We start from the raw sequence: 144,179 nt of genomic DNA, 5'->3' as shown, positions 1-144,179 counted from the left end.
TTGAGCCTCCAGCTCCCCAATTTTAATTCCAAAGGTTTGAATTTGGAAATTGTGTATCTGTGTGTGTGTGTGTGCAGGCATTCACAGATCTCCAAAAGTGATTCTGATGCTCAGTGGTAAACCACAGGCTAAAGGGATGAAGATTGAACACTAAAGTTTCACTCGTTATTCAGTGGTTGGAATAACTTGGTTGGGTGGCTGAGGGTGCCTTTCCCCACTGATTACAGGGCAATCTCTTCTACTTGCATGTTAGAACAACTTGCTAAACAAAAGAATGATAATAGATTCAAGACACACAGACACACTCCCATTATTGAATGGGTTCAGAACATATAGATTAGGATCTTAGGGAATATTTGTTTTTATTGCAGCTTTATAAACCCCACTATGACTTTGACTCATACTATTTTTTAATTCTTACATTTTACTTGTATTTACTTTTTTGAAATGACATATTTTAACATACATTATAATCAGAGGCTTAGTGGCTCTTCTAAGTAAAGAGTTCAATAGATAAAAAGTAGAAAGACATAGTTCAGCAGAAAAACAGGCAAGGGTTATAAACAATAATCAAATAAAAGGATGTTCAGCTTACCTCACATAAAGTAAATTTTAAAATTGTCACACAATCATTAATACTATAGTAGTACATAATTCATATCAATATGTTGAACAAATACTTAGTTTAACAAGCCACTGCATTTGCAACAAAATCAATACACGTGGGCATTTCTTTTCTTTTTTTCATTTTAGCTCCCACATATCAAGAAGAATATGTAGTATTTGTCTTTCTATGTGTGGCTTATTTCACTAAACACGATGTCCTTCAGCATTAGCCATTTTGCTACAAATGACAGAATTTCATTTTTATAGCTGAATAATATTTCTGTCTGTGTGTGTGTGTGGTAGAACATGTATCTCTCTGATAAAATGAGTCCATGTCTTCTTGTGATATACCAAGTAGTTGGTTTGCTGGATCAAATAGCAGGTCTATTTCTTGTTTTTTAAGCAATTCCCATAGTGTTTTCCATAGTGGCTTCACTAATTTACATTCCACCAACAGTATATAGGAATTCTCCTTTCTCCACATCCTCACCAGCATTTGTTGCTCTCTGTCTTTTGGATAATAGCCATTCTGAGAGGGGAGAGGTGATATCTCATTATTGTTTCTGATTTGCATTTCCCTGATGACTAGTGATACTATACATGTTTTTTTACATATTTGTTGGCCATTTGTGTTTTTTCCTTTTGAGAACTATCTATTAAGGTGCTTTGTGCATTTCTTAAGCATTTATTAACTGGCTTGGTTGGTTTTTTTGTTGTTAAGTTTTCAGAGTCTGATATATTCTGGATATTAATCCTTTGTCTGAGAAATGTCTTGCAAATGTTTTCTCCCATTCTGTTGAATGTCTCTTCACTCTATTGATTGCTTCCTTTGCTGTGCAGAATCTTCTGAGTTTGATATAATTCTTTATGCTTCATTTTGCTTTTGTTGCCTGTGCTTTGGGGGTCTTATCCTGGAAGTCATCATTTACATCAATGCCTTGAAGCGTTTCCCCTGCATTTTCTTCTAGAACTGTCATAGTCTCAGGTCTTAAAAGCAGGTCATTCCCTATCGGAATAAGATCAAAGTCAGCGAACTCTAAAGGCTTCCATAGCCCTGGCAACTCATGACTAGAGCCTAGGGAGATTACTGACGCCATGAACAGGAGTGTCAAATTGTTAAGTCAGCAACAGAAGTCACTGTGTACTTACATCCCATGTGGGAACTGTCCTTAATGTGTTGTCTAATGTGCAGTGATGCTATAACTAGTACTGAAACAGTAGTTTTACACTTTGTGTTTCTGTGCGGGTACAAACTGATGAGATCTTTACTAATTATATACTGAATCGATCTTCTGTATATAAAGATAATTGGAAATGAAAAAAAAAACTGGTGTTAAATTGGAAATGGCATAGAAAATTAATTAATTTTAAAAAAAAATATTATGTAGGATCTCTGTCTTTAATGTGCTGTACACTGTTATTTAATGCTATAACTAGTACTCCAACAGTATTTTTTTTCACTTTGTGTTGCTATATGGGGGCAAACTGTTGAAATCGTTACCTAATATATACTAAACTGATCTTTTGTATATAAAGAGAATTGAAAATGAATCATGATGTGATTGGAAGGGGAGAGGGAGCAGGAAAGGGGAGGGTTGTGGGTGGGAGGGAAGTTTTGGGAGGGGGAAGCCATTGTAACCCATAAGCTGTACTTTGGAAATTTATATTCATTAAATAAAAGTTTAATTAAAAAAAAAGCAGGTCATTGATTTATTTTGAGTTGATTTTTGTATATGGTGAGAGGTAGAGATCTAACAAATCTTCTACATACATGCATACATATTTACATACAGTTTTACAGCACAGTTTATTGAAAAGGTTATCCTTTCTCCAATATACACTCTGGGTACTTTTGTCAAAAATCAAATGGTTGTAAATTGGGCATAAATTTCTAGGCTCTCAATCCTATTCCATTGATCTATGTGTCTGTTTTTATGACAGTATCACACTGTTTTAATTAATATACTTTTATAGTATGCTTTGAAATCTGGTATTATGATGCCTCCAGCTTGATTTTTTAAGAGAATAAGGCTTATAAAAGGTTCCAGATATTCTTCAGGCAACTAAAGTTGCAGAGCCTCTAGTCAAGGTGTCAATGGTTACCATTGTTTGTCAATGATTGCTATGTCCCCCAAAGTTCATGTGTTGGAAACTCAATCCTCAGTGCAGTATTGTTGAAGGATTGGATCTTTAAGAGATGATTAGCCTTCATGAATGGGTTAATGCCTCTATCAAAGAAGTAGGTTCCTGATAAAGGTATGAGTTCAGCCCCCTTCTCCCTCTTTCACACATGCTCTCTCTTCTGCCTTCTGCCCATGGGATGATGTAGCAAGAAGGCCCTCACCAGATGTAGGCTCCTTGACTATGGACTCCCCCACATCTAGAACTGTAAGAAATAAACCCTTTTCTCTATACATTAACCAATCTGTGGGATTAGGTTGCAGCAGCATAAGACAGACTAAGATGACAATTTTCTCAGAAATTATTTTCTTATGATGATCATAAAGGAAGTATAAAATTCATAATGGCATAAAATAAATTAAAACTCATAATTACCTCCAAAGATAACTATTAATATTTTATATATTTACTTCCAGTGTTTTTTTTCTTTGAAGTATTACAAATTAATATCCAAACATGTTAAAACTATTTTAGAAGTCTTTTAGCACATCATTGAATATCTTGATAAAATTGTAGCTGACATGATTCTGTAGACTTGCATCACATAAATATAATTGATTTTACTAAATTAAGCCCTATTGTAGACATTCAAATTAACACTTGGGGCAGGTTTTTGGCTCAGCAGTTAAAACTTTCACATCTCTTATTATAAGAGTATATGGATTCAATTCCCGACTTTGCTTTAAATCCAGCATACTACTAATATGCACCTGGGAATCAGCAGGTGATGGCTCAAGTACTTGGGTCCATGCCACTTTTTTTCAAGATTTATTTAATATTAATTTGAATGACAATGCTACAATGAGAGAAGGAGAGACAGAAACAGAGATTTCCATCTGCTGATTCACTTCCCAAATGACTGCAACAGCTGTGGCTGGGCCAAATCAAAGCAAGGAGCCAGGAGCTTCATCTGAGTCTCTCTCATGGGTGTGGGGGCCCACATGCTTGGGACATCTTCTGCTGCTTTTCCAGGCACATTAGAAGTGAGCTGGACCAGAAATAGAGCAGCTGGGACTCAAACCTAGTGCCCATAGGGCATGCTGGGATCGCAGACAGCAGCTTAACCTCCTATGCCACAGTGTCTGTCCCATACCTGCCACTCGTGGGAAGCTTAAATGGAGTTCCAGGACTGGCATATCCCCAACTGTTGTAGTGGACCAGTGAATAGAAGATCTCTTTATATATCTTTCTCCTTCTCTTTCCCTCTACCTTTCAAATTAAAAATAAATAAAATGACAAGTTAAAAAATTTTAAATTAATTTATAGCCATCTTTCACCATTACGAATAATAGTGTAATAGATAGTTTCAAAACACTTCTTGGTTTTACCTCTAAGTCCTAGGAGAATTGCTGAACAAGAGAATATAGTCAGTGTTGCACGTTGACTTTGGGCAAAAGAAGTCCTGTGATATATTGTTTGTGCTCATGCTGCAGCAAGAATTAAGCATAGGTGAACAGAATGGAAATGATTGTCTCCTGGAAGGACAAACTACTGTGTTTTTATTTCTAAACAACTTACAATCACCTTGATTATGATCCTGCCAAGACTGGAGCCCAAGAGAATGAGGTGGCCAACAGTCTTGGTTGGCAAGTTTCTTGGGGCACAAGACATTCATTGCTAAACTGAAATGCTGCAGGCAAATGAAGATAGTTAGTTACCCCAATCAAAATACAAACTTAGGGGCAGGCATTGTAGCGCAGTGGGTTAAGCTGCCACTTGCAAGACAAGCATCCCTTATCAGAGTCCCAGCTGATTTGTTTCTGATTCAGCTTCCTGCTAATGCTCCTGGGAAGGCAGCAGATGATAGCATCAGGTACTCAGATCCCTGCCACCTACTTGGGAGACCTGAATGAAGTTTCTGGTTCCTGATTTCAGCCTGGCTCAGCTCTGGTTGTTGAACGCACTGGGGGAGTAAAACAGCAGCTGGGAATTTGTTCTCTCTTTCTCCTTCTATCCCTGTCATTTAAAATACATACATACATACATACATACATACATAGTGAATTTGTGAAATAGCAGGCAGTATAGCTGAAGCACTGGTATAATAGGATATAACATGATTACAGGACTCATCTTTATTATTTTCTTCCAGAATTTCACTACTGGAAGACCAAAACAATTCAGGTATAACTATTCACATTCTATAAACTGTAAGAATTACAAGAACTGAGTTAAGACCCAGGTATGACCAGGAGAAGCAACAATACCACTATTCTTATCTCCAAGGCCCCTCAGAATCCATCTCATGAAACAGTAGTTCTGAAAAGAAAGCCCTCCTTCCACTTGGCTGCACTGCGTAGTATTTGTTATACTATGTGGAAGAGTACAAACCCACTTCTTCTCCTAAGTGGCCCACTGGCTTTTCAACTCATTAAGAAGCTAGTTCTTCACTTCTCATCTGCTGCTTATATTACTAAAAATTCATTAATGCCAGGCAATGAGGTAGAGATCTAACTTTAAAGAAAAAACAAGAATTAACTACCAGGGGGATGGAATTACTTCAGAGATTATGCCATCTACTTCCCCTAATGCACAGTGCAATGTTTTCATTTCAATTAAATGTGATGGTCAGGATAGGGGTAAATGCTCTCTTACATTCTGCCTAACACTCCAATACATTAAGGAAAACATTATCTCTATTAGAGTCAATAGTGCCCAGAATGTCAAAAACCAAATAGCATAATTCTAATCTTTACCCTGCCTTTACTTTCATGTTTCAGGACTCTAAGACAATACAGTTGGAACAATGTGTTGATGATTTAAAGGACATGAATTCACAACTGTGGAGAAAATTAGGAGTATATATTTTATTCTGATTATCTTGAATTTCTTCAGAACTGGATGCGTTTATAACTGGTAAGTAATTGTCTGTATTTGCTTTTTATGAAGTAATAGTGCACATTTAGAAGACTTTTCTATAAAGATTCATTTATTTATTTGGAAAGCAATGTTACAGAGAAAGCAATCTCCCATCTGTTGGTTCACTCCCCAAATGGCCACAAAGACCAGGGCTGGGCCAGGCTGAACCCAGGAGCCAGGAGCTTCTCCTGGGTCTCCCACATGGAAGGGAAGAAGGCACGGTCTTCAGCTTTTCCAGGAGCATTAACAAGGAGCTGGATCAAAAGTAGAGTGGCCCAGATTCAAACTGGCACCCTTATGAGATGCCAGCAATGCAGGTCACAGCTTAACCCCCTGTGCCACAGCGCCAGCCCCAGAAATTTAGACAATGTAGAATGAAATCCAGTTAAGATTACTGTCTTATAATATCTCTTTCTGTACCTCGAGAAACCTAAATGTTTTACTTTCAAATTTAATTCACTCATTTAAATATTAACTTTTCACCATTTATATAGGTCTGGGTTTAGTAGAACAAATAAAAAATCCACATCAGGACTAATGAGTCACCACTTCAAGGGGAAGTGTCTGAGATGCTAAAGCTTAAGCAAAGCTGAATGAGGTGAGGGAGTGGAGTTAACATCTGCTCAAGGCAGAGGGCCCAGGATACACAAAGGCCCTGAGGAGGGAACAAACTGTGATTGGAGTGGAAGGAGTGTTAAAGCTAGGGGGAACTGAAGAACAAGAGAGTGATATCACATAATTCATGTTATACAAAGAAGCATCACAAGTCGTTTTGGAATCAGTGTTAAGGAGGAAGGGCAACCAGAATTATACAAACACCCAAATGTCCTTCTTTCAGTTGAAGCTACTTTGCTCTTGGTTGTGTCAGCTGTACTCGTATGTACAAACCTGACTATAAATGCAATCTGCACTAGGTTGCCTACAGCTTCTTATATCAGTATTTCACTAATTCTCTTACCTATCTTCTTACTTGTATACTATTTGCATAGTGTTGTGCTCTGACACTATGATGTTAGAAAAATATCAATCATGTGGTTCTCTCTTCCTCCTCAAATGTTTGATATTGTTCACAATGGAGTGCTCCTATCATAATTAACACACACCACTTCAATTTCTTGGTGTATTTTTATCACTCATTACTCTTTCATGTTTTAGATTCTTTTGAATACTATCCATTTTTGACAGACATAGAGCTCAAGGGAGCTGAATTCTAGTCAAGACTGTTAAGACCTATATTACAGAAAATATCACCATTCTGCACTCACAATTGGATGATTTTTTCTGGCTGTATTAATTATTTGTTGCTAAGTAACAATACAACCATGCACTTGGCAGCTTAGCACAAGATACAGATTCTGAGAATCATGAGCCTGCAGTCAAAACTGTAGTCAAAGTGTTAGCTGGGGTTCAGTAACCTTTGAGGCTCAGCTGTGGAAGAATTGGCCTCAGAGCTCACACAGTGTCTTGGAAGAAGTCCATTCCTTTCAGAGGTAGGACTGAAGCCCCTGGTGGTAGCAGTGATAGTTCACCCTCAGTTCTAACAGGTTCCTTGCCACGTGAGGTTTCCCAACATGGCTGCTGGGTTTCTCAAAGTCAGCAAAGGAGAAAGAGACTCCAACAAGAAGGTTGCTCTGATTGTAGGCAGTCGTGTATACCCTGTCACCTTTATTATATTCTATTAATTTGACACAAGTCACAAGTCCCATCCACTTTGAAGGGGGAGAAATGAGAGAAAGGTAAGAACACCAGAAATCAGAGATCGTGAAAGTCACCCTAAGTGTCCACTGTGCTGAGTATAGAATTCTAGGTGGAAACTAATGTTCTTGCTTAACGTTGTAGACATTGCTCCCCATTGTATTGTAACATCCAGTGTCACTGTTGCAACTTTTTTTCTATTTTTAGGTATTTGTACTATTTCTTGTCCACATCAATTACCTTGGGAAGCTTCTTTTTTTTTTTAATCCCTGGTATTCTGAGATTCTATAATATTTCTGGATATAGATTTTGGCTTATTTATCCTATTCATGGTGGTAGGCATTTGGCTTACTATTTTAATCCAGAGACTCATGTCTTTCTCTGGAAGATTTTCTTGTTTTTTCTCACTAACCTTATTATTTTTGATTTCTATTCTTGCTTTGTTGTTGCATTTTTTTTCTAGTTGAGATTAACAGTATTTTTGAAGCACTTTCTCTGCACACCATATTGTGCATGTCAATTATGTGTTCAATTATTTTTATGTTAGTGCTGGTCTCTAAGTTTTATATTAGAGCCCTTCCTCAGTGTTATTCTTGGTTCTGTAAGTCCACAGGTAATATACTAAAAATCTGACTGGAAGCTCTGTGTGAATAGACAGAAGATGTTGACTTTAGAGTTTTGGGTAGGGTCTTTGGTAGGTTGTTCCATTATGGATCGTTTCATTGAATCCAGAAATACAATACACAGAATACATACTGGAAAGTCTAACTGCTTTGTGAACAACTTTAAGCCAGTCATCTACCCTGAAGTGTCCTCATGCATTTTCCAGAGAGCTCATTTAGTATTTGGCTTTTCTGAAGACTGGCACACTTCTGTACCTTGATCATTCTCATCATCCTCTGCCAGTAACTTGCTTCAGCTCTGTTAAAACAATTACCACTCCTCTATTCATTTTTGCAACTTCAAAAATTGTGTTCCCTGTCTTGTCTATTGTGTCTTCTATTTGTTTATCCCTTTGGGGTTGGTATTTTATTTTGCTCTAGTCCCTTATTGTCACTTTACAGATGAAGCAGAGATAAATGCACATGTTCAATTGCCATATTTATGCACCAACCACCCTTGACAACAATCAGAATAATCTAGTGATTCTGAGGGTAGTGAGATTCCCACTATTTGAAGGATGCTATCAGAGAAAAAGAATATTTTTCAAGAAAGTAATGTAAGGCAATTACTTGGAAAATTGTAGTACAGAACTTTTATAGTCAATTTGAATTCTCACTATGATACTCTGTTAAACAATTATGCACCCCAAATGTGCAAATGAAATACTTGCATTATGTTTCTTTTCTTGAAAACACCATTATATATAGTATTTATTAAAAACTACCAATGGTAGTTTGTCACTTGAATCTGAATGATCTCAGACTACTGTAGCACTTTATGGTTCTAAATGCTGGACAAATCATCACCTAATATACTCCAATTTGAAACATATTAAAACCATACATGATAGGATGGCCCCCACTGTCTTTTATTGCCTCAAGATTTCTTACCTACAACATCATGGTCTATCTTTGCTTGCTAAATAGCCCATGACTGTCATAGGGCCTTAAACCTTATTGCTAAGTATAAAAGGTAGATGGTTCCAAGGAAACAATAACTTGAATTTAACATTTACACAAAATACTTGAAGTACAATTGGTGTAATGTACGGAATAATGGTCTCCAAAGCTGTCTACATTCTAGTACATGGAATTTTAAAAGCAAAAAGTTGTAGAAAATGCATACTATAAAAAAAAAAAACTATGCATGGATTTCAAAACCGCTTTCATCAAAATAAACATTTCTTTCTTTTTTTTTTTTTTTTTTGACAGGCAGAGTGGACAGTGAGAGAGAGAGACAGAAAGGTCTTCCTTTGCCATTGGTTCACCCTCCAATGGCCGCCACAACGGCTGGCGTGCTGCGGCCGGCGCACCGTGCTGATACGAAGCCAGGAGCCAGGTGCTTCTCCTGGTCTCCCATGGGGTGCAGGGCCCAAGCACTTGGGCCATCCTCCACTCCCGGGCCATAGCAGAGAGCTGGCCTGGAAGAGGGGCAACCGGGACAGAATCTGGTGCCCCGACCAGGACTAGAACTTGGTGTGCCGGCGCCGCTAGGCGGAGGATTAGCCTGTTGAGCCATGGCGCCTGCCTGAAATAAACATTTCTTTTAGTCATGTTTTTCCACATTTTTGACACTTATATGGCTAAAAATAATTACGGTTATAGATACAATAAATTTGTAATCTGGTGGGAAAAAAGAGATTATTTTATATAATAAGCATGGACCCCATGTAATCACAAGGATCTTTAAGTGGAGGAGACAGAAAAGCAATGACCAAGGAAATGGTGTTGTGTCAAAGATTTGTCTGCCCTTTGCTAGCTTTGAACATGGTAGGGGCCATGAGCCAAGAAATGAAGATAGCTTCTGGAAGCTATACAGTCAAGAAAATAGATTCAACTCAGATTCCACACAGAGCACAGCCCTGCTGACTCTCTGACTTATGGCAATAAGGCTCATCTCAGATTTCTGGTGTAAGATAACACATCTACTGTTCTAAACCACTAAGTTTGTGATAATCTGATACAGTAAAAATAGAAAACTAATAAACTTGGTCAATGAGTTTGGTGTTTCAATATAAATGGAAACATGAGGAAGGAGAGCTACTAATCTTAAACAATAATATAGCACTGACAAAATGTCTTCTTCCACTTCAGTGTTTGGATTACTGTTTTGCTTTTGTCATTCCCTCAACATTTGTTGCCCTAGTGTTTCTTGATAACTTTTTTAAAGAATTATTTTATATATTTTAAAGACAGAATGATAGGGAGAAAAAGAGAAAGATCTTCAATTCACCGTTTCACTCTCCCATATGGTTACAACAGTTGGGGTCGGGCCAAGCTGAAGCTAGGAGTCTGGAACTCCATCCAGAACTCCCAAGCGTGTGGCAGGGGCCCATGAACTCAGGCCATCTTCCACTGCTTTTATAACTCATTATCAGGGAGCTGGGTCAGAAGCAGAGCAGCCAGGACTTGATCTTGAACTCTTACCAACATTGTAAGTGGTAGCTTAAGCTGCTATGGGACAACACCAGCCCACACTGATAACATTTTTATGTCTAACATTTATGCTAAGAAAGAACATTCTATTGTATCAATCAGACACCACCGTAAATTAGGGCACTTCAATCAGACACAAATCTTCAGACAGCTCTTCCTCGGGGGCCATTACCCAACCTGTAGATGACTTCATCTGCTTCTCCTAGGTCAGATAAGTCCATGTTTAATTAACTAGGGCCATCACAGCGGAATCACATGGTTGAAGGCATGGTAAAAAGCCTATGTAATAATAAAATGGGGCAATATAATTGGCAATGCTCTCACATGGTATCTTTTTTTTTTTTTGGACAGGCAGAGTGGACAGTGAGAGAGAGAGACAGAGAGAAAGGTCTTCCTTTGCCATTGGTTCACCCTCCAATGGCCGCCGTGGCCAGCGCGCTGCGGCCGGCACACCGCGCTGATCCGATGGCAGGAGCCAGGTGCTTCTCCTGGTCTCCCATACGGGTGCAGGGCCCAAGCACTTGGGCCATCCTCCACTGCACTCCCGGGCCATAGCAGAGAGCTGGCCTGGAAGAGGGGCAACTGGGACAGAATCCAGCGCCCCGACCAGGACTAGAACCCGGTGTGCCGGCGCCGCAAGGCGGAGGACTAGCCTATTGAGCCACGGCGCTGGCTCACATGGTATCTCATATAAGCACTCAAACTTCCAGAGACAAGAATTCTATGTCAACATATCTACACCCAATTGCAAGGGAAACCAGGAAAAGTAAAATTTCCTTTTACACTAAAACAGAAAAAAATAAATATTTTCTGAACAACTAGAACTTTTTGTTGTTCACTAGAAATTACCTGTGACTACCCAAGTTGCATCACCTCTTGTTGCCTCAGAATGGCATCTGTAATAATAAGAGTTGCAGAAATAATAGTTCTCACTTCAGAGTGTTACCAGAAGGCATAAATGTATCTGGCATAGTTAGTTGTGTAAGTTACCTTAATAAAAGATATCTATTATTTTCAATATCATTTCAAGGTGAATTTACTGTCGGTTATATACTTTGTATAATAAGCAATAGAATTTTAATGTCTCTCTCTCAATGTTCTGGCTACATAATCAGCATTTTGTTTCTACTCTGTCACTAATAAAATATCTATCAAATTAGAAGTTGTGTGTTGCTTCATTTCTGTGAACCACTCACTTAGATATACTATGATCCAAGTTAATGACAAAAATACAGAATAATTCCAAAGAACTTCAAAGGCACCTGTTGAAATAATACCACTTTTCATTATACTGCTTGAAATAAGAATCTTGTGAATTGAGTCATGGAAAATACATGTTTTAGATAGATTCTCATTTTAATATGAAATTTTGTAGAAATCACAAAATCTCTAGGTTAAGAGACTATTTGACACCTCATTTTGGAATTTTTAAAGTAAGGCTACTCCCATTTATTTCTATTTACAATATTCTTGCAGAACATTATTTCAGTTTAAATCTCTTAAGGGCACAAAGTCATTTTTGGACAATTCTGACTATGAGAAATAGTCTCCTTACATTGAGCCAAGCAATCTGCAACAAGGTTATTTCTATTAGACTAAGCTGTGTGTATCATTCATGTATAATTACTCTTCCAAATGCCATTCTTTCAAATGCTTAAAGATAGTAGTATTTTTCAAATTAATCTCATATCTATTTAAATGTTTCCAATTTCTTCCACATTTCTACATTATAAAACTTCTATTACCCCTTATTATGGTGTTCTCTATGGATTTACTCCTATTTGATGTAAATCTCTGAACACCCATTTTTCAGGATACATATAACTATCAAAGAGCAGAGTAGAATTAATCAGGGATGTTCCTTCATGCTTCAAATATGCACATTAACATTCTATTTAATCAGTCACCTGAAGGAATGCTAGCAGGTGCTCTGTAACTCCACTCTGATTTTATCCATGATCATTCTTAGAAGAACAAACATTTATAAAAATTGTAAAGTGTCAATAAGTCTATAATTGAGAATTGTGTACCTATTACTATGTCTCAATGTAGCATATTTCTGAAAAAAAAATCTAGAAATATTAGACATGTACAATTGCATGAACAAATTGGGGGGAAATGAGCGTTATATTTACTTCTTGCAAATATAAGATTGTTGTATAATAAATGCATTGAGAAAATCCATCTAACTGAATTAAAACTCATTTGACAATGAAATTCTTTAGAAGTATTTAAGACCAATTAGTATCTCAAAAGTATTCTTAAACAGAAAACTCTTTGCCCAACACTGGTACACTCATATTTGCATAATATAGACAGAATGAGTAGCTCTTCTAAACTTTCCACCCACCTACTTATCAACTCGATTTATTGATGATTATACCACATAAGCAGCATGTGTCTATAGATGACTAAAAATAGTATAATGCAGATTTTCCTTATTTGTTGGTAGAACATTTTGTATGGCACAGCGCAAAAAAAGGAGTACGAAATCTTTTCTATGGCTTATCTAGTATTACATTCCTTGCTGAGTCACTGTATTTTCTGAACTAAACTGACTTTGCATACTTATTTTAGATTATCATTCCATGTTTTTTGTATGGGGGCATTCACAAAAATTAATTAATACAAAAATTGTGGTTTTCAATAACTTATTTTAAAAGGGTTCTCAACATTTTCCGACAGAGAAAATAACAACTACAGTTAATAACAAATAATTGATAATAACAAACACTGAAAAAATTTGACTCAAAACAACTTGAATTTCTTTTAATGCTGTCACATATAGAAAGGAAAGACTAATTCACAGAAGCCTAGAGGATTTCATATAAATACTGGTTGGAAGCCCATTTCCTGCCTCCCCAAAGTTGAAAGCTTATTATGTTCCCTTCACATTCCTTTCACATGTACTTGTGTGTGTCTTTACCTCTAATATCCGGAGAACCACAACCAGTCCATGCACACAATATCCCTGTTTATTTATGATACTCAACAGGCTCAGATGAAAAACATTGCATCCTTTATGCTGAGAATGGCTGATCTTTGATCTTTACCCCCAAAGAGAGTCCTTTAGCACATTCCTCTGAAGGCATTTCCATAGCCTGCTGAGCTCCCATATCATTTCTATTTTAAAATGTCTTGTTAAACTCTTCATTTTTAATAAAGTATAACTGTTTTCACTTTGGGCCATGAAGGACCAAGAGTTCTTTCCAAATTCTTCCTGTTCTCACATTTGACTTCACATAAAAGTAATACAAGTTAAATGGATGACAGGCAAATTAAACATAGAGGACAGCACTGGACATATGGCGTTTGTTAATCAGGACTGTTTGGGACAAGTAATCAGGTGGAGAATCTGGTGGAGAGAATCTTCTTGTGTTGAGGGAGGAACTTGTTTTCCTCATTCTTGTATTTCCATCACCCAGTCTCTAGTCGTAAGCAGAAAAAGCACTTGGTAAATGTTTGTAGAATTGAATTGTCTGTGTCGTAAAAGTAATTACAGTGCTGAAATGTGCCAAGGATATGACTGAGGAATGTCAGGGATGCCTTCAGTTGGAAATCAAAAAAGACATTGGATCTCTTTATGGAAATAATAGTCTCATCATCGTACTAAAAATACAATTACAATTTATGCAACAATGTTTGAAACGTGTTTTGAGAGTTCTAAAAATGTTTTACATCTAACCTTACAAGAGCCCTGAAATGAAAATAAGAGTATTCCCTTTATTGGATAGAGATGGTGAAAGTTGGGCTTTCTTGCCTATGGAGACACTCCTGGACTCATGCAGCAGGATCCAGCTGAGTCCTAAATATTTCCCAAGCTGAAACTTTCCAGAGCCCTGTGCTAGTTTGTTGTTTTCCTGTAGCATCTCATGACATCTCTCTCACCAGGAATTTGAGCTATTTCCAAAAGAGCAGCATTGTACAAACTGTATGCCAAATTTCTCCACCTGACTATACATGAATGAATTCAAAACACTGGGTTAGGTCATTCTGAGTTACTGTCATGGAACTACAGAAAAGAACTGAATATTCAATCAAGTGAAAAGTGAGTTGGGTGGACTGCTGAGGAAGTGAGGAAATGTGCAAATTCCGGCTCATAGAGTGCCTTTCTTTTTATCCTTTTAAATGCATGTCCTTCAGCTTCCACACTGGATGAGTGTTACCTGGGAACAAGAATTCCTACCTATGAAGACACTGGGATGCTTTTCTTTCCAAAGTAAACTGCCTACCTCATTTCATAAACCAACTCCATAATCGGTTCCATCTAATGCCTCCATGATTCTATAAGAAAAACAAAAAAGCAAGTTATTTCTTTGTAAACATATATGTATTTTGTTCTAAAAGTAATCACCATATTTACATATTCATTAAAATTACCACTTTACATGAAACGGGGACAGTAGCTAATGGCACAATTTTAGCTTTGTGGATGATCAGTTTTGCATAAACAAAATGAAATTATTAACACTGCATCTATATTGCAAATCTAAGGAATAAAAATAAAGCATGGACATATTTCCTTAAGAAGTTCATTTAAGTAAACAAACTAATGAGTAATGTCAAAAGTAAATTTTCCAAAAATGTAAATTAAACCAAATATTCTAATTTTCATACTTCAAGAAAGGAAGAAACAAAATCTGGAAAATCTAATTAATAAGAGGAGAACACAGGCAAAAATGAAATTACTACAGGGCTAGGATATACAGAGAAAATTATAAGAACATTGCATTGCAGTATATGTCAAAAGTTCAAAGCTGGACTAACTTTCTGGAAAAAATATAAGTGACCAATAATTCACAAAGTGAGAGAAACTCTGAAGAGGCAAAATTTTAACTTAATAAGAATTAATTTTAAAAAATGATTCTACTGGCAATTTCCCTCATACGTTTAAGTAATAGCTAATTTCATCACCACATGAAGTTTGGCAGAGCATATGGGAAAAAAATGGAAAACTACCAAATTTATTTTATGAAGCCAACATAATGCTGCTACCAAAACCTAGCAAAAATATCACACAAAATGATATAGACCCATCATATATATGAAAATAGACCTGAAATTTTAAAGATAGTAGCCATAAAATTTAACCATATATTGATGGAACATTGAACAGTGAAAAAGAAAAAAAAACTTTATTTTTCTAATGTAAGAAGCACTTAATATTAGGAAAACCCATTAATTTGGTATTTGGAATCTATGAAACACTTGAAGAAAGACTATCATTTCAATAGATAAGGGCAAAACAACAGATAATATGCAAAAGTTATTCTTCAACAATTAAAAGAATATGGCCTTTTTGGAAGCTGTAACAATAAGGAGAGCTCCTTTTAATTATTTTATATTTACCACACATTCACTATAAAAATCTGTATATTAACAAGAGGAATGCGATGCTGTGGTATAGTGGGTAAAGATGACATCTGCAATGCCAGCATTCCATTGGGTGCTGATTTGAGTCCTGGTTGCTCCACTTCTAATTCCAGTTCCCTGCTAATGGCCTGTGAAAGTAGCAGAGGATGGCCCAAGTGCTTGGAACCCACATGGAAGACATGGATGAAGTTCTTGACTTTGGCCTGGCCCAGCCTTAGTCATGGTAGTGAATCAGCAGATGGATGATCACTCACTCTCACTTTCACTCTCACTCTGTTTCTCCCTCTCTCTCTCTCTCTCTCTGTATCTCTGACTTTTAAATAAATAAATATTTTTTTAAAGTGGAAAGGCACCATCCCTAACCACACCTGCCTCCTGTTTATTACCTCTGGATAGATTAGCACCAGCAGCTGACTTCCAGAATTTTTTTATGAAACAAATACGCTAATGGGCAGCACACCTACCTTTGTCTATAATATGACTCACTTTGGCAAAGAAAATGTTGTATGAGAGAGAGGGGGATAAGGAGAGACAAAGAGAGAGAATATTATCAAATTATATATTGAATATATTAAAAAGAGAACCACAATGGAGAAATGCTCTTGTATACCAGTAAGAATAAGAGTTGATGATTTGAAGGGTAAATATATTTTTGGTGGTGTTTATAATAATTACTAAGTTGCCTTTGTAGCTTTCAATTCACACATACAGTATATGAGGAATTCTTTTCTCTTCAAATTCATCAGTATTGACTAGGTTCAGTTCTGGGAGACAGGAAATCATGGTACTTCAGAATACAGCTATAAAGAGACTTCATAGATTCAGATTCAACCTCCACACTTCATAACCTGTGTGACCTTCAACAAGTTACTTGATCTCTGTGCATCAATTCTTACCAGTTTTAATGAAAAAGAGATCGCTCAAAAATTTCCTTTTTGACAAGCTTTAAATTTAATTACCATATGGTAAAGTCTCATGTATAATCATACATGAAATGTTAACTCCTTACCAATTATTTCAACACTGTTTATTGATTCATCTAATAGTCTATTTTTCCCATTGATTTGGAAAGTTAATATTGTCATGTATTCATATACATTCAATATATATGATGTTTCATAAATACCTGCACACAAATATATTTCTAAACTCTCTTATCAGTAATACAGGTATATTTGTCTTTCCTACACCAGTTGTATATGTTGAAAATTATGATAATTTATACACATCTAATCTTAGGGCAAGTACCCCATTTTGAAGAGTTCTAACTATAACATTTAATCAAGTACTGATTCTTTCAGATAACTTCAGAATCAGTTTGTTAGTTTACAATAAGCTCTCCTGAGATTTTTATTTGTAGTATATTGAACTTATATATTAATTTATGTGGAATTGATTATCTTTGCATCTTGGAGGCCTTTCAACTAGGAATTTGCATGTTCTAGTAATTTAAAAAATTAAATGCATTGTGTTAAAACTTTGCGATTTTCATGTATGTATCTAATGCACATATCTTACAAAGTTTATTTCAAGTTAATCTTTTCTGCTGTCATTATTAGGACCTATTTTTCAGTTTCTTTTTTTTCTAATGGTCATTATTGGAAAATAGGAAAAAATTAATTTATCTAGGTGAATGCTAACTCATATATATAGTATCTCAAATCAGCAAATATCTATTTACCCTTGTTCTGTAAGTTCTGAGCAATACAACAAAACATGAAATACAGGCAGACATTGAGCACCGTGGTTAAGATCCCACTTGGGACACCTGTGTCCCATACTAAAATGCCTAGATTTGTATCTCGGCTTTGTTTCAATCCAGCTTCCTGCCAATGCACACATTGGGAGGAACAAGCGATGGCTCAAGCACTTGTGTCCCTGCCACCCACGAGAGAAGCCTGGATTGAGTTCTGGGTTCCTGATTTTTCCCTGGCCCAGCCCTGGCTGGTGCAGGAATTTCAATAGTGAACCAGCCAGCAATGTAAAATCTCTGTCTCTCTGTGTAGCAAATAAAATCAGAAATAAATGAATAAAAATTGCTTTAAGAAAACATGACAGAAAGCAGGAAGTGAAATTAAGGGGTCTAGGTGGGACAGCCTCCCACATCTCAGCAGGCTGCTCCCGCCTCTCGCTCCAGGCCAGTCAGAGATCTGCCCTACACACTGTGTGCTCTAGACTGCGGCTACATCTGCCCTAAGGAGGAAGCACTTTGTTCAAATTTTCATAAAGGCTCCAAGCCACCCCTCGTGTTGAGACATCTGCTTAGATAAAGTATGCTTTCATTCTATTTTTACACAACAGTGGCTAGCACAACAGTAGCTAGCACAACAGGGTAGCACAGTAATGGAAATGAGGGAAGAGATTACCATTGTTTTCAGATATTGTTACAAGTCACATCGAAAATTCAAGAGAATTAACTGAAAAATTATTATCATTAACGAAGTAATTTAAAAATGGTTGCATGTATGTTGTACAGTTGTTTAGCTTTATAGAGAGAGATATAGACACAATCAGCCAAAAGTTCAAGTATATAAATTTTAAAAAATACTCATAATAGCCATCTAAGCACAAAAATTCCTGAAATATACTTACTAAAGAGCATGAGGGACTTAGGTAAATTAAATTTTATAAGGATGCTGAAGGATATGAAAGAGGATCTCATTAAATAAAAATTAACAGCCTCCCTATATAGCTGAAAAAAATATATAAACTTTTAATGCGAAAAAAATGGATTCTCACTCTTGGAAGCAACAAACACAAAGGGCATTTTTGAAAGGCACAGGCCAGATGCCACTTTGCAGACAGCTCTACACCCCACTTTGTTCTCTCCCAGCATCTCCCAACATTCTTTGTTACAAATGAAACTGGAGAAGGAGCAAGACTTTCAGGTTAGGTCAGGGCAAGGAGGAGGCAAATGTCGATGAAGATAATGGTTTCTGAGCATGCTACTTGAACTCAATTTGAACTCTTATATTTAGAGAAATGAGAACCCAAACTATTTTTCATGACCAACTTAGTGAAACTCTGAATGATAGATGATGGACAGAAGTCAACCTCTTTGAGTCTAGGGCACAAAACAGCTACCAGTGGGTCACGGTGGCCAGGTACAGCACACAGAGGCAGTGAGAAAGCACTTCTCATTGTCTTTTCATGAGTACCTGCTGGCGCCAGCCATCTGTGGACTGGAAATGCAGAGAGAGAGGATGTGGAGATACTACCCTCAACAAGGACTTTTGTCTTGCCATGGTGAGAACAGGGGCACTGGAAGGAGACTTTTTACTGCAAGGCTTCACAGGCAGGGTACGATAGTTTGAGTGTGGTTGAAATTTGCCCCTGCAGAGGTTCCTGTGTTGGAGGCCTAGTCCCCTGGGTGGTGGTGTTGAGATGGTGTAAACTTTCAGATGTAATGTCCAATGGGTTGCCTGTGGGTCAACTGAGGGTGTGTCCACAGACACATTTCTCAGGTATTTCTTGGGGGAACCTTGGTTAGTTCTGAAGGCAGAGTTGTTATAAAAGTCTGAGCCTAGCCCCATCCAGCCTCTGCTTTGCAGTCTTTTCTGCCATCTTCCAGGGGGCCCTTTTCATAGCCTGCAGCAGGTTGGACTTTCAACCTCCAAATCTGAGAACTAAATAAACCCTCTTTTCTTCATAAGAAACCAGCTACAGGTACTGCTTTAGAGCAATGAAAGAGTAAACCAATATTCTCATGAGCATGACCAAAGGAAGCTGGAACAAAACAGGAAGAACAGATCAGTTTCTCAGCTTCAGCATCACTGATACCTCAGGTTGCACAATTCTTTGGTGTTACAAGGGGCAGTGGCCATCTTGTGCACTGATAGAAATTTAATATCTTTGGTCTCTATCTACTAGATAACAGTGGGGTTCCTAGCTCAGTGGTGGCAATCAAACATACCTCTAGGCATTGCCAAGTATCCTTGGGGAAGGGTAGTAGGCCGGGTAGTGGGAAAACAGAGTAGCTCTGGCTAACAACTGATTAGACTGATTGAGTAGTGTTAAGATCCAGATGGAAACAGAGAGATTGGGATGTACACTCCTTTGGGAATTCTCAGAAGTCCATGGGGAGTGACTTTGATAAACAGTACTTTTCTGAATGTACACTTTTGCATAGATTTGTATATCAATACCATATTTAACTTCCCACAGTGGTAATGGTATTTAGCAGATTAGGAGAAATGGATAATTTTTATTATTGTGTACATTTCTTTATTATTAATAACTTGTGTGTTTTTTACTTCAAAAATGAGCACACACTACAGATATTGATTCAACCCCTTTCTTGAGTGTTTCTCATGTGTCAGGAAAGATGAATGAGGGTAACAAATGAGGGCTTGAAATTCTAGGTGGAAGGAGTACTCATAGGCAGATCACAAACGATAAGCATAATACATAATTAATGACACATATCAGAAAGGATAAGTGCCATTAGAAAAAGGAGTAGAATGCCAATGTCCTTAAATAAAACGCTTCTTTAAAAATAGAGTGTGCAGGGTGTAAGTGGAAGCATTCCTCCATAACCACTCTACCACCTATTCTGCAATCCTGAAGGCCGCTGACCTTCCATACAAAATGACCTTTATGTGGATTAAGGCAGTTGCAGTTCTTGTTCAGCCCCTGAAGGCCTCATGATTGGAATGGGGCCTCTCACTCTATGATTGTAATCGGCCTCAAACAGCTTTATCAATAGCCCTTCCAGTCATTAGAATAGACACTGACATCTATTTTCTGAAACCCTTATAGTTCTCATGGCCATTTCATTACCTAAGGCACAGATTTGCGTGAAACTCCTGCCATGATATCTGGAGTAAAGCTGCACAATGCCCTACAGGAAGGCTGGAGCATGGTTTCTGATCCTGGTTGGAACAGTTAACAGCCCTGTGAGTTGTGGATGCCAGCTGGTTGCAACTTAACTTGCTGTGAACAGGGGTTATTAAATGACTAATTTAAACCTGAGCCAAATACCAAATAAATGCATAATGTATTCAGGTGGTCTGGAGAAGAGGAGTGGATGATATGCCTGTTTCTATCTCCATGATTAGGTAGATCAGTTCTTAGGTAAATAAAGCAGTTGGAGAGTGGGCAGGCTTCAGGAAACAAAACTAATACCACACTTTTTTTTTTGCATGGAGTTTAAGATAAATAGCTGGAATAATTCATGTAAGCGAAGATTATCACATGGAACTAGATATTCTTTTTCATAATTTTGCCAACAGCAAAATATATAGGTTTGAGGGAACTTTGGCTAAACAGATATTTCATGATCATACCTTTACCGAGCACTGACAAAAAAAAAATCCTCTTCAGGTTCTTCCCAGAGAACATGCAACTGTAAATATTTTTAAACATTTGCTAGTGGTGCCAAATGGGCAACTAAAATAAAATAAAATAAAATGGAGTCTAAACATCATCATTCCCTTTGCTAAACCATTTTTTTTCAAGTGGTTTCAAGTACATTTGCAAACCTCAGTGAGGCTGAGTCCAGGCCGTCAGTCTTTGAAACTTTAGCAGTGGAGAGCAAGGTCCTCCAAAGCATGAAGATGTCTTGTTTCTGGTAAACTCTATTTTGAAAAAAACGCACTGACTTTACTTTGAAGACTTTGCATCAGTCTCTGGAGGCAAACAGGGCAGCAGTCCAGAATTTTCTTGGCCGTCAGCACAAAGGAGGCTGCACATCAGTAACAAGGAGAAACGGCAAACTTCAGCAAAAACAAAGACCTGTCCCGATTTGAAAAGAAAGACAGAAAGAAAAGAAAAGCGGGACATATGATCACCTTAGTCAGTTGCCAAGTATATAAAGTAGCTCCAAAAGGAGTGCAGTGTTCCACTGTAAATGAGAAACTATAATTACAGCTAGGAAATCTGGAGAGAGAGACTCCACACAGCCAACGAGTGCTAATTGCAGATGGGCAGTGGAGTATAGATAGGCCTTTAAGTGAAGACAGGCCTGGAGTCACAGCCAATGTGCGGTCTGTCAGCATCCTTCTCAGACCGAACCATCTTTGTGTGAGCTCTGTAAGACCAGATACCATAGAGTACTGAAAGCCAGGGCTTCCCAGGAGCATGAAAGAGAGAAGGGAGCCTTTTATGACAGTCAGATGTCTCTGAGCTGGTATATTCAGTTTGATTTTCCTCTAATGGTTCATGTTGGCTTTAAAGGAAGACCAAAGACTATTCCCCAGGTAGCACAAGCAGCACCTGTCACAATGGGATCAGAAATCTGTCTAGGGAGTAGAAATGGGGAAGGGTGGTCCCTCACTCAATTTGTTTTGTAGATGTGGAAAATCCATGGTTTAGATTAGAATCAGGTTATACAAAAACCTCTCAAATAGTGCAACAACTAGGTAAAAAAATCACTCTACATTTCGCATTTTTGTTGCATATTCATTCCTTTCATCACTTTTGTTTGGAGCAATGAAATTAATTTGCATTGAGGGATGTGAGTAGAGTTGAGGGATGGTAGCTTAAATAGGGAGATTCCGGTTGCTTCTACTGTAAAGAAGCAGCTTGCCAAGTAGGTTGGGTGGGATGTCAGTATCATTTCACAACATTAAGTAAAATGAGGTTTCTAGCCCCATCTTTACAGCCTCTCAGTTTTTTTGAAGCCCAGATATTCAGTTTAGGTTTGTCTTATTTCCCTCTTTGTTCACAAAGAGCATTCATTTTTTGGATATTGAAGCTGCTCTTTAGCATGCTTTGTGTGTGTGTGTGTGTGTGTGTAATGCTAAACAGAAAAGTCTACCATGAGACATTTTTTAGTACAGACATAGTAAAAAATACGAAATATTATTATTACGTGTGATGAAAGCATTATGGGAGTTAAGCCATTCTAATTTATGTTCCAAATGAAGTCAAACTTCTTAGTGTTCTTCGTGGTTAATTGTACCCATCTTACCATGTATACATAATGCCAAAAGGGGAATTGACGATAAATGAGCACTTAAAGTATCTAAAGTATAGCATCATGGCTCAGAAATGAAAATGAAGTCACCTACCCTTTTTAAATGGGCAAGCTGGGGCAGTCTTGGACATAGCTAAATCATGTATGGAACTGTTGATGTAAAGAATGAGTATGATGGGGTCGGTGCCATGGCTCACTTGGTTAATCCTCCACCTGCCACGCCAGCATCCCATATGGGTGCCGGGTTCTAGTCCCGGTTGCCCTTCTTCCAGTCCAGGTCTCTGCTGTGGCCCGGGAGTGCAGTGGAGGATGGCCCAAGTGCTTGGGCCCCTGCACCCACGTGGGAGACCAGGAGGAAGCAATTGGCTCCTGGCTTCGAATCGGCGCAGCACCAGCCGTAGCTGCCATTTGGGGAGTGAACCAACAGAAGGAAGATCTTTCTCTGTCTCTCTCTTTCACTGTCTATAACTCTACCTGTCAAATAAATTAAAAAAAAAAAGAATGAGTATGATTAATTGCAGGCACCACAGTGCTTCCTTAGGCAAGTCTAGGGGAATCTCAATAGAGAACCAACTGTCACTTGCATACTCAAGAAGACTGGTACACAGGTCAAAGCCAGTCAAAAGATAAGGGGCTGTCACATATACTGTCATTGCTCATAGAATGGCAATATCTGTTCTTGATATTTGTTTAATTGATTATTGATAACTGAAAGTAATAAGCAAAGGGAAAAGGGGAATGAAAGCAAAAAAGTCATTTATTATTACCTTAATAATCACAATTCTCAAATTACCAAAGATAAGGTATACAGGAATTCAAGGGTGGGGGTGGGAGGATGATTATGTCATCCAACAAATACTATTTTTGAATATCATTTGCACTTCTATTCAAGTGAATTTGTGTTCAAACCAACCTCTACAAACTGAAGGCACTACACTGGGGCACTTTTGGAAACCAGTGGCCTCTCTCTGGCCCTGTATCTTACAAAGAGGCATGATAGTTCCCTCCCCACAGTTAGTGACACATGTCTGTCATGACACAGTTCTTTAGCTTTTGAGTTTTCAGTTGGGCTCCTTGTGTAGGGTTAGCATTAACTACAGCAATGGCTTGAAGAGGAGTAAATTATTGATTTTGAGTTGCCTTTAAGACAGTTTTGGGCAATGTCCAGCAGGCAGGTAGAACTACAAGAGGGCTCCACCATCCTGACTCTTCTCACTACTATAATTTCTCTTTCTATTCTCTCTGTCTACTTCCTCATTGTGGAATTGCTCTAGAAATGTACAATTCCATAACATTAATTTAGGGCATTCCATGCAGCTTCTTTCAGGTAGATTAGCTAAACCATACTCTACAATTGCTGATAATCTTTCCTTCTTTTTTCCATATGATGTCATTAAAAGATATGTAATGTTGTTTCTTTATGTTACATCACAGCACAAATGATCTCTTTAAAAGATTCTCCACATGATATATTCATCAACCAATGGGAAAAAAAAGTTAGATCTTGACTCTCCTGCAGAAAAGCTATAATAAATTCAAAAGAATATTCTCACTTCTCTGTTCTCTTCTCTCTCTTTCTCTCTCTCTCTTTCTCTCTCTCTCTTTCTCTCTCTCTCTCTCTCTCTCTCTCTCTCTCTCACACACACACACACACACACACACGAGAATCCATATATGGATTTGTGTTCATATTTATCTATCTATAAAACTGATGACACACGAATTTATTTCCACAAATACTGCTATTGTAGGAAAACAATCACACATCTTTATTAAATGTTTTGGATACTAGATTTGGAAGGAAGATATCATTTCTTTTAAAGTGGGCCTTCTGAAAAGGACAAGTGAATTTAGATAATAGCATCAGGAAGCTGAAGTCTCCAGATTTGTAATGAGATTGAGTTGAATTTTTTTTTAGTTAAAAATGTTTTCATTTTAGAACAAAATTCCATATTGGGTTCTATGGAGTGACCTGCAATTTCACTTCCTGGATGAGAACAGCTCAACTTTTTAAATTAACTTACAAAATATGCAGCACAAAGCACTCTCTATATAATATAAGCAAATTTGAGCTATAACAAAGGCTTCATTATGTAGCCTGATTTTAAAGGATTTTTAGCTACAGGGGACATTAGAGATTTTGAGTACTTTTAAGCTATCCTCTGTCCTCAAATTTAATTTTCTGAGAATCACAGACCTGAAAGGAATTCACTAATTCACTTTTGCTAATTAGAGTTGGACTCTATTGCTTTGTTGTAGGCATTTATATTTAATCATATGAATAGCTGATAAATACACCATTTCAAAGCATTCAGAATGAATCGTCTGCTTTTGCTCACTGTCCCAGAATCTTACCTGATCCTAGCATCCTACCCTCATTACCTGATCTCAGCATCATTTTCCAAATACACAAGCTCCTTTTAGTTTTAAATCACTGTAATATTTTCTAAGTTATAAGGACCCCTCTACCAAACCACACATGTACAATTTTCTTTGTGTTGTAGGAAGCCACAGTGCAGTAGTACAAAACAGAGAGACAAGATGAAAACCTGAAAACTCTTCTAGTACATATCTCCCTAAGGGAGTCCCCTCCCACTTCTCCAGGACTTAGTCCAGTCTCCTTGTAAATTGTTCACCCATTGAGACTTCCATCCATCCCCTTGGGTCTTTACCACTGGCTCTGTTATGTAGCTTAACACACTTTATTCTTCAAAAACTTCCCCTGACATTCAGCCCAAATGTTCTTTAGTCTCCCTCACAATTAATACTCCCCAGGACTGACCTTTGTGGAAGTACAATAAACCATCCCTTTCTCTCCTGAGTGCTAACACTCTTTACACCCTGGGATCCCTCCCCTAACTCTTAGATGTCAGTGAAAATATTAAAGTGCACTACGGGTACACAATTCATTGCAGCTCAGCTCTTTGATGACAACAGTTCTTAACCTTCAGAAACCAATTCGATCATTGATCCATTTGTTCAACAAATATATTTTGAGCACCTACTGTGTACTCAGCACTGTGCTAAGCACTGAACCTAAGGGACCTAGGCCCACCCTCCATCCTCATTTACACATTCAGATTCCTCTGTTGTTGTTTGCTGTGGCACTCCTAAGAATAGACTCAACTGGATATCTCCTTTCTTTGTTAAAAAACCTGATAATACATTCCTGTAACAAGTATTATAGCTCAAATTGAAAATGAAATCTAGGCAACTTTAACTCATGCGGTGACAGATGAGAGTATTTTGAATACCTTATCCTAGAGGTCAGAGAAGCTTTTGTTCTCTTGCCTGACTATTAAACACTGCATGCTTACTGTTTGGTGCATGTTTTGTTACCAAAAAAAAAAAAAAATAGAAAGAAGGAATTCTTTTTAGTTTCTCTGACTATGTTTATAATAATAAAGGTAAAAGTCTTTAAAATATACACAGAAATTACACAGAATTTCTCAAAATGGAAAAAAAAAAAAAAAAAAAAAAAACCTCCCCCTCTTACAAACAGACAATGACTCAGAATAAGAGGTTGCAGTCCGGCATTCTTGCCAATGTATAATTTTCTCTGTGCTTCGACTTATGTCATTAGCTGTAGACTCAGGAAGGGAGTTTTTTTGGGGGTTTTTTGTTTTTTTTACAGAAGAGTTAGAGAGACAGAGAGAAAGTCTTCCTTCCGTTGTTTCACCCCCCAAATGGCTGCTATGCCGAGCTATGCTGATCCAAAGCCAGGAGCCAGGTGCCTCCTCCTGGTCTCCCATGCAGGTGCAGGAACCCAAGCACTTGGGCCATCCTCCACTACCTTCCCAGGCCACAGCAGAGAGCTGGACTGGAAGAGGAGCAACCGGGACTAGAACCCGGCACCCATATGGGATGACGATGCCGCAGGCAGAGGATTAACCGAATGATTCACGGTGCCAGCCCCAGGAAGGGAGATTTTGATAACACAAATTTATGTATGAGGACCCCCTCTATCTTTTTCCAGGGTTAACTTCTTCAGTTTTTGCTTGTGACCTAGACCATAATTATCCTTTATCCTGTAGTTCTACCGTGACCAAAGCCAATCTCATTGTTCCCTTCTATTCCAAACTGCTACCCACTATGGTCCCTTCAGATTGGTGGCAGTCACATCTACCAAGTACCTAGATTAAAACTTCTGTACAGTCTTTACTCCCTTTCCTCATATCACCATCATCAAGTTGCATGGATTTTACCTGTCATACTTTCTTAACGTGGGGTCATTGTTCAAGTTGATGACTTAACTATGCACGTGTGATCAGATATCAAGTTAACTTGTGAGCAAGAGAGTCAGAAACGGTTTAGGACATGGAAGTAAAATTATTACAGCTCATATTTATTGAACACAATGCTGAGTATAGACAAGTTTTGTCATATCTGGCTTCCAACGATGCCTTTAAATGTGAGTAACTATTTCTTTAACATATGGTTTATGGTCAAATAAACTAACAAATAGGAAGTTAAAACAAAACTTTTTTTCTTTTCCTTTTTTTGAAATGGTAGTAAAATATACATTACATAAAATTTCCCTCTTAAGAGTTAATGTATTAGCTAGCAGTTAAGACGCTGTTTGGAACATCTACATACAATATTAGAGTGATTTTGGTTCATGTCTCAGCTCTTCTCCTGATTCCAGCTTTCTGCAAATGAGCACTCTGAGAAGCAACAGGTGAGGGCTCAGGTACTTGGGTCCCTGCCACCCATGGGGAAGATCCAGATTGAGTTCCTGGTTCCTGGCTTCAACCTGGCACAGCCCCAGATCTTGCATACATTTGGGAAGTGAACCAGCAAATGGAAGCTCACTTGCTTGCTTTCTCTCTCTTTCTTACAAATACATTTTTAAACACTTTAAAAATCACATCCTTAATCATTTTAAGGGTACAATTCAATGGCATTAAATGCACTCAATTTGTTGTACAACCATCACCACTAACCATATTAAGAAATTCCATCTTCCCAAACTAAAACTATACCCATTAAAAAATAATTCCCCATTACTTGTTTCCTCCAGCCCCCAAGATTCACAATTGTATATTCTGTTCTTATGTATCTGTCGACTCTAGATACCTCATGTAAATGGACTCATAAAGACTGACTCATTTCACTTAGCATGATTTCTTCCAAGTTACTCATATTGCAGCATATGGCAGGATTTCCGTCCTTTTGAAGACTGATTAATAAGATTCTATTGTATGTGTATACCACATTTTGTTTATCTATCCATCCCTTGCATCTTTTAGTGACTGAATAATGCTGCTTTGAATATGGCTGTACAAATGTCTGTTTGAGTCCCTGCTTCTGATTCTTTTGGGTATATACAAGTTGCAGAAGTGGAATTTCCAGTTCTATTTTTAAGTCTTTAAAGAAACACCATACTAAAAACCCATTTCTTAATTGTAGGAACTTTGAATCAACAATCATGCTCTGTGATTTCTAGGAAAGAGGATTACTGGAGGAAATGTTTCTCTGACTTTATTTGATTATGAAGCTTTTCAGCTTGCAATTAAAATAGCATGAAGAGATGAATATGGGAAAGGAAGAAGTCTAATCTGACCGAAAAACAGTTAGTGTAGGGATCCATGACTATCTTTGCCACCCAGAAAGCCCTTTAGAATTTCACAATCATTCTCATACAAAAATCTCCTCCACTGAGTGAAACATACATACTTCCTATGAGCAGTTTATGGACTGGTTAAATGTGTGCAGTGTTGGGAGAAATATTTTTGTTCAGAAATTGATAATACAGAAGGTACTGGAAAAACAGAAGAGGGAAAGGGACAAAGAATACATAAGAGAATTGTGAAAGAGAAAAAGAGTAAATGTTTGTAAAGCACTTACTGCACTTCTTGGCAGATAGTAAGCACTGCCTTTATGCTAAGTAAAGGAAAGAAAAACTATTAAAGTAAAATAACCTTTTTTTTTTTTTTGACAGGCAGAGTTAGACTGTGAGAGAGAGAGAAACAGAGAGAAAGGTCTTCCTTTTGCATTGGTTCACCCCCAAAATGGCCGCCACTGCTGGCACGCTGCACCAATCCGAAGCCAGGAGCCAGGTGCTTCCTCCTGGTCTCCCATGCGGGTGCAGGGCCCAAGGACTTGGACCATCCTCCATTGCCTTCCTGGGCCACAGCAGAGAGCTGGACTGGAAGAGGGGCAACCGGGACAGAATCCGGCGCCCCAATCGGAACTAGAACCCGGGGTGCCGGCACCACAGGCAGAGGATTAGCCAAGCAAGCCGTGGTGCCAGCCAAAATAACCTTTTAAATAACAGAAATGAGGTGAGGGTCAAATACTTCAAGCCCCAACAGTTCTGATGCAGCACAGAAAAGGGTCTTTTGCTTTCCATTTCTGAGATGGCAAGAGAAGAACAAGTGGACTCAAAGACCGTTATTTGCACCTCACAGTCCCTGGTAGCATTGACACTGTTTTTGATGAATATGCACAGTGTCTGGAAATGAAAAATATTTCTTTCACGGTATTGTAGATATTTGCTAGCATGTAGGAAGATTAAAAGGGGGAACAAAACATTGGAATTTTAATTAGGTACTTCATCCCCCTCAATATGGTAGGGATTAATGTTGCATCAGTAACAAGATTATGTATTTCCATTGTAACTTGTACTGACCTAAAAGCAGCCATCTGAGTTATAATTCTTCCTGACTTCTGTACACAAATTCACTTGTTTTGGATCATTAATCAAAACCACCTGGAAACATAAAACAAATTGGACAATTAAATAAATGCATTAAGAGTAGAGCACATGTTACCTAATGCTGGTCCATCCCTTTTGCCTGTATGTTGGTGGATGATGCCAGTAAGAATTGAACTCCATGTACCTTTTTAATAGCCATCATCACAACACCTCATCATACAGGTAGTGTTCTATTTCTGCAGCAAGATAAAAGAAATGGAGCCAGGTATCATTTTCAGAAGCTGCTTTCTCCTACAAAAATGACAGTGCTGACATCGTTTGCATTTTCTTATATAGTTATTCATTTAACAATTTCTAAGCATATGTATATTCTTGATGCTAATTGATTAATAAAAATCCACTTCTCCAGAATGAATGTTGATAGTCACAAAATTATTATAATGCTATGTATAACTTTCCACGCATGTAATCAATTATTTCAAATATACTTAACAGTAAACATACTGCAAATAAAACACCATGAGAGAAAGCATGTTTTCCAAATAACTACATTTGTTTGACAAATCATGAATTCCCTTAAGATCCGGCCAAACGATGCCAAATTATCAACTGGACTGAATGGCAAGGCTAACATTGTTTTTACAAAAGTGATATTCCAGAAAAGAACAAACACATTCAGTAAAGACGGTTTGTACAAATCCATGTGCAGTAGCAGGAAGGCAGGCAAAGCCTGGGATCAAAGGAATCAAGGTGGCTCTACCTGTGACACAAATGAGAAATTGGCTAGCGTCTCTAATATTAAATTTTATTTTTCATAAAGCCATGACATTAGGCTGTTGACTCTTAAGCTGACACACCAATTGATATTGCTTTTTTTATGTCTCCACATCAAATTTCTTGTCATTTGGGAAATTAAAAAAATAATTTCAGGTTAATATTAAGTTTCTTTTAGTTTCAATCTAGAGAGATGAAACCTTCTATTCCAAATCTGAGACCTACCTAGACATTGGAACATATTACTTATTTCATCGTTAAAATCAGCAAAATCATCACATATTCTCTCTCTTTTCAAACACAGTTTATTTGAAAGGTCAAAACTCCCTTGTGGTGCTAGTAACTAAGCTGTCTTTAGTGATATATTAGAAGCTTTTATTTCCTTAATTTAGTCACAAAATATTTATGAAACATCTACTATGTACCAGGTGCTAATCTAAGGGCTAGGGCTACAGTATTGAGGGTACAAGAACAGGTTAAAAATCATTGCTGTTATAGACTTGGGGAAGTATAGGAGGAACCATACAATGCACAAGACAAAGTGTGTGTACAGTCCATGAAATAGAGGTAGATAATGAAAAATAAAAAGGAAAGCACAGGAAGTGTGGGACAAGCTGTGATGTTAAATGGGCTGTCAGGTAAACAACAAGTGCAAAGGCCCTGGGACCCAAGTGTGTTGGTAAATCCAGTGACTACAGAAGGCTCAAGTGGCCAGATCTGAATTATAGAAGAGGAGACAATGAAGAAGACAGAATAGGGGAGTGGAAATGGGGTAACACCTACAGCTATCTAAGCCTCTGCCTCACCATTTCAGCCTAATTGTGCTCCCTGGGCTCCCACTACACAGACTTCAGAAGCCTGTGGTTCCACAAGTCACTGTAAGGTCCTCCATATTTGGTCATTTTCCAGTTGTGGGAAATAAAGGTTTGTGATCTGCATGTCTGTTTAAAGCACCTGGAAGGGTACAAAATAAAGATAAAATATTGTTTCTTCCTCAGAAAGGGTCACAATCTATATCCCAGACAGAAATTATCTTTATCAAGCATAGTACTTCATCCCTATGTCATATAAAGGCCACCTTGAAATGGCAGTTTTAATCATCTGTTCTTTGATTTAAATTTTAGTGTAATTATCAAAGCTAAATCCTTACTTTGTTATTTTACCTTCACATAGTGCAACCAGTTAAATTCTCAGATTCTCAGGATCTTCTCCTGAAACTGGAATATGGCTGTTCGAGGCAGAACACCGTCAACAGGTGATTAGACCAGTCAGTTTGGTTCATGAACATAAGCAGTTGAAGCTGAGAGTTTCAGTTAGCACAGCTGTGGAAATATCCTGTGTAAACAAGGTCACACAAGACCCACACTCTTCTGCCAATACACATGGCCATACTAAATCGGTCCAAGAGCCATCTCACTCTGGCCCTTTTCCAACCCAGTGATGAATCCGTTTATCAAAATCACTGTCAGGTAAATGTTGTAAGACCTTGACCAGGGTATTCCTTAAACTATAAGAGATGGAACACTTTGTAATGTATTTTCAAATTGAAAGTCACTTATCCTCTTAGCACCCCAGGAAGGTTTATGAACCAAATGCATACTAAGAAATATTTTGAAAAGAACCAGTTAGGGCTTAGACGGAAAGATTCAATGCAGTAGATTGTGGTACACTCAAATTCTATCTAAAATAGGTTTTGAGAATTAAAAGTTTATGGTCCTATTTACTCAGGGGGGAAAAAAGAGAGCAAAGCTAAAGTACTGGAAATGGGATGCAGTAAAATGCTAGGATTTCATCCAACTATTGCTTGGAAATGAAAATTCCCTAATGGGAATAGGCCTTTGAAATAGGACATCTGGGTTTTACTAAGTGGGTAATTAAAAGTTTGAAATCTTGCCTGGAAAATGGGACAAAAGCTCAAATTACCAAGATAGGTGAGACATTCCCCACAGCCTTTATCATAGGAATGGCAAGGATCCAGACTCTAACAAAGCAAGGCAGAGAATGTGTGGAGTATTAAACCACCCAAGGACAAGAGGGACTTGGAAATCTGCTTTCCAGGGAATATCTTGTCAGAAAATATGCAACACTTCCCACAGCTAATGAGACATCCCATGTAACAAGTTCTGTACAGAATGGCTAACGCTCAGCCAGGTAAATCATCATCCTAAAACACCCTCTGCTCTTTTCCAACTCATGATTCACACTTGGGCTTTCCAGTGGAATGGCTAAAGACCAGCTCAGAATGAAAGTCACCACTTACTAGCTTATCTGGGTGACCTCCTAAGACTTGCAGATAAACTTTTGAAGCCCCAAACTCAAGTAGAGGCAGTCTGGCTATAGGAATGAATAATATTATAGGCTATAATAATGAACCTAGCTAACAATACAGTTAAATAATACTCTGATGGCCTTCCCAAATTAGCTTATATAGGACTTCTTTTTATGTTATTTTCAACCTGCTTAATTTTTCTGTGGCATCTTTGTTTAAAGAACACTATATAAAGCATCTTACTGGGTTGAGGGATTAGAGATAACAGATCCAGAAGAATGCTCAGAAAAAAATCATTACCACATTACCATGTTTCAAGATATGCCTCATAGTAATGACATTCTACTCAGCAGGTGATACCATCCATTGGGAAAGTTTATAATACAGCTGACAGTTAAGATCAGTATCTTCAGAATCTTTGCATCACAATACTCCAGGAGTCCATGAAGAAGTATGATTCAAAGCTTGAAATATTTTATTCCTTACTCCTGATGACATAGTAATAAAAGTGTAAAGTAAAATGTTATGGGAAAAAGTGAGCATTGTCCAATGCTTAAAAAAAAAATGTTTAGTTAGTTACTAAGTGTAAATTAGTTTAATTTGGCACTCAAAATAAAAATTTCCTAAGGCTAAGCACTAATTTTATACAATTAGAATGTTGTACAATTAGAATTCAGAAATGTTCAGCATTTGTCCTAATGTTGGAAATCTTCTCCTAAGAAAAAGATATTTCAGATAATCAAGTCTATTTCAATCTCACAGTAAATTCAGGCAATGGCTTATTCTTTTCAACATGCATTAAAAGGATACATGCAGCCTAAATTAATAGAGTACAAAACAAACAGGACTTTCCAAATTCCATCTTATCCATTCTAGTTACTGGCATTGAGCGACCTGCTGAAGATCTCAGGGCTCCAAATTTGTCCATGTACAGAAATAATGATGTGATTGGTTTATGAAGCATTACTATCTTGATTAGAAGTCATTCGATGTTATACAATAGGCATTTAGAAGAACAAACCACATCACTTTGCCAAGACTACAATATCTCTTCAAATACCTGCTTTGCTGAGCCTGATACACTAATACCATTTTTTAGGACAGAAGATCCTGGGTGTAGATGTGAAAAACTAATTATCTTTATTCTTGCTTTCAGGTCCATAAAAACAGCCCAAACATCCCACTTGCCAGTATATATGGTCTATTACCTCATTGAACAATCTTTTTTTTCTTTTTTTAAATATTTATTTATTTGAAAATCAGAGTTACACAGAGAAGGACAGGCAGAGAGAGAGAGAGAGAGAGAGAGAGAGAGGTCGTCCATCCACTGGTTCACTTCCCAGATGGCTGCAACAGCTGGAGCTGGACCAATCTGAAGCCAGGAGCCAGGAGGTTCTTTGGGATCTCCCACACAGGTGCAGGAGCCCAAGGAATTGGGCCATCTTCTACTACTTTCACAGGCCATCGCAAAGAGCTGGATAAGAAGAGGAGCAGCTGGGACTTGAGCTTGCGCCCATATGGGATGCTGGCACTGCAGGCAGTTGCTTTATCCACTACACCACAGCACCAGTGAACAACCTTGTAACTCAGGCTCTGAACAGGAGCATGTAAATGGAGAACAAAAGACCTACATATCTCCTTTCCAAATGTTCACAGCTGCTACAGGTAGCTGAGTTTGAAAACTCCTGGATTCTGCTGGCCCTAAATTCTCTGTAGGAGTAGACCACCATTGGTTACCACCCCATCAATAATCCCTGGGGGAGGCATGGTTTCCGAGGGCGCCAGGTCGATTACTTTACCTCTATTGCTACGAACACCACCATCCCTCTGTCCCATCAGAGTGTCTCTCTGATACATGAAAGAGTCTAGTGGATCACAAGATTTCAGATCAAAAGCAGAGAGGCTGGAAATCACTGGCTTAGGATAATTGGATAGAACATGATGATCTTCATTTTGTTTCTTCATTAATTCCCATTTACCTACATTTGCCTTAGTAATAAGATAGAGTAGAAAGTAAAGGAATATGAAGTAGCCATTATAGACTTATACTTTCAAACTATAGTATCTTGGTGTTATATCTTAGTCACCACCTCAGATGGATAGGCTAAAACCTAATTGGGCAGCTAGAATAAACACCATGGATCATCGAAGAATTCTATTCCTTTGCTTATTATTTTTGCTTGAGACTAAAGCTTTTGTATACAGTTATACAACTCTTGGACAACTCAGACTCAACTTCTCCAAAATTGTTATTACTAAATGATTGATTCTATAACAGAATAAAAAGGTGCTACTTTTCTGCACAGTGATATAAAAAATGAGATGATCATTTTTGTTTTTAAGAGAAGTAATCAAAATATAATGTCTTAACAGCTGTTAAAAATTAGCCTACCTAGACTCAGAACACGACATCTTGGAATAAATATTCCAATCAATAAATATGATACATGAATAAATGATGAAAAGTCAATAGACATAAATATAATTTCCTCATAAAGCTTAATGCTAAGATCTGGATATCCTTTTGAGGCTTAATAGACTCCAGAGTTGAATATGGTATAAAATACAAGAAAAGCAAAAACAAATCTTTCAAGTGGTCTTTTTTTCCAAACATGACTAATAAAACAACAAAATGAAATAATCAGGATATGTCTATGTATGAAATATATTTCCAATATGCACAACTTATCTAAATGAACCCTGAGACCACCCCATCCATGATCCCATTATGAAATCCTGGTAAGCCACACTGTAATCAACACCCCACAACTCCAAACACAGTGATACAAATGCTGAAGACTTTGCGTGGGATTTCACGAGTTTATGTCAAAACTGAAAGTCTTTGTGGCAATTCAAAAGTACAGCTAGAGTTCCATTCTTCCTAATCTACAAAAGGGTGTCTTGGTGCTTTGATTCGCAAGAAATGCCCAGAAACACCAGTGCAACCAGGCTCGTACTGCCTGCAGATAGTGCAGCCCAGAGAACTGTGATCTGTAAAAGTTCCCTGGGGAGTTGTCTCCAGAAGAGTTTGCCTAAGTTCACAAATTCTCACTTGTACTTCTGTAAATATCAGGGAGAGGTAAACATGAATAAAGAAAAAAGTCACCAGCATAGCAAAAGCATGTCAATGAGGAAAAATAGACTGGCATTAAGAAGACAGAAGTATTACTTAAGTATAAAGGTAAGCAAAGAACCCACTGATAATAAACTCACTGTATTAGTCTTGAGTGATTTTTAAGAGAAATAATGATCTCCAAACCATTTAAAGCTGGATATTGGTGGGAAAAAAAAAAAACAAAACCAGAAGATGTTAAATAAGGGCCAAGGCTATACCATTCCTACAGGAGAGTGCAGCTATATTGACTATTTCTGTATTTTTATTTCTTTTTCTTTACATATTTTTGTAACAGCATTTGAGATAGTCCCTGACACTACCAATAGCTAATATTCACATGGTTCTTATGACTTGCCAGATATTGACCACTAGATACTTTTAGTCCTTATCTGTACACATAACACTGTGAGGTAATTACTATTATCATCTCCATTTTTATCAATGAGTAAACTGAGGCATCACGAGATGAAGCACCTTGCCCAAAGTCACACTGGCAGTTGGGCAGTAAAGATTCAACCGAGGGCATGGGTCCAGGATGGTTGCTCTTCCCCTCCTCTTGTGTATAGATTTGGTGAGTAAATAATGTCTTATTTTAAAACACAAGTTTCATGGTGCATGGTTCGTTTATTGGTTAGGATGCTGCCTGGGATGCTTGCATCCTGTATCAGAATGCCTGGATTTGAATCCAATTCCTCTCTGGATTCCAGATCCCAGTGGTGATGATTCAAGTGGCTAAGTGCTGACACTCTTGTTGGAAACCTCTGTTGAATTCCAGAATCCCTGCTTTAGCTCTCTGTCTGCTACCAGTATTTGGGGAATGAACCAGTGGATGGGTTATCCCCCCTCCTCCCCTCTCAAACAAAAAATGAAAACAACATTTAAAAAGTACAAGTTTGTATTCCTTATTCATCCTTCAGCAATTTTTATATGTAAGGGCTTCAAATAGTTCATGGAAAACACAATGTTATCTTGCAATTACATTTGTGCATGAACTTTCTTGAAGCCCCTATGTACATGGCAAAATGTGGTGACATTATAAAATGGGTGAAATTTGTCTACTTTGGCACAGAGTAATATTTTTTCTACCATTACCCTTAACAAAACCTGCAGCCAGTTGCAAAAATTATTTAATAAACATATTCCAATATATAGAGAGTTGCACAATAAGTGTTCATTGGGCCACTATCAAATTGGTAAGACATCGCCTGTCCCAAGAGTACCTTACCGAGTGTCTGACACCAAAAGTGTTAGAACTCAGCAGCCTTAACATTGTGTCTTCCATTACTGAAATAATAACTTGAGAGTTCAGTTTACAAACCTAACTTCACTTGCCAGTGCTCATGTGAGTTGAATTTTTTTAAAAAAATAAACCAGAAATGGGAATGGCAAAGGTGGTGTTCCTAAAACTGGAACAAAGGTCAATACTCCTTGGGAATCAGTGTAGTGAGGAATGGAAGCAGTTTCCAGGGCAGGGGGTGGGAGAAGTGAGGAAAGTCATTGTGCGCGAGGAATTTCAACACCACAATATTCCACACACAAAAAAACTGAGAACTAGCTCAGCAGGGAACATCTGCCAGATGCTTCCAAACGAAAGAGAATTATTCTTCCAATGAGAAAATAGTGACAAAGGATCATCTTGGACTGGGAATAAAATTGAATTTCTACAGTGCCAACATGAGGCTTATTTTTAAAATAGTCCCTCATCATTTGTATGTGTGTTGAGAGAGAAAGAGAAGCAGGACTGCAGCTCTTCAGAATTAAAAGCATATTGGAAATATAGTTCCATTAAGCATGTGCCTAATTTAAAATATAGAAGTTTTCTTAGGTTGAACCATAAAAATCCAGCATTTTTTTAAATTAAAAAAATGGTCAAATAGAGGCCATTTTATATGATGCAATGTAAAGGAATCTCTTGTATCAATCAATACATGGCTGCAAATCACAATAAAACCTAGTAGTTGTGAGTTGTGTTGCGTTCATAAAGTGGTTTCCCCATCAGAGCTGGTAAGTGGAACGGTTTCTGATTGGTAATATTTCCTTTCATTAGGACATAAGTGCTTTCCCCGGAGCATTTATTCATTCAGTAAATATGTCTGAATACTTAGCAGGGAGCATGCATGGTGTTTAAGGTCATTTTCTAATGTGATAGGATCACCTGACATTTCTTGCCCAACTGTTGACCTCTAAACCATTAACAGGGAGGTCCTGAGTATGCCCATTGTCCCCACTAAAGCCATAGGGGAACACGCTTGGTGATAAAATATGACAGAGAGGAATTGCAGGCCTCACCATGTTTTTTTCTAAGGCAGAAAGTCTCTAGTTACCATGACAAGGTGAGAAAGGGAGTTGATGTGGGCAGGTGCAGCTATGCAGAAGCTGACCCAGGCCTGTCTTGAAGACAGGGCTGCTCGGTGAACTGAGACTTAACAGGATGGTACAGCTGCAATGGAAACCATCCTTCCTAGGGCACTGGTTTCAGCAACATCAGGTATTCCTTCCAAAAGAAAATTCTCAGGCCCAACCCCAGACTCACAAAATCAGTGTCTATTGAGTATCAAAGCACTGTGGTAACTCTGGGAGTGGAACCCAGCAATGCTAGTTTCAGCAATCCCTCCCTGTGACTGCATGTGTGGTAAAGGCTGAAGAGCACTGCTTTAGGAGAAACAGGAGATCATCCCAAGGGGTGAGAAGGTTGAGGGCATGCAGGGAACAAAGGGCAGAAAAACAATCTGGGCAGTTCAGAAATGCAAATCCTGTTGAATTTCACATTTTTATGTGAAACATGAAGTCTTTCTTTGCTAGGTACTGAGACAAATAAAAAATTAAAATAGCAAAAATGGGAACAGCTGATACTTATTGGAGAATTATTTGGTACCAAGTGACTGATTAAGTACTTTACACAAATTTCCTTGATTCCACACAAAAAACCCAAACTTGTAAAGTAGCTATTTAACAGATAAAGAAACCAGCAAGAGATGAAATAACAGACTAAGTAACTTCCCAATTTCAATGCATGAAGCAACTCATAGGACCTAACTCAGAGAGGCAGATGAGTAGAATCAAGTCAGCTGCTTGCTGCCTTTCACAGTTCATCCTAATGCATTGTAACTCCCATTCCTATTTCCATCTATTTCTCAACCAAAATATTGTAGTTCCCAAAACAAGGTGAGAGAAAAGGGCGACGTGTACTCTTCCTGCTGAGTTCCCACCCAAGCCAAATACTTGGTAGTTTAGGGAAAAGCCTCCATCAGAGAACAAAGACTGTAGCTCCACCTAGTGGAGAAATGCGCCCATTTATTTCAAATGGCCTTGTTATGTGAACAGCATAGCAATGAAAACAGTCTAAATGACCACAAAGCTAGCAAATCCAGCTAGGAGCAGAGATTTAGTTAGAAGGAAGCTTAGCTATATTCCCCTTCATTTAAGAACCTACCTTTGTGAGCTGCACGTGCAACAGCCCATTTTAGAAGTTCAGGAGAAAGGACCCATTCCTCTGGAAACCCTGTTTCTGCCCCTTTGCCCCTATGTCCCGATCTCTCTGTGCACTGCTTTCTGAATCTGTAAATGTAGAAAATGCTACTTGATCTCTCTTGGTCTTGCTGGTGGGACCAGCAAAGAAGCATTATGCTTACAAATAGCAACACTTAACTACTACAAACCCCCATGACGCTTCATTGACTCAGACACGCCTTGCTGCCCACCCTTCTGAGAAAAGGAGTACAAAAGTCTAAGTGGGGAAATGGAACTCAGGAGAGCAAAGCAATGCACCTTAATTCATTTTAGTCACAGGTAAACTGATGCCAGCTGCCTCTAAACTCTCTTAATATGACTGTAGATCCAAATCCATGAAGACCTGGAGCCGCTGCTCCAGGCCAGTGCTCCAGACGTCCCTCGGAATTGTCCAAGGACACTGTTAACTTGCTATGTTTCGTGATCTGCCCCCCACGGAGAAGCGCCCATTTATCTGCCTCTGTTTATCTGCTTTCCCAAGTCCTCCACCGCAGCATTTTCCAACGTGCGAGAAATATTTACCACGTAACAATGGGGTGGGCTCCGAGCTCAGGAGACAACGTGCGGAAACAAAGCCAGTCATGTAACTGAGGTCCAGAGCGTCACACGCCTCTTAGATGCTGGCTCTCGGAAAGGAGGCTCCGCTTCCCGCCGTTCCCTCTGGTATCTGGCCAAGCACCACTTCTTTATCTTTTTGAGTAGAGCACCCCGGAGGACTGGTGTTCAACAGAACAATATAACAGGAAACCTTGACCTAGAATAGGTGGTTTGCTTGTCACACACCCTCTCTTAGTGCCCCTTACTATAATGAACCCCAACAGGCTGCTTCGGAGCAGCACGGTAATGTTAGCAACCTGCAATGAAGATAGACGAGTCTTCCAAACTAATGTATTTTTGAGGAAGCATCCACTGTAATTTTTGAATCTAATTATGGGTAGCTATTTCTCATTGGTTAGCTCCACTAGCCCATTGAAATGAGACCTCTTTCAGGTTATCCTAGACTACAGAGACAATCTTGAGTGATCTGCCCCTCTATCTGCTCCAAAGTGCAGGAGCCTCCCAGCTGTATCCATTTATTTTACTATTCACTTCAGCAATTAAGAATGTGCATTGTGTGCCCTGGCCCAGGTAGGCTCTGGGAATTCAAGGAGACACCAGACACAGTCCCCGCTCCCCACCAGCTTAGATTCTTATCTCTGGATTGCTCTTAACCTGCTCAGCTGCCTGGCATAATTTGCTGACTCCAAGGACTGACGGTCGTTAATGGGGTTCTTCTGCCCCCTGCAGCAGCATTCAAGGGGCCTGCATTAGCTTTGTCCTGAATTTCCCCAGGACACCTGTGGCTGCCACCTCTGCTCAGGCTTTCTCACTGAAATGGGCTAGGGCAGCTGCTGGGGCTGCACTTGGTGATTTTCGCTTCAGTTTTCTACTGAATGTGCTGCTCTCTCCCAGAAATGGCAAAGACAGCACCTACTTTTCATCTGTAGCAAAAATAGGAAGTGGGGGCAGGGGGATGCAGGAGGGAGGAAGGCAAGGAGAGAGGATAGAAAGCGGCCAGTCACCTGCATGTTTTCAATTCTAGAAAGCCAGGAAACAAAGGAGCTGTCATTTGGTCTTCCTCCTGCGCAGACTCTAAGCAGTGTCAGAGCGCAGCTGCAGTACAACTTAGCCACAGCCCAGGGCAGTTCCTTTCCCAGCATCTCCACCCCCAGCCCAGGCCACCACCAGCTGGCTTGGAAGCCGTACTCCGGAGATCCCTTTAAATAACAGAGTTTATACTTATCCCTATAGCTCTGCATTCCCCACCCAGACAGGATTTTCTTTTCTCACTCTAATTTTACAAAAATGTGCCTCTTTCAAAATTACACCCAGTAGACATGGAAGAAAATTCTATTCTTCCTTCCCTCCCTTCTGAGATGAGTGATCCCGTGTTCCCCGGGCTCAGAGGCCAGAGAGTTAATGTGATTGGGCTTGCCCAGCAACAGAAGTACCATTCATCACCTCACTTCTAGGAGAAACGGCGATGCCTAAAGCACAGAGCCAGGCACCCAGGGAAAGCAAGCCCATCCAGTGATTGAAGGGCTAAGTCCAAGGGTCACCCGCCTTCTGATAGATTAGAGATGAAAGTTTATGAGTTGCAGACTTCTTTCATTTGGACATTGACAGAATGATCCTCTAAACCCACTGAAAAGAGCAAAGCTGTCTGAAAGTAAACCTCATTATACAAGACTTCAAAAGTGAGATGGGGGAGGGGAGACAAACTCCAGTTTCCAGGCTGTAGGAGCCAGGCAGCCCAGCAATCAGAGGGCACCCAGGCTGATCTCTGGCATCCGGAACAACACCAGCTCCTTGATAGGGCTTGGTCCTTGCCCTGTAGCTCAGCACAATAGGAAGTGCCCAGTGTCTTGCCAGGAAAGGATGCTTACCCCTGCCTTAAATCATCTGGAAAGCTCTAGCCTCAATTCTAAGAGGGAAATTATACACTGAAACTTTGTTTTTTTTTCCTCCTTCTTATATAGTCTTTATTATGTGGATAGAGATAAAACACATTTCAGTGAATAGCAAGAGCTCACTGATCCTAGAAACAAACACTAGACTGTGACTTGGCCTTCAGCACTCTGGCTGACCCATACTTCCTATGAGTCTCCAAGCCTCAGGAGCTATCACTGTTTGTGCTAGAGACCCTGGTCCTTTCTCAGACCCTCCTGGTGCCATGTACTTCCTGCCTGCCTAAGGCCTTTGCTAGCTGTTCCCTCTACCCAGAGTTATGTCTACTCACTCATCAGCACTCAGCTCAAACGTCACATATTCAAGGACCCTTTCCTTTACCCTTGTCCTAGATTAGGTGTCACTCCTATCCTACATTTTCATAGCCCATTTTAGTTCCTCATACATTTTATAGTAGAAAGTAATTTATTGGATAATTGGCTGATTCAAGCCTGGCTCCTTCCATCCCACTAACAGAAAGAATTACATATAGAGGCAACCAATCGCTGTGTGCAAAATGAAGGAAAGAAAGAACAGAGTTTAAAAACAACAGAGTTTAAAAACAAATTTAAAAGAACCCTCTGGGGCCAGCACTGTGGCGTAGCTGATAAAGCCACTGCCTGCAGTGCCAGCATCTCATATGGGCACCAGTTTGAGTTCTGGCTGCTCCACTTCCGATCCAGCTCTCTACTATGGCCTGGGAAAGCAGTGGAGGATGGTCCAAGTCCTTGGGCCCCTGCACCCACGTAGGAGACCCGGAAGCTCCTGGCTCCTAGCTTCAGATTGATGCAGCTCTGCCCATTGTAGCCAACTGGGGAGTGAATCGGCAGATGGAAGATCTCTCTCTCTCTCTCTCTCTCTCTCTCTCTCTGCCTCTCTTTCTCTCTCTGTGTAACTCTTTCAAATAAATAAATAAATCTTTAAAAAAAAAAAAGAACCATCCATTATGTCACAGCTTTCATAGAAAAGTGATACTTCTTAAGATCAAGAACACAAACTGGAGTGAGACTGCCTGGATTCTCATCTCAGTTCTGCCACTGACCTGTTGTGTGACTTTGGAGAATTCACATAAATTTCCTTTCCCAGATTGCTTATCTGTAGAAATTAACTATTTGTACTATGTAACTTCCAAGCTATTTGCTTTTTTTTTTTTTTTTTGACAGGCAGAGTGGACAGAGAGAGAGACAGAGAGAAAGGTACTCCTTTGCCGTTGGTTCACCCTCCAATGGCTGTCATGGCCAGCGCACCGCGCTGATCCGAAGGCAGGAGCCAGGTGCTTCTCCTGGTCTCCCCTGGGGTATAGGGCCCAAGCACTTGGGCCATCCTCCACTGCACTCCCTGGGCCATAGCAGAGAGCTGGCCTGGAAGAGGGGCAACCAGGACAGAATCCGGTGCCCCGACCAGGACTAGAACCCAGTGTGCCGGTGCCACTAGGCGGGGGATTAGCCTGTTGAGCCACGACGCCGGCCGCTATTTGCTTTTTTAAAAGATTTATTTACTTATTTGAAAGGCAGAGTTATAGAGAGGCAGAGGCAGAGAGAGAGAGAGAGAGAGAGAGGTCTTCCATCTGTTGGGTCACTTCCCAAATGGCTGCAATGGCTGGAGCTGGACCCATCTGAAGCCCGGAGCCAGGAGCTTCTTCCACATGCCCCACATTGGTGCAGGGGCCCAAGGACTTGGGCTATCTTCCACTGCTTTCCCAGGCACATCAGCAGGGAACTGGATCCCAAGTAAGCAGCCAGGACTCAAACCAGCCAGTACCATAGGCAGTGGCTTTATCTTCTATGCCATAGCACCAGCCCCTGCTATTTGCTTTTTATGTTTCATTTTATTAAGCTTTCAACCTGGTGGTGGGTTACCTGAAGACATAATTGGCTTAGACTATACTTGTATCTGCTACTGGGCCTGGAAGATTTCTCTGTTCATGGTTTGGAGTTGTGGGATTTCATTTCGTTCCTAGAAACCAAGTGCAGGTGAACATTAATCTTTCAGTAATTATTCAACACTTTGTATAAAGCTAATGTCTGTGGGTTGAGACTGTTTAGACTGCTTATTTTCCAGAAACCTTTTGTTTAAGGTACGCAAACTTCATGAATTTCATAATTACAAATCTAGGAACATAGTGTTTATTCCTTTCTACCCTCTCTCCTACCCACACTCCCACCCTTCTTCCTTCTCCCTCTCCTATTTCCATTCTGATTTTTCACTAAAGATCTGTTGCAGTGCCCACAGAACACCCTTTATAGGGTGGAGATTCTGGGTTTTCTTTCAAAAACTTGTTGTCTTGTAAATGTCTGTGTGTGTGTGCGTGCGCATGCTCGCACCTTCCCAGGTGTCCCTTTTCTCCCAAACAAGAACTCCAGTCAGAGTCCCTCATTCTCAACAGGATGGTTTCCAAAGGGCTCAGGTGATGTAAGACATGCACACAGGTATGTATACAAGGAGGCTTCCAAAAGTTCATGGACAATGAATATGAAAGATAAATATTTTGGTGAAAAAATTTGAAATCCATGCAAATTTACATTCTGCTAAAAGTTTATGAAAATGTATATTATGAAAACTATACATGAATTTCATAAATTTTTGGACCAAAATGAACATCTTTTAATTCCATTTTCTACAAAAATGTTGACATAGCTTCATACACACATATACATATATGTATATATACACATACATGCAATTTCACCTTATTTTGACTTGACAATTTTCCAGAAAGCACCCTTAATCTGTTGAGAGGACCACTCAATGTAATCAGAAAGATCCAAATTTTAACATTGCAATCACTCAAAATTTGAATTTCTTCCTAAATTTAATGCTCAAGTGTCTTTATAACCAATCACACCTACTCAAAATTCAAACGTAAGGTTAAAGAAGACAGAGAATGAATGAACTTCAGCACATTTCCTAGTTGGTTGTGTCCTATAAAACCTGATGCAGAACAGCTCAGCATTGCTGAATGCCATTCTCACAACCTATTACTGATGTTTCCTATGCTGATACACATGTGGTCACATGATACACACTTGATAAATGTCTTTACAGTTGTCTGCAGTAGTTCAAACATAAGGATGGAAACAAAGACCGGGCATAAATATTCAAATCAAGGTTTACTTTAAGTCCAAGCTTGGCACCTGACAACACTTGAATTTGTTTCTATTTTACTACCGATGGTTTTAAAAGATTTTGCTTACATCTTATCCACAAATTCATTAGATAATTTATTACCTGAGATGAACAAAGTGACTCTATTTACTATCATTATAATCATGTCATTCTTCCAAAGCTTCAATCTGGAATATTATGACAAAATAGCATGAACATAATTTTAACACACATAAAATTTATTACAATGCAGCTGTGCAAGTATTTCTTTCCCATGCTGAGGTCCACGATCAATTCTATTTGTGCATACTACACAAAAAGAGTACTAATTTAACACCCCTTGATTTTTTTCTTTTCCTGAAATCTACTGAAGGAGTAGTTAAAGGCCTCAGAAACCTAAGCTTTGTGCCAAATATCTGCAACAGTCCTTCTGCAAAAACTTGAATGAAATAATTAAGAAGCTGCTTAAGCAACCATTTGCCACAAACCAGATTGAGGGATTTGAAATATGTACAAATATTTTTAAATAACGCCCCAGAGGGGAAATTCATACTAATAAGTGAGGGCTGCTGGAGCTCCTGCTGCTGGCTCTGCATCCTGGGAGGACGTGTGAGCAAATATAAACAGGTTCCAACATTTTTCATCTCCCCTAAGGTATCTGAAAGAAATACTCTGATTTTAACTGCTACAAATCTGGGGCAGAGCCTTTTCTAATAAGATTCCATAATCTTCACAGCACAATACTCTCTATGTAAGAGCGATCCCACGACTCCTAATTCCCCAGCAGTTAGTGTGCCAGGGTGAACTTCTTGAGTCTCAGATAACATTAAGGCTGTGGTTTATGCCCTGATTGATAACACAGTCAATGGAGGCAACCTGTCCCAGAGAAAGGATCCAAAAAGCTTTGCATAGTGTTTATGATACAGATAACCTCCTGGCTGACATCTGTGGAGGGAAACCTTTGATGGATGAAAGAGGCTATAAGATCCTGTACACCCAGATAGCTCTGGCGAATTTCTCGTATATCACTCTTTAGACAATTATAGCACTTCAGTCATTCTAGTTGGTCACAAACGCTTAACCGATTTTTTATAGCAGTATGTTTTGCAGAGAGTATTTGATAAATATAATGAAATCATTTATGCTAGATCCCAGGGGACAGGCCAGGAAAATGCTCTTAAAAGACAGTATTTCTTCGTTACACATCATATCAGGCTATGCATTATTGCTGGAGCCGGAGTCTAACTTGAAGTTTAAAAGCCTCCAAGACCAATACATCCTCTCATTCTTTGCTACTCAAAAGTGTGGCCCATGTTCTAGGGTCACCAACAGTACTGGGGAGCCTGTAAGAAATGCAGAGTGTCAGGTCCCATTCCAGACCTACTGAGGCAGAGTCTGAAGCTGAACAAGGTCTCTAAGTGTTGAAATGCACATTAGAGTATGAGGAGCACTTCTTTTTCCCATCTCAGAACAAGCTGCAGCCACAGGTTAATGTCTGTGAACTGGAATGGGCAGGATATGGCCAGCAAGTGACTCAGTTCTTCTGCATCTCTTTCCCCTATCATTCTTTCTGTGCCATTTGTCATCGACTGGAAGACTCAGAATGGAACTGAAAAGGCTCGACTGTGTCATGGATTATTTCTGTACTAGTAAACACACAGGGGTGTCTTGCTTTGGAAGAGAAAAAGACAATACTTGAAGAGATCCTGGTAGACAAATTCCATTGTTTGGGGTGAAAATCTTTAAATCGCCTCAGATCATCTTGATGAGTGTGATGTGTGAAGAACAGAACCCTGTATATCCTGAAGTCTATCAGCTTCTCAGGTACACCTTACCTAAACTTACAACTTCAAACTAGCATGATTCAACCCATTCCTAACAGCCTTCACTAGTCTTTTAGGGAATAAAAGACTTAGTTCTGATATAGAAAATGCTGATGTGGTACAGTCAAAGCAAAGAGAAAATAAAAGAATACTCTTTGGGTTTTGCCCTTCTGATGCACTTGTGGAATTTGTAGTTATATGGAATGTGGGGTCAGTTTCACGTGCATCCTCCTTACAGATTAGTTAGTTATGGCTTTGAGACCCTCTTAGCTGGTTCAACAGGACATTAAATTTTTGAATTACCTTTAAATCTCTCTCTTTTTTTAAATTTTTTGACAGGCAGAGTGGATAGTGAGAGAGAGAGACAGAGAGAAAGGTCCTCCTTTGCCATTGGTTCACCCTCCAATGGCCGCCGCGGCCAGTGCACCGTGCTGATCCAAAGGCAGGAGCCAGGTGCTTCTCCTGGTCTCCCATGGGGTGCAGGGCCCAAGCACTTGGGCCATCCTCCACTTCCCTCCTGGGCCACAGCAGAGAGCTGGCCTGGAAGAGGAGCAACCAGGACAGAATCCGGCACCCCGTCCAGGACTAGAACCCAGTGTGCCGGTGCCACTAGGCGGGGGATTAGCCTATTGAGCTGCGGCACCAGCTTAAATATCTCTTTTAAGGAGATTGTTAATATCCCCCAACAGATGTGCATTGATCTTCAGCCAGAGAACCCTCTAGAACCATTAGACAATCCTGGAGGATGCTCAGTCTATGTACTGCAGTATTAGTGGTCATCAACCAAGAGTATATAGAAAATAAAGACATATGATCTGGCACAGCATTTTTATGCTAAATGCATTTATATTGAATCTAATAAAATTATTTTCTTGTTAAGTATTTTGTTGGCTATATGAAAACAATAAAGGAGCATGGAATTGGGAGACAAAATTTTGAGCTACCAACTGAACTTCCCTAGATACCTTTAAAAGATCAATAAATAGTGTGCAGCTCTTAAGACATTCTTGTCTGACTGAAAAGCCCATGAGAGCATTTCAGGCATGGAAACCCAAGACACTGTGGCAAAAAATGTCCTACATGAAGGATCTCTGAGTGAGACCCCAATGGAAAGAAGTGGTCATCAAAGAAGGTGGTACTTTTCTCTGAAGAGAGCAGAGAACTTCCACTTTGCTTATGGCCTTGTCTAAATACTGATGGAGTTTGTGGGTTCAGAAGGTTTCCATAGCCTAGGCAGCTCGTGTAAAGAGTCTCTGGTGATCACTGAAATCATATGTAAGAGTGTTAATTGTTAAATGAACAACAGGAGTCACTATGCACTAACTTCCCATGCAGGACCTCTATCCTCAAAGAATTGTATTATAATTATGTATAAGTGTTCACAAAAGATGTATCATTCTTGGGTGCTTCTTTAATTAAAGAAAAAAACAGAGAAGTGAAATTAACTTCAAGATGCAATGATTTTGCATAGCCCTTGTCACGATTGTTGAGGAACAGATTTTTTGTTGGTTTTTTTTTTTTCATGCAAATTGTTGAACTCTACTTAGTATAGAGTTGGTCTTCTGTGTATAAAGTTAATCAAAAATGGATCTTAGTGAAGAATGGGACTGGGAATGGGAGAGGGAGGAGGAGGAGGGTTGGGAGAATGGATGAGAAAGTGGGTATGGTGGGAAGAATCACTATATTCCTAAAGCTGTACTTATGAAATGCATGAAGTTTGTATTCCTTAAATAAAAGGTTTCTTTGTGGAAAATAAAATAAAATATAAATAAATAGTGCACATAGTATGCTGATTTTTCATCTTCCCTTCAAGCCAAAGTCACACATCCTGTGCAGAATGCTGGAGATCAAACTGCCTAGCATCACACTGGAAACCCCACCACACTGGAAGCCCCACTTCCTTAGCTGAGGAAGGATTCTGTAACCTCCAAGTGCCAGGTTTCTGATCAGAAGCTCTTGGCTAAATATATATTCAATTTGACTGTTTTCTTATAATAGCAAGAGAGCCAAGAACTTATCAGTTTTCATGTTCTGCAGTAAATAAAAAGCAATACAAGTGGATTATTTCATTTTTGAGGTCTTTGGGTCAATCAAGAACAGCTCTGAGGTCCTATCCCTGTTTTGCATTCTGTCGGGTCTGCTGGTGGTTGAGCTGGTTATGGCACAGTGCTTCCATGAACAGAAAAGTGAAAGATAAGTATCAAATTTCTTCAAAGCTATTCTATTAACATACGAAAGATCTTTCAGCCAAACTAGGTCATAGGACCATAAGCAAAGAACCTCAAGGAAATTCCTATTGCTGTCTTTTCCTCTAGCATTGCTTTACTTGATGACATTAAATAATAACATCTATGATCTATCCGTGGTGTTTACACTTTATAAAACTCTGTCACATACACTATTCTAAACACTACTCAGGAATATCCCTGTGAGAGATGTGTTAACTTCCCGGTGTTATACATGAAGAATCTCAATTCCCAGGATTGTGCCTAAATTCTCATGGCAACAATGAGAGAGATACCGTGTTCCCTTAACAGGAGGTTAATGCTGTCCTTAATGTGATACCTAGTTTTTAAGTGTCAAATTGATCGGAATCTAAGATATCCAGAAATTTGATTAACATTTTTTTCTCAGTATGTCTATGAAGATACTTCTAGAAGTATTCAGGATTATTTACTCAGTAAACTGAGTAAAGTGCATTGCCTTCCTCCACATGGTAGGCATCACCCAACCCTTTGAGGGTATGAAAAGAATAAAAAATCTGCAGAGGGTTGGATTCATGCTCTGCTTGACTATTTGAGCTGAGACATCAAGATTTTCCCCTGCCCTTAACACTCTTGTTTTCTGGCCACCAGACTGGCACCAGAATCTATGCCATTGGCTCTTCACCTCTCAGTCCTTTACACCTTAAGCTTTCGGGCCCAGGTTGCAGGTGTGCAGACTATTCAGCCTCCATACGCACATTAGACAATATATTTTTGCTTTCTTTGCTGTATCCCATAAGTTTTGATAATTTGTACTGTCATCTTCATTTGTTTCTATATCTTATAATAAATTTCTTTCTAGAAGTATCTATTTGTTCTATTACCTTGGAGAACTGTAATACAATTAGTAAGGTAATGGATCAACAGTCTCACTCCAATCCCAGCAGAAGTTCAAACTTTTACATAAAAGTGTAGAGCAGTGAATTGCAAATAAAGAAGAATTCAAGTCCTCATGCAACCTAGAGTAATACCACAATAAAAGATTTGATTCCCTGATGTTAGCATGTGACTCCTCTCTACACTTGGGAGTCCTAGTCATCTGCCAGGCAAAGCCTTGCTCCCTCCCGAGGCTTTCCTTGCACACTCCAGCCAGAAGTGAATACTCCTTCTTTTGGATTTAGATAGCAGGAATATGAACCCGACATAATTCATGACATAATGCTTTGTTATAATCATGTCTGCAGCTTGGATTACCATTTCCAGTGCAGACTCTGAACTTCAGGGGCTGTATCTTAAGAGGGGAAAACAGAAACTTGTATGAACAACATGGACATTAAGGTCAGAAATATTAAGATTCAAATCCCAATATCCCCGCTTGATAGCCATTGAAACTTCCTGTACCTCTTTGAGATCGTTTCATGTCAAAATGTCTGTAATTTTCATTAAAGTATTTCAAGTTATCAGCATGATAATGTGTGAGTTTTAAATACTGTAGTTTTAGTTTTAATTCTATGCATGAGCAGCTATGATGCTCCCATGAGAGCACGGTCGAAAGGGAGTCAATTCCTATTCTAATCACAAAAGTACCACACTCCAGGAGTGGCTACTTTCTCCCATTAATATTTTAAATCAAATCAGATTTTTTTTGCTAGTTTGCATACTACATATCAAAAACATGTTTCCCTTCAGTGAAACTAATGTCCTGTCAATTTGTATGATAGATGTGGAAGTTGGTTCTCATTAGTGAAATTAGAAGCACTCAAGATTTGTGCATTGATCAAAATGGTTTATAGTCTGGCATATCATTGCATGAGGAGAGGATAAGACCTGTATCTTAAATCCCTTGGAGACCATGTCTGAGGCTTGGTTCCTAACTGATCCTCTGTACAGTCATTTATTTAAGGGATTCAAGGGATTCCTGACCACAGGGAGAATACAGAACCCTGGGTGGGGGTAGGGATGAGGGTTGGGGTGGATTTTAATATAGAATGTGGCCAAGCTACAAAACACTAGGACTTTATTAATCATTTGCCTTTTTGTGAGGTGCTTTATTCACTTGTCTTTGAGTGTCACCACTCATGCAATTCTGCTCTTCTACTTTCCTGGCCACTCCTCCTCCCGATCCTTGGCTGATTCTTCCTCATCTTTCTGCCCTTCATATATTAAAGTAGCCAAGGATCAGTCCTCACAATTCTCCTCTATCTTCACTCACTCCTTGTTCATCTCATCCTATATCTTTAAGCAGACACTGATCTGCTGATGGTCCGCCCTAATTTACATCTCCAGCCAGAACTTCTCTCTTAGATTCCAAGCTCATTCATTCCATCTACCTTGACATTCTCTTTGATGGTTAATAATTACCTCAAATCCAGTATAATAATAAACCAAATTTCTCACTGAATGTCCTATCCTCATGTCAGGACAAAGCAGCTCCATCCTCTTAGCTACACAGGCCAAAAGACCTTGGAGTATCCTTGACATTTCTCTTTTTCTCACATCCTGTATCCAACCCATCAGCAAATCTAGTTGGCTTTTACTTCACAATCCTGCTTCTATGTTTTCTGATCATTATCACCTTATCGTTAACTCTCTCCTAGGTTTTTGCAAGCTTTCTGACTAGTTTCTCTGCTTTCTTCCTGGCTTTCATAGAATCTGTTCTCTATACAGTAGGTGAGGTGATGGTGTTAAAAGCTAAATCAGACTTTGTCATGCCTCTACTCAAAAGGCCAAAGTCCTATCAGTGACCCATGAGGCCATACACTCTGACCCACCACCACCACTACCATTCGCAATTTCTTTGACCTCATCTGGCCTTCTTCACCTCTTTCCAATTGCACTAGTACTCTGTTGTTCTGACAAGCCGGGCACACCCTCCCTTGGTGTCTTGGGACTGGCTTTTTACCTCTGTGTGGAAATAGCATCTCTTAGGTTTCCTCAAGACTCTCTGTCTCACTTTGTCAACAACAAAAGTCTACATCACATGATCAAGGAGACCTTCCCTAATTATTCTACATAAAAGCTCTCCCTCAGTATTCTCAATCCCCCTCCCTCTTTCTCCAAAGCCTTTCTCATTTATTTGACATACATTAAATACTTACTTACAGTTTCTGTTCTCCTCATTAGACTGTGAGCCTTATAACACTTCCTTGCTATATACTTAGAAATTAGAAGTATGCTTAATATATAGTAGGTATTCAATAAATGCTTATTGAATGAGTGAATAACGGCTGTTCCATAACTTTTATTGTTGTCATCATCATCATCACCATTGTCTCACAAAGTCTTATCCCGGGCCTTCCAGTCTGTGGTGACTCAGTGCTGATAGTATACATGCAGTGAGTGTGTGGCGGCATATATAAATCTCTGCTTCTTTCTAAGTCCCCATAGATTTTTAACACCACGATTTAGACTAGACTTGCCCTATAAGACTTCAACAATAAAAGACTTACCACCACCCATTTAGCAGTTAGGAAGGATGACAGTGATTGTGGAGATTTTTAAGGAAAATTGAAGACAGCATTATATACTAAATATCATATGGAAAACGATTTTCTCATCTTTTAATCTGTAACAATTAGTTAGGCCTGAAAGTGACAAAATGAAAATCTTTGGCCCTAAAGTATAATTCTCCAATATAATTACATTCATTTTTATGTTGTTCTTCACCAAAAAATTAAAGTATATATAAGGCATAGTTGATACTTTCTTTCTTCTATTTGCCTCCTTCTACATTACACCTATGTGAAGAGTTAATGCAACCTTTTCACCACTGATCAAGAATTTTTCTTTCAGGATTTAGTGGGCCAAAATCTTTTTCTACTCATATCATGTCATCTCCCACATTTGTTTCATTTTCCTAAAGTTCTATAAGTAAATTCTTCATAATCCCAAATAACCATAACAATTAAGCACATAATAACTGCAAACTGAAAATCTACATATGGGATTAGCTCAATTACTCATTTGGTGAATAATTCAAGTCCCAAAGAAACTTGCCTTCTATTGCTATATTATTTATACTGGAATTGTAAATACAGCAAAATTTTATTCATGTGGGCTCTACAAATTTGTAATTTGAAGAAATTTAGACAAGGTGAAAGTTTGAGATTATCTTTGATTAGGATTTTTTTTTTTTTTGACAGGCAGAGTGAACAGTGAGAGAGAGAGAGAGAGAAAGGTCTTCCTTTACCATTGGCTCACCCTCCAATGACCACTGTGGTCGGCACACTGCGGCCGGCGCACCGCGCTGATCCGAAACCAGGAGTCGGGTGCTTCTCCTGGTCTCCCATGGGGTGCAGGGCCCAAGCACTTGGGCCATCCTCCACTGCACTCCCAGGCCACAGCAGAGAGCTGGCCTGGAAGAGGGGCAACCGGGACAGAATCCGGCACCCCGACCGGGACTAGAACCCGATGTGCCGGCGCCACAAGGCGGAGGATTAGCCTATTGAGCCATGGCGCAGGCCCTAGGATGTTCTTAACAGATTGAATAGATTAATCTTGTAACAAAATTAAAGCAGAAAAATGAAGAGTAAACAATTTTGCAAAACTCTTGGAAATATTAGTAAAAAGCTTTTTAAACAAATTTGAGGTAAAAAGTACTTAAATATTGATTCAGCCACTTTGGTATCATTTAGTAAGATATCCAGCCTAGTAGCAAGGTTTTTCCAACTGTAATTCAATGGTTTGCTCAACTCTTTGATTTTATTATTTTAATCTATAAGCACTTCCACAATCACTAACCCTGTTACCCTGTTACTCAGACTGATTCATAACTACTCTATTTTTAAAAGATTTATTTCTTTATTTGAAAGTCAGAGAGAGAGAGAGAGAGAGAGAGAGAGAGAGAGAGAGAGAGAGAGATGGCCACAACTGCCAGGACTGGGCCAGGCTAAAGTCAGGAGTCAGGAGCTTCACCTGGGTCTCCACATGGGTGCAGGGGCTCAAGTACTTAGGCAATCTTCTGTTGCTTTCCCAAGCCTTTAACAGGGAGGTGGATGGGAAGTGGAGCTGCCAGGAATTGAACCGGCACCCATAAGGGATGCTGGCATAGTAGGATGTGGCTTTACCCACTACTGCACAATGCCGGCCCCATAACTACTATATTATTAACAATTAAAAGTAACAAACTGGGTGTTGGCCTTGTGGTGGATGAGGTAAAGCCACCTGCCACCTGCAACACCAGCATCTCATATAGGTGCCAGTTCATGTTCTGACTGCTCCACTTCTGATCCAGTTCCCTGCAAATGGCCTAGGAAAAGCAGCAAAAGATGGCCCAAGTGTTTGGGCCCTTGCCATCTATGTGGGAGACCAGGATGAAGTTCCTGGCTCCTAGCTTCAGCTTGACCCAGCCCTGGCCATTGTAGCCATCTGGGGAGTGAACTAGCAGATGGAAGATATTTCTCTCTCTCTCTTCCTCTCGCTCTATCTTTCTTTGTAACTCTGACTTTCAAATAAATAAATAAATCTTTTAAAAATGTAACAAAGTACATTGCCGTTATCTTAACAAAATATCATAAACGAGGAAGCTTATAAACAATAGGAATTTACTTCTCACAATACTGGAGGTGGCAAGTCCAAGATCAAGGTTCTGGCAGATTCAATCGCTGTGGAGGGTCGATTTTTGGATCATAGATAGCATCTCTAGCTGTTTTCTCACATAGTGACAGAGGCATGGCAGTTCCTGGGCCCTCTTTTATTTATAACTGTGATAATCCCATGGCCAAAGGTCCTACCTCTTAATACTATCAACTTGGAAACTAGGATTTCAACATAGGAATATTTGAGGGATACAGACATGCAGATCATAACAGCAAGTAAAATAAACTCTATAATTGAACATTATTATTTTATAATTGCACTTCCCCATCTGGCCTGAGTTGTTAATGTATTAGTACATAAAAATACTGCATGTGCACATGAGACATCGTAAGGATCACTAACATTTTTTGAATAAAACAGTTTAGATGCAATTTACTTTTGATAGAAATTTGTCTTCAATTTAAAGATAGCATATTTTAGTGAATTTGCTTTGTCATATTTGAGATATCATCAGCTAAAGACTTGCAAAAATTAATTACATTTCCAACCTACAGAAAAATCATAAGTTCTAAATTTTACCACCAAGAATCACTGGCATTATATATAATGTCAGTACTTAGTGTGACTTAACAAGGACAGGTTTTCAAAACCTTCTTGTGTTTAAAAAAATTACAAAACATTTCTCTTTATTGACATCAAATATTTATTAATTCACTACTTATTGGCTTGTTTTCTATTTTTATCCCTGAAATACCTTAAGGAGCCATCAGACCCACAGATCAAATAGTTTGGGCACAAATCATATGAATTAAAACTATCTCAGCAGACACAATGTTGGTATGTGGTGGTGGTGGGGGGGGGGTTCATTTTGTAGCTGCTAGTCACAAACGAGCAGTTTGCTTTTCCAGAAGGGAAGGGAATTTCAGTGACAGGGCTCCTTTGAAACCTACGTCTGTTTCCTGGAGACCCAAATATGGCCTTCTTCATTCTCTCAAAGCCTCAAGGCTTGAAAGTCATCCAAGATCCAGGGACCAATCTAAAGTAGATTGGCTTATACCCAAATTTAATGAAACTTCCTTAGAGGAAACTGATTTCCCTCATTATCCTTTATGTAGATAATATGTAGAATTAATTCTCCTTCACTAAGTTATCATTACATGGAGCAGACAAACATAGATATAATGTTATTAAAAGTAATGGAAGGAGTTCATCCACTGTTAACTTTAATGGTTTGTATCCTCTCTGCTGTCCCAGAGAAATGCCTCCATCTCACTGCTTCCGCTGATTAAAGGTCAGGGCTAAGGTTGCCAAATTTCATGCGCTCTCTCAGGCCTTTCTACCTTGGAGCTCTGAGTAAACTGTGAGGCGCAGACATAACTGTTTTAAAAGACTTTGCTCCAGCTGTGATAGTGACAGATACAGATATGCATCTGCACACATTTGCTTGGCAATGTAACTGCGCAATGTTAACTATTTTTACAATGAAATTATTTAAAAATTGCATTTGAGATATTTAACATTTGTTATGAATATTTCTTTTCTAAGTCTTGGAATTAGCATTACTTCTTAAATATTCAACAATCATACTTACATAGTTATTAATATTCAGAATGAGTAGAGACTGGGCAGGTAGCACCTTTACATTTAAAGCATTCATCGTGTTGTTCATTTTGCTGCAGGAAAACCTAATCAACCTTTCTTTGCTGCAAGAAAAGACTTCTAAGCATCTCTCAGCTATATAAAAAAGAATTAAAGAATTATAAATGAAACATAAGAGATGCATACATAAATATTCATACATACTTACATACATGTAATATAAATTGTGCATTATATACATGTGCCTGTAAAAATTCATAATAGATCATAGAATCATATGCTACCCTTATTCAGTTTTATGCATACAACAAGCATTTATTGAACTCCTACTATGAATTAGCCACTACATTACTGCTGAGAATATAAAGACAAATGATAAAGGGTTTGTGTCCTTAACAATTGTGAAGGAAGACTTAAGTAAATATCAATAATTATAATTCCATGAGGACTGTTCAACACAAAAAAAGTTCTTGGCACTAAAAAAAACAATAAGAAGAAAAATAGGGCTTCTAGCCAAGATATAGTAACAAGGATCAAATTTACTCTCCTGTTTGAAACCACTAAAATACTGGGCAATACAGGCAAATGCAGGGTTGTAAACACATTGAAAATGAAGAGAAGTGATTTCTGAGAAACACAAAACAAATGAATCAAGCCCTACCTATATGATTGTCCTAGCTTGTGTCCTGGAGAAAGATTCTAGACTGTGATTCAAGGATGGGGAATCCACGCACAGCATAATGATGTCCCTGACTGAGGACACTGAGTGAGGAGTCCAGGGAAGCCAAGACCCCTGAAGTTTGCAGGACAGAATATTGAAAGCGAGGGAGATACACAGAAAAAACAATTCTGAGCTGAAGATGGTCCTTAATGGGTGTTCAGTTAAGTACTGAAGAGCACATGGATATGAGGAATGTACTCAGGGACAGGGAAGGAGTCACCCAGAAGGATTAGCAGTGACATTACACAGAGATCACACATCGCCAGGAAGTCTGCCTGTCCCCAGTAACTGAAGTGTAAAACATTGTAATTCATTAGCATTGGTTAAAGAACCAAGAAGAGTATTGCCATAGAAGTGGGGACTAGTAAACACTGCTCTACTTCTACCTTAAAAAGCTTAAAAGCCAAATCCTAAACCATGAAACTATTTCCAAGTAACTTAACCATGTTCAAATACAAGCTCAAGAATATTTTCAGGGGCCTGCATTGCAGCACAGCAGGTTAAGCCTCCACTTGTGACACCAGCATCCCATATGGGCACTGGTTTGTGTCCTGGAAGTTCCACTTCCAAGCCAGCTCCCTGCAAGTGCTCCTGGAAAAGCAGTGCAAATGGTACACGTGCCTGGGCCCCTGACACTCACTTGGAAACCCGGAAGGCTCTCCTGGCTCCTGGCTTCAGCCTGGTTCAGCCCTTGCCCTTACATCATCTGGGCAGTGAATCAGCAGATGCAAGATCTCCTTCTCCCTCCCTCTATAACTCTTTCAAATAAATAAGTAAATCTTTTATAAAAAGGAATATTTTTAGAAATACAATAATATCCAACAATGAATAGAACAAAGACCACAAATCCTGAAATCTAAAAAGTTATCAATTATGCAAAGGAAAATACAACTTACAATGAGGGGAAAAAAAAACCAATCAATATTAACCGACAGATGACATATCTGGCATTAAAACAGTTATTGTAACTGCACTTGATATATTTAAAAGGTAGAGAAAAGATTGAACACATTAACTAAAACATAAAGAAGACCCAATTTGAATTTCTAAAAGTAAAAATTATAATGTCTGCTTTGGGAATAATGGCAGATGACATTTCAGAAGAAAAGATTAGTGAACTTGAAGACATAGTAATAGAAACTATCCAAAATGAAACACACAGAGAAGGAAAAAAAAGACTTAAAAAAATGAACACAGCATCAATAAAATGTGTGACAATTTTTAAGTACAAAATATATGAGCAATTATAGTACCTGTGAGGGAAAGTACAGAACAATATTTGACAAAATAGTAGCTGAAAAAATTTCTAAACTAAACAATAAGCTAATTACTTAAAACCTTTGATAAAATGGAAAACTTAGAAGCAAATGTGGGAAAAAGACAAATTACATACAGCAGCACAAATGAATGAATGGAAACAGATTTCTTGTTTGAAACAGTGAAAGCAAGAAGACAATAAGCAATGTCTTTAGAGTACTAAAGGAAAAGAAAAAAAAAAGGCTAGAACTCTCTATCCTGCAAACATATCTTTCAAAAACAAAGGTAAATTAAGGACTTTTTCAAACAGCAAAACCTGAAAGAACTCATTACTAGCAAAACCAAACTGTGATAAATGTTAACTGAAGTCCTTTGAGAAGAAGGAAAACAGATACCCCCTAGAAACCTGGCTCTACACAAAAGAATAAAGAGAATGGAAATCATAAACATATGGGTAAATATAAAGATATTGTCTTAGCCCATTTTGCATTGCTATTACAAAATACCTGAGGCCAGGTAATTTTTAAATTTTATTTAAGGTCTGCAAATTTTATGCATTTCCTTTTTTATTTAAGGCATATACATTTCATATATACAGTTTTAGGAACATATTTCCCACCCTACCCTCCCTCCCACCCATGCTCCCACCCTTCCTCTACCTTCCTCTCTTACTGCCTTTCAATTTTTACAATGATCTACTTTCAGTTTACTTTATACTCATAAGATTAACCCTATGCTAAGTAAAGAGTTCAACAAATAATAAGAATAAAAAAACACTGTCCCATTATATCCACGTAAGAAAGTGCCACATTGTAGCCTATATATATATATATGTATATATATATATATAATTATCATTAATAAAAAGAAAGTAATAATCTTTAACTTTGTGCACTTAATAACAGACCTTCAAAAATCATGAAGAAAATCTGAAACTGCAAGAAAAATTAGACACATCCACAAGTACAGAGATTCCTACATCCTGAACTCAATAGTGGGAAGAAAAAATAAAATCTATAAAGAAATATAATATTTAAACATTATCAACCATTTTAATATAACTGGAAGTTATTGAATGGGCTAACTAAAAGAGTAATATAACATGCATTGTTTCTTAGTGAACCCATAACAGTGATCAAAAAAAGTCTTTTTTAATAAGATTTATTTATTTATTTGAAAAGCAGAATCCCACACAGAGAGAGAGAACGAGGTCTTTCATCGTTTGCTTCAATACCCTGGCTGGTCTCCCCCAAGGGAAGCAGGGAATGAAGTACTTAAGCCATCATCTACTGCTTTTCCATGTGCCTTAGCAGGAAAGCTGCATTGGAAGTAGAACAACCAGGACTCGAACCCACACTGTGATATGGGATGCCGGCATCCCATGTGGTAGCTTAACCCATTGTGTCACAAAGCCAGCTTCTTAAGCAATCTTAATAATTTAAAAGTATTCAAGTAATTGCAAATCATATTTCCTAACATGTTATTAAATTAAAAATCTCCCTAGGCTCTAGTCATGAGTTGCCAAGGCTATGGAGATTACTGACACCATAAACAAGAGTGTCAATTTGTTGAGTCAACAACAGGAGTCACTGTGCACTTACTCCTCATGTAGGAACAAGAGTGTCAATTTGTTAAATCAACAACAGGAGTCACCCTGAACTTACTCCTCATGCAGGAACAAGAGTGTCAATTTGTTAAGTCAACAACAGGAGTCACCCTGCACTTACTCCTCATGTAGGATCTCTGTCCTTAATGTGTTGTCCAATGTGAAGTAATGCTATAACTAGTACTGAAACAGTATTTTACACTTTATGTTCTGTGTGGGTGCAAACTGATGAAATCTTTACTTAATATATACTAAATCGATCTTCTGTATATAAAGATAATTGAAAATGAATCTTGATGTGAATGGAATGGGAGAGGGAGCGGGAGATGGGAGGGTTGTGGGTGGGAGGGAAGTTATGGGGGGGGGGGAAGCCATTGTAATCCATAAACTGTACTTTGGAAATTTATATTTACTAAATAAAAGTTTAAAAATTAATTAATTAATTAAAATCAACAACTGTAGAGAAAAAATCAATAACAGAAAACTATCTGGAAAATCTCTAAGAATTTGGATATCATATCACACACTTCTAAAATATCTGTGTGTCAAGGTAAAATCAAAAGGGAAAGAATTTCTCACTAAATGAAAATGAAAATATATCAGTATTGTGGTATATAGCTAAAATAATAACTAAATGGAAGTTTATAGCACTAAACTTTATAGGAGAATTCTATTCTAGCTAGGAGACTAGGAAAAAAGTGACCCAATTAAACTCAAAGTAAACAAAAGAAAGAATAATAAGGATAAGAGTAAAAAGTTAATAGAGGAAAACAATAAGTAAAATAAAAGTAAAGCAAAATATTATTCTTTGAGAAGATAGATAAAATTTATAAATTTCTAACTACACTAAGAAAAGAAGACACAATTTACCAATTTTAGGAATGATAAAAATAAATCAGTATTGGTTCTATAATTATTAAAAGTATAATGGAATATATAAACTGTATATAAATAAATTTGAACAATTGAATTCCGTAAATATATTCCTTGAAAAGCACAACCTCTAAAGCTTATTCAATAAGAAATAGATAAACGTAGACCAAAATCTCCTAAATAAAATGAATTTTTAGCTAAACAAATTCCTACAGGAGAAATCCATATACACATGACATCATTGGTGAATTATGGTAAATATTTAAGAAGGAAATAACACCAATTCCATATAAATTCTTCAAAAAAAAATGGAACAACAGAAAATAATTCCCCACTCATTCTATCACACCATTACCATGATACCCAAACCAGGCCAGGACCTTATAAGAAAACTACATGCCTCAATACACAGATTAAAAGAATATTTATAAAAATCACACACAAAATGTAGTAACATATAAAAAGGGAATACATAATGATAAAATGGAGTTGATGCCAGTAATGCAAGGTTGATTTTTCATTTGAAAATTAATTCTCGGCCAGCGCCATAGCTCACTAAGCTAATCCTCTCCCTGCGGCGCCGGCACCCCGCGTTCTAGTCCCGGTTGGGGCGCCAGGTTCTAGCCCTGGTTGCTCCTCTTTCAGTCCAGCTCTCTGCTGTGGCCTGGGAATGCAGTGGAGGATGGCCCAAGTGCTTGGACCCTGCACCCTCGTGGGAGACCAGGAGGAAGCACCGGACTCCTGGCTTCCGATCAGCGCAGCACACCGGCCATAGCGGCCATTTGGAGGGTAAACCAACGGCAAAGGAAGACCTTTCTCTCTGTTTCCCTCTCTCTCTCACTAACTGCCTGTCAAAAAAAAAAAAAAAAGAGAGAGAGAAAAAAGAAAAAGAAAATCAATTCTCACTAAGTTGACAATCTTGGGAAGAAAAACAGCACAATCATCTTTTTAGATCAGAAAAGCTTTTGACAATACCTAACATCCAACATCTATTTCTGATTTTAAACAAAATAAAATCTTCCAGCAAATTGGAAATAAAAAGACTTTCAGTTATCTTTCCACATTCCACTAATAAAATATGGGAAATAATATTAAAAAGACAAGGCCATTTACCATGCCATAATAAATTTTGAAATACAGAGAGGTCAATCCAAGATCTGTACACTGAAACACTGAAAACTACAAAGTATTGCCGTAAGAAAATAAAGACAACTTAAATAAAAGGAGAGTTACAATATATCCATTACTGACAAAAAGATCTACAGCTCATACAGAAAGACAAGTACCTAAAGCAGCCAAACTAACTTTAGGAAAGAACATAGTAAGAGGACTATGCTATCTGATTTTAAGACTTAGAAAGCTATAGTCAAGATAGTGCAATATTGACATAAAGACAGACAAGTAGATCAATGGAACAGAAGGGAGAGTACAGAAATAGATCCATACATTCATCACCAATTGATTTTTCAACTAAAGGACAAAAAATAATCAGTGGAAAAAGCAGATTTTTTGAAAAATGGTTTTAGAACATATCCCTAGTTTATATCATATATCTAAACTTAATATCTAAAACTATTAAAAAACTTCATCAAGAAAACATAGTACAAATCTTTGTGACTTTAAAGTTAGGCAAAGATTTCTTTTTTTTAATTTAACTTTTATTTAATGAATATAAATTTCCAAAGTACAGCTTATGGATTACAATGGCTTTTCCCCTCCCTGGCAAAGATTTCTTAAATGAAATAAAAAGGCCACTATCCATTTTTAAAATTACAAACTAAATTATTAGTTTTTTTTTAAAAAAAAAATTGCTCTTCTAAAAGAAAAAGTCACTGTTAAGGCAATGAAAAGAGAAGACACATACTGGTAGAAAACATCTGCAAATCACAGAGATCTGAAAAAAGGCTTGTATCCAGAACACATAAAACCTCTCAAAGCTTGGCTGCATGGGAAAGAAAAGGAGATGGGGAAGGGTAGGGGTAGAGGGGGTGGAGGAGACTTTGTCAAGGTGGGGATGATGGTCCATTATCTTATGTGGCAACAGTTTCACCAGTTTCTACATGTTCACACTTATTAATAAAGCTGCTATCACAGGGAGAAAGAAGAAATCTTGGTAAATTCACCATTTAGGATAAAATCTATATCAGATGTGAATCTCAAGGTTACTGGCATTTTTAGGCACTGGTGAGTTCCAGGAAGAGTTTGATCAGAATGATATGAAGTAATCTTAACATCAGCCTAAGAAACAAATGCAAGAACTGTTTCTAGTGTAGAAGTACTGAAAGCACTTTAATGAATGGTGAAATAAATTTAATTAGGGACTAAGAAGTTCAGGACTTTGAGGAAAAAGTAGAGCCACAGGGAGGGGCTTGCTTTCTTTTTTTGGGGGGTGGGGGTGGGGACATGGAGACCTGAATAAATTTGAGAAATAAAGAGAAAGGAGCAGTGAATAAAGCAAGCTAGAAAGCTTTAAAAACACAGACAACAGCTAATGGAAAGTTCCAGATGGACAGGTTTATAAGATGATGTACTCAGAGCTGAAGTGGATCACCTCACAATGGAGGAAACACTTGCATTCCATTGAAGAAGGGGGGAAATAGGAAAAGAAACATCGATGGATATATTTGTGAGTGTGCAGAAGGAAAAGAAGAACTTGTAAAGGGGAATGTCCATGTAATGACAGTTTCTATCTTCTCAGTGGAAAAAAGGTCAAGAAAGCACAGCACATAGGTCACACAGCACAATCAGCTAGATTGTGCTAGGAACTTTAGTGGAGGGCTAGAAATTTATAATAGTTGCTGTAGCATCAGTTAGAGATGAATAAAACGTGGGGGAAAGTTATACTGAAGGCTCAATCACGTTTAAGAAACAAAATATTATAAAGCCAACAAAAGAAGAGAAAAAGATTTTTTTATTCTAGAAGCAAAGGCATAGAAAACAAATTATTGGTTTAACTAAGAGTTGGAAGTTAGCCAAGTAGGTACATCGCAAGGCCAAGACAAAGAATTGCAGTTGCTTCTTCAAGTGTATTTAAAAGGGTTCTTCAGTTCAGACACATCCATTTATTCACTGAAAAAAAAAAAAAACATGTATTATTTAGGATCTCATAGAACCTGTGTTGTGGAGCATACACAAACAATTATCTTCAATGAAAGATAACTATATAATCAAGAGGAGAATAATACATTTATTGATTCCTATTCTTTTTGGATATTAGATTGCAATTGAATCACAGCTTTTTAGAGTCAAAAGAAATTTTGAGGGTTATGAAGTTCAACACTATAATTTTACTGATGAAGAAATAGACCCAGAAAAGTCTGGACATGTTTCATATAAAATAAAACAAGACCTTTGCCAACTAGTCAGTTTATAGCAATTTATCAAATTTCTTTTTGAAATTTTGTGACCAATATTAAGGACAATATATTGTACATTTATACCTGGAAACACCAAGACAAGTGCATTATTTTTTAAAATAATTTTGATAAGTTCAAAAACACACTCTCAGTGTATTGTATCACCTATTATTTTTAAGGTAAGAAAATAAACTAAATTTTAAAGTGGAGATAATTCCAATGTAAAAAAAAATAGTTTATCAGCATATTCCAGATCTGATACTATTCTTTTACAGGTATAACCGAAAATACAAGGCTATTTCAAATAATGTTTTTTTTTTACTGCTTATTTTGTCCAGTTTCTAACTAGTTTCCTAAATATAAAGTAAATGTTATAGCAGGAACTGCTTTAAACTAGATTACAGCACAAAAAGGAACATGAGATTCTAGATTCCTTTAAGCAAAGAATCATGCCTGTTTTGCATATGCTGTATTATCTAGCACTTCAAACATTGTCTACCACACATTAATGTCCCCAAAACACTTACTGAATGAGTTACAAAGTAAGACCAAGGAACACAATTGATATTAGTGGAAGATGTACACAGAGTTCAAAGTCAAGGCAAGCTCAAGCTTGATTAATCAAGGTATTAAAGCCAGCAGAGGAAGCCTTATCTAGCAGGTATAGGTATAGGAAAAGGTAAATTTCAATGTTCAATGCAGCAAAGACCTCTGCACGATGGATGGAAGATCCAAGGTCAGGAGAGATAAGGGTCTATTCCATGAGCCAGGGGCTTTTCTAGGTCCTCAGGACTCAACCCTATCACACGGAATATATCTCACATGATACAGGCAACATGGATACATTAGGGAGAAGCTTGTTATGATGGGATTTGGAGTCAAAGAAGAAGGGAAAAAAAAAAAGGCCACTGGGTTCCAATTTTAAATCTACTTCAGCCAGCAGTGCGTATGAAACATTTTTTTTTTTTTTTGCCCCATGGCCATTTGGTATCCACCTTCTTGTTGTGGAACTGTACCACATCACCAGTGATCACATAGCTCACACTCTGCTGGCTTGCCATATAAACACTTGCTTCTCCCATCTCCCTGCTAATGCCTTGATACCACTTCCTCTCTGCTCTCATTTTGAGTTCCTTTGGGTACTCTTCTCCCACGACTCAACATCAGAGAGCTCAACAATATTTCCTTCTCATGCTATAGACTTGCATCCTTCAAGCTCATTTACCACATTACTTTAAGCAGTTTTCCTATAAGTATAACGTTAGCCTATCTCCAACATCCCCCTAAATAGTTCCATATAAATATTCAATATTTCTCAGTCACTTGAATCTGAGAAATAAATGGAAGAAACAAAGTGTAGTATCTTTTCTTCTTATCTCTTTTCCCCACCTCAATTTCCAACAATTTTTCTATTCTGCATTTTGTCTACTGGTACCTTTCAGTTACTCACCAGTACTGGTTCTAAATACCCTCCATCTCCTTCACTAGTTTGTATTCTTTGCCTGTTAAATATTTCTCACATCTTCCCTTCATCTCTAGGCTTACCACTACCAAGGTGGGCCTAAATTTTTATCTGGAGCCCCCTGTAAGTAAGGACTTCACCTGTCACATTTTTTCTGTCCACTCCCCACTTGTTTTCCACAGTGATCTTTTTTAAATGGAAGTCTAATCTCAATATATTCCCACTTAACATGCTTGTCAGCTTCTGAAGTAGCTATAGAAGATAAACCTCAGGCCATTTATCCCCATAATATTATGGGTATTTCTCTCTTGAGGGCGGGAATTGTTAGGTAGGAAGTTAGAAATTTAGCCTATGCAAGGGTGAGACAGGCCTGAAGACCATCACCTACTGTGGAAGCTTCAGAAGCCCAACATTTTGCACTTCAAAGTCCTGCTCAGACCCTGATAATTTTCCAGGTGGTCCCAGCCCTTCCCCCAAGGAAAGCTCCCAGAAGCATCCTCTCTCTTCAGGACCAAACTGGTTACCTGATAACATGGGGCAATAAAACCTTCATAGACACCCTAAGGGAACCACCCTCTACTCTGCCTGGAGCCAGCAAATCTGGGGAGGCATTTGCTAACTTTTACCTAACAAACCCTTCCACTATGACTTCTCATGCTTTGTCCTGAAGGAGAGTGGGAGGTGGGTAAACAGACTCCCTTAAAAACTTAGGGAGATCAAACAGACTGCGTGCTCAGTCCTCTGCCTCTCTGCTGAGCCACCCACCTAGCCTGCCCAGGTGTATTCTCTCCACTCAACCATATAACCACGCTCTCCCCCAGTCCAGCCAACTGGGCACTCTATCTATCCCTTCCATTCTTATAGATGCCCTATCCTCAACAAAGCCTTATCATTTCACACACAAAAAAAGTAATTATGTGTTTGCAAAAACTGATGAAGAAAGAGGAGGGAGGGTTGTGAGGAAGCAGAGAAGTGTGATTCTCTTCTTGGAGTTGTACCTATTGAATGCATAAAATCTGTTCTCTTTATATTAATAAAATTTAATAATAATATTTAATCACTCTGCCTTTACCTAAAAGGATGAAGTCCATACTCAGAATATGCAAAAACCCTTCAAAACCCAAATCTTCAGACACATTCAATCTCATTTCCAGTCACTTTTGCTCTGTTCCACGCATACTGAACTAATTGCTGCTTCAGTATGTGCTCAATTCTTTTTGTTTTCATGGAGAAAGTCCCCACTCCTGCCACTTGATAGAATAGAATCCCCATCATTCCTTAGGACTCATATGAAGGATTTTCTGTGATATCTTGCCTGAGTTCCATGACTTCTCTGGAAAGAATTGACTACTTCCTCTCTTGTGCCTTGAATACCAGGCATTCGCTGTCTTTCTTCATTTCCTCTAACTATAACTATATCTATATCTATATCTATATCTATATCTATATCTATATCTATATCTATATCTAACACTGTGAGTTCTTAGAAGTCAAGAACTATCTTATTCACCTCTAGTACCTCAACACATGGCACAGTTCCTAGCACACAGAACATGTTTAACAGATGTTGAATTAACATATAGTTGACTTAATAAACATGCCTTAAAAGTCCAATGAGGCAGAAAATGGAAATGAGTAGAATTTTAAGGCCAAGAAGGTGAATCAACAGGACACACTCTGTAGCCTTATTTTACCCCTGTGGATGAACTTTAACCTCCCAGTTCAAATTCCATTTAATTATAGAATTCTTTGGCTTTTCATATAGCACCAGTAGCAGTACCATCCTCTAACACCTCTGGTTCTCACAACAGAACAAGGAATCAGCTGTCTGTAGGATTCTTTTTCTAATTCAATTTCCAATTAAAACAGTAGGGAATTGCCATTTAAATAATTTTTGTTTTGCTAGATACTTGCAACCTAGAATGAATTGATCTCAAAATATTTAGAATTAAAAGCTTCACTCCCACCCAGTTAAGCAACTTACCCTTCTAGAAGAAGCTCTTAGCATCCTTTCCAAGCAATTTACCTCACTATTTCAAAGTTCTGTAGACCTTGTCCTAGGAAGGTCTTTTACATCTTAAATATGAATCACATAATCTCCAGGGCTGAACAGGCCTTTAGAGGTACCTGGACTGACCACCTCATCTTCACAGAGGAAGAAGTTGAGGCCTAAAGAATGGGAGTACCCAAAGCCACAATTCCTGTGAAGCCAAGTCCTTCACTCCTTCTAGCCCTCTTCATCACCACTTATTCTTTTGGAGTCAAACAAAATCAATATAAATGAGGCAATAGGTTCCTCAGGCCCCCAAACACTACCTAGCTTTGCCACTATTAGAAATATTGCAATATCAGAAACGCTCTCAATATTCCATGAGTCATTTTTCAAAAAGGTGAGTTTAAACAAAAAGTCACATACTTTACTGCCTGTATTTCTTTTTTTAATTTTTAATTTTTTATTTCATAAATGTGAATTTACAAAGTGCAACTTTTGTATTGTTGTGGCTTCCCCCCATCCTCCCTCCCTCCCGTGGCCCTCCCCTCTCCCTCTCCCATCCCGCCCTTTATCGAGTTTCATTTTCAATTACCTTCATATACTGAAGATCAACTTAGTATATACTAAGCAAGGATTTCAACAAGCTGCATTCACACAACCGCACAAGGTATAGGGTATTGTTCCACTAGTAGTGTTTTTAAGTTTCATAGTAAAACACATTAAGGACAGAGATCCTACGTGGGGAGCATGTACCCAGTGACTCCCGTTGTTGATTTAACAATTGGCACTCTTATTTATGACGTCAGCAATCACCTGAGACTCTTGCTATGAGCTGTCTAGGCTATGGAAGTCCCCTGAGGTCACCGACTCTGAACTTGTTTAGTCAAGGCCGTGTCACAGTGGAGGTTCCTTCCTCCCTTCAGAGAAAGGTGCCTCCCTCCTTGATGGCCTGTTCCTTCCGCTGGGGTCTTGTTCACCAGGGTCTTTCATTTAGATTGTTTTTTGCCACCATGTCATGGCTCTCCATGCCTGTGAGACTCTCATGGACCTTTTAGCCAGATCCGAATGTCCCAAGGGTTGCCTGTATTTCTAACGTGCTCCCTTGTCCTACTCCTTTGCTCAGTCCTCTCAAAAAAGGCCAGTACATTCTGCTTCATTCCCAGTTACAAACTGAGAAATGACTCAGGAAACCTTATAGCCCTTTGGTCTATAAAGCTCTTACTTTATATGAAATTATCACCTTTCTCTTAACTTCACCACTCTTGAGCCTACCCATCTTCTCTCTGTTTAAGGTGATAATTATAGTAATGACCTCACCATCAGGTATTTCTTGGGAATTAATGATCAACTGAGGTTAATGGCCCACAAAATAGCCATGGTCCATCAACTCTACCAAGCCTGTCATTAATCCCCAGGAAATGTCCTGCTTCCCAACTGTTATTGCTTAATTTAGATTCTCTTCATTCTCATCAAGCCTTACAATATTGCTACATCCACCAGAAAGCTTTGTATTTTATTTTATTAAGCTATGTCCTAGTAGTACAGCAAGAGTGGTTTCCCTAACTGGTGATCAAATCAACCTAAAATGTTCCTTATTAAAAGTTACCTTAAAAACCATTAAACATCTCTAGATACTTTAATATTGTATACAAATTCCACAAATTTTAAAACAACAAATATATAAGAGATAATCCTTAAGAATACAACCTTTAACACTCTTTTCAATTCACCATCAGCCTTCTTTTTTACCTCACAGAATAAATCGAATCACTTTGTTTATTTTATAAATTACTCTTCCAGACTCAAAGTGGTTTTAAACACTAAATGGTGTCATCAGTTGTCTACAACGCTAAATGTTACATATCCCTTAGAAGCAGCTCTCAGATATTACACAGCCTGCAGCATTCCTACCTCTTTCACTTACTGTACCTACAATGCTACATTTCATTCAGAGATGCACAAACCTCTTTTTGGTTCATTTGCTTCTTCAGTTTGATGAATGGAGCTGCAGTGAGGCTAAGAAGGTTGGGAGAGGAAAGCATGGAGAGAGAGGTCTAGGAGTAGCAATTTAACAAGTCAGAGCTCTTGCAACACCAAATTCAATTTTTAAAAAAATGCAACCAGGTCCTTAGTATAATAAATATACTATTAACAAACAAAGCCTAATAAAAATAGAAGAAAAGGATATCTGTATTGTCACGTGCTTTTATGGGTGCAAATCATAAGAAAGGAAATCAGGGGTGGTGATAAGGAACCAATTCTTCTTGCCAATTCCATGATGATTCTTTTACTGCAAATAGAATGCACTAACAAATACAGACATATTCAAAACATACACAGGCATCAAGAGATAAAACTGTTGACCCTGGGTCAGTCACTCATTGGCCAAATGACCCTTGACTATTTATTTATTCTGTGTGGATATCAGGATCCTCATCGAGAAAATAATGTATTACACTAGATAATGCACTGGTCCATAATTCTTTGAACTCAATAATAACCATCTGTCATAATGAGATTTGGCTATGTATGACATGGATTTTCTCAAAACATTTATTTTGTTTTACATATTTATACTCTAAAATATATATTTTTCTGAAATATTGGAATACATGCTATAAAGTAAATAATGTACAATGTACAGAGAATCAATACTATTAATTTAAACAACAAAAACGTATATGGGGGATGGTCATTTGGCCTAGTGGTTAAGAAATCACTTGAGGGGCTGGCGCTGTGGCGCAGTGGGTTAAAGCCCTGGCCTGAAGTGCAGAGATCCCATATGGGCGCCAGTTCAAGTCTTGGCTGCTCCACTTCTGATCCAGCTCTCTGCTATGGGAAAGCAGTAGAGGATGGCCCAAGTCCTTGGGCCCCTGCACCCACGTGAGAGACCAGGAAGAAGCTCCTGGCTTCAGATCAGCGCAGCTCCAGCTGTCGCGGCTGTCTGGGGAGTAAACCAGCAGATGGAAGACCTCTCTCTCTCTCTCTCTCTCTCTCTCTCTCGGTAACTCTTTTAAATAAATAAGATCTTAAAAAAAGAAATCACTTGAGATTTCTGTATCCCATATAAGAGCTTTTTGGCTTGAGTCTTGGTTTTATTTCTAATTCAGGCTTCCTGTTAATGTTCATCCTGGAAAGCAGTAGATTATGGTTCAAGTAGTTGGGTGCTATCACCCACATGGGAAAACAAAATTGAGTTCCTGGTTCCCAGCTTCAATCTGACCCAGCCCCAGCAGTAGTGGGCATTTGAGGAGTGAACCAGCAAATGGGTCTGTTTGTCTGTGTCTCTCTCGCTCTCTATGTCTCTCAAAAACAATTTAAAAACAATTTTTAAAGGTACATGGAAACTAATATGTAACTTCTGCCCCCTTTCCAAATAGCTTACAACCTATTAGGGGAAACAGAAAACAATATTAACAATGACAAATGGAGATAACTGAGAAATGAGAGGGTGAAAGAAAACAAAATAGAAAGAGTTGAAAGCTAACATTGGAAGCAGAGAAAGCTAATTTTGTGGTATATAGAAAGCCACTGGGCTAGGAAACAAGGAGGAAATAATATTTGAAATGCAGGCAAAGCTAAGTCAGCCTGGACCTCATAGTTCACAGTATGGAGTTTTAATGTTTCTGAAGAGGAATGAGGAGCTACTGGAGACTTATAATAAATGACTCTTTTTTTTTTAAGGGAAAGGGCTTATTGGAGGAAACCTGATAGACAGGAGGGAAGGAGCAAAGAAGGAAAAGAAGCAGAAGGAGAGCATAAGAGAGATCAAGAGAGGGACAGAGAGAGAGATCAGGAGACAGAGAGGAGAGAGAGAGCCACGTGTTCAGGAACAGGTCCTTTTAAAACTTTGCTAGGGAGGGGCAGGCAGGGAAGTAGGAGCAGCGAATCCCATCAGAGTGATGGTGGAGCTTGACACTGGTGGTTGGGCCATGTGGCCACCTGGCTTCCAGCAATGGTGGTGGGGCTAGAGCCTAGGATGGTGTCATGGTGTAGATCGTGCCATAGATAAGACTGAGCCAATAAATGACTCTTAACTAGAACATTAATTTTTAATCTTTCCAAGGAGAATATAAAATTATTTTATTCAAGCAGAACATTAATAATGGAAAAAAATTCAAAACTTCCAGAGACTGAACTATGTGTTTGAAAACTATTTAAAGTATCTTCTATTACACAAAGAACTATGGTAAATACTTGAGTTACACTCTCGATCTTTGCCAGGTTTATACTTATACAAAGAAACGCAATTTCTGTTTTTTTCCTGAAAAATGTGAAATAACTCTAGTATCTCAAAACTATTTGGAAGATGGTTCAGAATTCAGTAGAAGACAAATGAAATTACCAAGGCAGAATAAACCTACACCATACAGAAACACAACAAAAGCAAAGCAAGAACAAGACCAAAAGCTGGGAGAAGGGAAACATTTGTGAAGGAAGGAAAACTATGTTTAGCTAGCAAACTCTCAAAGTAACAGCAATAAATGAGCTTATTTTAGGCTTCAGGAACTATTGGTTAGCTCTAATCTACACTGTGAGATGCAATCCTCCAAAGGAACTGATAAAAAGCTTCAGCATTTAGGTCTTTTAAACCCATACTGGTAACATATTAGGAAGGATTTCCAGAGAATAGGATCTGTATTGGGAAGAAACTGAACTCTATTACATGTTCATCTTTCTATTTATGTACTGTTCAATAAAATTTTTTAAAATGGGGGGTTATTCAAAATTCCTTTTATCGTCACATACACTGGGTTATCTTTTGTTTCTGTTAGAGATAACTATATGAGTACAACTAATAAAAGCAAAAGTGTAACTTATAATGTACCACTACAATTTTATGTTTAATGGGTAAGTTGATATCAAGAAAACAGATGCAATCTGCAGTTCACTGGAAGTTATGAGTTTTTACAGATACTTGAGAAAAATCATTTAGCTCTTTTGCAGCCAAAATCAGACTTTTAGCCAAGCTGTTAAGATGCTGTCAAGATGTCTGCATCCAGGGGCTGGCAGTGTGGCACAATGAGTTATGCCACCACCTGTGATACCTGTATCCCATATGAGTGCCAGTTTGAATCCCATCTGCTCCACTTTCTATCCTGTGTCCTGTTAATCACCACCAGGTAAGGCAGAAGAAGATGGCTCAAATGCTTGGGTACCTGCCACTCATGTGAGAGATTCAGATGGAGTTCCAGGCTCTTGGCTTTGGTGTGGTCCAGCCCTGGCTATTGTGGTCATTTGGGCAGTGAACCAACGGATGGAAGATACAGTGAGCTTGCTCGCTCAATCTCTCTCGCTTTCTCTCTCTCGTTCTCTCTCAGACTCTTCCTACCTCTTTCTGTATGTCTTTTAAATAAATGAAATAAATTAAAAAAAAAGCAAACAAAAGACATCTGCATCCCATATCAGCATACCTGAGTTTGATAGAAGATTCTAGCTGGACTCCTGTTAATGAAGATCCTGGGAGGCAATGACGATGACTGAAATAACTGGTTTCCCATCATCCATGTAACAGACCTGTTTTGTGTTCCAGGCTCTGGAGTTGGAATGCCTAGCCATTGCAGACATCTGGGAAGTCAACCAAAAGATGGGAGTCAGTCTGTTTCCCCCACTCCCTCCTGCCTCTCTCAAATAAAGAAGGAGCTTTGTAAGAAGGAGCTCCATGACAAGCAAAGCTCCTAAAAGAATGTTAAATTTTAGAACATGACTGTTAATCATGGGTATATTTTGTTCTTAAATATATACACCTGCATAAAATAAAATATTTATTATAAATTACACATTGTCATACCTTGGTAGTCAGGTAGCAAGATCTAATTTGACAAAATGAAAACAAGAAAATGGTGACAGGAATGATGTAACATAGCATGCTTCCTTAAAAACAAAATCATAAAATACCAACATAAAAGTTGACGTGATTTTTGAAATCATTATATTTTTATTTTCTATATTATAAAAATCTAAAAAAAAATTAGCAACTAAGGTATATGAAGCCTAGTCAAGATATATTTTATCTTTGTGGAGTCATCTGACGACATATTTGTGGCTTAGATAATCACTAAGAGTTGAAGTTTGCTGGAAAAACTAATTCTGCAGTAGGTCAAGAATTCTTTCAAAGCAGGAGATACACTTAAAAACATCCAAACTGTCAACTGCAAATCAAGTAACTGTTGATTCTGCAAAATTCTTTCACTGTCACTATGAAGTGAACTAAAAAGAACTAAGGAAATGGTCAATGCCATGAAAACTATAAATTGCTTTTAGGATTTATATTTTCCATCCTACTAAAGGTAGCATTTAATAAAATAATCTGGTTCTTTCCAAGTTCAATCATAATATAACAGATCCCCACACACAATTTGCTATTATTTCTTACTGAGTTTTAAGAACCTTTCATCCTTAAAACCAGTCATGCTATCAGAAAGTGTATTTACCCATAAGCCCTGTAAGTATTATGAATTCCTGAGGAAAAATTGCAGTGACCTGCTAATGGAATGCTTTCCCTCCTAAGCCACCTGTTTGGACAGTCCATATGATGATACAATCCCTGAGAATCTGCTTGATCTGCATTTGTGGGAGTTTGTTGTTTTGTCTTGATGGAAAGCAGGGAGGGAGCAGCCGTTTGTTGAAAGCCTATTCTGTGTCATATGCTTCAGATCCACCAAAACACTTTATCCTCAAATAATCTGGTCATTAAATATGTCAATATAATATAATAAGTTAATAACTTCATTTTATATTGGGGAAATTGACATGCCAAAAGGCAATGTGACTTGCAAAGATATTTTCTCAAGGGAGTGTCAGATCCTGACTCAGGCAGGGTTTGGTCTTTTTTTTTTTTTTTTTTCATTTTTTATTTTTGACAGGCAGAGTGGACAGTGAGAGAGAGACAGAGAGAAAGGTCTTCCTTTTGCCGTTGGTTCACCCTCCAATGGCCGCCGCGGTAGCGCGTTGCGGCCAGCGCACCGCGCTGTTCCGATGGCAGGAGCCAGGTGCTTCTCCTGGTCTCCCATGGGGTGCAGAGCCCAAACACTTGGGCCATCCTCCACTGCCTTCCCGGGCCATAGCAGAGAGCTGGCATGGAAGAGGGGCAACCGGGACAGGATCGGTGCCCCGACCGGGACTAGAACCCGGTGTGCCAGCGCCGCAAGGCGGAGGATTAGCCTGTTGAGCCACAGCGGGGTTTGGTCTTTAATGGAAGTTTCACCTTTCCAATACAGCAGCTACACAACGCTGTTTTCCCTGAGTAGAAAGTCAAGGGATGCTGGAAAAAGATACACACTGTGAGGAAGAAGTGAAAGGCTTTCTTGTCACAGGTAATTATTCCAGCAAACAGCTCAAACTAGTGAGCTGGTATAAGCAAAGGATTCATAAGAACTGTAGTTTAGCAAAGCAAATTTTCAATCCATCACAAATCCCTCTCATCTATCCTCTCAAGTATCACCGTCATTGCAGATAGCAAATTTAAACTTGTGATCCCAGAGACATTCCAGGGAGTAAATATTCAAAAACAGTTTACCTCAACCCTACAACCAAGGGAATAGCAAGAGTCGGATTTCATCTGCGTAATTCCCTTCTTTGTTGCTATCAAAACACTAAGTACAATGGTAGCATCTCCCACTTGGTGAGAGCCTACTAAGCATCATGCTAAGGGCACTTCAAGCTTTATATGAACTCATCTTCAGAAAACCTTATGGAGAAAGAAATACAGTATCTTCGATTTCACAGGTGATATGGCTTCAGAGGCTAAACAACCCATTTGAGGTCATACAGGCAGTAGGCAACAGTGTGGAGATTGGAGATCTGATCTGGTGGACAACTACAGGCATGACCACAACTACTAAACATCACTACTTTGCCAACCACAGATTGGCTTGCCCAGCCTTAGAGTGGTCACACAGAAATTATTAACAGGAAATATTCTCTAGCTAATGTGCTAAATATTTTCTATAATTTTTGCAATCTATAAAATTCATACAATTACTTCACTTCTTCTTTCAACATCTCCTTTTACTGAGCTCAGCTTTTCCCCTACTAACACCTTTCAATCTCTACATAATCTAAAATAAATTAATAATATTGAAAAGGTTTGTGAAACTCAAAGGTAAGATGGAGGCTTCATTCCCAGACGCTCTTAAGCAACATGATTCCAAAACAAAAGACACACGCACGAGACAGACAAAATTCTTCTCCTGTTCACACTCTTCATTTATCTCCTTTGGAATATTTTCTATCCCCTTTTATTAGAAAGTGTCTTAGTATTTTCCCGCTCTTATTACAGTTGCAGTTTCTCATTTGTTTTCAGTCTCTCTTGTTATCAACATCTTTTCCTATCTTAAAAGTGGAGTTATGAGTTTTCTGTCCCTTTAGACTTGATAAGATAGTAAAAGTACATCTCTATGGAGTCTTTCGCCTTATTCATTTTTTACTCAGTTTGCATGCCTGAATCTAATCATTCCAGACTTGATTGATTGGAAATACTACTTTACTAGTTCACAACTAGAAATAAAAGTTTAACTTTGTCTCTAGGGACACATATCACCAAATTGTTGTTGGGAATTCTATTTTTAGGGAAGGCAAATATGGAAATAGGCAGGGGAATTTTGTTGTCACTTCAGTGGATGGGTGTCAGGAGTGTGTAGCACAAATGTTCCTTTTCAAAGAAGTTCTCAGACTGTTGTTCTGTGATATAAATCTCTAAAATAATGAGTCTTGCTCCCACATGTTTCGTTTGATAAGCTCCTTCTCCATTTCTTTCTCTAATTTTTTCTTTCCCTCCATTTGGAGAGATATATATTTATTTATTTACTTATTTATTTATATAAAGGAAACAGATTTCATATATCTCATATATATAGTTTTAAGAACATAATGATACTTCCCACTGTCCCTCTCTCACTCCTACCCTCCCTCCTCCTTCCTATCTTAGTTTTCTTTTAATTTTTTCAATTTACTTTATAATCACAAGCTTAGTCCTCTGCTAAGTAAATAATTCAACAATAGTAAGTAGAAACACCATTGTTCCTCAGAAGTATAGTTAAGGGCTATAAATAATAATCAAATTTCAAGATGTCAATTTCACTCATATATAGTACAATATTTGTATTCTTTTATTAGTTACCACACATCAGGGGAAACATGATATTTGTCTTTTTGGGGCTGGCTTATTTCATTAAATATAATGATCTCCAATTACATCCATTTTGCTGTGAAAGACAGGGTTTAATTAATTTTCTGGCTAAGTAGTATTCCATCATTTGTATATATACTACATTTTCTTTATTCAGTCATCAGTTGATATAAATCTGGGTTGATTCCATGCTGATTTCATTTCTTTTGGGTAAATTCCCAGGAGTAGGATGATGGCTGGGTCATATGGAAGGTCTATTTTTAGATTTCTGAGGAATCTCCACACTGTCTTCTATGATTGTACTGGTTTACTTTACCACCAACATTGTTTTAGAGTACCTTTTTCCTACATCTTCATCAGTATTTGTTATCTTCTGACTTTTTGGATGATAGTCTTTCTAACTAGGATTAGATGAAATCTCATTTGTGTTTTTATTTTCATTTCCCTTAAGGTTATTGACCTTTAACACCTTTTCCTGTATCAATTGACCACTTGCATTTCATCCTTTGAAAAATGCCTGTTCATAGCTTTAGCCCATTTCTGAACTGGATTATTTGTTTTGTTGTTGAGTTTCTTGAGCTCTTTATATATTCTGGACATTAATTCTTTATCAAACGCATAGTTTGCAAATATTTTCTTCAGTCTTTCAGTTGCCTCTTCACATTGTTGGTTTCCTTTGCTATGAGAAGCTTCTTAGTTCGATGTAATCCCAGTTGTCTATTTTTGTTTTTACTGCCTGTGCTTCTGGAGTCTTAGCCCTGAAGTCTTTGCCCAGTAGTGTTTCCCTATGTTTTCCTCTAGTAATTTGATGTTTCAGGTCTTGGATTTAGATCCTTGATCCACTGTGAGTTGGGTTTTGTACAGGGTGTAAGGTTAGGGTCTTGTTTCATACTTCTATGCATCTGGAGATCCAATTTCCCCAACATCATTTGTTGGAAGAAACTGTCATTTCTCCAGGGAGTGATTTTAGCTCTTTTGTCAAATATTAGTTGGTTGTAGATGCATGCATTAATTTTAGGATTTGTATTCTGTTGCATTGGTCCACAGGTTTGTTTTTGTGCTAGTATCAGGCTGTTTTAATTGCCCTGTAATATGTCTTCAAGTCTGATATAATGATGCCTTCAGCTTTGTTTTTATTGTTTAGAATGCTTTGGCTATTTGGGGTTGCTTGTGTTTCCACATGAATTTTAGAGTTGTTTTTTCTAGATTTGAGAAAAATGTTCTTGGTATTTGATTGAGATCACATTAAATATGTAAATTGCTTTGGGTAGTATGAATATTTTGTTGATATAAATTCTTCAAATCCAAGAACATGGAAGATTTTTCCATTTTTTGGTGTCTTCTATTTCTTTCCTTAATGGTCCTTAATGTTTTATAATTTTCACTGTAAAGATATTTCATATCCTTCATTAAATTTATCCCAATATATTTAAATTTTGTGTAGCTATTGAGTGGGACTCATATTACAAGTTCTTTTTCAGCCCTGGAATTTTTGTGTATACAAATGCTATTGATTTCTGTGTGTTGATTTTATATCCTACGAATTTGCCAAACTCTCTTATAAGTTCCAACAGTCTCTGAGTGGAGTCTTTTGATTCTCCTATATAGAGAATCATGTCATCTACATACAGGGATAGTTTGACTTCCTCCTTTCCAATTTGTATGTCTTTGATGTATTTTTTTTTTTAATTGAAAAGCAGAGTTACACAGAGAGAGAAGGAGAGTCAGAGAGAAAGAGAGAGAGAGGCATCTTCATCCACTAGTTCACTCCCCAACTGGCTGCAATGGCTGGAGCTGTGCCAATCCGAATCCAGGAGCCAGGAGGTTCTTCGGGGTCTCCCACACGTGTGCAGGGGCCCAAGGACTTGGGCCATCCTCTACTGCTTTCCAAAGCCATAGCAGAGAGCTAGATTGGAAGTGGAGCAGCCAGGATGTGAATTGATTTCTTTTTCTTGCCTAATGACTAGCTAAAACTTCCAGCACTGTATTGAATAGCAGTGGTGAAAGTAGACACCCTTTTCTCGTTCCAGATCTTAGTAGAAACACTTCCAACTTTTTTAAAGATTTATTTATTTATTTTAAAGCAGAGTTACACAGAGAGAGAAGGAGAGGCAGAGAGTGAGAGGTCTTTCATCTGCTGTTCTCTCCCCAGCTGGCCTCAACAGCCAACTGGCTGCAACAGCCGCAGCTATGCAGATCTGAAGCCAGGAGCTTCCTCCAGGTATCCCATTTGGGTGCAGGGGCCCAAGGACTTGGCCCATCCTCCATTGGCTTCCCAAGCCACAGCAGAGAGTCGGATCAGAAGTGGATCAGCCAGGGCCGGTGCCGTGGCTTAACAGGCTAATCCTCTGCCTTGCGGCGCTGGCACACCGGGTTCTAGTCCCGGTCGGGGCACCGATTCTGTCCCGGTTGCCCCTCTTCCAGGCCAGCTCTCTGCTGTTGCCAGGGAGTGCAGTGGAGGATGGCCCAAGACCAGGAGAAGCACCTGGCTCCTGCCATCGGAATGGCGCGGTGCACCGGCCGCAGCGCGCCTACCGCGGCGGCCATTGGAGGGTGAACCAACGGCAAAAAGGAAGACCTTTCTCTCTGTCTCCCTCTACTGTCCACTCTGCCTGTCATAAAAAAAAAAAAAAAGTGGATCAGCCAGGACTCGAACCAGCGCCCACATGGGATGCTGGCACCATCGTTAGTGGCCTTGCCCTCTACACCACAGCACCAGCCCCTACACTTCCAACTTTTTCCCATTCAGTATTATGCTAGCTGTGAGCTTGTCATAAATTGCCTTGAATGTGTCGAGGCGTGTTCTTTCTATACCCAATCTGCTTAAGGTTTTTATCATTATAGCTTGCTATATTTTATCAAATGTTTTCTCTGCATTTATTGAAGTAATCATATGGTTTTTGTTCTTCAACTTGTTAATGTGATGTATCACATTTATTGATTTACATATGCTTAACCACTCCTGAATCTCAGGTATGTTTTATATACCCCTCTCTGTCCATTAGTGGAAATATCCATTAGCATGCCCCACAATATTTTTAAATCATAGTAGTATGTAACCTCAGAAAATTTAACTTGAAAAAAATTTAAGCCACATTACTTGGGCAAAGGAAATGTAATCTCTCTTACAAATAGAAAGCTTTCCTGTTTATCTTGCCAGTCATCCTGATTACCTGAATCACATGATGACTTCCTTTTACTGGCTGAAAATATCCTCTCTAATTTGAGTTTAAAGGAGTTTCTAAATTACTTGTATTTCCTTTTCATATTTGAAGAGTAAATACTCCGTAGAAACTTGAGAATTGTTTGTAAAATTAAGACAAAGCAACTAAGGTTTCAGTGATTTAACTGCCTTGTCTTTTTTTTTTTTAACCCAGCAAAATAGAGGATCATCAGTTATATCTCAGGCACTCCTGGAAGGCTGAAAACACTTAGCAGCCAAAGCAAAAAACTGTCTTAGGTGGGAGGTTTCCAGTCACACCTTTGATATAAATCAACCAGAAAGCTTCAGGAAACAAGATGGGGTATTAGCTCATTGGTTTGGAATCATTTGGCAGCAGGCTGTAATACAGTGCTTCTAGGAAGTCAAATATGGACAGCAGGTAGTTTCAGTTGTGGCAGATCCCAGCTGGGCAAGAGAGAAGCTTCTGCTGTTGTCACGGATAATCTGACGTTTCTGTCACTCTTGCCAGAAACAAAATCCATGTTAAACCCTTGCTGTATAGAACAGTCATGTTTTTAGGATTACCGGGGAAGATCAGAGCCCCAAATATTCACTAATTGGATTCCAAGTAGATGATCTGATATTTATGACTTTAGAGTACCAACATAGAGGGAGGAAATCAACTTTACCTGCCCTTTTCTCACACTAACAAGAGCTTTTTTTCCCAGCATTTAGAAGAGCAGTATCAGAAGCAAAAATGTGTTTTTTAATAAGAAGAGATTAGCAGCACCTTAAAAATCTTTTTTACAGGGCTCAGGATTTTGGCCTTAGTGCATGTATCCAATGTTCTCTGCTTTTTATAGATTAAATTTTCCCCTCAAATTTATTCCAAATTCCCAAACAACAAGCCAAAATCTCACACCTCAGATTTTGCAAAGTCCCAGTACACAAGGAAGGTCCTCTAAACACATACAAAAATCAATTTGTGGAGCATATAGGCATAGTGATCTGCACACAGTAATGGGTAAAATGAACAATTTTTCCATTAACAAATAAGAGCAGGATTTAATGGTTATTCCACATCATACTCCGTGTGACATCCAGACTGCCCTCCACCCAACCCCTGGTCGAATGATCTACCCCTCTGTGCTGGCAGCAGTACACATTCCTCTAGTACATATAGCGCTGTGTACAGTATATGGAGGAACTCTGAGTTTTAATAAAAGTCTCCCCCTGAAAGACCTTGCAAAGCTTACATCATATGTTGTCCTGCTTCACAGCATCCGCATTCAGCACAATTCCTGGCATATCATAAAAACTCAATAGATGGTTATTATTTAGACACTTTATATTTAAATGGCAAATCCCAAGAGAGTTAGATGTTTAGCAGATATATGAAGGATAGCTAGGTGTTTATTTGTGAATTAAATTATCTAGAATTTGAATGCTGATAGAATGAAATACCATATATTCTTACACCTCATGTCTAGAAGACAGGGGACCAGTTTGCTCTGATGAGCTTGGTTTTTCACATTCATGGGAGAGTCAGAACATATAAGTGAAATACTTACTGCTCTGTACTGTATAAGTAAGAGAGACAAATGGAGACACTCAATTAAGCCACTTATCAATATTGCAATGTAAATCGTTAATGCAACAGAAAATAACACTGAAAGAATATTTACAGTATAAATTAAAATACTGACTTATATGACATTAATAATTTATTAATAAAACAAACCTATGCTTCTTACTGATGATGTCTATCTCATAGTAAAAATATATCAGATCCATGTCCTTAATAATATTATCCAATCCTCATTTTAAATTTTTTAAAATAAAGGAATAAAATGATCACTTCTGAGGAGCCGGCATTCGGCACAGTAGTTAAGATGGGATGTCTGGATCCCATATTGGCCTGTTTGGGTTCAAGTTCCAGCTTTGCTTGCAATTCCAGCTTCCTGTGATTGCACACCCTGGGAGGCAGCAGGTGATAGTTCAAGTACATAGGTCCCTGTAACCCAGATTGAGTTCCAGACTCCTGACTGGGGTAAACCAGCCCAGTCTTGGCTATTCCAAGCATCTGGGAAGTGAACCAGTGAATGGGAGATAAAGAACCTCTCTCTCTACCTTTCAAATAAAACAAATTAATAAATCACAAATAACTGTTTATGCATGAAATTATATTCACATAGTTCTTCCTCATCTTTTACAGTCTTCTTCCACACCAAACTTCACTCAAATGTAAATTCTCTAAGTCACTATTTTTCAAATGCCTTATACAACCTTAGAGCCCTTTCTTCAGACAAAATCTTACCATAACCATTACAAAAGAAACACAAAAAACATGTCTTCAATTTCTAGACTTTGCTAGGGCTCATTGTGGAACTGAAAGCGATTCTCCTAGGATGCAGCTGATTCATAAAAGGAAATGAGGCTCATTCCCAAGAGTGTTAAAAGTTCTCCCAAGGATTCACCCTTCCCCGTATGCTATGCTTCAATTCTCCACAGAGTATGCCATTATTGGTTAGTACCTCATTGTGATCAAACAGGATGGCTAGAGAGTGAACAACTGACTTCTGGCCACTACGCGACTCCCTCTGGCCAGAGATTGTTTTGGGCACCACACCAGCGTCTCACCTCTTGTCTTTCTGATCACTTGTCTGCATGTTGGGTAGCCATTCATCTCTGTTGCCCAGGATAGTCTCAGGGCAAGCCTGTTGTCCCAGGAAGTTACCTCCTCACTCCCAGCAGACCTGGTTTGGATCACCAATTACAGAGCCACTCCATGACTGTACAATGGGAGGATCAGGAATGCTTATTATGTGCCACTCCACAGAGCCAGGCTCTGGAGAGACAATGATCAATAAAATGAATGTGTTTATTTACAAATATATTCATTTATATACAACTATACATATTTGAATTTATAAAATATATAAAAATGCATTTATATTTATAAATAAATACAAATATATAATTATATAGTATATTGAGTTTTTATGTAATTTTATTCCAGTGAGCCCATATCACTACATATACATTGCCCTTAACTCAAGCAGCCCCAGCCTACTAGGGGATATAGACAACACAGTACCCTGGCAGGAGAAGTTCTCATGCTATGAGAAGTGAGTTTTACTTGCTGGAGGAAGGGGCATCGAGACAGAAGCTTAAAGGAGGCAAAGGAGCTGGTCAAGCAAAAGAAGAATTTTGAGTGAGCCCTTGCTACCAGCAGGCACAGCGATGTCAAGGTTACAGGAGTGAAAAGCAGCTTGTTTACAAAAAGTGCTGCCAGCATTCTGGTGTTGCTAGAAATCAGAGACCTTTCAGAAAAAAAAAAAAAAATGAATGTGTACAATACAAAACACTTCTTTCCAAGAAGAAATAAATTAGGTTTTTAGGAAGTGTTATGCTATATACATTCAGTCTTACAGATATTTTATTCTTAAATAACCATGGAGCAGGCATTTAGCCTTGCAGTTGAGATGTCATTTGAGACATTCCTATATCAGAGTGCCTGGGTTCAAGTCTCAGATTTGCTCCTGATTCCAATTTCTTGATAATGAATACCTGGAGATGCAGCAAGTGGTGGCTCAGATGGTTGGATTCTTGTGATGGCAGACTCAGATTGAGTTCCTGGATCCCGCCTTTGGCCTGGCCCGACACTGGCTGTTGCAGGCAATGAGGAAATAAACCAATGGCATCTCTCTCTCTTTCTCTCTCTCTCTCTCTCTCAAAAAAGGAACAGCTTATTCACACTAATTAATTTATTTAAATAATTCCTATATTTCTTTTCTTTTTCTTTCTTTCTTTTTTTTTTTTTTTTTTTTTTTTTTTTGACAGGCAGAGTGGATAATGAGAGAGACAGGGAGAAAGGTCTTCCTTTTTGCCATTGGTTCACCCTCCAATGGCCACTGCGACCGGCGCATCGTGCTGATCCGAAGCCAGGAGCCAGGTGCTTCTCCTGGTCTCCCATGCGGGTGCAGGGCCCAAGGACTTGGGCCATCCTCCACTACCTTCCCGGGCCATAGCAGAGAGCTGGCCTGGAAGAGGGGCAACCGGGACAGAATCCGGTGCCCCGATCGGGACTAGAACCCAGTGTGCCGGCACCGCAAGGCGGAGGATTAGCCTGTTGAGCCACGGCGCCGGCCTAATTCCTGTATTTCTATGGTCATGAAAATAGACATTGTTTTTTTTTATGTGTATAAAGTTAAAATTAAGAAAACTGAGTAGTGACTGAAAATTAATGTGTTCAATTATTCTAATTTGGATTCTTCTATCTTTGTTAGGTTTCCTGGGGTTGTCATTATGACACAGCCTCACTAGAATAAAATTACACAAAAACTCAGCAACATGATGCAGAAATAGCAACTGTATAAGAAGGAATAAGGCAAAATTTTTATTTAACTTTATGGCTTACAAATTAATTTTATATATTGTTTAAACCATGCCCAATCCCTAAGAGTAAACTTTCTCATCTTGCAGGTAAAGAAACAAGAGATTTCATTGTCTTTCTTTTTAAATTTTTCTAAGGTAAACAGATTTCATATATACAGATTTAGGAGCATAGTGATTCTTCCCACCCTACCCTCCCTCCTTCTTCCTTTCTTATTAAAGAATAACTTTTAAAAGGGTAAAAGCATGACTCTCAGACAAGGTGAATAAATGTCAGAGGTTTAATATAATTTATTAGTTAATGAGGTAGCCAGTAAGATGATAAACCAATGTACAGATCATTCACGATGAATCTATATAAGCATTAACAGGGAACTGGATCAGAAAACCAAGCATCCAGCACTTGAACTGATGCCCATATAGGATGTCGGGGCCACAGGCAGCAGCTTTAACTGCCACACTACAGTGCTGGCCCCATGATTACAAATGTTATATTACTATAGTTTCAATGAACTATGATCACTTTAAAATTTACTGTATATGAGTGAAATTGTCATTTTTCCATTTAAGTATTGTTTACAGCCATTGTCTATATCCCCATTAAACCAGAGTCTTTTTGGTTTTTACTTGTTAAACTTCTTATTCAGTGAAATATTGAGACTTTTTAGTGTAATGTAAATGTTATCTCAAAAAACTAAATACAAATCAAAGAAAGGAAGACAGAAGGAGGGAGAGAGGGAAGAAAGAAGTGAACGCCATTATGGTCTTAGAATTGTATATTCAAAGCACATTGAATCTGCTAAAAACTAACTAAAAATTGGCTGGCGCCACGGTTCACTGGAGCCTGCGGCACCAGCACCCCAGGTTCTAGTCCCGGTTGGGACACTGGTTATGTCCTGGTTGCTCCTCTTCCAGTCCAGCTCTCTGCTGTGGCCCAGGAAGAGTGTGGAGGATGGCCCAAGTGCTTGGGCCCCTGTACCCGCATGGAAGACCAGGAGGAAGTACCTGGCTCCTGGCTTCAGATCCTTGCAGCATGCCGGCCATTGCGGCCATTTGGGGTGTGAACCAACAGAAGGAAGACTTTTCTCTCTGTCTCTCTCTCTCACTGTCTAACTCTGCCTGTCAAAAAAAAAACTAATTAAAAATTAAAATAAAAAATTTTTAAAAATGAGAAAATAAAAAGATGAATGAGCTGCTAACCAAATTTTTTGGAGTTGTCTGTTCTACCTGAAAAACATCTACAAATTAACCCCTGCCAATATATAATTTTAAATATGCCAATAAATAGAAAGTCAAATCTGCTTTGTTGAGGAAGGAAATCTAGTATTCTCTTTTGCTTATTTCAACATTACAGGTTATTTTTCCAACAGCACACTTTTACAACAGACAGAAGAAAACTTAAAGATACATCAGGATGAATTTTCAAATAATAGGAAACTGGCTATGAAATGTTGAGAAATTATTGTACTGTACAGTGAAAACTTGGCCTGAAGGCGTTAGTAGTAGTAGCTATTAATTTTCAGTGAGAGTTTGAAAAGTAACTGCCTAAAAGGAAGAATTGCAAATAATGCTAAACTCAGAAAACAACAGCTATAACTATAAACCAAAAGTTTGTCTTTGTATATAAAGATAATTGAAAATGAATCGTAATGAAGAATGGGATGGGAGAGGGAGTGGGAGATGGGATGGTTGCAGGTGGGAGGGAGGTTATGGGGGGGGGGAAGCTGCTATAATTCAAAATAAATTTATATTTATTAAATAAAAGTTTAAAAAAAAGAAAAAAAAAGTTTGTCTTTATGAACCCATTTTCACTTCCTGTTTCACAGGATTCCTGCTCCTCACTGGATAAAGGGAGAATTCAGACAAAAACAAGCAAACCAAAACACACCACCACCTAAGTTGCTACCTGCCCTCCAGGTGCTAGGAGACAGGCAGGACACTGGTCTTCCACAGAAATCTGGATACAGTAAATAAGCTCTGGTGAAAGCACAGGTGAAGGGCATTGGGCTCCATTTGGGGGCGGGGGATGGAGAGGGAGATCACAATAAACTTCCTGGAGGAAGTGTCAGCCCTTGTGGCTCAAAGGAAAGATGACAGCAATAATAGACAAGCAAAGGGAATTCTGTGGAAAGCAGATGCACAGATCTCTGGAGTGCCCAGTGTTAAAGAGCAGGAAGGGAAAGTGGGGATATCAAGAAATAAGGTTGAGGAGCCGTCAAGAGAGGGATAAGTTAGGAGCTTCTTTGCCTTACTGATATTTCTTTTCCCTGAATGTAAAAGGTTATTGTCGAATTTGAAGCTGGGAAACACAAGGGCACCTCAAAAAGTTCATAGAAAATGAAATTAAAAGATACATTTATTTGGGTGCAAAAAATTATTTTTTAGAAATCCATGCATAGTTTTTCCATAATATACATTTTCCATGAACATTTTGAAGACCATTCATATAATGGTTAAGTGGATCTCAGATGGGAGAATGAAAAACAAAAGCTATATGCATTTTTTAAAGTTTATTCATTTAAAAAGCAGAGTAAGACAGAGACAGAGAGATCTTCAATCCATGCCACGCCCACAGCTGTGATACCCGTGTGGCAAGATGTTGCTGCGTCGGGGGTCTAAAGCTGCAGGGTTTTGGGGTGCGCACTCTGTCGGAGTTTAGCCTCAGGTGATTCCTGTGCAGTCCACGGTTGTAACGACCCTCGACTCACAGTAGGGGAGCCTAAGACTGTCCCTGTTCGGGCGCCACCTGCCGCGGACCGGCTCTCGCGGAGTCTCAGACCGAGGGAGAACGAGGGAACGAAGAGCCAGGAGAGTCAGAAATCGGCGGGGAAATGACAGACAGACACACACGTTATGTGTATGTTACTGCTGCGATTTATTGTAGTAAGGCTTGGGTTTATATAGTAAAGAACAATGCTGCAGGCAAATGTAAAACTTTTATCACAAAGGTTGACAAAATGAGTTAAAACAATGATGTCATATGAGTGGTTTTATGAGGAACATAGTGGGGGACATTGTTTTTAGACAATTTACGGAGGATGAGAATTGACCTTTGACTCAGTTTCACATACTGAGGATGAGAATTGACCTTTGACTTAGTTTCACTTACTGAGGATGAGAATTGACCTTTGACTTAGTTTCACTTACTGAGGATGAGAATTGACCTTTGACTTAGTTTCACTTACTGAACTGTTTTAGGGGAATAACTGTCCAAGGTTTTGCTTGCCCTCTAGGTACCTGGAGATAACCTCCGAGTAACCTTAACATTTTTCTGTTACTACAATGGGAACCTAATGATATGTTTTGACTTGCATTCCTGGCTTATGGGAAACTTCTTTTTCTTGATTTTTAGTTTCTGAGAATTATGAGGGTAAGTAGTAAAGTGTAAACACAGCTGGTAGATAATGCATAATGAGTTCATCAGCAGAGCAGAGACAGGTGTCCCCCAAAATTTAGCAAGGACAGTCTTAGGCTCCCCTACTGTGAGTCGAGGGTCGTTACAACCGTGGACTGCACAGGAATCACCTGAGGCTAAACTCCGACAGAGTGCGCACCCCAAAACCCTGCAGCTTTAGACCCCCGACGCAGCAACATCTTGCCACGCGGGTATCACAGCTGTGGGCGTGGCATGGATTGAAGATCTCTCTGTCTCTGTCTTACTCTGCTTTTTAAATGAATAAACTTTAAAAAATGCATATAGCTTTTGTTTTTCATTCTCCCATCTGAGATCCACTTAACCATTATATGAATGGTCTTCAAAATGTTCATGGAAAATGTATATTATGGAAAAACTATGCATGGATTTCTAAAAAATAATTTTTTGCACCCAAATAAATGTATCTTTTAATTTCATTTTCTATGAACTTTTTGAGGTGCCCTTGTGTTTCCCAGACCAGCTTATATCTCTAAAGCATTTGTAAATTTTTGTGCCCAATGGCACATAACTCATATTACAGGAATTCCTTATAATCCTCAAGGACAGGCAATCATTGAAAGAACTCATCAAACATTAAAACTGCAATTGGAACGCCTTCAAACTGCTAATTCTTATTTCTCACCCCATCATATATTGTCTCATTCATTGTTTGTTTTAAATCATTTAAATGCTGATGGAAAGGGCCTTACAGCGGCCCTACGACACTGGGACAGGGAGGTCTATAAAACCCCCCTGCCCAAAGTCCTCTGGAAAGACCTGTTAACAGGAATGTGGAAAGGTCCGGATGTGCTAATCACCTCGGGACGAGGTTATGCTTGTGTTTTCCCACAGGATGCCGACTGCCCCATCTGGATCCCAGATAGACTCATCAGGGCGGTCCCCGGCACAGCGCCGCAGGCAGCGACGCTGGAAGAAGCAGAAGAAACGCATGGAACATCAGATGAAGAAATTGGAAATAATCCAGCAGAGGCAGAAAATCACCTGGACGATGGTCCGTCGCCTAGCTCGGAAAGCCAAGGAGCTTCTCGCTGAGCAGGGGAAGCCTCGCACAACCTCTTATCTTTTTGTGGCTTTTCTTGCCTTGATTTCAACTCCAAAAACTGAGGGGACTTCATATTGGGCTTATGTTCCTAATCCACCTATTGTGCAACCTGTGGGGTGGCTGGATAGGGAACCTGTGAAAGTGTTAACAAATGACTCATTACGGTTAGGCGGCGTGCAGGACTCTGACGCAAGAATCTCTTCCTCCTCTATAATTTCCTTTGAGGGGAGAGCAGACTCATTGCCAATTTGTCTTACGCTGCAAGGAAAAGTTCCTAATGGTTGTCTCACCACACGCTATAAAACTTTCCTAACTGACAGCCCAGATCACGACAGTCCTGGTAAGCGATGGGTCTGGGAAACAGAAATTCAAACATTAGGGGCTCAGGCCCCTTATTTCAATGACAGCTTTACACATGTTCCAGAATTTGATCTGCCACTCACACCATGTGTGAAAAAGTATCGAAACCCAGATAGGACGTGGTTATCGTCCTTAACTAAATTCCCAACCTGGTTATCTTGTGGATTTTCTGTTGCTGCGTGGTACCAACCTGAGGGTGGTGACATAACTATTTGGGACTTTTCTAATTCAAATCCTGGGGATGGAAATTATGAAAAGTACTTAAAAGAAAAGAGTAATAAATTTCATGATTATACTTATCTTGGATTAGGGGAACCTTTACGGCGATGGTTTTCTCCTGGCTTTGTAGAACCTACCTGGTTTGCAGTAAAAGACAATGTAACTAGAAAACATACCGATTTATATCGCTTGGTAGCTGCTGCAAACATGTTGTTAGAAAAACAACCTAATCAAACTGTTTCGCAACCCATAGGTGTTAAGGCTTGCGTAGCTTACCCCAGTGCTATATTGTTAGCTCAAACTGAAACTGTAAATATAACAAAAGAAGGTCACTCTTATAAAATCACTTGTGCTGCATGTAAAATGACAAATTGCATTACCTCTGCTGAACCTAAAGACTTTACTACCATACTTCTAGTACGCAGACCGCCATTTGTGCTGCTACCTGTTGAATTAGGAAAAGAAAGTTGGTATGATAATTCTGCTCTACAAGTACTAGATCTGTTAAGTGGACTTTTGCGACCAAAACGCTTTGCTGCTGCTTTGATTTTGGGAATTACTGCTTTGATTACTATTATTACAACTTTTGCAATAGCTACTACTGCTTTAGTTCAGGAAATTCAAACTGCTCACTATGTCAATACATTAAATAGAAATATTACCATGGCATTAATTACACAAGAAGCAATAGATCAAAAGTTAGAAGCTAGAATTAATGTGTTAGAGGAAGTGGTCTTAGCTTTAGGACAGGATATAGCTAACCTCCAAACAATGTTTTCTACTCGTTGTCATAGTAACTTTAAGTCAATCTGTGTTACTCCGCTACCATATAATTCTTCAGAATCTTGGGAGAAAGTGAAAGCGCATTTGCAGGGTGTCTGGCATGATAATGATGTTACGCATGATTTAAACGCTTTGCAAAAGGAAATTGCTGTTGCTAGTCAATCAAGGTTACAAATAGGGGATTTGCAAGATATAGCTACTAGTTTAGAAGCAGGAATCAAGAATTTAAACCCCATAAATTGGAAAAACTACCTCATTTATATAGGGATAGTGGCATTAGTAGTATTGCTAATTATAATTTTTCTTCCTGGAATTCTAAAATGCATATTTGATTCTTTACAGAGCGTCCAGCAGGAAGTCTTCGAGCTTCATTTTAAAAATAAAAAGGGAGGAATTGCCACGCCCACAGCTGTGATACCCGCGTGGCAAGATGTTGCTGCGTCGGGGGTCTAAAGCTGCAGGGTTTTGGGGTGCGCACTCTGTCGGAGTTTAGCCTCAGGTGATTCCTGTGCAGTCCACGGTTGTAACGACCCTCGACTCACAGTAGGGGAGCCTAAGACTGTCCTTGCTAAATTTTGGGGGACACCTGTCTCTGCTCTGCTGATGAACTCATTATGCATTATCTACCAGCTGTGTTTACACTTTACTACTTACCCTCATAATTCTCAGAAACTAAAAATCAAGAAAAAGAAGTTTCCCATAAGCCAGGAATGCAAGTCAAAACATATCATTAGGTTCCCATTGTAGTAACAGAAAAATGTTAAGGTTACTCGGAGGTTATCTCCAGGTACCTAGAGGGCAAGCAAAACCTTGGACAGTTATTCCCCTAAAACAGTTCAGTAAGTGAAACTAAGTCAAAGGTCAATTCTCATCCTCAGTAAGTGAAACTAAGTCAAAGGTCAATTCTCATCCTCAGTAAGTGAAACTAAGTCAAAGGTCAATTCTCATCCTCAGTATGTGAAACTGAGTCAAAGGTCAATTCTCATCCTCCGTAAATTGTCTAAAAACAATGTCCCCCACTATGTTCCTCATAAAACCACTCATATGACATCATTGTTTTAACTCATTTTGTCAACCTTTGTGATAAAAGTTTTACATTTGCCTGCAGCATTGTTCTTTACTATATAAACCCAAGCCTTACTACAATAAATCGCAGCAGTAACATACACATAACGTGTGTGTCTGTCTGTCATTTCCCCGCCGATTTCTGACTCTCCTGGCTCTTCGTTCCCTCGTTCTCCCTCGGTCTGAGACTCCGCGAGAGCCGGTCCGCGGCAAATCCACTGATTCATTTCCCAAATGCCAGCAACTGACAGGAGCAGGAACTCCATATGGGTTTCACATATAGATGGCAGGGACTCAAGCACTTGAACCATCATGTTCTGCCTCCCTGTGTGTGCGTTAGCAAGAAGGTGGATGGAAAGCAATGGCAGGACTCAATCCCAGGCTCTCTGCTATGAGAGGCAGGCATCTCAAGCAGAGCCTTAGTCCACTGCCCCACAAAGCCAGACACAAGAATGTATTTAAGGAAGCTGAAGCAGGGGGATTAGTTAGGAGACTCACATGATATAAATTAAGGAGTTGATAACAGATGTAAGAAAAGTCTCATCCAGGGGCTGGCACTGTGGTACAGCAGGTTATGCTGTGGCCTGCAGCACCCATAATCCCATATGGGCACAGGTTCGAGTCCTACTCCTTGTTAATGTGCCTGGGAAAGCAGTGGAAGATGGCCCAAGTCCCTGGGCCCCTGTACGGGAAGAAGCTCCTGGACCCTGGCTCAGCCTTGACTAGTCCTAGCCATTATGGCCATTTGGGAAATGAACCAGTAGATGAAAGATATATATATCCTTCTCTCTTCTCTCTCTCTCTCTCTCTCTCTCTCTCTCCCTCCTCTCTGTAATTCTGCCTTTCAAAAAATTAATTAATTAAACAAATTAAATTCAAAACTATATTAAAAGCTGGAGGGTTGGATGTGTTTTTAGGGGTGCTCCCCTAACTGGCATTCTTTTTGCTCCCTCTGTTATCTTTTTTGCCAACAGGAAAAAAAAAAGGTTTCTGCTTTACAAGACAGTCAATCAGCTTCGCTCTGATCCCTGCACAGCTCCCAATGGTCCCTGATACCTTTGACTGCCTTCACCCCACTCTCACTCTTCTCCTGTGCTGCTCCAAACCAGAAGCCACACACATTTATTTCTTCACTTCATTTTATAGTTTTTATACTCTGCTCTGTGAATGACTCCTGAAAACAGCTATACATCTATTTTAATTTTAATTTTAATTTGAAAGACAGAGAGAGTGAAACAGACAGAGATCTTTCATCTGCTGGTTCACTCTCCAAAAGCCTGCAACAGTTATAAGGGCTGAGCAAAGCAAAGCCAGGAGCCCAGAATTCAATCCTGGTCTCCACTGTAAGTGGCAAGGACCCAAGTAGTTGAGCCATTATCACATTATAGGTAGCTGGATCAGAAGCAAAGTAGAACAGTCAGGTTAAACCAGAGAGTCCAAAATATGGAATGCAGGTATTCCAAGTGGCGACTTAACCACTGTGCTAAATATCTACCCTGAACCATACATTTAAACACAGCAAAGGACTTCAGTGGCTTAATTCTGAAGTTTCTTCACAGTTACCTGCTTATTTCTCAAGGCCAAAAAAGTTTATTCAGCTTTGAAGTCCAAATGAAATCCCCCAAAACTTGCTAAGTAATTCATTTTGAAAGGGAGTAATGAAAAAATATTTTTAGACACCACAAGGTAAGAAATGGAAAGTATCTTTCTTTCCCAGATCCATCCTGCTCCCTCTAGCTTAGTTTTTCCTCATACTTTTCTGCTTTGATAGTCCCTGGGTAAAAGCAATTGTTAGTTTGATTGTTATTTGTTTTCTGCAGCATCTTTTTTTGTCTTTTTCTCTCTCATGGGACTTACTCAAGTCAACCACAGTGACCAACATGTCTCATTTGACATATTCTGAATCAAAAGGGGCTGGGGAATGGAGGCGCACATAGAACCATCCCATGGGTGCAGAGAACCTCAAAGATGTTTTCTAATTTTGTATCCTTCAAGGCTCGAGGCCTTTAATTAAGACAGGATATAAATATAACAAATGTGGAAGAATTCTCTGAAGTTTAAGATAGGGACCCCAAGATTATGCCAGGGATAAAAACTGTGCCTTGAAAATTCTTGATTGACTCCACTAATGAGAGGCTGAGATTTCTTCTTCATAACCCTGTGCTTGTCTCCCGATTAATTTCCTCCAGTAGTTAATCTTCAGTGCATGACACTTTAACCACTAAGCTTATTATTCTAAAAATAGTATTCTAGCTGTGCCATTTTAGCAAATACATATATGCGAAGATCTCATTTCTACATGATTTCCTTAGTTGTTGAAATGTTAATGTCAGACTTGCACAAAATGAAATAAACAACTGTAGTAACAGAGATAAGTAAATTTTCATCCCAGCTCCATTTCCCAACTCCTAAATATACAAAGACTTTTACATATTTTCCCACTCTGAAACCTCACTGGAACTGATAGATGTTCTTTTAAGGGAACAAAAAGGAAAGTCACTATGTTTTCATCTGAGAGCAGTAGTGTATCTCTATCTATACAAACAGATCAAGGTAGCTCATTCCATACCTCCTTGGGCTATGCCTTGTCAGTGAATTTTTATGACAACTTCTAAGATAAAAATAAATTATGGAGGATTTTATCAAGACTCTAGGTTAAGAAATTCATTATGCCAGGGGAACAGAGCGAGAGTCAGGCATCGAGACAGAATCAGAGGGAACAATTTAGGTTTGGTAATAAGATGAGATTTATGTTTCAATCCTTTCTCTCTCTGCAGTGTTAGGTGAATGGATACACAGGAAGACATTTCCGTTCACATAAAACCTTTACTAGGAGAAGGAGATACCCTAACACCTCACTGTAGTCTGCTGAAAGCATAGTACTTGCTATCCAGAATGTGGTTACCTCTGTGTATCAGATTTTCCTAAAATTACAATGTGATAAAAAATTATAATATTACTACCTTCTACTTCCCTGCTTCCTGAGTATCCAGATCTCCCCCTTCATAAGCAGAAGACCAATGACAGGAATTCAAGAAAACTTGGCTTCTTGCCAGGATGCCCAGAACTATATAATCAATAGGAAAAACACATTGACCTTGGTCCTCCATATAAATAGGTTCTTACCTCACTCTCTGTCCAAAAATAAAGTCTTAATTTATCCTTTCTGAGGCAGCATTGCTAAAGAAATTTCTTTCCAAAAAATCTAGTGGCTTATTATAGCGCAATCTAAAGCTTTTCTCTTCCTCAGCATCAGAGCTTTTTAACCACAGTAGTTCAGGTCTGAAACAGAAACCATTTCATAGTCATTTCACAAGTCTGAGAAAGATTAAACACAGGTGAATGATACAGTGTCCACATTTTTAAATGCTGATTCTAAATAGGTTCTGGTAAGCTAGTTACACTTTCTTATGCATTGTGCAAGTTCCCTTGAAATTCCAGTGCTTAATTATGTGACAACTACTTTAAGATGGTCAGAAAATATCACATTTTTCTGACTTTATTCTCTTACAAACACAACAAAATAGAGGGAAAAGATGGAACATGTATACATTAAAAAACCTCCTGCAAGCATATTGCCTAGTAAAATATGTTTGCTGCTATGTATTAATAATGCAACAAATTCATCTGTGTCATCTCCAGACCTATGAGTCATTCTTCATCCATTCAAGTCTCTGTCCCCAACTCACGGTCAAGCATTGTCCTAAAAAGAAGCTGCAATAGGCACATGCGAGCTCATTCAGTAACTTGGCTTCTTGGTTCCTTGTCATTTCCATCTCCAGCAACAACCTCTCTGATGTGTATTCAGCTACCCACTTTATGCCCACACTTATCCCTCTAATTCTGAAAGGATAAATCCAGGGGGCTAGTGTGGCATAGCCAGGAAAGCCATAGCCTGCAACATTGGTATCCTATATAGGCACCGGTTCAAGACCCAGCTTCTCCACTTTCGATCTAGCTCCCTGCTAATGTACCTGAGAAAGCAGTGAGGGACAGCCAAAGGGCTGGCACCACTGTGGAAGACCCAGAGGAAGCTCCAGGCTCCTGGATTCAGACTGGCCCCAATCCAGCCATTGCAGTCTTTTGGGAGTGAACCAGCAGATGCAAGATCTCTCTCTCTTTCTATCTCCCCCGCTCTCTCCTTGTAACTCTGCTTTTCAAATAAATAAATCTTTTAAAAAAAGAATAAATCCAGAGTGCCCACTCTCCCACACTCTGTAATATTCCACCACTATTACACATTATACAAATAAACTTTTCTTTAGGATCTCCAAACTACAGGTCAAACTCCCCCTCTCCATCTTTATCAAGCCCCTATCAGTTTCATTTTCCTATCCAGATTAGTCCACTATCTCCACAATGCTGCTGGCCCTGTCATCAATTTCCTTTTCTTATTGCCTTATTGTCCACCCACCTGACAAAATCCAGTGTTTGTCACACTAAGATTATTGCAATGATCAAAATACTGATCACAGTCACCAACATCAGTTGAAAAAATTATGCCCTCAAGATATCATGCTGCGTTTCTCTCCTTAGTACTCTCTCCAATTCTCGACCATGGTTATTTCAAACATTCTGGGGCTGAGAAGACTGAGATACAGGCGTGGTGAGTGTCATATGGTGAGTCAGTGAAGTCACGGGAGTGGGAGCAATTGCCCAGTACAAAGGTGAGCAATGTGAATGAGCCCAAGAAGTAGCCTCAAATAACACCAATAATTTAACAAATGTTCAGAAGAAGGGAATAGTGACCTGTTAAAGAAGCTGATGAGGAATGATCCAAGATGTAAGGGGGGAAAATAGGAAAATGTGGTGTCAGGTGAGCCAAGAAAAGAGATTATTTTAAAGAGGGATCAATAAAAATGTCAGACTTCCTGATTGGCTGAATAAATACCGAAGCCTAGCCTACCAAGTTTAAAGACAGTGCTGTCATGGATCGTCCTGGAGATCAAAGCTTCAGTATGAAAGGCAGCATAGATGCCAAATTTCATCAAGGTGAATCCTAGGAAGTGGGTAAGGAACTGGTGAAGAGCATGATGATGTCTGACAGTTTGGCCCAGAAAGTAGAGTCAAAAGTACTAAAGGGAGAGAAGTATGAACTTGAGAGGAAGGCTTAGTATTACTTTGTTAAATAAATAAAGCTGTCTTTTTAGTACTTACGAGTGATGAAAGTCTGCAGAAACTGAGATTTCTTCTAAAGACAGAGAAAGAACTAGTTCCCAGAACTGAACTAAAAGGGATGGTGGTGAGAAAGTCTAAATTATTTCATGTGTGTGCCCATTCCAGCTTGTTCAAAAATGCTTTTTGCACTCAATCCTTCAGTCACCTTCCATTGCCATTAGCATAAACTTAAAACTCTTTAAAGTGTCTTCAAGAGTCTTCTTAATTCAACACCTGCCTAGTTCTTCCCTGGATAGTTACTTTCTTCTCCAGGCTCCTAAACCTCAGAATGCCTGCCCTATGGTATCTCACCTCTATGGCTTGACAGATCATCATTTTCCTGGACATCACATACCCTGTCTCTAATTTTATAATTGCTTTTTCAAGGGAAGCCTTGTTCCCACAAACAAGATCAAGGGCCCTACCCTCACAACTCACACCTCCTGCACTTCCCCATTACTCCTTCTTTCCCATGATATTACAGCTCTACCTGCCTGTCTCTTTCACTACATGAACTTCTTGAGAAGAGAGACTACATCGGTCATATGGCCATCCCATATCTAGCATCTGGTACTATTGCATGGCATGTAATTGTTCAATGAAAACATGCTCCAAAATGACAAATGAACACAGTATAAACAAAAATCAAATAAAAGCATTCACTTAGCCACATAAGAATTTGGTTCATAATTAAGTAAGAGTCTTAAAAATAAAAGTATTTTATCTATCACTACTGTGTTTGAAAGCACTTTTGATCACTTCTAATACTTCTTATCCTGCCTTGCCCTTTTTTGCTCAATGCATTTCATATTCTAACTTAGTACATAATTTCTTTATCTATTATGCTCATTATCAGAGCTTCCTCTGTAAAATGAAAGCTGCATGAAGGCAAAGAGCCATTCTATTTTTGCTCATCGACGCAGTTCCATATAATGGTGTTCTGCTTATGAATCAGTAAGAGAATGAATGAAATGTGTGAGCAACCTCTCTTTACATTAATTAGCAACATTACAGCTTTCCAACTCATCTATATCTGAAAGTAAAATAACTTCCATATTCAATCAGTGCAAACTCATTTGTATTTCAAATAAATTGAGTCCACCCAAAAGAAGTAGAGCTTCCAGTCATTATGTTTAAGAATATTTCAATTTTTGCTGAGTATATAAGTAGATAAGGTAAAAAGGGAAACCTGTTGAGTGACATTGTTTTTATTTCCTTGCCAACAAAAAAAGGATAACTTTCACTGACAGAGTCAAAACCACTCTTGCAACTCTTCTCATGTAGGAATTTATGGCAACACTCCTGTAAAAGTATACAGTGTCTTATAAAGGATATCAAAAATTACACTTTTTTAACCAAGGCATAAATATAATGAGCCAGAGGACAATTCTCACATCAACAGGGGGCCAACATTTTATCATAATTCAGTGAAAGCACTTTTATAAAAGTCTGATAAAATAGAGTCTAGACACTCTGCTTTTGGTAGCCTAATAAAACAGAGAAAGATAATTCATTGATTAAAATGAGAATTAGCATCCTTTTATGAGCATTTAAGTGACGAACTTAAAATATAAATGACTTAATACTTAAAAAATAATTTTAGCATATTGAAAAAGCAGTACCTCTCCCTCCAAAATTTGAGAAATAATGTGCACATACCAATTACCTGAAATCCTGACACTCCAAGAGAATTTACTTTAATATACAGATTTCTTCATAAATGTACACACACACCTGTTACTTATGTGTAAAGTAAAATTACAGATCTTCCTTGAGTTTATATGATTATTAAATATTCAAACAGAAATAAGATCATAATGTATACAATATTTTATAATCTGCTTTTCTTCTTAGCTACAAATACATCATGGCTACCGCCCACCTCAGGGGGCCTAAGTTTTTTATGAGGAATGCAAGCAGATGTACATGCATGTGTGCATACATTTTTCCTTTTATCCCCTTACTACTGATTCATTGTGATGGCAAAGTTCTACACCATAAAGTATGGAATGTCAAAATGCTTCTATTGTGTTTAATCCACCTGTCATCTCCCTTTAACAAAGTGTAAGAATTCCATTGGTCTTTGTTTATTCCTGTAGATTTTGAAAACAGTAAGCTGTTAGTTCAATCAAAATATTTCACCTGCAAAATACAACTCTGAATAGCTAAATAAATATATCTTTTTTTAACTTTTATTTAATAAGTATAAATTTCCAAAGTACAGCTCCTGAATTACAGTGGCTCTCTCCCCCCCATAACTTCCCTCCCACCCACAACCCTCCCATCTCCCACTCCCTCTCCCATCCCATTCATATCAAGATACATTTTCAATTCTCTTTATATACAGAAGATCAATTTAGTATCTATTAAGTAAATATTTCAACAGTTTGCAACCACATAGAAACACAAAGTGTAAAGTACTGTTTGAGTACTAGTTTTACCGTTAATTCACATAGTACAACACATTAAGGACAGAGATCCTTCGTGGGGAGTAAGTGCACAGTGATTCCTGTTGTTGATTTAACAATTGACACTCTTGTTTATGGCATCACTACTAATATGCCCTCATCCTAAAAGGGAATGCCAATCTTAAGGAATCTCTCTGGAATAACTGCAGTTTTACTTACTCAATATTCTTTATATGTCCCATTTTCTTTTATCTCTATACCATCAAAGTATGGTGCAAATTCTACAATTTTGAACAAAAACAGCACATGAGGGATATCCATTTTTCTATTTCAAAATAGTGGTCCAATAGCATATAATATGTAGTCCCAAGTCTCTCAATTATATACCAAGATATTTCAATAAAGTTTTTTAAAATGAAGCATTAAGATGTTGCCTATTTGATGTAATTTGGGAATCATGTCTCATGAAGCCATTTTCCCTGTTACGATTTTACTAAACAGGAGTTAGAGACACATTTAGAAATAAGCGCACATACACAAACACACACATACACAGTGATATATACATCTAAAATTAAACTTGTTGGGCAGCGTTGTAACAAAATATACATATATATTGACAGGCAGAGTTAGACAGTGAGAGAGAGAGAGAGAGAAATGTCTTCCTTTCCATTGGTTCACCCCCCAAATGGCCACTACGCTCTGAAGCCAGGAGCCAGATGCTTCCTCCTGGTCTCCCATGCGGGTGCAGGACCCAAGCACTTGGGCCATCCTCCACTGCCTTCCTGGGCCACAGCAGAGAGCTGGACTGGAAGAGGAGCAACTGGGACAGAATCCGGCGCCCCAACCGGAACTAGAACCCAGGGTGCTGGCACCGCAGGCGGAGGATTAGCCAAGTGAGTCGCAGCGCCGGCCTGTAGCAAAGTATATTAAGCCACTGCCTGCAAGCCCAGCGTTCCATATTAGACCTGGATGCTCCACTTCCAATCTAGCTCCCTGCCAGTGAACCTGGGAAGGCAGCAGAAGATGGTCCAAGTCCTCAGGCCCACAGCCACCCATGTGGGACACCTGGATGGAGTTCCAGGCTCCTGGCTTCAGTCTGGCCCAGCCCTGGCCATTGTAGCCACCTGGAGAGTGAACCTGCAGATGAAACTTTCTCTCTCTTTCTCTCTCTCTCTCTCTGAAACTCTTCCAATTAAGTAAATGAATTTTTAAAAATATATATTGATGTTCTGTAATCTGGCCACACTGGTGACTGCTATGAGTGCTAAAACTATCCTTGAGTTATTCTAATAATTTAACTATTTGTATATGAATTTAAATCATTCTTCATAGCAAAGATTAGTTTAGGAAATGCCACTCAGGTAATTTAGTTTACTGAGAGAAAAAGTAAACTATATTTATAAACAATATTTAATAAAATTATTGTCTGTCCATCTGAGATAATAAAGTATCTTATTTTTATAGATGAAGAAATTCATTCATTCAATCCAATGATTTAGCAAGTAAAGCATTAGTTCGTACTAGTCAGCTCAGACTGCCATAACAAAATACCATAGATTGGGTGTCTGAAATAACAGAAATTTATTTCCTACAGTTCTAGAAGGCTGACTTCCAAAATCAAACTGACAACATGATTGGGCCCAGTGAGAGCGCTCACCTGGGCTTACAGGTACTTCTTGCTGTGCTCACATGGCCTTTCTTTGCTGCACACTCTAACTCTCCTTCTTCTTATAAAGCCACTCATCCAAATGAATTAGAACCCCACCTTTATCATCTCCTAAACTTTAATTACCTGTTAAAACCTCTATCTTCAAATATGTTCACATGGGGGATCAGGGTCCTAATATATGAATTGGGAGAAAGGGGGCACCAAATTCAGTCTATATTATTCCTTAGAATGACCTTTGAAGGGTTCTGTATGTGGCAGGAATTTGACATAGCAGGTCAGGTGCCACCTGGGACACGGCATCTGATATCAGAGTGCCTGGGATAGAGTTCTGGTTCTGTTTCAGATTCCAGCTTCCTGATAATGCAAGCCCTGGGAGGCAGCAGGTAATGGCTTAAGTACCCTAATCTTTGCCACCCATGCAGAAGGCCTGGATTGGGTCCTGGATTTGGCCAGCCTAGCCCAACTATTATGGGCATTTGAAGTGCAAACCAACTGATGGAAGATCTCTGTCTCTCTGCCTTCCAAATAAATAAGATAAAGATGTGTTTAGGGGGCAGCACTGTGGAGCAGGAGGTTAAGGCCCCAACCTGCAGCAACGACATCCCATATGGGTGCCAGTTCAAGTCCTGGCTGCTCCACTTCTGATCCAGCTCCCTGCTAATGTCCCTGGGAAAGCAGCAGAGGATGCCCCAATTCCTTGGGCCCTAGCACCTGTATGGGAGACCTGAAAGAAGCTCCTGGCTCCTGGATTCGTATCAGCACAGCTCCAGCCATTGTGGCCAACTGGAAAGTGAACCATCGGATGGAAGACCCCCCCCCCCCATCTCTACTTCTCCCTGTAACTCTGTCTTTCAAATAAATAAAATAAATCGTTTTTAAAAAAAGATGTTTTTAAAAATGTTCTGGTAGAAACAGATTTTCTTATAAGGTACCAACAATTTTATTTGTTAAAGTAAAAACCTTTGTGTAAATGAAGATACTAACTCCATGGGTAGAAAAGCTTTGTAGCATCTAAAAAATATGAAGATTATTTTATGGGTAGAATTTTGAACCAAATAGTGGTTGAAGAGGGATATAGATTTGCATTTCAATGACACCTCTTAACATTCACTAACTTCATTTAACTGAGCTCATAAAATGCCCCCAGGCATTGTGTCATACTTTTGGTATGTATCAGTAAACACAAAAGACACAAAGCTCCACCCTAATTGATCTGACATTCTAGTGATGTGCAATAAATAATCAGTACACAATTTTTTTTTTAACTTTTATATAGTATGTGAGAAGCGCAGTAATATAGAAAAAAGTAGAGCGGGGCAAGGGAACAGAGGTGTTAAAGTATAACTTAGAGTAGTTACGGTGAGATTCACTGGCAAGACAACATATGACCTAACACTTGAAGACAAGGAAGATATAGCATATATTCCTCTAATACTCTGGATTGGCTTGTAACCATTTGTAGGAATATACTGTCATAAAAGTGATGTTGTATCAATTCTAGCTTCAGACTTTAAGTGGAATTAGCAAGCTCTATTGGTTCTCTTGGAATGATCCTTTTGGGGATACACTCTCCTGGAACTTAGTCACTATACTATAAGCAGTCCAAGCCACATGAGGGCTACTTGTGGTGCTCCAGTGGACAGCCTCAGCTAAACTCTAACCACCGCACAGCATCAGCTGTTTTCCATGGGAATGGGCCATCATGACTGTGAGGTCCAGTTGAGACATCAGGTAACTGCACCTTCACTGACATCCAATTTCAATCACACAAAAAAACCCAACACCAAGAACCTCCCAGATGACTTCAGTCAACACATAGTTCAAAGCTGTTGGTGTTCAGGGGGTTAAAAGGAACAGATACTCAATTTAAATTTTTGTATCACTGCAAAAGGCAAATCTTAATCTGGTTCCTTACAATTATTTATGATAGACATAGATTGTGAGTGTGTGCACACATTCATATTGTGTGTGTTGAACATGAGGATGACTGCTAGTGGAAGTCTGGAAACTGTGGAAGACACTAAATGGAAATAGGAAACAGGGTAGTAGTAACCATGAAAACATAAGCTCATGGGAAAATTTTCTGAAAATAAATGGTTTAAAATTCTGCATAATATGGTACATGGACTTAAAAATCAGGGTAGCATAAGCTGACACAAGATTTTTTTATTTTTTAAGGGACAATCAAAGTTAAATTGTATATTTCTGTAACTCCTAATCACTTATGCATCTTCATTCCTACAAAACCAAATGTAGTATATAACAGGTGCTCATAAATGCTTGTTCATTAACTCAGAGTAGTTAAGAAAGAAGATAATATAAGGGCTATTCTTCTTTAAGTCTCAATAAATTGATAATAGAATTTAAGATAGTCTCAACTCAACTTTTCCTCCCACATCCCAAAACATCACCACTGCAAGAATGAGACTAGGCAACTCATGAGAGGAAAATGACAATTTACAAATATTCTATAAATCATCATTATTTGATACCACAGTTCAAAGTATATACCTACATCTATTTTCATCTAAATTTATTCATGAAACATGTATCCAAGAAGAACATGATGACAAAGAAATTTCTGAGAGTGTTTTCTTATTTTGTTTAGAAAATATTGCTAGGGAGTGCATTTGGATTAATTTTAAATTGAGAACAAACATAACTATTCCATTCAAAATTCCAAGAATTGTTGGCATAGAAGCTGTCATTTTTACACACACACACACACACACATACACACACACAATTTATCCTTTCCTCTATCCAAGACAGATTTGAAAACATCATTTAATCAAGAATAAAACATAGAGCAAGGAAAAATAGGAAGATTCAAATCAAACTTTTCATAAAACTACACAGGGGCCGGCGCTGTGACATAGCAGGTAAAGCCACCACCTTCAGTACTAGCATCCCATACGGCAGCTGGTTCAAGTCCCAGCTGCTCCATTTCCAATCCAGCTCTCTGCTATGGCCTGGGAAAGCAGTAGAAAGTGGCCCAAGTCTTTGGGCCCCTGCACCTGCGTGGGAGACCCCAAAGAAGCTTCTCGCTCCTGGCTTCAGAACAGTGCAGTTCTGACCCTTGCAGCCATCTAGGGAGTGAACCAGCAGATGGAAGACTTCTCTCTCTTTCTCTGCCTCTGCCTCTTTGTAACTCTACCTTTCAAATAAATAGATAAATCTTAAAAAAAAAAATAACAGTGCACAGACATCGGGACTGAACCTCAAATTTGCTTGAGTTTCCAAACCTAACAAGAAAAGGTAGCATATTAATAGGCAGTCAGGATGGTCCCAGTGGAAATCAAAGGTGTAAAATCTTTAAGGAGGTCAAAAGTGCCTGCCTGCTCACTCCTTGGAAGCTTTGGTTTTACCACAAGAATGGCCAGGGAGTGGAGATTCCATCCTTCTGAGCTCATAGTTTACTGTAAAAACAAGTTACCTATCCCACCCCTGCATAAACATTACAGGTCAGGTCTTTTGATGGGTTTTGTCCTTGCCTTGTAACTGAATGTCAAACTGGTAAGTTTTTTTCTACCCCAAAATTGTGCTTAAAAACCACAGTACAACGGGCCCTTCAGGTTTTGGCTCTCTTGCAGTCCCTTCCATGCCACTCTGGCTGAGTCCTCTGACTCTAATAAATCTTGCTTTTAAATTGAGAGAGAGAGAGAGAGAGAGACACAGAGAGAGACAATGGTATAGATCTCATTATCAAAAAGGACTTTAAGGATATACACAAAGTCTCTACAATTGATTCCAAATAGCTAAGGAATTGTTCCATAATGTATGTGAAGTAATCTATAGATTACAGATTTGAAAGATGATGAATCAATACTAAAACGAATAGGATCACAGCAGATTGTTCTTTCAACATAGAGATGCTGGTCTAGGTAAAGTCTGAGGAATGCTTCTAACACAGCATATCTGAATTAGCAAGGCATTCAACATGAAGATATGTATATTTGGTATACTAATATATTTACTAATATACTAATATATAAATACTATATTTTGGTATACTTATGTGACAATAAAAGGCTCTGTACTTATTTATGCTCTGGTAAATTTTGTTAAGGGTATATATACTCTGCTGAAAAAAATAATAATATATAACTTGAATATGAATTAATGTATTGGAACAAATAGGAGGATTAATAGGAAAATATTTTACCAGATTAAACTAATGGGCTATTTTTAAGGAAGATATTTATGCTTATGTAGGTATATTTCACCCTATCACAGAAATCAGGGGAAAGATAAAGAGGATTGAGATCCATATGGGATCATCTTCGCCTTCACCCAACACAAAGTTAGAGCCCACTGGGTCTTAAGAATACATCTTGATGGGGTCAGCCCCACGGCGCAGTAGGCTAATCCTCCTCCTGCGGTGCCAGCATCCCATATGGACGCTGGTTCTAGTCCCGGCTGCTCCTCCTCCAATCCAGCTCTCTGCTATGGCCTAGGAAAGCAGAAGAAGGTGGCCCAAGTCCTTGGGCCCTGAACCCATGTGGGAAACCAGGAAGAAGCTCCTGGCTTCGGATTGGCGCAGCTCTGGCCCTTGCGGCCATCTGGTGAGTTAACCAACAGAAGGAAGACCTTTCTCTCTGTCTTTCCCTCTCACTGTAATTCTACCTCTCAAAAAATTAAATAAAACCTTTAAAAAAAATACATCTTGAGTCAACTAACATGGCCACATGGAGTAGCAAAGCCTTTAAGAGGTAGAGGAGTAATTTATATAGATGGAATTTTTAAAAATCAGGGGAAGGAGAAAATCTGGGTTGCTGCTTTTTAAAGGACAGGGATTACAACCACTAGTAACCACAGGCTCACTGATGTCTTAGTGCTAAAGAAGCAGCTTGAAACTTTCCCCCTCCACTGAGAAAAAGAGGTTGATCAGAGGTGGCCTTATAGCAGAGACAGGAATATTCTTTTTTCCATGTCCCCTCGCATTTTTCTTGCTTAGCTCATTAAACATGATAAAGAGGGCTGTGGTTATACAGAGGAATGGCCAACCACCTACAGGAAAGAGCTCATACGTGTTCCTGAACACCTGATCCCACTTCATTAAATCCACTTCTCACTGTTTTTTGTCCCCTTGAGGATAGCAAAGTGGGTGGGTAGCTTAGATTTCTTGGGGATGGACCAGATGGCAAAAGGGGAAACTTAGCAAGTACTAACATAAGTCAAAGAGTGAACACCATGTTGAAAAGTTAAAAAAAAATATTTTACCTGAATAATAGCTGAGGGGTTTGAAGGTATTAAGCCTATATTAAAGAAAGCACACTGACCCAAAAGACTTGTAATTTTTTTTTAATTTCATGGTAAAAGCAAATAGAGAACTAGATCTTCCAGATAGAGGTTATAAGAAAACAAATTTTTATTTAATACAAAATAACAATGTTGTAGCAATTTGATCATTCACTTAGGAGATACATAATAGCATTAAGAACTATATGAAGTATTGGGAATACCTCATATAGTTCTTTGGGCATATTCTTATGAGGGAAACAAATTTATAAAGAAACTATTAATCGTTATCACTGTTATAAACTATATGACTGGGGCCAGTGATGTAGCATAGCAGGTAAAGCTGGCACCTGAAGTGCCAGCATCCCATATGGGCGCTGGTTCGGGTCCCAGCTGCTCCGCTTACACTCCAGCTCTCTGCTATGGCCTGGGAAAGCAGTGGAGGATGGCTCCAAGTCCTTGGGCCCCTGCACCCATGTGGGAGACCCAGAAGACGTTCCTGGCTCCTGGCTTCAGCCTGGCCTAGCTCAGACCATTGCAACCATTTGGGGAGTGAACCAGCGGATGGAGTACTTCTCTCTCTGCCTCTGCCTCTCTGCCTTTCAAATAAATAAATAAAAATTCTTAAAAATAAATAAATAAATAAATAAATAAACTATATGATCAGGGTGAAGTAAGAGCCTGCACCTGAAAGAGGTCCTTTTTTTTATTTTTATTTATTTATTTATTTATTTATTTTTATATGAATTCCACACCACTTTGTCTGGATATGACTGGATGAAACCATAAATATCCGGTTGTGTTTTGGCTAACTCAATCCCACATATGGAGACAGCCTCTATGTTTGTGTTTTCTGGATATTATCGATGGACTTTATTGTTTTGAATGTTTTTTATCAGGGAACATTTAATTTTTTTTTAACTTTTATTTAATGAATATAAATTTCCAAAGTACAGCTTATGGGTTACAATGGCTTCCCCCCTCCCATAACTTCCCTCCTACCCGCAACCCTCCCCCCTCCCGCTTCCTTTCCCCTTCCATTCACATAAAGATTCATTTTCAATTCTCTTTATATACAGAAGATCAGTTTAGTACATATTAGGTAAAGATTTCAACAGTTTGCCCATACAGCAACACAAAGTGGAAAAACTACCATTGGAGTACTAATTATAGCATTAAATAACAATGTACAGCACATTAAAGACAGAGATTCTACATAATAGTTTTTTTAAAAAAATTAATTAATTTTCTATGCCATTTCCAATTTAACACCAGGTTGTTTTTTTTCATTTCCAATTATCTTTATATACAGAAGATCTATTCAGTATATACTAAGTAGAGATTTCATCAGTTTGTACCCACACAGAAACACAAAGTATAAAAATACTGTTTCAGTACTAGTTATAGCATCACTTCACATTAGACAACACATTAAGGACAGATCCCACATGGGGTGTAAGTGCACAGTGACTCCTGTTGCTGACTTAACAATTTGACACTCCTGTTCATGGCGTCAGTAATCTCCCTAGGCTCCAGTCATGAGTTGCCATGGCTATGGAAGCCTTTAGAGTTCGCTGACTTTAATCTTATTCTGATAGGGTCATAGTCAAAGTGGAAGTTCTCTCCTCCCTTCGGAGAAAGGTACCTCCTTCTTTGATGGCCCCGTTCTTTCCACTGGGATCTCACTCCCAGAGATCTTTCATTTAGGTCTTTTTTTTTTTTTCCATGATATCTTGGCTTTCCATGCCTACTATACTCTCATGGGCTCTTCAGCCAGATCCGGATGCCTTGAGGGTTGATTCTGAGGCCAGAGTGTTGCTTAGGACATCTGTCATTCTACGAGTCTGCTGTGTATCCCGCTTCCCATGTTGGATCTTTCTCTCCCTTTTTGATTCTATCAGTTAGTATTAGCAGACGCTTGTCTTGTTTGTGTGATCCCTTTGACTCTTAGACCTATCAGAGCCATCAATTGTGAGCTGAAATTGATCACTTGGACTAGTGCGATGGCATTGGTACATGCCACCTTGATGGGATTGTGTTGGAATCCCCTGGCACATTTCTAACTCCACCATTTGCAGCAAGTCAGATTGAGCATCTTCCAAATTGTACATCTCCTCCCTCTCTTTTTCCACTCTTAAATTTAACAGGGATCACTTTTCAGTTAAAATTTAAACACCTAAGAATAATTGTGTGTTAATTACAGAGTTCAACCACTAGTACTAGAACAACAACAACAACAACAAATACTAAAAAGGATAAAGTATTACATTGTACATCTAAAGTCAGGACAGGAGCTGATCAGTTCATTGTTTCTTATAGTGTCCATTTCACTTAACAGGTTTCCCCTTTGGTGCTCAGTTAGTTGTCACTGATCAGGGAAAACAAATGATATTTGTCTCTTTGGGACTGGCTTAATTCACTCAGCATGATGTTTTCCAGATTGCTCCATCTTGTTGCAAATGACCGGGTTTCGTTGTTTCTTACTGCTGTATAGTATTCTATGGAGTACATGTCCCATAATTTCTTTATCCAGTCTACTGTTGATGGGCATTTGGGTTGGTTCCAGGTCTTAGCTATTGTGAATTGAGCTGCAATAAACATTAATGTGCAGATGGCTTTTTTATTTGCCAAATTAATTTCCTTTGGGTAAATTCCAAGGAGTGGGATGGCTGGGATGTATGGTAGGGTTATGTTCAGGTTTCTGAGGAATCTCCAGACAGACTTCCATAGTGGCTTAACCAGTTTGCATTCCCACCAACAGTGGGTTAGTGTCCCTTTTTCCCCACATCCTCTCCAGCATCTGTTGTTGGTAGATTTCTGAATGTGAGCCATTCTCACCGGGGTGAGGTGAAACCTCATTGTGGTTTTGATTTGCATTTCTCTGATTGCTAGTGATCTTGAACATTTTTTCATATTCTGTTGGCCATTTGGATTTCCTCTTTCGAAAAATGTCTATTGAGGTCCTTGGCCCATCTCTTAAGTGGGTTGTTTGTTTTGTTGTTGTGGATTTTCTTGATTTCTTTGTGGATTCTGGTTATCAATCCTTTATCTGTAGTATAGTTTGCAAATATTTTTTCCCATTCTGTCGGTTGCCTCTTCACTTTCCTGACTGTTTCTTTTGAAGTACAGAAACTTCTCAATTTGATGCAATCCCAAATGTTAATTTTGGTTTTGACTGCCTGTGCTGCTGGAGTATTTTCCAAGAAGTCTTTGCCTGTGCCTATATCTTGCAGGGTTTCTCCAATGCTCTCTAATAATTTGATGGTTTCGGATCGTAGATTTAAGTCTTTAATCCATGTTGAGTGAATTTTTGTGTAAGGTGATAGGTATTGGTCTTGCTTCAAGCTTCTGCATGTGGAAATCCAATTTTCCCAGCACCATTTTGTCAAGCAGAGTTAGACAATGAGAGAGAGAGACAGAGAGAGAGTTATAGACAGTGAGAGAGAGACAGAGAGAGAGAGAGAGGTCTTCCTTCCATTGGTTCACTCCCCAAATGGCCACTACGAATGGCGTTGCGCCAATCTGAAGCCAGGAGCCAGGTACTTCCTCCCGGTCTCCCATGTGGGCACAGGGGCCAAAGCACTTGGGCCATCCTCTTCTGCCCTCCTGAACCACAGCTAGACTGGAAGAGGAGCAACCGGGACTAGTACCCGGCTGCCCAACCGGGACTGGACTAGAACCCAGGGTGCCGATGCCGCAGGTGGAGGATTAGCCAAGTGAGCCACGGTGCTGGCCCAAGAGGTCCTTCTTAAGAGAGCCAGTGAACTCCCCAGGAGAACAAGATAGAATCCTTCAGCCAGAAGAAGAACTAAGGGAAGATAAACAGTAACAACAAAGACCAGAAGTATATAGAGCTTTGCTCCTCCAACACACAAAGAAGAGATTCTGAAGCTCAAGAAGAGTGAACAAAAGGTGAGGATGATATGAGATGCAATCAGGTTGAAAGACAGGAATGAGATCCTATAGGAACCTTGTGGGCTGTGCTAAGGAGTTTTGATTTTGTTCTGTCAACACTGGATGCATCTGCTGAACTCCAAGTAGAAGAGTGTAATAAAAAGAATGCGTAATGGAAAAAGAGTAACAGCAGGAGAACTGAATACCATAAATAATTGTAAATGACTTATTTGTCTAGACATAAGAGGAAAGAAATGAATACAGATAATAGAGTCAGTAGGAAACATTAGAGAAATATGGCAGCCATCCATGAAAATAATTGAGTTAATTCCCACCTGGTGGAATTAACAAAGGTTCTGTGACATGGAAACAATAGAAAGAACTAGGGAAATCAGCGATAACTGCAGGGCACTTGAAATTGGGGCTGAGGAACAGGAAATTTCTCTAGAGTGAGTGAGAAAATATTTTCACCCAACTCTATCACTGAGGTATACGAACATGAGAGGCTCATCTCTTGGGAGGGAACTAATTGCTGTTCATCCCAAATAACAAACAGCATACATGATGCTGAGAAAGGATTGTTGTCCTAATGTTCAGGAATGCCCTGGAAATAACAAGAGCCTGAGCAGTGAACCTAGAGTATCCCAATGGCTGAAGCCCGTTCAGAAAACACCAACATTGACATTGCTACTTCTAAGGCTAAGCTGATTGTAGGAGGTAGAAGTTGGTATATTATAAACTGAATGTTTGTGTTCCCCCAAAATTAAGATGTGGAAGCTCTAAACCCTAATATGATGGCATTTGGAGATGGGGTCTTTGGAAGACAACTATGGTTAGATGAGATGATGAAATAGGGCCCTCATGATGGAACTGGTGACGTTATAAGAAAAGACAGTAGAGAGTTTGCTTTTTCTCTCTTTGTATTCACTTAAAGAGGTCATGTGAGCACACAGCTAAAATGTTGTCACCTATATAATCCAAGGGGAATATCTTCACCAGAAACCAGACAAAATGGCACCCTGATCTTGGATTCTACTTTCTGGAATTAAGCGAAAATAATTTTTTTTTTCTTTAAGACACTCAGTCTATGGTATCTTGTTATTGCAGCCAAGCAGACTAATATGGTGTATTTGTTCTAGAAAGAGGATTGCAATAAATTAAAACTTGTCTTTGAATGCATGGTTCTTGAAAATGGGAGAGGGGAAGAAGAAGAGAGAAATCCTTAGAATTGTCTCTGTACTACATGGAATCTATTCTTTGTACTAACAGCATATTAACATGAGAATCGACAAGAATTATGTTGTAGTAATTATCATGCCTTTACTGCAACCCTAAGAATCTAATGTATTAACACAGTTCTTCAAAAAATAAATAAATAAAGGCAGTGCCTAAGGAAAAAATAATTTGTTGATTACTTAATTTTGAAAATATTCCCTGTTACTCCCTACAGGAAGATTGCATTTTCCCACCCCCTTACATGTCAGACGTGGCCTCATGACTGTCTCTGGCAAATGAAATATGAGGAAAAATGGCCTGCATCAGATAGAAGCTTTCAGATCATAATCAATCATTAATCTCTGCCCTAGACTAACAGAGTTCCAGATAGTTGTAGCCAACATACAATAGACATGTAGCATGAGCAAGAAATAAATCTTTGCTAATGGAAATCACTGAAGCTTGGGATTATTTGTTACTGCAACATAAACTAGAATATTCTGATTTATACACCATTCATTTAGGTTATAAATCTGAAAAGACAAGAAATACATTTAGACATAGGGCATCATTAGTTCACTCAGGGCCATCCTCAGGGCTAAATGGTCCTTGATTTTTGGTGTGGTTAACAGAAAATCCTAACTCATTTTGTAAGCAGAATGTGGTTCCTTCAGCAACATTTTCCATTGAAGACTCAATATTGATGTTGGCCACAGTGCTGGTAGGGGTCCACAACTCCTCTAAGTAAATATTTCTCTTTCTTTCCCAAAGTAATCTTGGTTACTAGGGTGAAGATAAAATGAACTGCATAGAGTTTACGACACTGGAAGGGTGGATGAAAAAGCTTAAAGGGGACTGACTTGCATTAGAAAGTCATAGAACTAAAGCATCTATAAACTCAAAGAATTCCAAAATATCCTTAGGTTTCCAGAAAGTGCACAAGATGATAAGAGAAAAGCCCAAAACACCTTCCATTCATGTATCTTTTCCTAGGAATTATGTAAGTGAGCACAATTCTTGCATAAGGTAGTCAAAGAGTAGCTAAGGTAGCCTTGGAGTCAATCTGAGTGGCCTGAAATTTCACAGGTTCTGATGCCATTACAGCATCAATGACCCACAAGGAAAAGTGAGAAATAGAAACTGCTAAATATAATATCCTAACCGGAAAGTCATAGTGAGTTTGTATATGCATAGTATCCTATAGCAAAACAGAGCTACTGGCAGTGTGTCATGTATGAACATTTGATTGACGTGCTGCATTTTTGGTATCATTCTATGAGTGGTGTGTTTAGGATATGTAAACTGAGGACCTAAGAAGGTTTCCCCTCCCAGCTGGGAGCTGCAATTGCTTCAGAATTCCATGCTACACTCTACATGTACTACTGTATTCACATAATAGCTCTGAGCGATATGTTGAATTATTATCCTCATTTTACAGATGATGGGACTCAGGAATTTAATCTCTACCTATGCTAAGCTACCTGGGGGTTGCCACAACATTCTTGAAGATTCTCAGAAGTAGAACTTTATCAAGTATCTTACAGCAGTCTGTATTTGTATTCTTATAGAAGGAATCTTCCTGACTCTTTTAGATTGCTAGTTTAAAAAAAAAAAATCCAGTAAACCAGAGTTCCAAAGAACGATATGAAATGCCTTCCCAAGAAAAGCAAAATCCTAGGTTGCTAAACTTAAGTGCACCTGTGGTAATGGCGCACAGTAGGGAAGGATTTACTTGCTAGCCATGATAACTGAAACCAAGGAGGGTGACCCAAGAAGTGACATCCAAGGGAAAACTCAAAATAAAAGACAAAGTATTTTTTAACTGGTAATACAAATGTCACAGCAAGATAACATTCATGTTCCCTCACTAGGTAAAGTCTTACTGAAGATTCTAACCTCAGCTTTTGTCTTTGTCCTTATACTGAATTGTTGTTTTTTTTTTTTTCTTTTTTTAAGGAAGGAGGGTGCCAGTCATCCCTCAACAGGATATGGAATGATCTCTTGAGTAAGGTGAATCCCACCCACAACTTCCCATGTAGAGCTTCAGTTCTTCGTTGCTAGTTTTCTTAACGGCTTTTGTTCCAAAAACCATAGGTATGGTCTCATTTTAGTGTGATGGGATGTTACCAAACTTAATCTCCTAATAAATAATGATAAAGTTAAAATGAACTGGAATTATTTAGTGGAGGAGATTATTTTCTTATTTTCAAGGAGAGAAAGAAAACACAGATTGCTTTATCAAGTTCTCCTAGAAAGACAGGTGTATACATGAGTTTCTAACATCCTCAATAACACACCACACACTTTACCCAGCAATATATCAGAGAACTGTCAGCAACCTTCTCGACATCCCTCCCCTACAGATACATACACTTGGAGATTTACTCTTATCATCTCCTCCTCCCCACTCATAGCATCAATGATCTCAAGTCTCTGAGAGTGAGGGGAAATTAGAGTATCTATCTCTTCTTTAAGTTCCTTTCAAAATGCTTAGGGACTAGTGACAGAAGAAAACAGCCTTGAGAATAGCTCCCTTGGAACCTCTTTTTGATATAAGCTGTCCTCTTAACAGACAGCACAGCAATGATAAGTATCCACATCTTCTATCTCCAAGATGGCCCATGGAGGCCCATCAACCAGTCCTTGGTAGTAAGTTGAGTCCAAATGGGGTCTCCAGAGAGCTGTCTGGAGAGAGAAATAAATCTAGCTTCTCACTTGAGACTAACAAATTACCAAACAGAAGCTGCTTAAAATATGTGATTCTATATTATGGGGTATTTATGACATCTTTAGAAACCATGTGAATAATAAATAGATTTATGGATTATATTGCTAATAGTTATTATATAATAACTGATTGGACTAATAACTCAGTATTTTGAATTAATTAATATAAATGTATCAGTAAGAATTTAGTAGGGAAACACACAAAATATAGATGACACTGTCTTTATATGAATCAATCATAAGATAAACAGTAGCAGTGAGCTTTCTAATTTACTTATATTAATTTCAGATATTAGTCATTACAACTTGTGCTTTCAAATTCCATAAAATACAAAGCTGCCATGAAATAGAATTAGCAGGGAGCTTTCGAAACTCATTAAACAGAACTTTGGTAGCAGCATCATTTTTTTGGCTAATATGGGAATATATGTCTGTACATACACTATTTATGATACCATTTGAGACTTACATAAAATATAAGTTGGGAGAATGTGTTGCCTTCAATAATTTACAAAGGTAGAAAATAACAGCAAGGGGAATTGAGAACAAACCTCGTCTTTTCTCGTACTGTAATATACAGATATTGCATCTGTGGCTTCCAATACAGATTCTTAATTTGAGCCTAGACAAGCCTTACACTGTGAAGAGATTAAAGGGGTATCTGAGGGGAAAAGTATAGATGCTGTTTCTCCTGCATAATCATGTTTGCAAACATGTTAATCAAATCTGGGTGCTTGCTTACTCGATAATTAAATTTACAAATGATTGGAAATATTTGCCACAGAAAGATTTAAAGTCATTCCTGAAATCCTAATGACAGCTCCAGCACTATGTGTATGCCTCTTGAGGGCCCACTGAGGAAAGAAGGTATTAAAAATATAATTGGTTTTAAAGCACATTAGATTAAATTTTTTCCTATGATTTATTCTCTCTTCTCCATATTCACCTTTCAGGTCATTTCCTGCTTTCTGAACAAGGTGTCCACAATTCAAATGAACTAACATGTGAATTTGCTTACTTTCATCCAGTCCAACTAGTAGTTCTAAATGTTCTGTTTTTGTATAAAATTATGGGCTCTGAAATGAAAAAAATTAAACCTTCAAATTAAGTAACATTTAGAAAAACTATCAACAGTATTTGAAATCTGATGAAAAGCACATTTTTCAAAAAAAAATAAATGCAGTAGAAAGTAATTAAAAAGTTAGCTGAAGTCACTATAAACTAAACAAAACAAAAAAACATACTTAACTTATTAGGTCACTTTTAGCTTCCCCATGCAATTTCATACCAGGTCTGACATAGTTATAGGACAAATAAATGCATCTGACTGATCAAAATTTAAAAATTATGCATAAACTTTCAGGTGTATTTACTGAGTTTCTAACAGAATTTGCAAGCCTGATGGTGGAAAAAAGGCAAACTTCCAAATTTTCGGTGGCTACAGCTACAAGCATTGTGTGGAATATCCTTTTGAATGCACAGATTAAAATGGGGTCAATGGTGTCAGGAATAAAGAGTTGGCAAACAATATCAATGCTGCCCTCATCTGACCTTATATAGAATTGTTTGCATGACAGAGCTGAAGAGCAACAACATGGTTAATCTGCTCACGTATATTTCCAGCCATCTGGAGACCTTAAGGGTCAATATGATTTACTAACATTCACTTAAGGTTATTAAAATTGTTGTACATAGTTGATGGAAAGGTGTTATTGCTTCTGTAATAAAAAATGACTTTCATGGAACAGTTTACACATAATTTTTTATGAGATTTTACTTTCTTTCCTCCTCCACCCCCTCTTCTGAGTTTCATGGTTGATAACAGTTGATTATTTGTGCTGTCTAGTGTCATTCTTTATTTTTTCATTTGTACAGTCTGATGGATGTGGATGGTACTCTTTGGAACTTAAATTATATAGGTAGGGGTAGCTCTCTACCCAACTAGCTCCAAGGCTCCTGCTGCCATTACAAAAGACAACATGTAAAAAGCAGTCAATTCGCCCTCAGAATAATGTGATCATGGTAACTCTTCAAATTAAAAGATCTGAACGATTCTGGAACTTCCCTAGTTCTCCATGTTACTCCAGGCGACCAAAGAGATGCTGTTTGAAAATGCATCTTATGAACTGCAAACCTTTTTTCCCCTGAAAATAGAACTGCCATTTAGAAAAATCCCATAGCCACCAGCAGATCTAGTAAGAAATGCAAAAGTGAGCAACACAGAAGTCAAACAACAACTACACAGAGGTGAGGCAGGGAGGGGTAAGGACGATAAAGAAAGAAGTGGCACACAGAGAAAGCACAGAAGGCAACAGACTATCATCACCACAACTTCTGCTAAACACAGCATCAGGCAAGGTGCAACACAGATAGGATTCCTCCAACTGGAAATTTAGCATCTAAGACATCACTCGAAGAAAAATCCAAGTCAAAAGAGAGAAAAGTTGCTCAAGAACAAAGTTTTAAAGAGAAAGCCATGTGAAGAAAGCATAAATGTAGAAACTACCAGAAAAGATATTTTTTAAAAACTGGTTCAATTGGAACACTACTATGAAATATGACTACAAAGTTATCATCATATGTATCCAAAATTTCCATATACTGCAAACTCATTACTATGGAGTGTTTTATTTCCCACTGATTCATACTAAAGCATAAACTAGAAAGAAAGCACCCAATTTAAACTGTGTCTGGTATTTAGAGGAAAATAATATGGCCAGATGATTTTGATTCAAGACTCAGCAAGTAAGTAGAGTTCAATATATTTTTGTTTATTAAGATGTAGTTATTTAAGTATTCATTTATTTATTTAAAAGACAAAGCAACTGAGAGAGAGAGACAGAGACAGGGAGGGAAAAAGGAAGATGGGGAAGAGGAGAGAGAGAGAGAAAAAGAGAGAAAGAGATTGAGAGAGACAGAGAATCTTCATCTGCTGATTCACTCCCCAAATGGCCACAACAGCCAAGACCGGGCAAGTCTGAAGCCAGAGCCTATAATTCCATCTGTGTCTCTCATATGGGTAGTCAGCGCCCAAGTATTTGGGCTATGCTATGCTGCTCTCCCAACCATATCAACAGGAAGCTGGATCAGAAGCAGACTCAAACTGGTACTCCCGCATGGCATGTTGGTGTTGAAAGAGGCAGCTTAACCCACTGTGCCACAATGCCAACCCCTCTCTGTTTCTTTCTGGAAATCACTGACTCCAAAATTAAAATCAATCATGACTGTCTACATGAATTTCTAGATATGGTTTTTTACCATGGGTACATTGTAGCAGTTCCCATTCTCTCTCACTTGATGCAAATTTCAGATACAAAAAAATACACATCATGTTTCTATTGTTACAATTCTGTTCAACATCTCAGAACACATAGCTTGTAATTATAAGATAATTTTAAATTTTAATTTAGGTTGTAACTTATTTGCTTCTTCAGGAGAAAAGAAAGTGTAATGAGAATCAGACTGGGCTAACATTTGCTGAACACTACATAAGTGCCATAACATTTTAAGTTCTTCTCCAGTAAGATGAAATGGGAGATTGGGACTGGGAATGGGAGAGGGAGGAGGAGGCAGGGTGGGAGGGCAGGTACGGTGCAAAGAATCCCTATATTCCTAAAGTTCTACTTATGAAAATTGTACTCATTAAATAAAAGATTTCTTTGGGAAAAAAAAGAATGAGAAATTGTATAAAAGGAATCACCAAAGGGTCTATACAATAATCTCGAAAGCAAAATATAGGGGATCACAAAGAATACAAATGGCAAATGAAAAATATTCAACAACAATGAAAATCCATAATAATGAGTAAATTTTAAAATTGTTACCTTGAGTTTTTAAAACATAGTGAAAAAGTTTGCCGAATAAAAAAGCATTAAGAAAAGAAGACAAGGCCTATATTCAAGAAAGAAGTGTTTGGGGGTAGGTATTTGGCCTAGCAACTGGAATACCCACAGCTCACATAAGAGTGCCAGAACTGAATGCTCAGCTCTTGCTCCTGATTCCAGCTTCCAGCCAGTGCAGACCCTAGGAGGCAGCAATGGTGACTCAGTGGGAGACCTGGATTGATTTCTCAGCTCTTGGCTTCAGCCTAGATCAGTCCTGGCCATTGCAGCCATTTGGAGAGTGAACCAATGGACAAGAGCTCTCATGTTCTCCTCTCCCTCTCCTCTTCCCCCTTCTCCCTGCCCCTTTCTCTCCCCTTCCCCTTTGCTCTCCATTCCCCCCTCTCTCTTTCCCTCTCTGGAAGCTCCAGAAGTCAAGATATCTTAGTTGATAAACAAGTAAATGGACAAATATAATAGAGCTTGAGTTGACCTGAAGTCATGAAGATCCTTAAAAAAGGAAGAAATGATCAGAAATTAGCTCTGTTGTTATTCAGAAAGACAAACATAAAATATGACAGCAAATTTAAGACAAAATATATATTTAATATAATATGCAAATTGATCATAAACTGATTTTAATTTCTCAAGTCAAACTAGAAAGCAAATCTCAATTATATGCTATATCCAAGAGGAATATTGCCAACAAAGTGACTTATAAAAATGACAGAACTAATAAACAAACCCAAAAGATGGCTGTAGGGGCCGGCATTGCTCCACTTCCAATCCAGCTCTCTGCTGTGGCCTGGGACAGCAGTGGAGGATGCCCCAACTCCTTGGGCTCCTGCAACAGCGTGGGAGGCCTAGAAGAGGCTCCTGGCTCCTGGCTTTGGGTCAACCCAGCTCCAGCCATCGCGGCCATTTAGGGAGTGAACCAGCAGATGGAAGACCTCTCTCTCTGCTTCTCTGTAACTCTGCCTTTCAAATAAATAAATAAATCTTTAAAAAGTATGGCTATAAATATACTCACACACACACACCATAGTTAATTGACACACCACTAAATATCCAAATTAACAACTGAGAGAACACAGATATGAAAAATATTAAGCAATTTTATAAAAGTATCACCAGTCACAGAAAACTAAAAGAATTTTAAAATATCAGTGTTTCCCATTTTTGCAAATAAATTTAAGAACTAAATTTCCTATAGAAGAGAAACTGTAATAGTTCAGTGTAAATAGAAAGCATTACTATGGCTCAACATATCCCCAGTGTATTTGGCACAGATTCACAGGAAAGATCAGAGGAATAGATAACTCTAATACTAAATGATCCAGGGCATACAAAAATAATGAAACCTCCCAACATATTTTTAGAACAAAATAATTAAAGAATCTCTGAATTAATCTCACTTCTGAGTATGGCTGCAAAATTGCTAAATAAAATATTAAGCAATAAAATAGCAAAAAAAAAAAAAACCTTCCATGCCAAGTGTGATTTATTTTAGGAATACAAAAGAAGTTCAGTATAAATATTATTTTCCTAATAACAGAGTAAAAGTGAAAACTTGTAATATTGTCTTAGTGAAAGTCTAAAAGTCATCTAATAAAATTCAATACTCTATTTTGATAAGAGCAAAACTTCATGAAAGAGTAATAACCATATTATTCCTAATATAAAACATATAATATAATAATGTATGTATCAGATTTGAACTAAAAGCAAACATGTTTTACAGAGAAACATTGAAAGCTTTTCCATTAAAGTCAGAAACACTATATAGATATCTTCTCTCAACTATTACTTAATATTAATCTGGAGTTACTAGACAAAGTAATTAGATAATAAGCACATAAACAGGATAAGACTTATAAAGGAGTACATAAATTATAATTATTTAAAGATTATATTTAATCTGTATTCAAGAAAATGAACTATTATATAAAACAAAATTATTCAGTTGCGGGAAAAAAATGATAGAATATAACTTACATACAGAAAACAATCATTTGGAAGATATAAAGAAAGAAAGTTCTTTCAGTAGCAACTAAAAAGATGACATTTACAAAGATTATTATGCTCCCCCAACTCCAGTATTCACTCGCCTTTTCTGCTCTGAATAGAGTTCCATGAGTTTCATTGTACACATGTCTGCCTATCTGGACTCCCACCTGAACACTCCATGTTCAAGCCTTACAGAAACATGTCATAATGCTTCTTTTGACGTTCAATAAAGATAAGCAAACGTAAGATTTGCAACTTCTTGATCTCCCTCTTAAAGACTTGATCTTCCTCTTTCCCCTCCCAGTGAGCTAAAACAAAAACAGCATCCTATGGAATAGTGGAGTGGGATGAGAAAACCAATCTGGAGCTCTGAAAAATCTAATAGAGCACAGAGGCATCCTTTTCTGAAAGGCTACATTGTCACATGAAAATATACTGTTTGTAAAAGCAACTGAACCCTGGGCGGCGCTCTGGCATACCAGGTAAAGCCACCATCTGCCGTGCCTGCATTGCATAAGGATGCTGGTTGAGTCCCAGCTGCTCCACTTCCAATAGCTCTCTATGGCCTGGGAAAGCAGTAGAAGATGGCCCAAGTCCTTGGGCTCCTGCACCCATGTGGAAGATCTGGAAGCAGCTCCTGTCACCTGGCTTCGGATCGGTGCAGCTCTGGCCATTGTAGCTATCTGGGGAGTGAACCACTGGATGGAAGAACTCTCTCTCTGCCTTTGCCTCTCTGTAACTCTGTCTTTCAAATAAATAAATAAACATTTAAAATGTTTTATAAAACCTATATAAAGAAAAATTTTAAATACTATTAAGCAGCAGAAAAAACTAGAATAACTCAAAAGTGGAAAGTAACAAATTTTAAATAAAACTTATCAGTTCTTTTCTGGTTAAATCTATAAACATAACACAATCTTAATAAAAAATGACAATTTCCTTTGGAAACAGATAAACCAAAATAGAAAAGCTATGAAGCAAAATTATGCAAAAAATTCTGTAAAACAATATTATTTTAGGGAATGTAGCCCAACTAGATAATACAACATATTATAAGTAATTTACTACTGCTACATGAATAGAAAGACAGATTAACGGTGTAGAAGAGAAATTCCTAACAGTTTTCAGTGATAACTTTGCTATTTCATATCAGTGAGGAAAAGATGGATTATTCAATAAGTGCTGTGAAGATAACTTTCTAGCCATATGGGAAAAATAAATTGGATTCATATCTCACACCTTACACAAGATAAATTCCAGATGATCAAAGATTATTCAAAGATTTAAAATGAAGCCCCAAAAATATTAGAAAAAACACTTTTTTAAAATTCAAGATTGGGAAAGGATTTGTTATACACAAATTAAAACCACATGCCATAAAAGAAAGACTGATAAACTTTACTACATTAAAAATCATATGGCATAAAAGACAAAAGTAGTCAAACAACAAAGAGAAAATGTGGCCTGTATTTACATTTCGTACCACAGACAAAAGCTACTTTTTTTAATTATACATAAAAATTTCTATAAATCAATTAAGAAAAAAAACATTTTAGGAAAAAATACATAAATATTCAGCTTAGAGAAAAGAAAATATAAATGTCTCTTAAATCAATGAAAAGGTGCTAACCTTCTCAACAAGAGGGATGCAAATAAAATTGCAATGAATAATAGCTAATTCCAGATCTGGGAAAGAAAATACACAAGATGTATCTGAGACATCTGGTTGTTCCAGAAAGCAATGAAACTATCAAAGAGTAAATGGACCATGTCAGAGGGGCATAGGAGCCAAATCAAAGAGGGTACCATTGGCCAATGTCTGACAATTTGAGTTTGAAAAAGAACAATGAATGTAAATGATGGAAGAATATAAAATATACAAACTTGAGGATTCATACTGACGGTCCCCAGACCCCAACAGAGAGAGTGAGCGAGCGAGCGAGCAAGAAACTAAAATTTAAACAAAACTAATGGAACAACACTAGGACTAAAAAACTTCAGTAGTGAAAAAAAGAAAAAAACATGGGAAGAAGAAAAGCACTGAAACAAATGTAGCAAAAACCCCAGTAATCACTGAATTTGACCGATGGCTATATGAAGGTTCATTCTTTCTAGATTTGTGTAATATGAGGTTCATTTTTTACTTAATGTTTTGAGCTTAAACTTGTGTAAGGAGAACTTACCCTCCTAATTCTAGTGAAAGATTTGACTCAAATACTATATGGAGAATACAGCAATATTTAGTAAAATTTAAAATGCACACTCTCAGAAGTTATATTTCTAGGTGTTTATTCTATAGATTACTAAGCATTTCCATCACTAGATGTTTATTCTACAGATATATGCTCATATATGCAGAGTGGCATTTACTGAGTCAATCTTTAGAGTAGCAAACAGTTAAAAACTATCTTAAATTACATAATTGGAGACTAATCAAAGTATCACCCAGCCAGTTCAAAACACCCTGCAACCTTTAAGAAGGAGGAGAAATTTGTGTCAAGAAAAATAACATGCAAGATAACCTAAACACTAAGTGCTTTTTAAGTGATTGAAGTAATTTTGAAGTCCTTTTTTTAAAAACAAAAATTACTTATCTTATTTACTTGAAAAGCAAAGATTAAGAAACAATCAGAAAGTTCCCATCTACTGGTTCTCTCTACAAATGCCTGCAATAGCTAGGGCTGTGTCTGGTCAAAATTGGTAGACAAGAATTTAATTCAGGTTTCTCATGTGGGTAGCAGTGACCCAACTACTTGAGCAACCATCTGCTGTCTTCTTGCATTAGCTTAGAAGCTAGAATCGGAAGTATAACCAAGAGTTGAACACAGGCACTCTGATGTGGGATGTGGGTGTCCCAAGAAACTTCTCCAACACTGTAAAACACTCAAATTTGAAATCCTTTTAAGTGCATGGATGAATTTTCCAGAAAGAAAGGAAATCCCCAAGGGTTAGAACAAAGCAGAAGTTACAGGGAAGTAAAGGAAAACTACTGGCTGCCTTGAGGGCATTTAGCAATTCAATTTGACCAACCATAAGATTCCTCAACACTAGAAAATTCTTGCTTAGGATTATCTTGTACATTGTATCATCTCTGGCTCCTACTCACTAGATGCAAGTAGCACTGTCCACCTCCCCTCAATTGTAATAACCAAATATGTCTCCAGTGTCTTCTGGGGACAAAATCATCCTTGACTGAGAACTGACCTAGATCCACCCCTATCCCCAACAAAGCTGGAAATCAAGGAAAGGAGAAATATAAAATCTAACCTGCAGACAAAGACAGCAAGGAAAATTATCTATCTTTAGTTCAGAGTAGAAGGAAACACTCTCCCATAAGTAATTGTGATTACAAACCAGCCTTCACATGGATTTGAGTGCCCACATTTGATCCTATCCACAAGACACAAAGAAATAGAACACAGGTATTATTTTAATTTAAAGAAATTATGTTTTGGTAGTGGCAACAGATAAATAGAAGCAACCTCAGGAAGAAAGTAACACAAATGCATTCTTAAAATAATTCCCATAAATAAATTTCCAATTAACAGGAGCTCTACCACTTCCTTAAAAAAAAAAAAAAGACAAATAGGTGATTAAGCAAGACATCATGAGCAAGAGTCAGAAGAAACAACAATTCACACAACTGAGTTTTAAAAAAACACCTGTTATGGGCGTTCCAAATATAGTTCACAAAAACAAATAAAATATATTTAAAGAAATGAAACAACTCAACACATAAATAAGGAAATCATAGTTGTCAAAAATCATCAGAAATAAGATGTTCACAAATTTAAAATATAATTGAAATTAGAAACTACTAGAATGTAATATGACAGTAGATTAAACTGCAATGAACAATTAGTCAATTGGAAGGTAAGGCAGACAAAATGTATTCAATAAAGTACAGACAGATCAAGTTGAAAAATATGAAATACAGAATGAAGATAAATGTTTAATTATATATTTGTCAGAATTTTGGATGGAAGCTAGAGAAAGGATGGAAGCAAGGTAATATTTGAAGAGATAATAGTACAATCACTTACAAATGTATCTTGAACTTGGTGGACTTTATGTTCTGAAATAAAATTTGTTTTCTTATTTTTATATTTTAATTTCAGTTTCCAGGAAACTTCTGAAGTCCCTTCATCTAAGTGTATGCTTTCACTTGGGGAAAAGTAGAATTAAAGGCAAAGAAGAAGTGAATAGGAACTTTTCTATCAGAGGGAAGTCAAGAGGAAAAGGCATGAGTGTTATAATATTTCCCATTTTGTAAGCAAATGCAAGGCAACAGGAGAAAATAAACACCTTTCATTAATGTACTCTCTGTTGTTGACACAAGCAAAAATTATACTAACTCAGGTAAAAGAGAAACTACCAAAGGACAAGGCAATGGGATCACGAATTGATTTGTGACAGATCCCAGATGAATTGGAAACCAGCCATCTATCTACCCTGTAACGAGGAGAAAATAAGATTAAGTTAACTTGTCATTTCTAGAAGAAAAAGATTAAATAGAAAAGTTATGCTTTAAATCTCATTTATTTTCAATAGAGCAGGTTCCTGGTCTGCGCTTTAGTACTCTTGTAAATAGTCATGTGTCTGACAACTTTCAAAATAAAGACCAATTAAATATAAAACCAGATTATTATCTACAAGAACTGTAAGTGGTCTAAATGAAAGGTTATGACTTTGAAAATGTTGTCCATGCATGGGAGAGCAGGAAAAAAAGGAAACAGTGAGTGCACATACCTTCTGTGTACTGCACAATGTACTGGCACGTGTTTCGCTTCGTATATCCTCACAATCACCTCAGGTACTTATCTTGCCACCCATTTGAAGAAGAGTCAAATGAGACAAAAAAAGGTTAAAAGATTTACTGAAGTCATTCCACAGTAAGTAGTTAAAGTGCAGTTTAAACCTAGACTGTCTCTAGAGAGCTTTCTATGATTGGCTATCTTGGTAATTTGCCCTTAATAAATAAATCTTAATAATGAAAATGAGTGCCATAGTCATAAATGCATGAAAAGGCAATCATTGAGAAATGGTTTGTTAGTGTCTGCTGCAAGTTGTTTTCTCTCTAGTTAAAATCGGAAGTCAACTTTATGTGCCATGCTACTGTCTCCAATTTATATAAATAGTACCTTACAGACAAAAAAAAAATCCTTTTGAAAATTATTCATTCATCCATCTATTATTTCATCTAATATTTATTGAGCATCTAACTATTCCATGATGGTGCTGTACATTGGAACAATGACTGTGAATAAGACAGACATGGTAAAGTATATCTTAAAGTCTAGCAAGAGATCAACCATATAAAATATGGAAAACATATTTAAATATTGGCTAACAGCAAATATTTAACTTTAAATATTGACTAACAAAGCAAAAGTAATTTCCTTCTCTGTTTACTGGTTTAGTATTACAACTTTCTAGCACATACAAAGAGAACTGAATGGAAGACCATCAGATATTGTGGCCCTCTGAGTATAGGTAAGTATCTTATCATAAAGAAATTGTTCAACACAAATAACAGAGACTAACAAAAGTCAAATTTGGTCATCATTAGGCTTTATCAGATTTTTAAAATTAGTATATTAGTCAATTAGTCTAATTAGTCAATTAGATTTTAAAATCAGTCATATTATCAGTTGGATGTTTTGAAATAATTAAAAGTGCTTAAAATACAATATTAACAAATAACTAATTTACTGACTCATTTAAAAGAAGTGTCACTAAACTTATATTATCCATCTTAGTCACACATTTGAAAAAAGGAGATTGTGGCATGTACTGATACTACTGTGTAGGAGGGAGATTAATGGAGAACAAATTGGGGAGTAATTAATCAAGCTGCATAAGAAAGTGAAAAGAAAAAACAAAGATGCAAGGTTTGACAGGAAAATTCTAAGCTCTTTGTACTTGGCACCAGTAAAAAAAAAAAAAAGCATAATAGGGCTGAAAAGTTCATGAATATGCTCCAATTAATCTGTATGTGCACTGAAATGCTTTTTAGTTTGGTTCATTTAAAACTGAAATTCCCTTCCCCATTGATGTCAGCTAGTTAGCCAAGATGGTGCATTACTGTTATGATCACTGCAGCGCACATAATTTAGATTTATCTCTTTGGGGACTCGGCTCCACCCCCTGCTAGCTAATATGCTCACCATGTTTAATGATGCAAAAAATTTCCCTGAGTACAGGTTATTTATCTTTATCAGGGGCTGCATTTGGCTGGCTGTCTGTTATCAGCCAGAATATTTGTTCCTAAATGGTTGGTTCTCATACATATTCCAGGGCAGTCCTGAGGCCCATATTATCACTTAGATTTGCAATAAAATATTTCAGTTCTTCAGATACATCTTAGTAATACTGATTTATAAGTCTGAAACAGCTGAAATTATGATTCAGTCTATGAACCCTAAAATCACTATCATGAAATACAAAATCAGTCCAAACTCTGAGGAAGGAGTTTCTTTTGGGGAGATCATGAGATATTTAATACACAACACAGGAATATGAATACACAAGTATAACAAGGAAAGAGTTATGCGTGTTTTTCCAGTAATAATTGCCAAAATACAACCTGAAAAGTAGGTCTAAATAGAATAGTCAGTGACCACTGGCCCTCACTACCATCCCCCAAAATCAAATTAAGAAAATGAAATTAAGGGTCCTGGACAACACAGCATCCTCCCTTAATCCTAAATCCAAAGATACACAGAGTCAAGGAGAATGTTGGTAGTGCTGAGAATATAATATTATTTAAATAATAAAAATTTAGAAAGTAGAAAATTTTGATATACAAGAGCATAAGAGATGCTATGGTTAGTACATTTGTTTGATGTTGAATACTCCCCAAAGGCCCATGTGTTAGAAGGTTGGTTGGTAGGGTGGTACTGTTGGGGGTGGGTGGAACTTTGAGGACATGGGGCCAAATGAAAGACACCCAGGTCTTCAGCAGCATATACCTGGAAGGCAGTTTGTTATAAAAGCCTGAATTCGGCCCAGCTGCCCCCTCCCCCCTTCTCTCTGTCTCCTTCCTTCCTCTTCCTGGTTTGGCATGTGATTTTCCTTCCACCTGCCCTCCACTATTGCCATCTTCTGCCCTCACAGAGGTTAAACCATGGGGACACTCAATCATGGACTTGGAACTACAAACCAACAAATCTTTTTCCATGAAAGCTTAGTTGCCTCAGATATTTCATTAGAATGAAGAAAAGCTGACAAATCCAGAGGGTTTGGACAGAGTTTGTGTATGAAGAATTTTTTAGTTAAGGTCATTTTTCCCCCTTCAAATTCCTTCCAAGGATTGCTGTTTACCCATTTGCTAAGAAAGCAGCCTAACCCAATGTAGGTGGCACAGCACCAGCAGGGTGAGGCTCTAGTTTGCTAGGGTAGAGAGTAGATGACACTTTCATGCAGACACTCTACTCCTGCTTAGAGCCTAAGCCTCTACTTCCTCCATATCCTGACTTCTGGTTAATTCAGCTAAAACAGCAGCGTCAATAGGAATAGATCGAATAGGACAGATGACCACTACTCTACAGTGCCCTGTGTTGCTAAGCCTTGATGTTCAGTGGGTTAGGTATTTTCAACTTAGGAATTTTTTTTTTTTAGACTTTTTTTTTTTTTTTTTGACAGGCAGAGTGGATAGTGAGAGAGAGACAGAGAGAAAGGTCTTCCTTTTCACCGTTGGTTCACCCTCCAATGGCCGCTGCGGCCGGTGCATCTCGCTGATCCGAAGCCAGGAGCCAGGTGCTTCTCCTGGTCTCCCATGGGGTGCAGGGCCCAAGCACTTGGGCCATCCTCCACTGCCTTCCCGGGCCATAGCAGAGAGCTGGCCTGGAAGAGGGGCAACCGGGACAGAATCCGGCACCCCAACCGGGACTAGAACCTGGTGTGCCGGTGCCGCAAGGCGGAGGATTAGCCTGTTAAGCCACCGCACCGACCTCAATTTAGGAAATTTTTTACTTACCATGATTTTGTGGGGAAGTAACCCCACTGAAAGTCGAGAAGCAACTGTATTTCCTATTGTCTTTTCTTTATAATTGCTTTTAATTTTTCAGGTAATTATTGTCAAAATTTATAGCAAATACCACATAAAATATAGAAACTTTAGTTTTTGCTTCAAGTTAGAACAATATAAATATTTCAAAAATCAATTTTTAAATTCTGTAGATTACAGACCAAATTATCTTTATTTTGAATTTACATAAAGAACTCTACAGAAGCCAGAGTTGCTACACAAAGCTCAGTCTGATAAAATACAATAATATTTCCCCGTATCAAACATAATCACCTAGAAAACTAGATATTATTCCTAATATAAATAAAACTATTAAACGTATAGCTATCATCCTAACAACAAAATGCCCAGGGTTTTTAAAAAGAAATGTTCAAAAACTCAAGAGACTCAGAGAAAAAGAGAGAAGTAATTAGGTTCACAAATGGGATGAAAATTCTACCTGACTGAATCTATAAATAGAATTCTAATCAAGTTACATAGGAAATTTATAATTAACAAATTATAAAAATTGATACAGAAAGATCCATGAATAGGAAAATCAGTTCTGCAAAATAAGAGAAAAGATGAAAAATTTACCTAACAAGAGATCAAGAAATTCTAGATATACAAGAATAACTTTTAAAATAATAACATTGTAATACTAAAGCAGGTTCTTTTTTTAAAAAAAAGATTTACTTATTTACTTGAAACGCAGAGTTACAGAGAGGCAGAGGTAGAGGCAGAGGGAGAGAGAGAGGTCTTTCATCCTGCTGGTTCACTCCCTAAGTGGCCTCAACAACAGTACCTGGGCTGATCTGAAGCTAGGAGTCGGGAGCTTCTTCTGGGGCTCCCAGCAGGTGCAGGGGCCCAAGGATGTGGGCCATCTTCTACTACTTTCCCAGGCCATAGCAGAGAACTGGATTGGAAGTGGAGCAGCTGGACTTGAACCAGCACCCTTATGCAATGCCGGCATTGCAGGTGGTGGCTTTGCCTACTATGCCACAGTTCTGGCCCCTAATCAAGTTCTTACAATAGGAAAAACTGAACACACAAGAAAGCTAAGAAACAGACCCACCTAAGTATGCAAAGTAAAAGCACCACAAATCAGAGGTAAGTAGCTTAGTAGAGGGTATTGGAAAAACTGACTCAATTTGGAGAAAAAATAAAGCTGGATCCCTCTCACACTATATAAGTAATGGAACAAACTAACAGATGACATAAACAAGCATGAGATGCAAAACTCTAAAGAAGAATAGAGATAAGCCTATAAAGACAAAAAATGTAGGAGTCTTACTTTGTGACTTCATAAGACCCCAAAATGACAAAGCATAGGGTAAAGAAAAAAGATCAAATATCAAAATTAAAGATAATTTTTCTTTAACAAAATGTCTTAAAGTTATAAGATATATACTGGGAGAAAATACTTTAAAATTCTTAGAAAAACAATGGATTGACATCTAAAATAAACAAGGAATTCATATAAATTTTAAAAAGGTAATGTAATTAGTGGAAAAAGCAAATATAAATGAGAGCATGCTAGAGTATTTCAAAATGTTCATGGAAAACTGAATTAGAATATTAATTTTTACTGCAAAAAATTGAAAGCCTTGCATGCCTTTTTCATGTAGATATTTTCTATGAATTCTTTAGATATCTTGTATGCATAGATTTCAAAAAATTTTGCACCAAAAAATCTTTTAGTTCCATTTTCTATGAACTTTTTAATTCCCCTATATAGGTAACCCAAATATCTAAAATGCATATGAAGAGATGCTCAACCTCATTAATAAGTAGTGATATACAATTAACACATTAGACAGAAAATATTTAACATAATACAAAATATTTTACAAACCCTTGGAAAAATAACTGGTCTCTTCACTCACTGCTAGTGCAGCCTTGCTCAGGAGAAGCTTGGAAGTACCAAATAAAATGAGATATGTATGATAGGTATTTGTAGTCCAAACATATTTCTGAGAAAGAAACGTTCTACTGCCATGTTGTTCATTGGAACAGGAAATCCTAGTCAACCAAAATACCATTAAGAGAAATTAATCAGAAAGGTGTGGTGGTTGCAGATGATAGAATGTGAAACTAACAAACATTTTTTTTTTTGATTGATTGATCTGAAAATCAGAGTTACACAGAGAAAGGAGAGGCAAAGAGAGAGAGGTCTTCCATCCGATGGTTCACTCCCCATTTGGCTGCAATGGCCGGAGCTGTGCCAATCTGAAGCCAGGAGCCAGGAGCTTCTTCCGGGTCTCTCATGTAGGTTCTGGGGCCCAACGACTTGGATCATCTTCCACTGCATTCCCAGACCACAGCAGAGAGCTGGATTGGAAGTGGAGCAGCCAGGACTCGAACCAGCGCCCATATGGGATGCCGGCACTTCAGGCCAGGGAGTTAACCTGCTGTGCCACAGCGCTGGCCCCACTAACAAACATTTTTACAGGGATTCTGATCACTCAGTATGTTTAGAATGCACCTTCCAATGGACCCTTCTCTGTGGTTGAGAGTCACGGTGATTTGTATAGACATTAGAGGCAACACTGGCAGGAGTCCAAAGGGCACATCCCATGCCCACAGCAGTGAGGCAGTGAGTTGTGATGCCCTTGTAAATTGTTGTGTCATGGCACAGTCTCCATTGGACTACCCAGGATTGTAATTAAGACATCAATCCTAACTCAGGGTAAATTCTAAACTAACTCTCTCTCTCTCTCTCTCTCTCTCTCTCTTTCTCTCTCTCTCTCTCATTAGGTCACAGAGAAAAGGTGGTTGTCTACAAGCCAGAAAGTCCACACCAAACACTGACAATGTTGGCACCTTGACCTTATCTAAAACTCCAGAACAATGAGAAAATAAATAGATAAATTTCCTTCACAAAACCCAGTCCATGGTATTTTGTTATTGCACCCATGTGGACTGAGATAGCACATATTCCTCTGGAAATGGAGGGATACTAAAATGGCATATAGGTGAGAATTTTTGCATTACACAGTTGAGGGCATTAAGCTATTATTAGAAAGTACTATTTCCCATTGTTCAAATTATGGAATTTTGTAGCAACTTTTTAAAAAATGAAGCATCCTTAAAAATGATTATGATTTTCCACAAGTGTACTAGAAATGAAATTTTCTATTTTAAGACTTTTCAGGAAGAACTTAAAACTGGTTATGACTCTTGGACTTGATGACTTAATGCAATATCATCTCCTGAATAAAGTCCTGGGAAGTCAACTGGCTTGGGGTTAGTATTACAGCCTGTCATCTCTTACTGTGACACATCTTGTGCCTCTGAATGAAGGACTTGCCTCTTACAATCCCCTTCCTACTATCCTGAATACCTTTCCAACCCCAATCTGTATTTTCCACTTTTTTCAAAGCACAGTTCAAGTTCTTCATCTTCTAAGATACTTCTCCTAATTAATATGACCCGTAATTTTTTTAAAGCTGGGAAATCCAGAAGAGTTCAGATTTACAACACATATTCCACAATTTAATTCTATATTATTTTTCTTTAAATAGTTCTTTAAATTATCTCAATATATACATTATATTCTTTTTTTAAAGATTTATTTACTTATTTGAAAGAGTTACACACAGAGAGGAGAGGCAGAGAGAGAGAGACAGGTCTTTCATCCGCTGGTTTACTCCATAAGTGGCCGCAACGGCAAGAGCTGGGCCGATCTGAAGCCAGGGGACAGGAGCTTCTTCCTGGTTTCCCATGTAGGTGCAGGGGCCTGAGGACTTGGACCAGGCCATAGCAGAGAGCTGGATTGGAAGCGGAGCAGCTAGGACTTGAACCGGTGACCATCTGGGATGCCAGCACTGCAGCAGTAGCTTTACCTGCTATGCCACAGCGCCAGCCCCATACATTATATTCTCAAAGTCAGGGTTATCATACAGTTTTGTGCTGCATGTGTGTGTTTTAATCTTCAACAGCACCTAATTTACTACTGGCTACACAATCTCTACATGATGTGTTATTCTCTTTATTATCTCATTGTTGAAAAACTTAACTTGTCAAGATTGATATTTGTGGAGGGAATTAACTAATTTAAAGTTGTAAATGAAGTTCTTATTGCCATTTGATTCAAACAATACTATGTCCAAATTCTGTTGAAAACTCTTGAATGAAGCAATTTTCACAGGAAGCTGTTAACCTGCTAAAAGACTGAGCAATACAGATCACACTAACGTGGTTTTAGTTGTGTCCTCTTTGACTCAACCATGTAGATTATGTCCTTTCATTTAAATCAGAAGGTAAATCAAGAGATGGAATGGGATTGATCACACAGGTGTAAAGAGGTATTAGTTGAGTGACATAGCAATACTGAAGACAGTAAAGGGATGCAGAGAGCCACAGGCTCAGCTTCCTACCAGAAGGCTTCTGACAAGATTGTCTCAAGAAAAGGCTACTGTTCACCAAAGTTATTTACTTATCTCCAAAAGCCATGTGTCCTTTTTTCATCCAGACCCTGCCACCATGGTATAAAAGAACCTTCCAACACCATACACTCCCAAAGCTTTATGTTCCTTCCAGAAATGTACACCAAAAGGAAGTCAGAATGGCTGTATCCTAGCCTCACAATGTAACACAGCCTTATTTCAAGTTACAATTCATCTATAACCAACATCTTTGTATAACGAAAACATTATGAGCCCATGTGAAATAAACAAGTTTTAGTAAAAGTAAAGAGAACAATTAGATATTTTCCATAATTATTATATTAACACATCAGAAAAAAATTGGAAACTAGAAAAGAAGAAATCAAGTAAAGCTTTTAAATGTATGTGTAATTCCAATGAGTTTAGACTTTAGATAATGGGGAATGGTAAATTAAATCATTTATTTTTATTTTTATTTTTATTTATTTTAATTTTTTTTGTAAGACAGAGGCAAAGAAGATCTTCCATCTACTGGTTTACTTACCAAATACCCTAGACAGCCTGGGTCAAGCAAGGCTGAAGCCAGGAGGCAGGAACTCAATCCAGGTCTCCCATGTGGGTGGCAGGTACAAAAGTACTTGATACATTATTTGCCTTCCAGTATGTGTATTAGCAAGAAGCCAGATGCAGAATCCCAACTGGTGCCTTACAGCTGCACCAAACACCCACTCCAGGTAGTTTTGACTTATTTAAAGTAAATCTTACAGATAAGTGGGAAAACATCACTGTTCCTTAACATGTTAAGATGCTGGCTACAGGCCATAGTCTACCATAAACAATGCTGACCCCTGATTGCAGTGATTTAGCCCTCCTGGGAAGTAAAATCCACTTCTCCTTTGACAGACTGGTCCATCTCCCATTTTCCATCCCTCTTTGATGCAGTTAGAACAGCCCTTGTCCTGTCTGTGATCCTCCCTAAACTGCCTAGAACACACTCCACCCACTTTTGGTGAAGTGTTAAATGAGAAACCATTAAGTTCTCCTCTTGATGTGATTGGTGGTTACAAGTGTTGTGCCTTTAGGCTCCAGAAGATGTGCCCCTTCTTCTAAGCTGAAGATATAAACCAGCTGGCATGTTTAAATGGCTACTTCACATGTACAATGTTAACATTTACAAATAAGATTTCATTAAAAAATAAATATTTCTGATTTCTTTTCAAAAAAATTGCAGCATATGTCAAAATCCTGCTATATTCCTTGCATCAGCACTCAGAAAGGATGCCTCTTTAGACTGGACAAGCATTTCTCAGTGGCAGCAACCCACTGCATTTTCTGTCTCCCCTGCACTTGAAGGTGAGCTTGAATTGTCAGTTACCACTGAGTTTTTGATGTAGCTTTTGTTACATCAAACAGGGTTCACTCATTATATTCCATGCCTGAAGGTACTTCTGTTTATGACTTCTAACTCAGTTATCTTTGAAACTTAGAGACATGGCCACTGGACTATGAAGGTCAAGAAAGTGTAGTTTGTTCAACCACTGTATCCCAGAATTTACAGAATTCTTAAGACACAGAAAGTGCTAAACATATGTTGGAGGAACGAACCTAGGAGCAAGGATAATGTGCTCTTAATTTTTTCAAAATCTCATTCCTATGGAGGCCTGCTTTAGAGTCTTCACAAGGGGGAATCATGGACTATTTGTCCAAGGTGTTATGAGTTGAATTGTATCTTCCAAAATTCCTATGTTAAAGTCGTAGCCCTCAGTACCTTGGACTGTGACCTTATTTGGAGATAGGATAATTACAGAGGTAATCAAAGTAAAGTTAGGTCATTAGGGTAAACATTAATCCAATATGGCTGGCATACTTATAAAAGAGGTAGTCTGGAGGCAGACATGTACAGGGAGAACATTATATGAAGATGAAGGCAGAGTCAAGGTGGTGTTTCTACAATTTAGGAACACAAAGGATTCCCAGAAACTACAAAAAACTAGAGGAGAAGTATGGAACACAGTCTAACTTGCAACCCTCAAAAGGAATCAACCCTGGCAACCCTTGATCTTGGACTTCTAGCTTACAGAACTGGAAAGGAAGAAATATCTGTTGTTTACCCACCCAGTGTGTAGTACTTTGTTATACAGCTCTAGGAAATTAATGCACAAGGGAACTAAACCTAAACTTACCTGTGTTACACTTCCCACGTGTACACTTCCCAACTCTATGAGCCAAAGATCACTGCCTTCTGTTTCATTATTCAATACATGGGAGTAATCAATTGTTTAAACCTATTATTAAGAGACCCTGTCATCTATTTCTACACAACTTAAAAGGCTGGTAGAGCAGACTTCTTAGAAATTCCTGAGATACATATGCCTTGAGGCTTGGATGGAGGGCTCATAGGTAGCTGTGAACTGTAAGTGTGTGTCAAGAGGAGCAAGGGGATGATAATGTCTGTGCATCGTGGGGCTCATGAAACACCAATTTGCCTATGTCTCAGTATTTTTGCCTATTTATGAAACACACTATTAGTGGAATACAGCTGAGGAGATTGGATAATTTCAGCAAAACCTTGGGATCACTTTGTAGCTTTTATGAGCTTTTCAAATTGTATTAATTATTTTTTTAGTGTTTGGATTAATTTTTGTCATTTATAAATCTTATATGGTAACATCCTGGTAATATTAAAATTTGATGTTGCCATTAAATGAAATGTTCTAAAGCAAACTGGACACAAATGAATATTTCCAATCACAAACAATGATATTTTTAAACACTAAGTTAATTTCCCTCAGACCTCAATTTCATAAACTTTTAGCAATGGTTATGCTTTAGCAATTTCATAAACAATTTTTAGCAATTTCATAAACTTTTAGCAAACACTACCTAAAACTTATTTTTCAGACCTAAGTTACTTCTTCAACTATCTAACCGTGGCTCTCCATTTCTTTTAAATAGCAGCAGTTTCCCAAAAGCTTCCTGCATTAAAAATATGCAATAGGGATGAAGAAACAGTTAAAGTGTATTTACAGGAAGACAGCATTAAGATGTTAAGTGTGATTTTTTAACACTGGAATGTGAATACACAGTGACCCATATTTGTCACGATCATGTTCATTAATCACTGGATTTACTCTGCCATCCATCCTAATGCACCAACTCAGAATGGGAAAGTGTTTTCACTTATTTCAACTAATCTGTCTACAAAGGTCAAGCATGGCTCAGTGGCCGATTACTGTCAATGTGAAAACAATGATAGAGCTATCCTTTTATACTGATCCTTGAACAGGTAAGATAAACATCATCAGTCAAGATTTTAAATTACCAAATAATGACTAGAAATATTTTGTTTTCATCATTTTCTCACTTCTGCCATTTAATGGACTAAAAAACTTCTCCCTACCTGGATGTAGGATTGATCCACAGGTGACAAAAAGAAAGAATAAATATGTGGCATAATCAGTTTGACTATACCAGTTTTTCAAATCAACCTAAATAGTTCTAGGTGAAACCTAAGTAATAGTTTGCCCAAATTTGACAAGCCTAATATGACAAAATGGAAACTGAAAGTCAGTGTAAAATTCTGTGCCTGTTAGTTAAGTGAATGACATGCAAATTATAACTAAGCTCTGGATATCTTGACTCTATTATTATATAGTCAAAATTTCAGGCATAATAGTCTCACAGGCATGGAATCAGGATGAGGATTCAATGAGGTTGAAGTTAAAAAGATAATCATTACAGTGACTCTTGGATGCTTCCCTGGGAAATGAACAACTGGGGCATCATCTTCTACTATTAGGAAAGTTAAAGGGGAGAGACACTTGAAAGACAATGACATTTATTCTGGTTCCTGACTCCTTAATCTTAAAAAAAAATCATACTGCATTCTGGTGGACACATTTATTAGTAGCATTATGACTTACATCAACAAGAAATTTTAGGAGTTTGAAAGTAAAAATGGCTATTTTGCACATATCAGAATGAGAAAAAAAAAATGAGTCCAGGAAGATTTCTTACAATGTGGCCCAAACACTTTGCAAGGCATAATGAGATGCTGGCTGTCACCTTAGGCTACCCAAGGACCACCGAAGAACATCATCCCCAGTCTAGCAACACTAGCAAATGAGAACTCTCAAATAACACTTACTTTGAAAGGAACTTCCATCTATTTTGAGGAAAATAATACAGAGCATTTTTAAAATGTGCAGAGGTGGAAAAATAAAAAGTTCAGTTAAAATGTTTAGACCATTGTGGGAATAGGCCCACTTTAATATGCTTTTCAATTCTGAACACATTGGCAGTGCTCAAAACACATTACAAAAGTAATAACATGATAATGGAGTTGGGAATCCTGTAAAGGTTACACAGAATTCAATTTATAAATCAAAATGCCTAAAAATCAAACTTGGGCCAACTGCCTAAAGGTATTGGATTTTCACTACATGGAATAAGACAGGGATCTCATAACTATGAAAATAAACAGTGACCAATATGCCCAGGTTCTAATTTTAAACCATTTAAACTTTCTTAGCTATTCTTTCTCATCCTTAAAAAAATTTTTCATTCTATTTTCATTGAAATCCAAGATTAGATTATAGAAAACTCAGTGTTTGACGGTAGTCAAATATTTATGAGGATCCAGAAAATAGGAGAGCATGCAGAGACACCACACTTGTCAAACCACATGATTCCAATAAAATTACCACCAATGAAATAAAACCAAAAAAGAAAAAAAAGCTAGAAATTTCTGAGCATTAAACCAGTCAAATCATGGTAAGCTATTTTAATTCTTTTAAATACTATTCTTGTGGCAAGAGATTAGTTTCCTTTAATAGTATATGGCTTAGGAGTTTGCTAGGACCAATCTGGATGTTAAGGCTGTTTAACAGAGAAAAAATGGGTGATACAAAGAATTTGAAGTGACACATTCTAAAAGTGAAATGAAAACAAAAGTCAAACAATTGTTCTCTTGCAGGACAGAACAAACATGGTACCCATTGCTAGGAAAGGACAATCTACTCCACAGTTGAGATCTTTCTTTTCTTCTTCAATTAACAGATTTAATAATAATAATAAATATAAAAAAGATAAACTGAGGCAAAGGAGAAAGATATGACTGGAAGGTCACCACCTACACTCTACAAGGGGATAAGAAGAGAAAGTATACAACTTCATGGTTATGGACAACTTGCTATAAAAACTATTGATCCCTCGGATTTTGCAGTAGTGATCCTGGGATGTGTATACCAACAAATAAAGATTCCTTGAGGGGCACTTAGCTAGCAGTTTAGACACCTAGGTCAACTTTTCAGTACCTAGGTTAGATACCTGGTTCTGGCTCCTAACCCCGTCTTCCCATCAGTGCAAATCCTGGGAGTCCGCAAGTAATTGCTCAATTGATGGAGTTCCTGTCACTTACATGCAAGACCTGGACTAAGTTTCCAATTCCTGCCTCCAGCCTTGGCCCAGCCTCAGCCATCGTTGGGATCTGTGGAATGAACTAGCTGATAGGAGCGCACACTCTCTCTCTCGCTCGCTCGCTCTCTTTCTCTCTCTTTCTCTCTTCTTCTCTCAAATAAATAAAGGTTCCTCAAATAAAAGCGAATTCAAGGAGAATTTTAAACAGTATTTCTGAAATGTGTTCAGGTTCAGAGTACCTGTTCATAGCAGAAAATTATCCATCCACTGAATCTAATTGTATGCAGTTGGGGCAGTTTTACTCCCATAGAATAAAGGCACAATTGTTAATGAAAACAAAATGCTGAACTAAATGAATGACTATCTCTAATTCCATTTGTATTCATATGATACTGGTTTGTAAATTTTATTGTTCCTTAGGATGATCGGATAAGTAAAGATAGTTATCAACAATGTGTTTGTGGAGCACATACACCAAGCACTATTCTCAGCACTTTGCATTGCAGCTGACTTTTTCACTTAACACTCTCAAGTAGAGTAAGGTACAGTTCTTACCGTGTTTTAAGATTTATGGGGCTGGCACTGTGGTATAGTGGGTAAAGTTGCTGCCTGTAGTGCCAGCATCCCACATGGGTGCCAGTTCAAGTACTGGCTGCTCCATTTCTGACCCAGTTCCCTGCTAATGTGTCTGGGAAAGCCGCAGAGGGTGGCACAAGTGCTTGTGTCCCTGCAGCACGTGGGAGACACAGAAGAAGCTCCTGTCTCCTGGTTTCAGATTAGCCCAGCTCCACCTGTTGCTGCCAATTAGGGAGTGAACCAGTAGATAGAAGATCTTTCTCTCTCTGCCTCTGCCTCTATGTAACTCCACCTTTCAAATAAATAAATAAATCTTAAAAAAAAAAAGATTTATTTATTTGAAAGGCAGAATGACACTTGTACATGTACACACACACACATATCTTCCATCTTCTAGTTCTCTTCCCAAATGGCGAAAACATCCAAGGCTGGGCCAGGCCAAGGCCAAGATCCAGAAAATCACCCAGGTCTCCCAAGTTGGTGGCAGGGACTCAAGTCATTGAGCCATTATCAGCTGCTTCCCGGCACATTAGTAGGCAGCCGCATAGGAAGTATAATAGCTGGGAACACAATAAGGAATACAAAAGTCCCAAGCAGAGGCTTAACAACATCCACCCCAGGTCCTATTGTTCTTGCCATATTATGAAAACAAAGAGAAATATAAATTTATAAAACTATACCCATGGGGCTGGCATTGTGGCATAGTGGGTAAAGCCGCCGCCTGCAGTGCCGACATCCCATATGGGCACCAGTTCGAGTCCCGGCTGCTCCACTTCCAATCCAGCTCTCTGCTATGGCCTGGGAAAGCAGTAAAAGATGGCCCAAGTCCTTGGGCCCCTGCACCCACGTGGGAGAACCAGAAGAGGCTCCTGGCTCCTGGCTTCAGATCGGTGCAGCTCCAGCCATTGTGGCCAACTGGGGAGTGAACCAGCAGTTGGAAGACCTCTCTCTCTCTCTCTGCCTTTCCTTCTCTCTCTGTCTAACTCTGACTTTCAAGATAAATAAATCTTTAAAAATATATATACCCATTAATATAATGCTTTCGTAAAAATGGAAAAAAGATTAATTAAGCAACAGAACATCTTATAGTTCAGTTTGTATAATAAAAACATAATTTAAGAAGTACTAGTTAAACCAATAATTGGCAATGTTTAGAGAAAAGGTTATCAATGGGCATAGGTATTTATGGCACTTAATAATTTGTTTCTTTTCAAAGTTTTACACACTTAATTGACAAGAAAGGTTTGAGTTTTAAAAGACACTAACTATAAAAGTCACTGTTTAGAATCTCAGATGCAGTCTTGGCCTCTTCACCCTGGTACAGAATTCACTCTAGTCTTTACAGCTCACCTCATCCTTACAGAAGCCATATAATCTCAGATAAAATAACTAGCCTCTAGAATATGTCTTACAAAGTCTCAAAATATTATAGCAAGTCAAATTTTAAGGTAAATTCATTCCTAAGAGAGCTCAGATGGGTAAATTTCATACTTAGAGGATGCTAATAAGATACATACAAATTCATCTAAAACAGTGAGTCAAAGCATTTTGAAAGTAAAATGTGGAGAGAAAAGGTTGTCCAGGCTATCCAGATTATATCTGGAATAGAAGTTTATACATTTGAATTACTTAAATATTTATTGAATTAAATATATGCATGAATAAAAGAAGATGATAACTGAGTCCCTTTTTCTAGGCAGGAAAAGTACAAGTAAAAGTCACTCAGAGAAATTGTTCTCTTTTACCAACATATCCTTATTATATCTGGAGAGCTGGACACTTTATATCAACTATGTCCAAAATCACAACAAAAGCCACCAAAAGCGCTGCTCCTCTAGAAACCAGACTCAGAAACTGTATGTAGAAATAACTACTTGTTAAAGCTATATATACTAACTACTTTCAATAATAAGAATAATTGCTTCAATTATTGGCCAAGCAGGTTCAATTATTAGTGTTGGATCTTAAAAAAAAAAAAAAAAAAAAAGCAATTCTCAGTTGCAAACTTGTCTATCACTTGTAATGTAAAAATACAAATCATTAAGATGTATTTTAAAATAGGGATACCAATCTGGTTAAATAATCTTAATTACTAGGCATCCCTCACTTACTTAAGCACATTCTAACAGAGTCTTAAAAAGTATGTTATAACAAGTCACTCAGTCCTCCAAATATGCAATCATAGCTTTGGAAATTTTCATCTCTTTATGACATTTCTTAGGCATACTATAATAGATGCTTATGATATTCAGATCTTGAGAGAATGATTGTGTGTTTGGGGGTGGTGATTCACTTCTTGTCTTACACTTTTTTTTTTTAAGATTTAGTTATTTGAAAGGCAGAGTTGCAGAGAGACAAGGAAATCTTCCATCAGCTAATTCTCTCTCCAGATGGCCACAACAGTGAGGGCCAGGAGCCAGGAGTTTCATTCAGGTCTCTCACATGGGTTCAGGGCCAAAGGTTTTGGGCCATCTTTCACTGCTTTCCCAGGCACATTAGCAGGAAGCTGGTTCAGAAGTGGAGCAGTCAGAACTCAAACCACTGCACATATAGGATGCTGGCATTGCAAGCAGTAGCTTAACCTGCTTTGCCACAATGTAAGCCCCTCTCTTACACATGTTTTATTCTTCAAAATTTCCTTGTTGACAATATTCAACTTTTGTCATGAGATATGAACATATAAACTGGATATATAATTAGATTGACAAATTGATAAATGCTGCTTAGAAGGGAAGAACTCTCTGATAATAGGCACCTTTTTCAAGAGAGATTTTAGCTTCCCTATATAGCCCTATTAGTACAAAACCTTCAATTGCATGTTCATGATTTGTGTATATCATATATTCAAACTTGTATGTGTAATAGTCGATATTATTATGAATCTTATCAAGCTTTCAACATGAACTAGAAAAATTTATATAAACATAAATATTACTGGAAGTTCAAATGCTTTTTCCTTCATCTCAGTGCACTATATAGTTTTCTTAAGATTTTATTTTTTTTTTTTGAAGAAAAGAGTTACAGAGAGGCAGAGGTAGAGGCAGAGGCAGAGAGAGAGAGAGAGAGAGAGAGAGAGAGAGAAAGAGAGATCTTCCGTCTGCTGGTTTACTCCCCAAATGGATAAAACAACAGACCTAGACCAATCTGAAGCCAGGAGCCAGGAGCTTCCTCTGGGTCTCCCACATGGGTGCAGGGGCCCAAGGGTCATCTTCCACTTCTTTCCCAGGCCGTATCAGAGAGCTCGATCAGAAGTAGAGCAGCCAGGACTCAAATTGGCACCCATATGGGATGCCGGCACTGCAGGCGGCAGCTTTATCTGCACGCCACAGCGCCGGTCCCCTCAATTCACTATTTTGCCTGCCACAGAATAATACATATTCAACTTTGGAGTTCCCTGTGTTACACAGCAAAACAAGAAATAAAATAGAAAAGAAGTATTCTAAAAGGAAGAATATGATGTTGAGACCTTGGAATTTTCAACACACAATTCATAATAATTGGTATGTGAACTAGACTCTGTATGTGTCTAGTAAAATGATTCTAAATTTAAAAAAAAAACTAAAAATATTGCCCTATCCTCAAACTGTTATTAAATTTCCAGAAAAGAAGGTAAGATGATACTTGTTTTACTGAAGACTACCTGAACATAAAGGATTTTCCACAAACTCCAACTGTTTACCTATAGCCCAGCTTTTGAAATCTATGTCATTTACCCTTTTAACATTATTTGTTCCATTTTATACTTCTCCAGCTTCTGTTATTACTCCCCTTTTAATCACTTACTTCTAGGTTTTGATTTGGATACCACATCATCCCCATTTGTGATGTGACCTTGGAATCCACTAAGGTCACCTGAACTAAAATTTCACTAGCAGGATGTTTGCTGTCTTGTGACTAACAGACTGAACTTAAAACAATGACCTAGCAACGATATATGTGATGTTTAAGAAATACACGATAAATGCAACTTTTCATTTCTGGGTTGAAAGAGAAATTTAAAGTACTTGGATTGCAGGAATTGAGAAGGGCAGTGGTGGGAGAAGAGAGAATTTGTTCATTGCCAAACTGCAAAGACATGATACTTTCATACAATAGGCAAGAAGGATCTTTTGGAGGTGTGCATACAGAGAGTAAACTGATTTTAGTTAGGCCTATGTTCAGAATCACTCAGACCTTGAGGGAAGGGAAATGTAACTATATTTCCTACAAATCCTTTTTTTTCTACAAACCCTCCTTATTTCCTATAAATCTCCATTGTAACTGATGTTAAAAATAAATAAAATCAGAGGAGGGTTCCAAGACGGCTGAACAGGGTAGAGCCATATTAATTTAAGCTGCCCTGGGCTATCGAAAGAACAAAGGAAGGACTACATTTCCAGGGGTCTGACTGACAGAAATTTCCAGTGAAGAAGTGAAAAAGACAATGAAGACTCCATGGGACAAAAGGAGAGAAGACAGAGACGCCACTGCAGCCAGCCATACAGCACAACCAGCTGCTGACTTTGTGTAGAGACCAGGCTGGGTCGAATCTGAGATGCATGTGAGATGCCTGAAGAACATTTCAGGGAACAGGGGTAAATGTCATGAGAAACGGGAGTGCGGTATCTGGCCAAGGAACATTCTTAGACTAGTACATGATGCACGGTGACTTTTTTCTCTGTTCCCTGAAGTGTTCTTCAACATGCATCTCAGATTCAACCTAGCTCAGTCTCCACAGCTGTGAGATGCCATTCTTACCAGACCAAGGTAGGAAGAAATCGCTGTGCATCATGACCCAGCAGTTTTATCCTAGAGGAAATTCCACTCACCCACTGACTTTTGCTTCAGCCTGGGAAGTTGACAGGGTTCTGAGCAACTGCAGAGCTTGGAGCAGGGAAGCCACGTTGCCTTCTTCTCTTCTCCTACTCCTGCAGAGTGCCATACTCGGCAACAGAAAGTCACATAGTGCACACCTGTTCTACAGCATCATAGTCAGAGTCAGGGCAACATGTAAAGCAAAGGACAGATCCACACAATCTACATGAGCAAGGGGGATTCACCTTAGCTTCTAGGGGCTAACACCAGAAGCACTCCATAAAAAAGAATCCACTCCTACCCTGAGAGATTTGGGTAATGACCATGGTATACCCTGCATATACACTAGGACTGTAACAATTAGCTCGAAATTTCTTGGTGCCACTGAGATCTACCCAGTGGACATAGGCTAGAACTTACCTGACTCTGGACTCATAACTTCCAGAGTAAAATCTCCTGTCCACCTTGTAGTCACTCTGTATGACTAGAACAGGATTGAGTTCATATCCCCTAGCCCTAGAACGAGGGCTGTTGGTATTACAAGCCACAGCACCAGTTGTACTCTCCTAGCAGGAGCTAAGGAAGGATCCATCCATATCACACAGTTCTAGAGACACAGGAGCTGGTGCCACAAGCTGCAGAATCATTCAGACTGGCAAGTAGACTAGGGAGGGGCAGCCCCTCTTGTCTCTTTAGCACCAAGAACAAGGTCCTGGCTATCACATTCTTTGGGGAGACAGACATTGAACTCTGTCTACCAAAGATACACATTCAACAGAAATCCTTATTCATCTCAAAGCCACGATTCTAGCCCTATAAACTGCAGCAGACTAGTCTACTCTGTCACATATAGACACAGCTGACATTGATTAAAATAAAAGCGCTCACTTAGAACCAAAGCCAAAGAAATAAGCCAAGTGACATCCTGTATTTCAGCTAAATAATAACCTCTTTTACAATAAAACCTGCTCCATAAAGAACACAAATACAGCATAGGCAGTCGTCAACATAGGGACACAGGTGACATGAAGAAGCAAGGTAGCATGACACCTCCAATAGAAAAGAATACTCCTCCAGAATTAGATCCTGAACTGAAGGAAATCTATGAAATGACAGTTATAGAATTCAAAGTAATGACTGTAAGGAAACACAATGAGATGCAAGAGAATACAGATAGACAGATTAAGAGAATGATGAAATCAATAAGTGACATAAATGAAAATATTTCAAAGAAGACAGAACTCATTAATAAGAACCAAATAGGAATTTTGGAGATGAAATCTTCAATCAGGGAAATAAAAATACAATTAAGAGCTTTCACAGAATAATAGACTAAGTGGAAGAAAGAATTTATGACCTCAAGGACAAGAATTTTGAAATAACCCAATCAGACAAAAATAAATAGAAAACAATCAAAAACAATGAAGAAAGCCTATGTGGGGGCCGGTGCTGTGGTGCAGCGGGTTAAAGCCCTGGCCTGCAGCACCGGCATCCCATATGGGCACCAGTTCTAGTCCTAGCTGCTCCCCTTCTGATCCAGCTCTCTGCTATGGCCTGGGATAGCAATGGAAGATGGCCCAAGTCCTTGGGCCCCTGAACTAATGGGAATCTTAGAACTGAAAAACAAAACCATTAAGATCTGAGGAATCTCAGATCTTAGAGCCAGAGGAAGCTCCTGGCTCCTGGCTTCGGATCTATGCAGCTCCAGCCGTTGAGGCCATCTGAGGAGTGAACCAGCGGATGGAAGACCTCTCTCTGTCTCTACCTCTTTCTATAACTCTGTCTTTCAAATAAATAAAATAAATATTTAAAAAAGAGAAAGTCTGTGTGAATTATAGGATACCATTAAAAGACCAAATATCCATATTATAGATATCCTGAATGAGAAGAAAAGGAAAAAGGCTTGAGAACCTGCTAAATGAAATAATAGTTGAAAATTTTCTAGGTCTTGAAAGAGACTTGGACATCTAGATACAAGAAATGCAAAGAACCCCAAGCAGACTCAATCAAAAACAGTATTCTCCAAGATATATTGTCATCAAATTGTCAAAAGTTGAGGAAGGGGCCAGCGCTATGGTGTAGAGGGTAAAGCTGCAGCCTGCAGTACCAGCATCGATATGGGCACTGGTTCAAGTCCTGGCTGCTCCACTTCTGATCCAGCTCTCTGCTATGGCCTGTGAAA

The sequence above is a fragment of the Lepus europaeus genome, chromosome 3, assembly GCF_033115175.1.
Source record: "Lepus europaeus isolate LE1 chromosome 3, mLepTim1.pri, whole genome shotgun sequence".
NCBI lineage: Eukaryota > Metazoa > Chordata > Mammalia > Lagomorpha > Leporidae > Lepus > Lepus europaeus.
Note: the sequence above shows the minus strand (reverse complement) of the source record.